At 44.6% G+C, this 134,465-nt stretch overlaps 21 protein-coding genes, 1 long non-coding RNA gene and 1 pseudogene across 29 annotated transcripts in view; 12 read left to right on the forward strand and 11 right to left on the reverse strand.

Annotated features, from left to right (window-relative positions):
• LOC101760145 overlaps window positions 1-216 on the forward strand; it is a 3,583-nt gene extending 3,367 nt beyond the window's left edge. Inside the window, exon 4 of the mRNA XM_004985995.3 lies at window positions 1-216. This exon is cut by the window's left edge and continues 527 nt beyond it. Within this exon, the coding sequence (XP_004986052.1) occupies window positions 1-11 (11 nt within the window). The 3' untranslated portion in view covers window positions 12-216.
• Window positions 217-341: 125 nt separating this feature from the next.
• Window positions 342-4,934, reverse strand: LOC101779219. Its single transcript, XM_022829816.1, has 7 exons — window positions 4,143-4,934; window positions 2,375-2,493; window positions 1,668-2,183; window positions 1,289-1,577; window positions 975-1,143; window positions 778-874; window positions 342-686 (listed from the first exon to the last, which is right to left on the reverse strand). Exons 1-7 carry the CDS (start codon window positions 4,776-4,778, stop codon window positions 569-571), a joined length of 1,944 nt encoding a protein of 647 aa, XP_022685551.1. The 5' UTR covers window positions 4,779-4,934; the 3' UTR covers window positions 342-568.
• A 5,204-nt stretch (window positions 4,935-10,138) lies between these two features.
• Window positions 10,139-18,200, reverse strand: LOC101760555 (myosin-2 heavy chain). Of its 3 annotated transcripts, none has more exons than XM_004985997.3 (9): window positions 17,751-18,200; window positions 17,014-17,211; window positions 16,738-16,860; window positions 16,518-16,555; window positions 16,278-16,416; window positions 12,302-15,493; window positions 12,115-12,224; window positions 10,901-11,144; window positions 10,139-10,775 (listed from the first exon to the last, which is right to left on the reverse strand). In XM_004985997.3, exons 1-8 carry the CDS (start codon window positions 17,832-17,834, stop codon window positions 10,949-10,951), a joined length of 4,080 nt encoding a protein of 1,359 aa, XP_004986054.1. In that variant the 5' UTR covers window positions 17,835-18,200; the 3' UTR covers window positions 10,139-10,775; window positions 10,901-10,948. The 3 variants fall into 3 exon arrangements, with proteins under 3 accessions (XP_004986054.1, XP_004986053.1, XP_012698193.1); XM_004985996.3 differs by having other exon boundaries at window positions 16,242-16,416; XM_012842739.2 differs by having other exon boundaries at window positions 10,139-10,790; window positions 16,242-16,416.
• A 6,069-nt stretch (window positions 18,201-24,269) lies between these two features.
• LOC101761233 (silicon efflux transporter LSI2) lies at window positions 24,270-26,662 on the forward strand. Its single transcript, XM_004985998.2, has 2 exons — window positions 24,270-25,645; window positions 26,014-26,662. The coding sequence occupies exons 1-2, from the start codon at window positions 24,502-24,504 to the stop codon at window positions 26,286-26,288; spliced, it is 1,419 nt and encodes a 472-aa protein (XP_004986055.1). The 5' UTR covers window positions 24,270-24,501; the 3' UTR covers window positions 26,289-26,662.
• Window positions 26,663-28,939: 2,277 nt separating this feature from the next.
• On the reverse strand, window positions 28,940-33,362 carry LOC101761622 (ATPase 9, plasma membrane-type). The gene is made up of 14 exons (XM_004985999.3): window positions 33,280-33,362; window positions 33,047-33,172; window positions 31,632-32,690; window positions 31,420-31,551; window positions 31,192-31,296; window positions 30,996-31,113; window positions 30,751-30,897; window positions 30,421-30,659; window positions 30,283-30,312; window positions 30,113-30,194; window positions 29,861-30,021; window positions 29,606-29,779; window positions 29,254-29,377; window positions 28,940-29,145 (listed from the first exon to the last, which is right to left on the reverse strand). Exons 1-14 carry the CDS (start codon window positions 33,313-33,315, stop codon window positions 29,006-29,008), a joined length of 2,673 nt encoding a protein of 890 aa, XP_004986056.2. The 5' UTR covers window positions 33,316-33,362; the 3' UTR covers window positions 28,940-29,005.
• Window positions 33,363-33,576: 214 nt separating this feature from the next.
• Window positions 33,577-38,088, forward strand: LOC101762034 (SKP1-like protein 21). Of its 2 annotated transcripts, none has more exons than XM_004986000.2 (10): window positions 33,577-33,731; window positions 34,676-34,820; window positions 34,944-35,168; window positions 35,264-35,455; window positions 35,532-35,642; window positions 35,749-35,824; window positions 36,113-36,213; window positions 36,294-36,442; window positions 36,783-36,901; window positions 37,598-38,088. In XM_004986000.2, exons 2-10 carry the CDS (start codon window positions 34,785-34,787, stop codon window positions 37,612-37,614), a joined length of 1,026 nt encoding a protein of 341 aa, XP_004986057.1. In that variant the 5' UTR covers window positions 33,577-33,731; window positions 34,676-34,784; the 3' UTR covers window positions 37,615-38,088. The 2 variants fall into 2 exon arrangements, with proteins under 2 accessions (XP_004986057.1, XP_004986058.1); XM_004986001.2 differs by having other exon boundaries at window positions 34,971-35,168.
• Window positions 38,089-38,619: 531 nt separating this feature from the next.
• On the reverse strand, window positions 38,620-43,575 carry LOC101762712 (branched-chain-amino-acid aminotransferase 5, chloroplastic). 2 transcript variants are annotated; one of them, XM_004986002.2, is made up of 10 exons: window positions 43,446-43,575; window positions 41,752-41,840; window positions 41,440-41,614; window positions 41,126-41,302; window positions 40,888-41,019; window positions 40,520-40,618; window positions 40,312-40,428; window positions 39,990-40,085; window positions 39,650-39,762; window positions 38,620-39,030 (listed from the first exon to the last, which is right to left on the reverse strand). In XM_004986002.2, the coding sequence occupies exons 1-10, from the start codon at window positions 43,485-43,487 to the stop codon at window positions 38,913-38,915; spliced, it is 1,158 nt and encodes a 385-aa protein (XP_004986059.1). In that variant the 5' UTR covers window positions 43,488-43,575; the 3' UTR covers window positions 38,620-38,912. The 2 variants fall into 2 exon arrangements, with proteins under 2 accessions (XP_004986059.1, XP_012704663.1); XM_012849209.2 differs by having other exon boundaries at window positions 41,440-41,617.
• A 1,656-nt stretch (window positions 43,576-45,231) lies between these two features.
• On the forward strand, window positions 45,232-46,250 carry LOC101763118 (expansin-B11). The gene has a single exon (XM_004986003.3). It carries the CDS (start codon window positions 45,232-45,234, stop codon window positions 46,036-46,038), a length of 807 nt encoding a protein of 268 aa, XP_004986060.1. The 3' UTR covers window positions 46,039-46,250.
• A 9,829-nt stretch (window positions 46,251-56,079) lies between these two features.
• Window positions 56,080-60,471, forward strand: LOC101779614 (annotated as a pseudogene).
• A 383-nt stretch (window positions 60,472-60,854) lies between these two features.
• LOC101763522 (tubulin-folding cofactor A) lies at window positions 60,855-62,965 on the reverse strand. Its single transcript, XM_004986004.3, has 4 exons — window positions 62,830-62,965; window positions 61,970-62,123; window positions 61,198-61,284; window positions 60,855-61,119 (listed from the first exon to the last, which is right to left on the reverse strand). Exons 2-4 carry the CDS (start codon window positions 62,120-62,122, stop codon window positions 61,021-61,023), a joined length of 339 nt encoding a protein of 112 aa, XP_004986061.1. The 5' UTR covers window position 62,123; window positions 62,830-62,965; the 3' UTR covers window positions 60,855-61,020.
• Window positions 62,966-67,160: 4,195 nt separating this feature from the next.
• On the reverse strand, window positions 67,161-68,203 carry LOC101763928 (expansin-B11). Its single transcript, XM_004986005.3, has one exon. It carries the CDS (start codon window positions 68,181-68,183, stop codon window positions 67,377-67,379), a length of 807 nt encoding a protein of 268 aa, XP_004986062.1. The 5' UTR covers window positions 68,184-68,203; the 3' UTR covers window positions 67,161-67,376.
• Window positions 68,204-71,812: 3,609 nt separating this feature from the next.
• On the reverse strand, window positions 71,813-72,829 carry LOC101765415 (expansin-B11). The gene has a single exon (XM_012842870.1). The coding sequence runs from the start codon at window positions 72,827-72,829 to the stop codon at window positions 72,023-72,025; it is 807 nt and encodes a 268-aa protein (XP_012698324.1). The 3' UTR covers window positions 71,813-72,022.
• Window positions 72,830-74,420: 1,591 nt separating this feature from the next.
• On the forward strand, window positions 74,421-78,648 carry LOC101764742 (branched-chain-amino-acid aminotransferase 5, chloroplastic). 2 transcript variants are annotated; one of them, XM_004986007.4, is made up of 10 exons: window positions 74,421-74,741; window positions 75,417-75,505; window positions 75,640-75,817; window positions 75,953-76,129; window positions 76,236-76,367; window positions 76,637-76,735; window positions 76,827-76,943; window positions 77,170-77,265; window positions 77,493-77,605; window positions 78,224-78,648. In XM_004986007.4, the coding sequence occupies exons 1-10, from the start codon at window positions 74,649-74,651 to the stop codon at window positions 78,339-78,341; spliced, it is 1,212 nt and encodes a 403-aa protein (XP_004986064.1). In that variant the 5' UTR covers window positions 74,421-74,648; the 3' UTR covers window positions 78,342-78,648. The 2 variants fall into 2 exon arrangements, with proteins under 2 accessions (XP_004986064.1, XP_004986065.1); XM_004986008.4 differs by having other exon boundaries at window positions 74,423-74,741; window positions 75,643-75,817.
• A 521-nt stretch (window positions 78,649-79,169) lies between these two features.
• On the reverse strand, window positions 79,170-81,218 carry LOC101764338 (40S ribosomal protein S19). Its single transcript, XM_004986006.2, has 4 exons — window positions 81,050-81,218; window positions 79,820-79,910; window positions 79,544-79,727; window positions 79,170-79,450 (listed from the first exon to the last, which is right to left on the reverse strand). Exons 1-4 carry the CDS (start codon window positions 81,137-81,139, stop codon window positions 79,378-79,380), a joined length of 438 nt encoding a protein of 145 aa, XP_004986063.1. The 5' UTR covers window positions 81,140-81,218; the 3' UTR covers window positions 79,170-79,377.
• Window positions 81,219-81,231: 13 nt separating this feature from the next.
• On the forward strand, window positions 81,232-85,756 carry LOC101765815 (protein PAIR1). The gene is made up of 11 exons (XM_004986010.3): window positions 81,232-81,576; window positions 81,672-81,915; window positions 82,629-82,779; window positions 82,878-83,015; window positions 83,128-83,180; window positions 83,271-83,468; window positions 83,784-83,843; window positions 83,928-84,319; window positions 84,898-85,072; window positions 85,169-85,253; window positions 85,345-85,756. The coding sequence occupies exons 1-11, from the start codon at window positions 81,257-81,259 to the stop codon at window positions 85,473-85,475; spliced, it is 1,947 nt and encodes a 648-aa protein (XP_004986067.2). The 5' UTR covers window positions 81,232-81,256; the 3' UTR covers window positions 85,476-85,756.
• A 464-nt stretch (window positions 85,757-86,220) lies between these two features.
• LOC101766926 lies at window positions 86,221-91,705 on the forward strand. Of its 2 annotated transcripts, none has more exons than XM_022823348.1 (7): window positions 86,221-86,658; window positions 87,036-87,225; window positions 87,642-87,700; window positions 88,458-90,000; window positions 90,080-90,192; window positions 90,279-90,522; window positions 90,630-91,705. In XM_022823348.1, the coding sequence occupies exons 2-7, from the start codon at window positions 87,069-87,071 to the stop codon at window positions 91,175-91,177; spliced, it is 2,664 nt and encodes an 887-aa protein (XP_022679083.1). In that variant the 5' UTR covers window positions 86,221-86,658; window positions 87,036-87,068; the 3' UTR covers window positions 91,178-91,705. The 2 variants fall into 2 exon arrangements, with proteins under 2 accessions (XP_022679083.1, XP_004986069.1); XM_004986012.3 differs by having other exon boundaries at window positions 86,222-86,658; window positions 87,054-87,225.
• LOC105913641 lies at window positions 86,728-94,187 on the reverse strand. 2 transcript variants are annotated; one of them, XR_002675959.1, is made up of 4 exons: window positions 94,050-94,187; window positions 88,575-88,699; window positions 88,019-88,137; window positions 86,728-87,047 (listed from the first exon to the last, which is right to left on the reverse strand). It is a non-coding gene; the product is annotated as an uncharacterized LOC105913641 (long non-coding RNA). The 2 variants fall into 2 exon arrangements; XR_001163165.2 differs by lacking the exon at window positions 88,019-88,137.
• Window positions 94,188-99,785: 5,598 nt separating this feature from the next.
• LOC101766236 (mediator of RNA polymerase II transcription subunit 12) lies at window positions 99,786-111,690 on the forward strand. The gene is made up of 12 exons (XM_004986011.2): window positions 99,786-100,515; window positions 100,875-100,934; window positions 101,172-101,277; window positions 101,479-101,550; window positions 102,391-102,444; window positions 102,574-102,681; window positions 103,092-103,241; window positions 103,327-103,677; window positions 103,773-106,075; window positions 106,928-109,468; window positions 110,067-110,385; window positions 110,623-111,690. Exons 1-12 carry the CDS (start codon window positions 100,406-100,408, stop codon window positions 111,058-111,060), a joined length of 6,612 nt encoding a protein of 2,203 aa, XP_004986068.1. The 5' UTR covers window positions 99,786-100,405; the 3' UTR covers window positions 111,061-111,690.
• Window positions 111,691-112,056: 366 nt separating this feature from the next.
• Window positions 112,057-114,896, forward strand: LOC101767866 (UPF0187 protein At3g61320, chloroplastic). Its single transcript, XM_004986015.3, has 4 exons — window positions 112,057-112,803; window positions 113,194-113,361; window positions 113,462-113,668; window positions 114,311-114,896. The coding sequence occupies exons 1-4, from the start codon at window positions 112,168-112,170 to the stop codon at window positions 114,512-114,514; spliced, it is 1,215 nt and encodes a 404-aa protein (XP_004986072.1). The 5' UTR covers window positions 112,057-112,167; the 3' UTR covers window positions 114,515-114,896.
• Window positions 114,897-116,725: 1,829 nt separating this feature from the next.
• LOC101768270 (AT-hook motif nuclear-localized protein 14) lies at window positions 116,726-120,276 on the forward strand. Its single transcript, XM_012848821.2, has 5 exons — window positions 116,726-117,148; window positions 117,303-117,358; window positions 118,001-118,123; window positions 118,214-118,363; window positions 118,862-120,276. Exons 1-5 carry the CDS (start codon window positions 116,779-116,781, stop codon window positions 119,831-119,833), a joined length of 1,671 nt encoding a protein of 556 aa, XP_012704275.1. The 5' UTR covers window positions 116,726-116,778; the 3' UTR covers window positions 119,834-120,276.
• An 8,337-nt stretch (window positions 120,277-128,613) lies between these two features.
• Window positions 128,614-131,164, reverse strand: LOC101768673. Its single transcript, XM_004986017.3, has 4 exons — window positions 131,038-131,164; window positions 129,874-130,018; window positions 129,469-129,774; window positions 128,614-129,373 (listed from the first exon to the last, which is right to left on the reverse strand). The coding sequence occupies exons 3-4, from the start codon at window positions 129,772-129,774 to the stop codon at window positions 128,834-128,836; spliced, it is 846 nt and encodes a 281-aa protein (XP_004986074.2). The 5' UTR covers window positions 129,874-130,018; window positions 131,038-131,164; the 3' UTR covers window positions 128,614-128,833.
• A 552-nt stretch (window positions 131,165-131,716) lies between these two features.
• Window positions 131,717-133,590, reverse strand: LOC101769078 (tubulin beta-2 chain). Its single transcript, XM_004986018.3, has 3 exons — window positions 133,085-133,590; window positions 132,734-133,003; window positions 131,717-132,639 (listed from the first exon to the last, which is right to left on the reverse strand). The coding sequence occupies exons 1-3, from the start codon at window positions 133,476-133,478 to the stop codon at window positions 131,957-131,959; spliced, it is 1,347 nt and encodes a 448-aa protein (XP_004986075.1). The 5' UTR covers window positions 133,479-133,590; the 3' UTR covers window positions 131,717-131,956.
• A 509-nt stretch (window positions 133,591-134,099) lies between these two features.
• Window positions 134,100-134,465, forward strand: part of LOC101769486 (signal recognition particle receptor subunit alpha) — a 4,128-nt gene continuing 3,762 nt past the window's right edge. Inside the window, exon 1 of the mRNA XM_004986019.4 lies at window positions 134,100-134,236. The gene's annotated coding sequence lies outside the window, so the exon portion shown is untranslated. The remainder of the gene's footprint in view (window positions 134,237-134,465) is intronic.

Below are 134,465 nucleotides of genomic sequence, written 5' to 3' on the forward strand. Positions count from 1 at the left end.
TTAATGAGTGAGCAACTGGACCCATTATTAGCGAGAAGCGTGAAATCCTCTCATTGAATTGAGGAAGAATGATCTATCTTGTATTGCCTGCCTTACCTGTACAAGTCTGCTGCTTTTCTGTGTGTATCTCCCGCATGCACAGCACACGAGGAGAGCGCCTAATATATGTACATAACATGATTCCATTGCGTTGCGTTCCTTGATTTCAAGTCAAAACTGCACGATACTTGAAACATCATGGTTGCGTAGTCGCATTGCATATCTGATTATCTGAACTTACTCTTTTCAATGGCTCCAGAGGCTGATCCATACAAACGGAAGGAACTTTAACTCTGAACATAGATAGTACAACACTGTTGATGATCCCATGGATCACTTTATTTCATCTCGCTGCTACTGGATTAGAGCACATTAGCATGGAGGCTACAGAAACTACGCAGAATACAGGTTTCAGATATGGTTACCATCCCTAAGAACTAAGATACAGCTGCTGCTGCAGTCAAACTCAAGACTGAAGAGAGCCTCATCAAATTAACCACCTCTGTCTTCCTATAAATTCCTGTTACAATTACAGTATGCAGTAGGCTCGGATGACCTCAACTATAGGCGCACGGCACAGCGGGCATTTGCCGACCCCGTGGAGTAACTCGCTTGCGCACTTTGAGCAGGTGCACATATGCCCACATCTGACAGTACGAGCAAGAAAGATATATGTTAAAAATGAATTGTTGTTCATTGTACTTATTACAGCTGATGAAAATGCAGGTAAGTAGGGACCTGTAAAGAAGCGAGTCAATTTGATTATCACAGCAGATGCAGCAGGTCCCTTTCCTTGCTAGCTTCCATTGTGATCCATCCTCTAACGTTTCTTCATCTGTACACTCACAAATTCCATGGAAATAAAGCTTCTTCGATCATTCTGTTGAGAGCAGAGAATGGAAGGAAAAGAGTAACACACACATATACATACACACCTTGCATGGTTAACGGTGATCGGTTCAGAGCAGCAGAAACTTCTTGTTTGATGGAGCGCTGCAACTCTATCTGCATCTCCATGCACGCTTCCAGCATCTGCTGCATGCTGCTCATTCCTCTCTGTACTCCACTCAGCTCATCTCGCAAAACATGGATGGCGTCCCACTCCTGCCACACACATACTCTTCTTTTAACAATATACTTAGATGCAGTAATGCATGGATATTCAGAATTGTAACTTATTTTAGTGTCTATATGCAAAAGACCTAAGTACAGACTTTGCACCACAGTGAGAATTGGATGGATGACTCACAAGTTCAGAGCGATGCATGGTTTGCTGGCTCCAGTTATGATATTGCTGCCATTGAACCGCCTGATCAGATAACACAGTCGAAGGCTGGGGTGCATTCTCACTCCCAACCCGAGTTGGTTCGTCGATCCTGATCTCGATAGGATCCTCGTTGAGTAAACCAGTGCTTGGTCTCTGCCCTTCTTCGAAATCCCAATCGTGAGGATCATGTTCTTGCCTCTGAACATAAGACTGAATGAGCTGGTCCAGACTTTCACGGAAGCCGCTGCTAAGAAGGTTCGACACGCTTCGCCTACAAACACAAGGAGTTATATATCTGATGAGCATTTTGCCTTAAGGACAAAAATTTTAATTTCACGAATTTGTGCTACAGATTAAATACCTGCTTAAGAGTTCTCTGAGCTCAACTCCATACACATCATCTTCAGGTGGACTAAACCTATTCCTGGTAGAATTGAAACTCCGGCTTAACTGCCACTGTGGTTCCTCTTCCTGAGATTCGATGACATGCCATTCCTCGTCTCTATGTAGGAAGGCGCTGTCATGTCCATCGGCCTCAGTGACAGAAATATCCCTTGACCATGGCAAATCAGTTTCAGCTTCCTGCTGCATGCTGTTGCCAGATGCAGTCGATGAGGAGGTAGACACAGATTGCTCACTATCCAGCTCTGAGGACCGCGAATCTGAATGCTTCTCAGATTGTTGTATTTGTTCTTGGGAAAAATCATCTTGCGGAACACTGTTACTGCCAGGTACAGTGCTTTCGACATGCACAGCTTCATCTTCCATTGATCGATTTGTCTGGATTTGATAATAATGAGCTGCATTCTCTATATGATGGTTATCATCACTTACAACCTGAAGTATTACACCATCACTTCTCAATGGTACATTGGTACTGGAAATGAGAAACAGTAATATTAGATGAAGCAAAAAGTGTCATGTGGCAAACAAAAATTGTGTTCCTTAATTTGGCTACTTGAAAAGATCGTTTTTTTCCTTCTAATTTTTCTATTGGGATCCATCATGGGAAGGCCAAGACAGGAAGACCAACAATGAGGATGCCATACTAGGCAAAGGAAGCCATACCTCAATCTAGAGACAGGATGCCTCTGTCTAAGCTGTCCTAATTCTCTGGCTGCCATAGAGTTTGGTCTCTCATCGTTCATAGGCCTCCCGTTACGAAAGAATCTACCTCGGAGAAAAGACTGAAAGACAATATATAGCTATCAATCCAATGAACGAAATACTCTAGAGGACAATTCAAGACAAGACTAAATAGAGATTATGTGGCGATTCTAGTCGCCGGCAGCCTGACAATCTTCAGAAAGAATACAGTAGTGAAACAATGATGTCAATCAGCACCACATGTTCTAGTGGTTGCTTCTGAACTCACAGATAAGAGATGGCTTAAACTTTATGAACTTGATATTGTGTCTCATAAGGAATACTGTAGCTACTTAGCCAGCTTTTCTACCATGATGCTATACTTGCACTTGGATGCAACACAATCCTACGTCTATACTTCATTCTTAGATATCCCTCTGCTGCCCACTATCATAACAAAGGAACAAGGAACAAGCTAGCTACTGTCATGTGTGTGTGTGTGATAGGTACTATTTGCAGCACAGCAACTAGAGCACGCTGTTCAACTTAGGGGATGTTTGGAAAGGGGTTGTTAAACTTTAGCACCCCACTTTTAGCCCCCTTTTAGCATATGGGTTCCCAAACAGGGGTGCTAAAAGGTGTGTGCTAAAGTTTAACACCTCCAACGGGTGCTAAAAGGTGCTAAACCTGCTAAAAGTTGTCCACTGTCCGTAATTTCCCATCGTTCCCCCTCTCTCCTCCCTCTCTCTCTCCTCCCCGCCACACCCCCGCCGCCGGCCTCCTCCGCCCGGCTCCGCCGGTCCCGCTGCCTCCGCCCAGCCATGCCTCCTCCGCCGGCATGCGAATCTGGAGGGGGCACGAGGGAGGAACGGGGAGGGAGGCCCCCCACCGCCACCACCCGCTAGGCCGGTGCGCCAGGGATGCAATTCCACTCGACGGCGATACCGTTCCTCTTAACGCCGTCGTTCGACCTCTCCGCCGGCGTGGAGCCCACCCTGGGCCCGCGCCCATCGGTGGTTCCCCCGCCCCCAGCCATGCCGGTGGGTGTGGCCGCGCACCAGCACCAGTAGCCGCCAGTGTCGGAGGCGGCGGCACGGCGGCTGCTGGAGGTGGAGGAGCTCCACCGGCACCGCCAGTGTTTTTTTCCATTTGAGAGTGCTAAACTTTAGCACTGAACAGGATCGCTAGATATTTGGAGCATGTTTCCAAAGTGAGTTACAGGCATGAAGCAAGTACATGAAGTGATGATTTGCCAAAAAGGTGCCCAGGCGAACTTTCTCAGTGATTGAGGATCTGTTCGCTTCAGCTTATAAGCCGGCTGAAAAGCTGAAACAGCTGATTTGTTGTGAGAGAAAAATACTGTTTGGTGGCTGATAAGCCGGCTGAATAAGCTGAAGCGAACAGGCCGACAGTTACTGCATCACTTTAGCAACCTTTTTTCTGAAGGATTTTTTTTAGCACATACTAGTTGAGAAGCATGCAACTAAATGTAACCATCCGTATATAGTTTGATGCTACTGCTAACTACCAATAACTCAATTAGGATATATTAGTCGGTACTAGAGGGTTTCCAACCGTTAGAACCGTTTTTTCTAGTAGCGTGAACTGCATCTCATCAGCCAACTGGCGTACATGGGCCAAAAGCAATGCCCTCTTGCAAGTCGTTGTTGCAATTAAGTTGGAACAAATGTATTGGAGACAGAGAAGAAAAAATGAACAAATCTAATGCTAGAGGGGTTGTGGCTTCGACCTGAATGCGGCCGCGGTGAGCGAATGCGGAGACGGCACGGTGCTCGGAGAGGCCCTGCAGCTCACGCTGTCGCTCCATTGCCATGCGCCTCACAACGTCGGCGCGCGCCAGCCGGCGATCCCGAGTGGTGGATCCCCCCTGGTCGCCGCCGACGCCCTGCTGCTGCTGGGCGGTGGCCATGCGGACGCGCTCCCGGACGGAGCGCACCCGCTCGCGCTCCGTCTCGCCCAGCCACTCCTCGCCCCGCCCCCGCGCCGCGCCCTCGCTGGCGGCGGCCCCGCCCGCCCACTCCCTGGCGATCCGCCTAACCAGAGCGCGCTCCGGCGACCGCGCGCGCCGCCTGCCGCCACCGTCTCCGCCGTGAAGGAAGGAGGCGTCGAGCATCGAGACGGCGTGGAGGCGCGCGAGCGCGAGGAGCTCCGACTCGCGGTCTCGGCGGTCCAGGTCCAGCGTGGTGAGCACCATCTGCTCGCACGCCTGGCGGCGCCGCGCGGCCCATTGGGCGATGATCCTGGACGCCGCGGCGGCCGAGGTCTCGCCGCCGGCGCAGGACCGGGTCTTGGCGTGGACGTCGTCGTCCATGGAGAGGCCGCTCGGCGACGGAACGCCAGACGACTCAGCTCGAGGGCGCAGCATGCCAGATGCTAATGCGTCGCTGTCAGTTCAGGGCGGGAGGGAGAGGAAGTGTATAAGTAGAGGCGGAGGAGGAGCTGGGGACGGGGTGGTGGTAGCATTCCTTGCTGGCGGGGGAGCAGAGGAGGAAGCCGAGCTGAGCTTGGGAGAAGAGAAGAGAAGAGAGCAGATCCCGAGGCGGAGGAAGAAGAGGAGGAGGAGGGACTAATATCAAAGGTAGGATGGATAATGATGGGTGGCTACCAAATCTCCTGACACTGTTTAGTGTACAGTCATTGAATCTTGAACCGTCCGATTATGGTCCTAATGATCGACCGTCCTCCGTCCCAGATTAATGTTTTTTTTCCAGTTATATATTATTATATCTAGAAAAGCTACAACGAATGATAATTTAGGATGGGGAGGACAGACTGTACATAAGTTGCCGGGATGCTTTTCCTCTCTGTTTCTGATAAATTGTCTTGATGCATTTGTCTTTTCACCTCTGCATTTTTCCAGTCTTTTACGGACAATCTAACAAGACAACTTTACACTCACAGCAATGACAATTCAAATAGTATTATTGTTACAAATGTTGAACTAGCTCAGAAAAAATGTTAAATTTAGTATTTTTAACGAAATGTTGAACCGTCTTTTACAAAATGTTGAATTTGCCATTTCTAAATGTTGTTCCTACTCTCATAAAATATTGAATATAATATATTGAATTATTGATTTAAACTTCTATATTAAGCTTAATGGGCCTTAAAGCCATAAAGTTTAACCAGCTTCCACAAGCTATAAGAGCTCCCGTCTTAGGCTGCCACGGTGGCACCGATGGGCGCCTCTGTTGGCCTCATATAGTGAAAAAAATTGCGATACAGATTTGGTGCATCCCAAAATAAAAAAAAGACACGTGGAAATACTGCAAAGCAAATAAAAGCATACCTCGGACAAGAGGTGTCAATCCATGAAACAACTTTTTTTTAAGAGTCAACGGGAGTCAAGAGAGCCCACCTGAACATTTCATTTCTTCAAAGTGATCAGGATACAGAATTGGTAATCCATGAAAAGACGACCTAAAACTCGATTTTCTTTTAGATAAAATTTTACATCTACGACAATGAACATAATCGATACCAACAATATATTTGACATATTTGAAAGTGACATTCTAAATGTATATCTCGCCCCTTGCTTGATTCTTGGGTACTAGTAATACTTACAGGGTTATATCTAGCCACGCTCCGAGTACCAATTTTGTGCGCACTTATCTTTCCCCCCTAGACTCTCTTTAATTTGGTTCATTATATTCTTTGCCACTGGAATGCTTGGCCAGCTTGGGCATGGGCGCCTGTATCCGACGGCCAGTGGCAGAGCCGGCCAGCAGCCAAAAACAATGGAGCCCGCCTTGAGTCTCCCCTTAATTTTTAAGGAGAAAGGAGAAAGAAGAAGAGCTCCCTAGGACCATTGCCGAGGGAATGCTAGCTTTCCAATTCTTGGAGGAATAACAGCACAGAGATCTATCCGCGTAGAAGATTGACATATGGTGGGTTTTGATTTGTCCGTGTCTGTGCACATGATCCCATGTACTACTAGCTGTACAGTATGTGTGCGTGTACATACCCATCCATCCTCGCCGACTATATATAATGTAGGAGTACTGCACACGCATGATGCATGGAACGTTATTCGTTGAACCACATGTGCATACTCCCTATATATCGACTGAGCGTCTGAGCGTTTATTTCTAATAATATAAATAGACATTTCGCCCCTCAATTATCGTCTTTTAATTGGATCAATTTAGTCCTCCAACTATTAGTGTGTACTTTTGGTTTCAAATTAAATCTCATCCCTCTGTTGCAGGTGGTCATCCATGTTGTCGAGCCACGTCACCCGGGTGAGATAGGGTTTTGCCTACACGTGTCAAAAGTATGCTTTCTTCTTTCAGCCTACGCCACATATTCGACATATATATATATGCATACTCCCTCCGTTCTGCAAAGAGTGCCCCTTTAGTTTTGTCCTAAGTCAAACCATTTTAGGTTTGACCAAATTTATATACAAATATATCAATGCTTTTGATGTCTAACGAGTCTCATTCATTATGAAATATATTATCATAACTACCTATTTAATGTTATAAATATTGATACTCTTCATCGTAAACTTGATCAAAATTAAAATATTTTAATTTAGGATAAATATAAAGGGACACTCTTCGCGGTTTACACGGATCTATCGGACTGGAGGAGGCAAATCGATCGCATGCGTGCACGTACGCATGTCGTCGGTCTCTGTCACGCTTTGGTGCTAACTGGTAATTAATAAAATAAAATAAATTCACTCACCTATCATGCATCGATGATTCCTCCCCGCCGATGGATCGCTCGCTATCTTCCGTGGCGTAGCCGCCAAATCCGGGATCGAGTAGTCTGGAGAGCCACTGCCTGCTTGTTGCCTACCTCCCATGACTTGATTCATTCTTCCACTCCAGCAGGGAGCAAGACCTAGCAATGGGCCATGCCCATGCGTGTGCTCTGATCGATCGATCTCATCACTAAGTGATCGATTGATGCTCCTCCGGCTCTGAGTCATTGATGATAATGCATGGTTCGTAGTAGATAGTGTTTGGTTTGTGCTAAGATAACGTAAACGTAAAAAGAATCAGATTATAGTGTATTTGACGGCGAAATGGGTGATTACCCTCTTTATTTGGTTGCACTATGGTAACGTAACCAGATTACGGTGTGTGTGTTGTATCTAATTACGGTGGAGAAGGAGGGGTAACAAGCTTGTATATATATTATTTAGGCAAGGGATTCAATTACAGTGTCAATGTTTACAAACCACCGCAACCAAACATATGTAATAGGATTCGTTACCTTCCGTAATCAAATTACATTACATTTGAGCTAACCAAACACCAAGCACGAGCTGATGGACTAGCATAAATAAATAATACTCTCTCCGTTCCAAATCGTCGTAGGTCATTTTAGCTTTTCTACGTACATAAGTATTATTGCAACAATATCTATGCATAAAAAATTAAAACGGCTTGCGACTTGGAAGGGGTAGAAGTAAGCCAGTTACATAGGGATCGAATCGTTCTGTTCAATTAATCGTCCTTCCACAAATTTCTATCTTGTCCTATATATATATCTGTATGCATGTGTCTCGTATCACGTCGTCGGTGAGAAATTAAATAATAGAATGAACGTAACGTGCGTGCATGGGCTGGCTAGCTAGCTGATCCGTCGATGCATGCCATCACCTCATCAGTACTGTACTGCATGCTGTTGGTTACATTACACTGTACCACATACGTGGTGTGCAGTGCTATATATACCCTGAGCCTCATCATGAAGGTGTGTCTCGTTGCTATCAGGAAGCAGGAAACATGACCGTATCATCCAATCCACCTCTGTGTCCTTTAGGGTGCGTTTGGTTTGGAGACAAGAAGGGATGGGACGGTGCCGTTCCTATTTTTTGGGATGGGATCATCCCGTCTTATGTTTGGTTGAGAGGGATGAATTCATCCCAGTTTTTTGTTTGGTACGATGGATTGAAAACGAGGGACGGATGGCTCGGGTAACACCGTTAGCTACATGTGTTTAGTGGGACCCACATGTCATATATGGGCCCACATGTCATCTTCTTTTCTTTTTTTTTCTCCTCATCCTTATCTTCTCCAACCCGCTAGAGCTCCCGAAGGCCCAGGCTGCACGGCCCCTGCTCGCCCGCCGGAGCTCCGCGCCGCCCCCGCTCGCCCCCGCCGGAGGTCCCTGTCGCCCCGGCCGCGCCGCCCCCGCTCGCCCCCGCCGGAGGTCCCAACCGCGCCGCCCCCGCTCGCCCCAGGCCGCGCCGCCGGAGGTACCCGCTCGCCCCAGGATGCGCCGCCGGAGGGGCCTGCTGGCCGTGGGCACCGGCCGCGGCGCCGGGGTGCTCGCCCCGCCGGCTGGACCCGCTTGCTCCGGCGGCCGCTCGTCCCAGGCCACGCCGTCGGAGGTCCCTGCCGGCCGCCGACCCTGGGCACCGGCCGCGCCACTGGAGGACCCCGTCCTGCCGGAGACGAAGCAGCCCCGCGCCAGTCTTGCGAACGGAGAAGGACGGAGCAGACGGCGCCCGAAGTGGGATGACTCTGTCCGCTCGTTTTGGCCGGACGGGGTCATCCCGCATCTTGGGAGCATATTCCCATTTGTGGACCGTCCCGTCCCTCGTGACTCCGAACCAAACACTATCAAATTTGGGACCGTCCCGCCCCGTCCCGTCCCGTCCCCGGTACCAAACACACCCTTAGTGATTGTTGTTTCTCAGTGCACCATGCATTGTTATTTTGGTATCCAATGCTGTTTGTGGTTGCGGCCGCATGAATGTAATAATGCATGCATGCCGACTCACTAATCATGGATCATTAATTATTAATTAGCTGAGAAAAGTAAAGGTAGAGGAGTTTATCAATCTACCATCATTATCAACTCTTGGACTCCAGAGAGAGCAGCAGAGCAGACAGGCAGGAGGAAACACTGGAGGCGTTGTTTTTGGGTGTTTACATTACATGGAAATGGATCGATTATGTTAAAGAGGCTCTTGTCCCCCTGGCCACCTTACATGACCTACGATTTCATGGAGGATCCAAGTTACGAGGAGATGGAGGACGATGGATCGAGATGATCCGCTGCCTCGCCCCCTCCCTCTGTTTCAGTGACACTCGAGGCCAACCCAACCCATTCCCATTTGCTCACTCTAGACTAGCGCTATATGCAATTGTATGGTTTGCTTGGCAGAGTGTAAAGTGATGAAGCGAGTGATCCAAGAGGGACGGGATATCATATCGGAGGGCTTGCAGACTGCACCTCTCTTTCTGGACCTTATTACAAGCTTCTTCGTTCCAAATTGTAGGTTGTTTTAATTTTTCTACATTCATAAATATTATTATGCATCCAGATATAGTGTATATCTTGATGTATAATAATATCTATGAACTTAGAAGAACTAAAACGACCTGCAATTTGAAACGGAGGGAGTATATATTACTGCGTGCAGCTGCTATTAATTATCTTGGCTTTCAACTGATGATAGTGTAATTAATCATGTGGTGAATAAGTTGGCTACGTGTTAACAAACAGCACGATCGATTGCCTATGTACATCGCGATCATCCGGCCGGCCTGGGGAAATATAAAGTAAATAAAATCCCCGGCCATTCCCCAGGCACCTACTAAAATACTACAGTATATCTCTTACAAGTGGGCGTAAGCGTAATCATGCACTGCAGCCTTGGAGATGTCAATTGCTGCATGCTCTCCTCATATAATCACTTCTTGGAAGCAACTGAGATTAGCTTGGGATATACATATAATCATATAAAGTACAAAAAAGTACTTAACGGCAAACTTAAATATTATCCAAATTCGCATTCGCTGTGAACAGTTACAGCTGCCTTACAGGAGCTATATTGTTGTGCACTCAAGACTACAACAGAATGTGTGATAGAGAATATGTAATATATAATGACTGTACTAGCAGTAAGTACTAACCCATCCTCTACACTGGTCTCACCAAGAAAAAAAAACTAACTACATTTATTAACAATTCATTCAGGTTGACTTAATCGTCATGTAAAACGGAAGGAGGGTCATCCGAGTAACCATATCAACAACTGACCATCACCCTCCCAGTCAACTCCATCACAAACTGGTGTATATACCAGATAAAGAAAAAAAAAAGGCATGCCATTACAAATAAATATCAATAGGTTAAAATGAGACCATCATATCATAGCAAGCAGGCTAGCTCATAGTGTAGGGGCCGCATCCTCAAGGGGTGGGCAGTCACAGGCTCAGTTCACCCTATCACGGAGACCTTTACTGTCTTGGTGCGCATCCTCCAACACCAGCTACCAAGTCCAGTGTACATGGCGTTTGGCTCTGCACTTACCCGTCCATTCTCACATGATAATCCGACACGAATGTCGCATTGTTACCGCACGGACATAACAGGGCTTGATGGTGTCCATCTGTGGAATCAGAATCTTTTTAAGACTTAGCAGCGGGTGAAAAGAGGTGCCAGTGAGCGATGCAATCTTTTTAAGAGGTGTCACTCGAAACTGTGCGCAGTCAGTGTAGTAATTAAACGCAGTACCTGTGTTGTCAGTCTCAAGGTTACGGCAGGCCATAGTTCCCCATCACGCTAAAACCATCGCCCTTTCTTCGTAGCTTTAAGTTCCATCACTAATCGTTCCCTCTGAGCCTCAACTTCTGCATACTGCAAGCTCATGTTGAGTAGCCGCTCCTTCATATCTCTCAGCTCTCCTTCCAGTTGCAAAACCCTATCAGTGTGACCATCATTACCATCTCCACCAGCAGATTGCCCCTCAGGCATCGGACTGTACATAAAAAAAAATCTTCTTAGTTAAAAGCTGACAGAAAACTATAGGACTAATTCCCCATGTTCAGTGCCATGGATAATATCCCAAACTAATAAGATAAATAAATTATTGCATAATAAAAGTAACTGACTTCAAGATTTCTGTTACTCCAGCAATGTGTGACACTAAGGGCGTGCTCAGTTCCTCGGCAAGGGTTGCCTCGCCTTGCCCTTGCAAGCGAGCCTCGCCTTGCCGGCCCAGGCGAGCAGGAACAGCTCTCCCGCGGAAGCAAGCTGAAAGCTTGTCGGCACAGACTCCAGGGAGAGCTTGCTGAGGAACCGAACGCTGCTTTTCTTGCCCAGCTAAGCAAAGCAAGGTGTGGCAAGGGATCCAAGCACCCCCTAAGCTCATTCAAGATTTTCCATGTGATGTGTACAATTACTCTCAAGTCACAAGGCAATGCACAACAGACTACGCAAACATATGGCCAAGCACAGCAGATTACTCAATCTTACATCAGACAGAAAATAAAAGCATTTGTCTAGAATTTGCCATAAGAATAAGATGGTCCTTTCCTGACCATTGCCTACCCATTAATGAGCTTATCTTTTATATATACTCTATTAGTGTATTGCAGGGTTGCCAAAAAAAATTTTAAAGTAGACTTTTTATGGTCCATCAAGAAGTACTATAAGGTGTCAAAATTATAACCAAATTTGGCACCTCCCATGCTATAATTTGTGGTAACTCTTGATGGACTGCAAAAAGTCTCTTAATTTTAAGGTTAAATGGAAAATACATACATAAAAGGCACTTTCATGACACATAGTTGCCAGCGCTTCGGTTCATTATAGTCTTCTGGATTGACGAATTAGTTTTTAGTCATAACAAAACAGGACATAATAGCTACTAATATCAATTCTATCACTCTATGTATAGTGAACATCACAAAGAACACATTTAAGCTTGCAATGGAAGGTGTACGTACCTCTTTTGTTGAGCTCTGTACAACTTATTTTCCTCCAACGCCTCTGCAAGCTTAGTTTCCAGCAACTGAATTTTGGACTGAATGTCTGCCTGATCATCTCCTCCAATCTCCTACAGGCACAAGCAGATAGAAACATCAATAAGGTGGAATTGTTTAATCATCAAAGTAAGTACTTTATATGGCTAACCTGCATTCCAAGATTCTCTTCTTTAATGTGGGACATTTTCTCAAACCCCTTTTCCATAACTTGAACTCTCCTGGCGAGATCCTCATTTTCCTGCTCAAGAGATTGCAACTTCCTCTGGTACTCGCTATTTGATCTCTTGATCCTACTAAGCTCGTTCTTTAATTCTGCTTCATGTACATGTGATGCTTCCGATGCTGATAGATCACTCTCCAACCTCAAGAGCTTTGCGTGCATAGCTATTCTGCTTCTTCTTTCTTCTTCACCATTTTTCAAAGTCTCCTGCATGTCAGAAACCTTATCTGTTAGCATAGCCTTCTGTGCTTTTAGTTCTTCACAATCCTCAGTCACCGAGCGCAGAAGCTCCTCCAGTTTTCCTTTTTCGAACTTAGCCTCATCAAGAGAGCTCTGAAGTTTGAAAACCTCATCTTGAAGATTCATTATCTTCTGGACCTGCAGATTCAGACCAGATATTTCTTCCAGCATTTGCTGTTTCTCATAATCACTAGATTTAAGCTTCAGTTCTAGTTCATTAGAAGTCTTCCTCAACATATCTTCGTTGGATTTAGCAGCTTCCATTAACTTTTTCATATGTTCAGCATCTGCTGTCAACATTTCCTCACTCTGCTTGGAGGCATTAAGGGAATCGACTAACCCTTTAATTTTATTTTTGGACTCCTTACGCAGGTCTTCCAGTTGAGACTCATAATGTCTCAATTGTGCACTGACATCTTGGAGATTGGCCTCAAGTTTAGCCTTGTCTGCTCGCAGGACAGATACCTCTCTAATAGCATCCAGTGTGGCATTTTCTCGTTCCTCGTGTGTGGAGGAGACCCGTGCAGTGAGGCTGATGACCTCTCTCTCAAGATTCTCTACTTCAAGAGTCTTTTCATTTTCGATCTTGTTCAGCATGAACTGCGCGCGATTAATTCTTTCTTCTTGTTCCGTGTGCTCCTGGAATATACTCTCCAGTTCTGACAACAAAGACTGCTCTTTAGAAGAAATGTCCTTCTGCAGTGCAGAAAGCTTTGCCTCAAGGAATTCCACTGTTTTGCTAAAATCAAAGTTCCTTTTTTTCGACTCATCCAGTTCCTGCTCTTTTTGTGTAAGATGTCCATGCAATTCCAACTTCTGCTTCTTCAGATCAGCAATTAGATTCTGAAGAGAACTGCACTCTTCAATAAGGCTCTCAACCGTAGATTGCAGTTTAGAATTAGATCTTCTCAGAACTTCAGAGTCGTCCTGTGCTTCTGACAATCTTCTTTGAGATTCTTGTTGTTTCTGCTTAAATTCGAGCCTCTGACTTTCCATCTCTGATTGCTGGCACTCTACTTTATCTTTGAGATTGACGATAAGAGCTTTGGAGTCATGTATCTGCAGCTCGCTTGATTCCTTCTCATTTGTCAGGTAAGTCAATTGTGCTTCCAGTCCAGATATCCGTTCTGACAGCTCTATGTTTTCCTGTTCCAGCTCCGAAATATGCAACTCTAGTTCAGCTTTGCAGCTCTCTAGCTCAATGACATTCCTTTGAAGAACCTTATTAGCCGAAACATGGGAATCTATGCTGCTGGAAAGCACAAGGATATCTTGCCGCACTTCGTCCAAGCATTTTGAAGTGATGCTGCTTTCTTTAAGTGATGCGGACAGGCGTTCCTCAAGCTGACTCTTCTCTGCCTGAATTTCAGAAATAAAATTTTCCATTTCAACCTTGGAACGCCGCAGGTTTTCATTTTCCTGTAGTTGCATTTCAAACCTCGCCTTCAGCGTATCTTTCTCAGATTCAATATCCTCTAGATCTGCTGTTCTATACTGGTACTTTTGTGTACCACCAGATTCGCTAGCTTCCGGTTCTGTAGAATGGAAACCATTAATCTTCCTTCTCAGCTCAGACAACTCGATATTTCTTTGTTCCAAATCCTCTTGGCTTTTTTGGAACTTTTCTTCTAGCTCACAGGTTTGAGACCTAAACTTTAGCAGCTTCAGCTCAAGGTCAGCACATTTTCTCTGTAATTCGTCTGCATTAGACATTGATGCCTCAAAAAAACTGCCATCTCTTAACATTTCCTTGTTCCTAAGTTCCTCCTCCAGTTGATGTATCCGTGATGTAAGCTTTTCAAATTGCAGCTCATTGTTGTTTGAAATGTGAGGAACCTGCCCTTTTGTCATCCCATTTTCTTTCAGCTTATATATAAGCTCCAAATTTTCATCTGTTAGCTCAGAACAGTCCTTCTCAAGCTCTTGTATTTTAGCCCTTAAAATTTCATTTTCTTTCTCCAATTCAAGATAAACGGCATTGGAACCTGCACCACCTGCATTTCCAACATTGAGAGCACGATCCAATTTCTCCCTCAGCATTTTGATTTCATCCTCTTTTATTGATAGTTTCTTAGCCCACTCCGTGTCCTCTTTGACCAACAACCCATTTTCAGGATCAGCAGTCTGCTTGACCTTTGAAATCTTAGATATTTCTACTCTTTGTTCTTCTATGGTCTCCTCAAGTTCCTGAAGAATAGAAAGAAGCTCAATATTTGCCTCTTGAGTCCTGTTTACTTGTATGGTTAAGTCGGCATTTGACTCCTTCAGATACTTCACCTCCTCTTCAAGTTCCTTCTGCAGGTCTATCCAGTCTGCACGTTTCGGTATTCCTGTAATAGTTTGTCGTGTGTTTACATCTTGTAAGGATGACTTTAATTCTTCAATTTCATGCCTATAAGAATCCCGTTCAGCTTGTGCAGCAGACAGCTCAACTGCTAGCTCAGCCTGTTGCTTTGATTTTTCAGAACACTCCTTCTTCAGCAACTCTAGATCAGCCTTCAACTTACGAGAATGCCGTTCCCACATTTTTGCCTCATCACGGAGTTCCTCGATTGTTTCTTCAGCAGCTTCGAGAAGATCTTTAGATGAGTCAGATGCCCCCATAGATAACTGAGAAAGGCCATTTCCAAATGTTTTTGGAGTACTCCCTTGTAACATAGTTGGACCTGAAGCCCGAGAACTGAAAGATGAATTGTTGGATCTAAATCCATCATCACCGCGGCCAGCACTAACATAACTAGCATGGGAACTAGCAGAATCCTGCCTTCCCACATAAAGTCCTCCATTAGAGTTGTCTCTAGGAGAGAAGTTTGTTCTATCTGCAGTACTATCTCCAGAATTAGAACTCCGGTGGGACCCTGATGCTGAGAAACTTGTTTCCTGAAAACAAAAATGATGACAAGTAATTGGCATGAACACATAATACTCTGATATAGCATGACATCTAACCAAAGTAATTGTTAATCGTTGATGGTGAAATTGTAGTCCACATATAAAAAGAACATATCCAAATTTGTGGAGCCTGCAAGAGTTCCCATGCAAAAAAATACATATATCTTTACAAGATTTTTATTGCTGATGGTAATGATTATAGGTTCGCCATGTTCCACATTGGAGTGTCATGTGCCATGGAGGAACCTTTGTGGAGGATGGGATCATCTGCACATAGTTGTACTCGTGTGGTTTATAGTATGACTTTTGTGGTAAGCTGATCAGTAGCGAATTATATATGTCATTCCTAGATTTATGAATAAATCATTGAGTAGTGTTTAGAACTTGTGGTAACTTTTATGCGTGATGGCAACAACTGAAACAATTAAGATTTTGGGTAATGACTAAATGCAAAGGATTTCATCAGTTAGCGGCTTGGAGGAAAAGATCCGTGGATGGGTTCTTTATTTTATTCCATCCAGAGTCTGCCATCTAAACATCAAAATGGGGTGTTCTAACTTCTAACCACAAGGTTAGACCCATAGCAATGGCACCTAAGAGTTCTGTTGTCATTCGTATTATTAACAAATTCAGTGAAAATTTGCTAGATCTCAAGGTATCAGGAACAGGCTAATGAGAAATCATGATGGATGGGAAAAACTTGGGACAGAGCAAATTGTTTGAAACGATAGCATACCCTGTTTCCAGGTTCATCTTGATAAGTTGTACCCACATGATTTTCTGATGAAGAACGAACCCCCCTGTTGAACATACTATCCGAGCAATCTGACCTGTTGTCCATGTCATCGTTGGTTGGTGTGGGACTACGGTCCTCAAGACGGGGAGACATGTCTCTCAATGATCTGACACCACTACAGAGAAATGGGAGGATTGCTAAGATTCGAGATTTGGGGGAAGCAAAAACCAAATAAAATTTGCCAAGAATGAAATACTGAAGCGTCGGTTTAGTTACCTCAGCTTAGACTTTGTGCCAAGACATTGAACCTTAAGCTGCAGGTAATAAAAAAATTGGGCATCAACATATGTAGTAACCATGAAACAGGCACTTACGTGACAGTAGGTCTTGAGCAGTGGGTGGAGAAAAGAATACCAGCATTTTTATGGCTATCAAATCATGTAAGCAACACGCAGATAGCCTTTGAAACGAAAAGATGTAAATAACTCAATCACACCTGTAAAACTGTTCCGGAGTTGCATCTCTTCAGTGGCAAGGAGATAGCAGTTGGGTCCACCAAATTCAGAAAATTAGACAGGTTTAGAAAAATCTCCCCAAGAATGCCAGATTTCGTTGATCCCTGCAACATGATAGAAGTTGGTAGCGGCACAATGGCATAGCTCGGCAACAGGAATAGGAAAGACTGAAGGTAGGTATTGAGATTGAAACAGAAACTTGATGTCCAGGGTCCAGGCATAGGTAAATTGGCAAAATATCCGTACGTATTCCATACCACGGAAACAATAATCTTGTATTGGCACTCTTCATACTCTTTGGAGACTTCATCCTTGGAAAACCATATTGGTTCCAATATGGTGTCGGGCCATTGGCATATTCCACTTCGAGAAGCTGCTTTACTGGACTTTGCAATTGTTTTTCCAGAATCCACGGAGACTATTGAAAGGAAGAGCCTGTCCGATACTGAAGGGACCTGTGAAACAGAAATGGACAAGAGGTTAACAACAGTGAGCACGTGTAGCACATACATCAGCGGAAAATGCATATGAAACACAAAAGCAAATTTGCAGTAGGGCAATAGTACATAGTACAAGTGACGAAGTGAATTTCCAAGGAAATTAAGACGGTGACCAATGCGATTGCATATGAGGTTGAGTAACGCGTTATAGTTTCTCCAATCTCTTTTAGTGCTGGACTGCTGGTTTGAGGTACGTCAGTAAGGCTGACGACTACTAACTAGTAACATGGCATATGTAAGATTGAGGATCTTCCCACATTGATGAAAGGTTAATGCTGAAGCGGTGCAGGCGAGGAGCAGAGTTGAGAAATTTTGGCACCCGCACCGGACGGAGGATACAGTATATTCGCATCGGACTGGGCGGCGCACTAGGAATCCCGCAAGCAAAGCAGATTACAGTCATACAGTGTTTAGTAGCGGGGCAGACAGCACACAGAAGGAAGCGGAAGCTAGAGCAGAGCAGAGCGGGGGCAGGGGATAGATAGACGACGGACCTGGACGGCGCGGAAGTTGGAGAATCTGAAGTCGTAGCGCTCGCCGGCGCGGTCGGAGGAGCGGTGGCGATGCAGCTTGAACATCTTGGTTCTTGGTAGTCGGTGGCTCCAGCCGGAAGAATCCCTCCCCACCCTCTTTTCCGGCGGACTGAACCCGGAGATTGGGTGGTCAGGTCGCCGGTGCAGGCGACGGCGGGAGGCGTACGGCGGCGCAAATCATTGCGGCGCAGTACAGGAAAAGGGGGAAGAAGAGGAATCTTAGGAAGCGGGGAAAGAAAACAGGGATCCCGTCCCCCACGTCGCCTCCTCTCACCTGCACCTGGGTCCTGGGTCCTCCCCTCCCTGGCTGCTGGCTGCTGGCAGTGGCAAAGCAGCCAACGAGGGATCGGATTGGAGGAGTGGGAATGCAAGAGGGAGGGAGAGCGAAAAATCCCACCTTTTTCCCCCCACCCCCGCCCTCTCCGGTCTCCAGTCTGCTACTCTGCTCTGCTCCTTGCTGGCGCCTGCCGGTCTCCTAATTACCCAATTAATTAACTACTACTGCTCCCTCCATTTATTTTTACTCCCTCCATTTACTCCCAATTAATTGGTTAATTTACAAATCCATTACATCATTAAAAGAATTATTGATTAAATTATTAGTTAAAGATAGCAACGGTTTACATGCATATAAACGGAGGCAAGGCGCAGGAAAGGACAGGAGGTCGCCTCGTGCTTTGCGATCCCGGTTGTCCAGTTGCGCAGCCCATCCATCGGCGAGCACGTCGCCGTCGTCGTCGGGTGAGGCCATGCCCATTGTATTCTACCGCCCGCCTGCCGCCTGCAGCGGAGATGCACGCGCTAGGCCGGCCGGCTTGCTTAGCTGCTTGCTCGCTCGTTGCCTTCACTCTCTCCCCCTCTCCCTGCTTGTACTTAACCCACAGCTTTCACCACTGTCAATGGATACCTTCCAATCTCAGCATCCACATCATTGTTTTCTTAATTTGCGATCGAGGTCGTCTCATCAAATAAATGCAGATAATCCGATCCCTCCTCGGTTGTTGGTACCGGCTCCGATCGAGTTGTTGCCTTGGTTGTACTCTTATCTTTTGTTAATTTCCCCTTTCTTCAGATGAAGCAAATTAAATTAAAGCTCTTTCATTTATTGCATTATTGCATGCCCAACCACATATGCCATTGTCCAGCTAGCCCTCGTTACAACCTACAATTTGAAAGAGAAGGAGCAGTAGTAAAGTGGTTAATTATATATCGATAGACAATTCTCATAATAAACCAACTCAAATTAAACACCTGATGATCTATTGGCCGGTGCACCGAGCAGCAGCGCAAGCAAGCACAAGAAGAAGAATATTCTCGATCTATGCAAGTTGCACATGTGCTAATATACGATCGAGATTCGAGATGGAAGCGATGGAACATTACAGCACTGTGCTATGTACGGGTAGTACTACCTACGTTGCTGCTCAGCTCCAAAAATAAATAAATAAATAAATAAATATTAAAAGGTCGTCAATAATCCCATGGGGCCCGACGGTCGATCAATCCAACAATGAAGTGCATGTGCTACATATACTGTATATACCGTTGTGGTCATCACACGCCTGTCCATCTGTTGCATGCATGCGTTTTCACTCCTCCGTAATAAAAGATAGATTGGAGCATTTGTCGACCCGGGCCAAAAAAAAAATCAATTTATTTTGGGTTAAAAAAAGGCCATGATCGGGTTTTCCGTTCTTTTCTATAGAAAAATAGATGAAATAAATTGCCTGGATGAATTTGGACCAGTCCGAATTTTTCGCTGACAAGCGTGGGTGGGGCCAAAACCCCGCGGGTTTGGACCGAGCCTAAAATGCTCGAGCCTGATAAAAGGTATTCCTCTTTCTATGAATATAAGGGCTTTAGAAATTTACAGTTTCTCCACAAATATAGGGACTAATGACCTAATTCACCATAATTGACAAAGATTTAAGGTTGTCATGTATGATATTGGTTACCTGGAAATGATGGTGTCATTGTCATTCGGTGCATGTTAAGAGTATATATATGCATCCTTTTCCTCTCTACTAAGTTCCTCAAAAATCTCACAATTCCTCAAATTTGTGGATGGAAAGAGTAGACATCAAATTTACAATGTATTGCTGTTCAGCCCTATCTAAAATTTTCTTCCCTCCATCTGCCCCTGAGTACGGCATGCCGTTCATGGCACTTTTAAAAAAAAAAGTAAAAGGAAGTGAGAGAAGCAAAGAAGAATAAGATAGACTCAGAAATAAGAACTAAAAAGGCTACGTATTACGTGTATGTTGGAAAGCTCGGGCACGTCATCCATATGCTAGGGGCGCGGTGGTTGAGCGAAAGCATGATCTCAAAGTATAGGAGTAAAGCTTAGCGACACGTATCCGGTGTGCTTTGGGCATGCAGAAAATACGAGAAATAAAGGACCTCTCTTTGCAGTCTACCTGCTTGCATGCTCTTCAACGATGGTCCTTTTTAATCTTCCATACCAGGGATATGATATAGTAGGCATGAAAAGCTCAATTCCTTTTTATTAAAAATAGGTGATTGTTTTGTTGTAAAAATACAGTGTATCGTGATATAATTAAATGAAGTCAATAGAAAGAAAAGGAGTTTTATCTTAATTCATTCACGGAGTCGTTGGATCCAACTGTTGGCACAAACATACTCCAGTAAAGCAATGCATGCAGGGCCGTGCTCCGAATCGTCGGCCGGGTGCCGGGCCTTTTTGCGGGCCTGGCCCAACCCCTTCTCATTGCTTGGTTGCTTCCGTTGGAGCGTCGGCGTCAGCCAACGCATGCATCCACCTGCCTTGGATTTGATTTGCATTGCATGCATTGGGTTCAAGTCAAGTGCTGCTTATTATATTGATTTGCAAGTCCATTAGACATACGGCAGGTGAGATAGCCAGACTGCAACGCAATAATGCAAGAGCAAGGAGGCCATCCAATTATAAATGGGCCATCTGCTCTCGCCCATCGACAGCCCTTCTTTTTTACAGAAATTGAAGAAGCATGTGCTGTGCGGGCCTCGGCCCATGGGCCATCTATCGTAGTCAAATCTACAATATGCAAGTCAAAGAAAGTCCGTTTTTTTGTTTGGATGGTCCATGACCATGAGGACGAATTGATTGAGGGAGGGAGGGTTTTGGAATTAACAAGATCGAACAATGCAAGATTATTGCCCGGCCGTCACCTGAAAAATATGATATGATATGATGGAGCCATGCTAAAGAAATTGATTCTACCTGTACGAGTGTGAATAAAAATGACATATATACGATGCCTAGCCTAGCTAATAAATAAAGGCTATTAGCTAGTTTCTTTTTCTGTAATAGCAACGCAAACAAGAGACACCCGCCAAGCGCCAGCAGAGTCGTAGATATGACGATGCAAGCACTAAAACTGACTATCGATGGAACTCAACGTGCATATATGGACGATCTATCGATTGTTTTTAGCCCCAGTCAGGTTAAATCAGAGCAGGTAGTACGTAGCAACCTCGTGGATCAGAGCATTCCTCACCCCAAACGGTACCGTGTGTCACGCCTAGCTACAAGTCCGTCCAATGCCCATCCATCAGCTAGCACGCAAGCAGGTTGTTTACATTCAATCACCAATTCTACGACATGATCATCATCATATGTTCAATCACGGAGCTAACTCTCGCTGCATATCACCGGCTGTGATCGTTCGCCACATTCAACGACAAGCTTTCCGCCAGTTAACCATCGGCACCTGGGATAGCTACCCACTGACCTTGCGTTCGTAGGATGGCCCCCCAGCTGTGGTCTGTAATTGTCAGATGTCAATATTTCTTCTCCTCTCTTCTCCATTAATTAATACAAGTCCAACAATCTCTGCCGGGTCCGTAATTTTTTTTAAAAAATATTTCTTCTTCTTCTTTTACTGCAATATATAGTTTCAAACGTCAATAATTAATGTCGGCTACAATAGTTCCACTAATTAATCAAGTCCAGGTATACTACATCAATTATAGTATTTGCCAGCAGCGACTGATTATTTGCACTATGGGGAGCGGAGCAATATCGCTCAACACTCTGACAGCGACAAAAGAAACGGATCCGTGACGTGCAGTACTGCAACGGGCATGGCGAGGCCCCTACGCGCGGTGTCTCTTCGAGGCGACGAGAAAGAGGCAGAGTCCAACGGCGGATGTGACGAGGCCCCCGCGCGTTGTGTTATCATGGCGGCGGCTGCGAGGCAGCCTGCGAAAGGTCCGGATTTGGTGCTATCACCCTGTCATGTGGAGAGTGATGTTGCAGCAACACTACGACGGAAGGTCCTACATGGCGGTGGCAATGACTTCTTGACCGTGTGACGCTAGGTTACGCTGGGAGGTTTCAATGACTTCTTAACCGTGTGTATGGTGGTACGGGCTGCGGTAAGGCTTCGGTTATGTTGCCAAGGTGTTGAGTTCGGTGCGTGTTGATGTCCCAATCCAACTGGCCGATGTGTTGTAGAGTTGAGTTGCGCGTGAGGGTATGGTGCGGCATGCGTTGATGACTCAATCCAACCTGTCGGTGTTTGCGTTGTTTTTTCTTTTTGTTGTTTTCGTCCTGTCTGGACTTCACCTTCTTTTCAATATAATCGGCAACTCTCCTGCCTGATTCGTTTAAAAAAACATATTATTTGCACTGTTAAATGACAAATACCACATATGCTAGCTAGATGCATAGAGATGAAAATGATCTATCAACGACTCATGTCTTAACCAATCAATTTAGTTTTTTCCTCGCCCAAAAGGACCAAGACGACGTGCCGATATTACTTTTGAATGATGGATCTGGCTGTAGTTATTTTCTTAAGTGGCATGAAAATAATGGGGTAATTTTAGATAGAGAAATTGGGAATTTATAGAACCATGCCTATGTAACAGCGAAGGTTGTAACAAGTAGTCAGTAGTACTATTTTTTTTTGTCAAAGATTCATTCTCCTGGCTACTTGGTGTGCGCAGATATTTCTTTGGCTCAGCTCTCTCATGTTGCATTTCCTTACTGGCAACTTGACTGTAAACTATGGTTCCTTTAATGACACATATCTTTTGTAATCAGTAACTGCTACCAAGACTAGTTGCAAACTTATGTAGCTGGTTAATATCAAATGGATGCAATGGCGATTGGTGAGCACAAGTAGTCCGGGTGCAGATCATATATATACAGTGTAATTCACACCGCTAATTTGGAATTTTTTTAGCACCTGTTTATTATATTTTCTTCACATAAAGAATTGTCGAGTTGTGTTTAGTTTAGCAAACAATTGTGCTCAAAAGCTAAGTGCACTTCTTTCCAGATGGAGGAGATGATCAACATCAGTTTCAATCAAAAGGCCGGTTGGCTAAAAATGGAAGAGAAGTTATTTGTATGGATAAAAAAGTATAGTAGTTCACCTTTGGTCTTGAGCTAGTGGCCCTCGTGGTGCCACCGTACCGCATGCCCTACTTCGAGTACTGCATGAGTGCACTCGGACTGAGCAAACACCTTGAGCACACTATATATCCCCCAGGTCTAAAAGCTTGAGTTAATGAATTTCTTAGAGTCCAATCGATAAAGTCCAACAGAATGTCGACACAACTGCCAAGTAAATGTATTTGTTAATGAGCTCGTCTTGTTCTTCCAGCTGTCAAAATGAGGAGGAGATAAGAATCTGTTGACACTGTTGAAAGCCTGAATTAATTAAGCAGCGGCCGGTTTGCATAATAATAAAGTGGAAGATATATGCAGTCGAAACTTTATGGATTCTAATTTCAGCCATGAGGTAGCTAGACATAGAACATACTATACATATGCTGTGCTTGTCCTATATTGGCCAGAAAGGCAGACATCATCCGGCCGTGAAATGAAATGTTGTATAAGGTTGGGGAGGTCCACACGGCCGGATCAATCGACACATCAGTCTAGTTTATTCTGCTGCAGATACGGCTGGGCCAATCGCCTGCAAGTATCGGCTCTCCATATGGCCCTAACCATGTCATCAATAACTTATCGACAATATATATATATACTAGCTATATATAGTAATAATAATGCTGGACCCGTGTGAAGTTGATAGTCTGCGTGCTATAATAATAAGTAAAGCAATCGATGGATCGATGGGCAACTTGCTTTAATAAGAGCATGCAGCAGTGACGCGGGAGCCGGAAAGCTAGTGGCAGTGCAATTAAAGAGTGCATTTGATTAACAACGCGAGCTTAACTGCTCCATCGTTCGCTTGCATTGCTAATTAAGGAACAAGCTAGCATATTTATATATATATTGCTGGATGTTACCTTACCGACCAACGCATCAGCAGCTTACTACTTTGCATTTTTTACCCTAAAAAAGCTATATAGCCCCCTTAGCTGTGATGCTAATTTGACTCTCAGGCCTTGCTGCTTTATTTGATGTACATGCATGATGAGCATGCATATATGCATGATGTCACCATATACATGACATCGGATGACGACCTCCATCGAACGGCTGCTTCTATTTATAGCCGCGATCGAGAAGGCTCGCCCATCCGCAGCAGCACTCGATCACTGCCCATCGTCCATCTATCACTTGCCAAGCAGAGCAATATACCTGAGAGCTGTGACTAGCTAGCTACATACATAACGATTTATAGACAGATAGTAGTGACTAGCTAGGAGAGCTGCTGCTGGCTAGCACAGACGCTCAGATCGAGTCAGAGATCGTCCTCCAACAAGCTTTTGAAGCTCAGAAAGAGACTACTAGACGATGGCTCTGGCGTCGGTGTCCAAGGTGGTTCTGGGGTCGGTCGCCTTCGGCGTGTTCTGGGTGCTGGCGGTGTTCCCGTCGGTGCCCTTCATGCCCATCGGCCGCACGGCGGGGGCCCTGCTCAGCGCCGTGCTCATGATCATCTTCCACGTCATCAGCCCCGACGACGCGTACGCCTCCGTGGACCTGCCCATCCTGGGCCTGCTCTTCGCCACCATGGTGGTGGGCACCTACCTCAAGAACGCCGGCATGTTCAAGCACCTGGGCACGCTGCTCGCCTGGAAGAGCCAGGGAGGCCGCGACCTGCTCTGCCGCGTCTGCATCGTCACCGCGCTCGCCAGCGCCCTCTTCACCAACGACACCTGCTGTGTCGTCCTCACCGAGTTCGTGCTCGAGCTCGCCGCCGAGCGCAACCTGCCAGCCAAGCCCTTCCTGCTCGCGCTCGCCTCCAGCGCCAACATCGGCTCCAGCGCCACGCCTATTGGGAATCCTCAGAATCTTGTGATTGCCTTCAACAGCAAGATCTCCTTCCCCAAGTTCCTCCTGGGCATCCTGCCCGCCATGCTCGCTGGCATGGCCGTCAACATGGTCATGCTCCTCTGCATGTACTGGAAGGACCTCGAGGGGACCAGCCCCGACCTCGTCTCCGACGGCAAGCAGATGGAGACCGTCGAGGAGGGCATGGCGTCAAAGACCCCTTCCCCAGCCAAGCTGACCAACGGCGGAGGATACAGCTCGCCGCTCATGACGGAGGACATCTCCACCAAGCACCCCTGGTTCATGCAGTGCACGGAGCAGCGCAGGAAGCTCTTCCTCAAGAGCTTCGCCTACATCGTCACCGTCGGCATGGTCATCGCCTACATGGTCGGCCTCAACATGTCGTGGACCGCCATCACCACCGCCATCGCCCTGGTCGTCGTGGACTTCCGCGACGCCGAGCCGTGCCTTGACAAGGTGTCCTACTCGCTGCTCGTCTTCTTCTCGGGCATGTTCATCACCGTGAGCGGGTTCAACAAGACGGGGCTGCCAGGGGCCATCTGGAACTTCATGGCGCCCTACTCCAAGGTCAACAGCGTCGGCGGCATCTCCGTGCTCTCCATCATCATCCTCCTCCTCTCCAACCTCGCCTCCAACGTCCCAACAGGTACGTACTACGTCGCTACTGTACCATACACGTAGCCAGCATGCATTCAAGTACGTGTGCCACTACCCAGTAGCTAGAAAGGGAACATATTCAAAGCCAAAGACAAAAAAATGCTAAAGGCTGATCATGACGCTGACACGCATGCATCGTCGTTCTTTAGTTAGAATCTTAACAGCTAGCAGGCTATTGTATTTACTAATAAGATCGAGCGAGCGAGCTAGGTAGATGAGCACTAATTTTCTTTTGATGACAGGATCACCGGTATCTAGCTTAGTGCACGTATGCATGGAATAATTTTATTTTTTTTCTTTGGAGTTGTGATGTGACCTGATGTTACCTGCCGTGATGTAACCCGGTTGTCGGTGCAGTGCTGCTGATGGGCGGCGAGGTGGCCTCCGCGGCGGCGCTGATCTCGCCGGCGGCAGTGATCAGGTCGTGGCTGCTGCTGGCGTGGGTGAGCACGGTGGCGGGCAACCTCTCTCTGCTGGGTTCGGCAGCGAACCTGATCGTGTGCGAGCAGGCACGCCGGGCGCCGCGCAACGCTTACGACCTCACCTTCTGGAACCACATCGTCTTCGGCGTGCCCTCCACCCTCATCGTCACCGCCGTCGGCATCCCCCTCATCGGAAAGATCAACGTCTAGTTACGTTAATAATCCTGCCGACCGCCGGCCGTCGTCAGCTAGCCACCATCAACGACGCCTCATTAATTCTGCATTCCTGGCCTGCATGCGTATGTTGTTAGCAGCTAGCGTGGCGTATACTTGCGAGTATAATTGTACGTACAGTGCTGTTACTAGTTGCGTATATGTGGTGTGTAATGGCTCCAAAGAGTTTCACTTAACTCTCAGCTCCGGACAGTTATTACGATTGTGGAGCGAGAGGCAGTGATAGATAACCAATGGTAAATCTTCCAGGAAAAACGCAAGGTAGTGTTCTAAGCAGTGCACTGTCTGCCTGCCTGCATGAAGAATATGCATGTGGTCTTGACTATCAATATCAGTTGTCTTTCTAATTACCTGGTTGAAAAGGAAATGGCCATTTGGCAGCTTCTATCTCATGATTGGTTGGAATATAATTAATTAATCATTCAGCCACCGCCCATACTGCATTATACTTGTTGGCATTGGGCAAAAAAAAAAGAAGGTGCTGGTAGCAGTTGGAGTTTGAAACCAAGAATTCTGGAACCAGGTCCTCTGTCCTATTGAGGATTGGTATATGATTCAATCTCTTTCTCAATCTCACTGCCTTTTTTTAAAGGGGACAGTCGTTCTCTGCAAATTAACTAAGTTCAGGCCACTCATCTTAGAACAGAGACTGATCGCAGAACTATCTGCAAATTAAGTGCAATACCATGCACATATACCAGTTGTGATGCGCTGTATCGACATATTTCACCTTCTTCTTTTTGAATCCATCCATCAGCTAGCCCCATAATTCACCTAATATTAATGTATGCTAAAAAAGTAGAGCATAAATATTTGTTTTGTTTTTCCTATGCCTACTAAAAGAAGGGAGATGAGTCTACCATATGCAGGACGCATCATATACAGATGTTCTTCATTAAGCAGCTTACTAGAGATGATGCTGGTCAAGCTAGTATGTTGATGTTGCTAAAATAACAGTATGTGAATTCTGACCCTCTAATTTATGACTAAAAAGCTGACGTCTCTATCTGACCCTCTATATAATGGCAAGTGTATTGTTATGCAGATGTATGGCCGGTTAGAAATATCCTGTACTTGTTGTCATGTGTGCCTTTATGTTTTCAGGCTTGATATTTGCAACTCAACTCAGAAGTCTTATTCTCTCAGAATAAAACATTTCAAAAGAAAAAGGTATAGACCACATGCCAAAAATATCTCATGTATGCTTCTCACTGGCATCGATACAGGGGGAAAGGTCAACTAAAAGCAGCATTTAGTTTACCTTTTATGACAGGAATCTCCTAACCAATCCAAAGTTAGTTTCTACGTACTATATATATACATAACTTGATATCTTCCTAACTACCCCTCTGCTATAATTCACAGGATGATGCAAACGTTGTTACTTTCTACTCCAATGGCCATCCGACAACACATTTATAAATTCAGATACCTATGCTTTCAAGGATGATGCAACATTGCTGTTGTCCTCTACGAAATGGGAACTTTGCTATTGGAATGGACTTAGCCTGCATCCGACAACACATTTCTCCACTGCATAAATATTTGCGTAATACTTTAAATTTTCATGAGCAGCGGCCTTCTGCATGCGACAACACATTTTGCATACGTATAGATATTTGCAAAATAATAACATGTGTAAGGGTGACGCTGGAAACTCACCTGCCAATGTGATCGTGAGCCATGCTAACTGCACCACCATAAAACTACTGAGGCAGGAACCAATTGATGCACATGCATAGCAGTTCTCGGAGACTCTCCAGCAGCTACCTAGGTCATGCATGACCTGCTCGATTGCCACTGTAAACACTAATAACTAATTTTCCAATCTATGAAGATAAGATATTTAAACATCTCTTGACAGTTATAGCATTCATAGAAGGCTTGAAGATTGTGTCACAATACTATTAGCGGATGCGATTACCTGAGTAACAATTCGGAGGTCAATGAAACATTATCCTCATACTTTCTTTAGAGCATTTTACAGGAGATCACTAGCTTATCTTGAGCATTTCATACTGTCATAAATAATAAGATTGCACATTTCATAACAAAAAAAATTGCGTAGATTTAAGCCAGCTATGAGCCGCTGATTTGTCAATTTTTCACCCATCCACACTCATGAAAAAGTTTGACTTTTAGGCCTTCAATTTTCATTATTGGTCTAGTGCTGGAGATAATATCCATTCAGCTCAATATGGTAGATGAGTTGATCTAAAAAAATCTGGAAGGGTTGAAATCTGAAAAAAGAAGCTATACTAACAAATAGAATGTCAAGTAGAGCCAACTATACATGGAAAAAATGGAACTACATAGAAAAGAAGAAGTAAAATGTTAGGAATTGACAAGATAGTTTCTTCATGTTCAGTCAATCTGTCACAAGTGTAAAACAATGATCCAAAAGTTAGTATTCTCGATTTTGAGCTTCAGGGCACTGTGTGTCTGTATTTGTTCTAGAAGAAAGGGCACCATATATTTCTCTTGCGCAAATATTGCCCCTTAACTGTTCTAGCATAGAGTAAATCAATGAACATTCTGTAGCTCAAGCAAAAAAAAGAAATTTAACCTTACTAACATAACATAGTGACTCCACAACTGTAAGTTCTGAATCATGAAGGGTCGGTCAGATGGAAAATCTTACGGCATATATTTATTTACTCGAGATACACTCCAACCATGACAATGTCTTTGATCTAACTGAAGACCGGCTGTTGTACCCTAACATCAAGTATCACGTACGAAAACCAAAGAAGAACTATGTGTAGGATGGCTGATCGCATGCATATTGCCAACAATTTTTCACTAGTCATCTTTGAGTGTCTCCATTTGCGACCTGTCAAATAACAGTAAATTTATGCTTTCTGCAAATTAAAAGATAAGTAAAGGAACATGTAAAATAAAATTTAATATGCAAACTCTAGCGTTCAATCCAGCAACTTACAAATTAAAACAAGGGTCAAAAGCAGGACTAAGTTGTATAACCATATCAATCCAGCCCTGAAATAGCCGACGCCCTTTGCTAGTGCAAAATTCAAGTCGCCATAAACAGCTTTATGGGTTGCCACCTGAAAGGAAAAAACTGATTTAATAGTTCTTGAGCATATAAACGTAAAGTACTAAATTTCACTATCTTCTACTTTCTTGACAGTATGAATCCAACTACGGACATCTGTAATTGTTAGAACATTGTTGTTAGACACAAACCCAGTACTAACTCATGGTGCTAACCAAAAGAAAACATGCAGAAACCAAGGATTTCACAATAAAGCAAATAAAAGGAAACGACCACTTACCATCTGGGAAGCAAAAAAGGCAAATGTGACAAAAGGCCCAGGACATCTGATGAGGCAGCAATCATCAGAATGAACAAAAAGTGCAATAGCCTGGTTCACTATGCTCATCTGAAGGAATAAAGCAGCTCCGATTTCCTCATCAGTGCCCATCAGTGATTTGCCTTTGAATTTACACTGTCCAAGTACTAAATAATCAGCTCATCACCACCTTAAAGCCAAAAGAAGTTATCTTTCATCAGAAGGAAAAGTGCTCACTGAAAAAGAGTCTGCAGTTCTTGCAACCCTGTAAAAAATGGCTGTACTAAGAACTATGTAGCTTCCAAAAGCAGCACCACTTGCAATGCTTTTCTGAACTCTCCATCTATCTGGTGACTTGTTCAATTCCACCCTTTCCAATAACATTGCAAGGGATGTGACTGGAAATAAAAACAGAAACGAGGAAAAAGTAAGTAAAGAAATAATATGTACTGCAAAGAAAGGTTGTGGCTTTTTGCAACTGATACTCACAGTAATTACAAGAGGCAATCACCAAGGCCAGGATACTTGACATGTCGAAGTTCCAGAAATGAAATATGATACGGACACCAAACTTCATTATTAGAATTAAAGCTTGGAGTTAGCCTTACGGAACCATATACGTAAGAAGGATTATTAAAATTAATCATAATTGAACTCACTAGATGGACTGTTGATGAAACGGTGTATATCTGCAGAAAAAACATCATACTGCAAGTGAGTATCCATTCATATCTAGATACAAAATATATTGTGAGTAATCAAGCATCTATATGCATCAGAATGACCTATTGACCTACGGTGTAGCTCTTTATCATTTGACAAATCTTCCTACTGATCTGCACAGCTGAAGAAACAGGTACCAGGGCAGGCTTAGTCAAAACAAGATCAGATTCACTCTTTGTGTAATCAGCTGCATCAACAACTGAAATTCCAATATGGCTTTCTCCTATGGCATCATGATCAAGAAATTCATACCCAACCATGGCACAACGATAACCGAAATTTCTTAGCCTTCTTACTATATCACTTTTGTCTTCTGCACTAACAAATCAAGATAGTAGAATGGTAAGCAAGAACTTCTTGTAGAAACAAACTCCGCCAGGAGGACATAGAAGACAAGGATAGACCTGGAAAGAGATCAGAGATCCCATTGATATTTAAATGGACTTCTCTGTTATTGCGCTCTAATTCGAACACTGAATGGGCGGGTACTACATTGATGCCTAGTTTTCCAAGCTTTCCACAAACTTGCTTTGTGGTTGACAATGGGCTTTCTGAAGAGAGAACAACATTTCTGATGAAGACTTGTCTATTAGAGCAAATGGCAATAGCTAAAATCTAAAAAATAAGATGTGCACATCAGAATGACCACCTGTGAGGACCCTTATATCCAAACCCAGATCGATAAGGCTCTCGACAGCTTCAGCACTATCTCTTCTAAGGTCATCTCTGTAAGGAAGAAGGCCAATAAACTCCCAACATGAGTCTACCTGGAGGAAAACAAAAGAAATTATAAAGATCATAATTTTGCAAGTTGAAGCATGCTAATGTGAAATTCAATCGCCTACCTGATGTCCTACAGCTATGGCCTGATATCCATCAAGAGCAAGTTCATCCATTATTGTGCTTATTTTCTCTTTAACTGCTTTGCTGCAGCCACATTGGTGAGCAACCTATAGCACAACAACAATAATGACTAAGAAACAGGATCTGTGAACAAAATAGATTCAACTGCATGCATGCATATCTGTCCATGTGAGCGTGTTGGCATGTTTGAAATTGTAACGGCGACTTGCCTTCGCAGGATCACCTTTGAATACACAGCACTTGGAGCCATTGCCATCATCAATGTATGTAGTCAAGAACATCAGCTTCAGCGCAACAAAGAAACGGGCATGGTTCTCTAAGACTTGAATACCCGACCATGCCTACAAGTATGATATGCATCTTGTCTATTCAAACGGAGCGCACAGATGGATTAAAACTCTGCTAGTAAGAGAAATTTTACCTGTTCTGGATCATCAAGGAGGCTTATAATAGCTGCGTCAAATGGTTCGATGTACAACTCATGCTGAGATCTTGATGCTCGTGCAGCTAAAATAATGGCACGGTCTTTATTGACGCCATCTGCAAATAACTCAATCTTGTCCCGTGCAAAACAGGGTTTATTACATGTTAAAGTACCGGTCATGTTGAACAGAATCACATCCATACTTGCCAGATCTTCGACTGCAACTGTCCCTAGACTAGCAATCCCCAGGAAACAAAGTCTCAGAGATCCCAGTGCCAATGCCAGGTAGAGGACAGCAGGCATTGCCATTGGAATTCCACCAATCAATAGCATAAAATGGTTGTTGTGCAGCATGCCTTTGCGGTTTTGTTTTCGGAACAAAAAACTGAACACCATCTCGGCAATAGTGCCAACAAGTAACAGGGAAACACAGAAGCAGCCAGCAACCATGACCCCCTCTTTAAGCTGGCCAGGTCGAGCATAGCGTTGTGGATAGAGTCGCAGTGTGCTTCTAGGGATGCCATGGCCAGTTGCGATGACAACAGCAGTTCCTTGGCCACAGGAAACAGTCCAAGCATAGTATATGAGGAAGCCATGCGCACAATCGACAGACCTTTTGGCCCAGCAAGTCATTGTGTCGATTTTCTCAAATCGGAGGACACGAGCATTGGCGGGGACAATGTCCCCAACCTTGAGAAATATGATATCCCCAGGGACCAGATTTGCTGCATGCACGTCTCTCCACCTCCCATCTCTGAGAACCTTGGCCCTTGGCGCATGAGCTTTGGCCTCCAGTGGAGCCTTAGCATACTTCAAAACAAGCTTTGCAGTAAAGCATGCTGTGAGGCTTGTAGCTAGTATGAAAATTATGATGGCTAGCTGGCATGATCTTTGGCCAGCAGAGGTGACGGTAAGAGATGCAACTGTAATCAGCACAGTAACCCATGACATGGAGTTAAGTATGATCCGGACCATGTTGTTGTACTTGGGGAAGACATGATCCCATCCCCATAGCGAGAAGAGCCCGCTCAGGAACTTCTGAAGCATGGTGCCCTCCTGCAGTAGCAGTTTCAATTTTGACGTCACAGACCAAGGTAATCATGATGGGATATTTTGTTTTCATTTTGTGAACTATATATGTAGCAAGCATGGTAGCATATAATACTCCAATCAAATGAACTAGTGGGGCATTGTCTATGCAATTTACTGGGCTTGAGTTAACCATTTGCAGAACCGTCGAAACTGGGATATTATAAAGTTACAAACCGAATCATCCCGGAAGTAGCAATAGAAATGAATCAATTACGAGCAGATTATATACATAGTGAGAGCAGTGCAGCTGCAGGGTGGGGAATTGGAAGCAGCAATTAAATGTTGGTGGAGGAGGAGGGATCGAGACGCAGGGCACGTACGTGGTGAGAGAGGACGACGACGTTGGGGCCGTGAAGGCGGAGACGGCGCGCCGCCTCACTCTCGGCGAGGCCCGCCTCCTCTCCCGTGCCTAGCCGCCGCAGCACCTCCTCCTCCTCCAGCGTCTCCTGCATTGCACAATCACAATCACATCGCGCTGCTCCACCGATCGCGCCCAACACCCAACCGCAATCACGAGAAATTAAAGGTGACGAGCAGGGCGGAGGGTACTCACGAGCTCCGCCATGGCCTTGTCCTCCGGCGACGCCATTCCGGCGAATCCGCAGTTCCGTTTCCCCTCGCCAATCCCAACCACACTTCCCTTCCTTCCCTTCCGTCGTCGTTACTCCTCCAAGGCACACCAGACAAAACAACTCAAGGCCCAGTTCTCAAGCCCAGGCCCGCCCGTCCCAAGAGAGAAAAAGCCCAGCAAGTCTCCCATTCTTCGTTGCAGCCCAAGTAAGAATGGGCCCAAGGCGCCATGCGCGGATAGATAAGGAAGAGGACGCCGCCGTCTTCCTTCCCTCAACACCAAACAAAAACTGAAACCGCTGGCGGACGCCCACCAACCAAAAAACCACACCTTTCCTCGCCGCCGGCCGCCGCCGCCGCCGCCGGAGAAGCCTCACCTCTCCTCGTCTCCCTCTTCTGGGAGCGCCTGCCTCATTCCGTTCGCGCCCGCCGGAAGTAAGCCCCTAAACCCATCCCTTCCTGCCTGCGTTTACCGCGCGACCGATTGTCGGGGCTAGGGTTTTGGTCGGCCTCGCCGTCCCGGGTGCACTTCCGGACGGGCAATCCGGGTAGGGTTTGCCCCCGCCGCCTCAACCTTCAGTTAGGGTTTAACCCAACCCATTTCGCTGCCCCGGGGTTGTGATTACGTGCTGCCGTCTCTCTCCTGTTTGCCTGCCCTGCGGGCGAATGGCTAGAAGAAACCGCGGCTGTGGGCTGTCAAGGTTCGGGAATTTTCGTTACCTTTGCCGAGCAATTCCTGGTGATTGGGACCTTGAATTTTTGTATGGCCTGTCATATTTGGTTGCTGGGTACCCATCTCGTTGGTCGCCAACTCGCCATTCATGTTTGGGGTTGGGATCATCTGTCATGGTAGTTGATAGGGTGCCAAGACTATTTCCTCCTTTCTCATCATTGGTAATTATTAATTCAGGATAAAAGCTTTATTCTTCTGATAATGCATAACATTGATCTTCCCAGCTCCATGTGGTTCAATGTACCCATTGATTGCAAACTGTCTCTGCTCTCTCTGTATTTTTAAACTGAACATTCTGTTCATCAACATTTTGTGATTGCTAGCACTTGCAACTTCAGTCCAAGTGGTATGCACCATAAAGTATGTAGTCAAAATTATTTGTTCTGCATGTTCAGTCATTTCTTACATTTTCTGCCCTCATGTCGGATGTCACCCTTTGTTTCATTGTGACTGTTCATTGACCCCATGCTATTGGCAAAATCCCTTCATTCATGCATCTCTACTGTAGGTTGACTGGTAACAGTATTCCACTGAACTGTGCCGTTGAAGCCAAAGTTTAATCTGTTTTTCCAAGTTGCAAATAAGCATCATTCTTTGATCTGATGGCAAACAAGATAATTCTGGGATGCCCTGATTTCTTCTACAGGGTAATTTTTGCTTATTTACTTGCTGGGCACTGGATCAACTGATGGTGGTATACCTAGAAAGGAGTTTCTTGTAAATTCTCATCCATATTCAACTCTGCTATTATCACAATGTCCGAGACCGAGTTAGCAGTAATAAAACCAGAGGTACGCCACCCTGTGCATTTCTTAACTGCAACTCCTTTTGATGTCATTTGGGGAAAGAGCTGCTTTTCAATCTTGTGCTGTTAACCTCAGCCTACCTTGAGCGTATTGTTGAACTCTTAGCAGGCGTTGAAGACTTATATTTGGCTTCAGTGTTTTGATGGTTCCATACAGCAAGTGGAGGAGGAGGTTGCGATGTTCTGCCCCATGATATGTCGGGAAATAGTAAAAAATGGCACAGGCTCATCCAAAAATCATGCTATTGCTCTCCCGGAAAGAGTTAATCCAGCTAGTTTGAGTTTGATTCTTGACTATTGTCGGTTTCATCAGGTCCCTGGGCGCTCAAACAAGGTATGCTGTAACTTTTAGTTTTCTTGCAGATCTCATCTGGTTGAGTCTACATGTACTCCCATATATCTTAGTACGATTTTCCTTTTACTCTACAGGAGCGGAAGTCCTTTGATGAAAAATTTGTTAGGATAGACACAGAAAGACTCTGTGAATTGACTTCAGCAGCAGACAGTCTGCAGTTAAAGCCACTTGTTGATCTTACTAGTCGAGCTCTTGCTCGAATAATTGAAGGGAAAACACCCGAGGAAATTCGTGACATTTTCCATTTACCAGATGACTTAACAGAGGTGAGAGTGCCTTTTGTAGTTTTAGGTTAGATATTGACTCATTCAATACTTATTGTCTAAGCTTGCATGCACTCAGGAAGAGAAATTGGAGCCTCTAAAAAATATAAATGATGATCCTAGGATTCGCTTATTGAACCGATTGTATGCAAAGAAGCGGAAAGAGCTCCAAGAGCGCCAGAAGCTAAAGGTAATTATGATTGGATTTTGCATGTTGTGTTCAACGGTGTTTTCTAGCTTCACCTGGTGGCAGTATTCATGTTTTGTGTTAGAATCTGAAGTTCACTTTATTTCAGGATGTTCAAGTACAAGAAGAGCAAAAGGATGAGAGATCTTTGGATGAGTTACTTTGTTTTATAAATGGGGATGGAGGTATAATTACAGTGAGTTATATTAACTATATAGCTTATGTTATTCTGTTCACCATTTGGTCCCGAAATTCTATTGATGACTTAGATCTGAGGGGCCTGATTTTGGCTTCTGTTACGTCCTGTGGTTCTGTTTTGTTGTAATATTGACAAACTGTTACTGTGGTCAATTTTTGCCATAGTCTCAAGTTGAGCCAAAGTTCAAAAACTGCAAAAACATGCAACATATCAACTTGTTCCCATGAATTTTTTAAATAAAAATATTCTTATCTCCCGTTTAATCATCTGACAGGTTCTGGAGGTGGGAAAACTGCCAAGAGTAAGAAAAAGAATAAAAGAAGGAAGGATCAAGCTAAGAATCCCCCAAAAGCTGACTCTGAACCTGTAAATAAGGTAAGGTTTCCTGTCTTTTTTTGTTGATGTGTATTCTGTATAGAATATGTAGTTTTACATGATCTATCTGGGTATTTTAGGAGCATGTGACTCCATGCAAAGTGGATGGTGGCAATATTTCTAGACTTCCATGCCAAAGTCCAGATATGCAAGATGATGTTGAGGACCCCTTTGAAGATGCTGACCTCGATGATGGACTTGATCCTGCAATGAAAGAAGAGCTTGATAGGTGAGAATATGAGATATCTCATGGGCGCATGGATGTAGACTCTTTCTTAGCTTTGTTTTTGTTTTGCTGTATCAACTCATTCTTGTCTTTGGAATTGTTAACTTTATAGTGAGCTCTATTTTGTGCCTACTAGTTTGTTTCTTAATTCATAGAACATGTAGCCTTGACTTAAATAGTAAATTCTTAAAAAATACTGAGATGTGAAGTACTTGAGTCTGCAAATACTGTAATACGTGATAATCAATTTCAGCTAGTACTTGCATTGCTGCTTGCGCTCATTGTTTGCTCTAGGCACATTGCCATGGTCTGGAAGAATGATAGGCTTTGTTTTTACAAGCAGAGAAGTCGAGGACTTCGCGAGGAGGTTGAATTCAGTTTGGCCTGAAAGAATGCATTTGGGACAGGACAGAAGGATTGAGTCACATATCGGTGGTAATGGTTCTCTGCAGAGATTTCCCGGTAAGTTTTTCTGTATATAATTTTCTTGATGAGAATCCTGGTATTATAGTAGTGAAAAACCCTAGGGAGAGGGTGATCTATCAGAGAGATGCAGGCCGTGTCAAACATTATAGCCAGGAAAAAAAAGACATGTCTATGATTTGCATGTGTCCTGCTGTTGAGAAGTTAGCAGTGCCACTTTTGCAAGGATTGGCAGTTAGCAGTGTTAGTATTAGCTTAACATTGTTGGCTCCAGGGCTGCATCTTTTGTGTTAAGGGTTTGTTTCACCGGAATAGTATCCTGTATTCAGTAGCCTGTTTCTCTCACCCAGTTCTTGATTCAGTACAAAGAAGACTCTCTTACCTAAACCAAGATCACCACACTCTAGGCTTAACCTCATTCCAGTAGATGGTCAACTTGGAAGCGGTGATGAGGTCATTTTGCTAATTTGTTAGATGATCCTATTCATATAGCAACATTTGAAATATGGTCCATTCAGTCCAAAGGATTTTAGCAGTACAACACTGTTTACTTTTTGATGTTTGTATGGTCTGAACATACTGAGCTTGGCTGGGTATTGTTTATTTGAAGGGTAGGGTACATTAAAAACTAGAGTAGGGAGCTTAGGACTTCTGTTTTATCCTGCGATTGAAGTGCCCAAACTCTCTTTTCGGGGAAGCCTGTTGACATATTTAATTTTGTTTGGCTACTTTCAGGATTCAATCACAGGTGAGTGTTAAGCTGGCAGGATCAAAAGACGGAAGCAGAGGAGATTTGTGGACATGCAGCTTGGAGGAGAGCTAAAGACCAAACTGGCCACCTGGCACCTGAGTGTTGAGAAACCTTTGATATCTGGTAACCAAGCGTGCGGACATGTGTGTCTGTTTCCCTAGTCCATTTGCTGGGGCAGCAGGGGGTCACCAAGTCAGGATGAAGCATAGCTAGGTTTAGACTCAAAGGAAAAGGACAGGGTTGTTTCTTTGGGGAGGGATGGTTAGAGGTCTGCCGTTGACTCAATTTTTCCTTTGCTGCTGTGTTGCCAATTTTCCTTAATAGAGAAAGAGAGTGGTGATAGCGGTTGGAGCTGTTACAGATATCCGTGAAATTATGTTGATTCACTCTATTGTGTGGTGCACATAAAAATGCGGCGATGTTCGGTTGGTGACCTGACCTAAGCTGGGTTGGAATACACAACTTTTTACCTCTACTGTGACTAGTTGTCATGCATGATCTACATTTGAAAGCAAACCAGCTATTCGTCTTATTCAGAATGTACGGCGATTAGAATATTATCGAATACGGTTTAGAAGGTGACGCTTTGATAGGCAGTTTTAGACAAATCATGGCATTTTAAGTCAAGAAAATTAAGTGTAATTAAAGCACTTTTTGTAAGCAATCTACTCGAAACTTTTATTGTAACTCCTTTTTCTTTTTACTGTTTAGGCAGGAGCACTGTCATATCAGAAAGAAAGAGGGGAAGTTCCAGTATTACAAGTGCTTGATTACATAAATAACCTAAGATACTCAATGCTCGAGACAACATATTAGGCATTAAAAGGAAAATTAAGATACATCTGGGCTGCTACAAGCACGGCGGCGAAGCCCAATCTCCTCCTTGATGAAGCCTTCCACCTGCCGCGGCGTTCGCAGCTACAGTGCACATGAGTACTGCGGCTGTTTATACACTTTATACACTACTGATGATTAAAGATAAGAAGGCCACGATTCTATTCTTACGTTACAAGATGCAAGACCACGATTTTATTTTATTACTTTGAAACAAAAGATAAGAAGGCAACACGAGTGATTAGTGTTCTTGTGGCCAGGAGCTCAGGGCTAGTAAGCAGTACATGATCTTACTGCTCTGTGCTCATACCACGAGGAAAGCAAGGAAAACAAATACAGTACATACGCACCGTGTCTGTAATCTACAACAGGAACCCAATTCAGGAGCGCTCTGCAAAAATAACAGGTAAATTATCACAACATCTAGCTCTGGAGATCCCCGCAGGCAATATCTGTGACCCGCTACTAATTCAGTTGCACGGTCCAATCCATAAAGTCCTCCACGAGACCCATCTGGAGGCTTGTAAGAGACTTGTATAGCTGCTGAGATACGACTCCGGCTCCTTGGTTGCCATATTCTACCCTGCAAGTGAAGACCATGGGATTTCAGAGTCCAGCATTGCTACACATTACTCTCTCAAAAATGGATCTTCCATTTTCTACAAATCAACAACACAACAATCATGTCATATGTTCTGTAAGTATGCAAGCAGTGTTGAAATTGCTGTACATACGGCTTCAGTCATCCATCTCAGAAGACACATCACTGCCCCTCGCACTTAAAACTGAATTCCATGTATTTTGCTTTAAATAAAAACAGAGAAAAGAACCCCAGTCCAAATGGCATGCGGTGCTACATTGAAGGAACCCACGAAAGAAACTAACTCCCACACAATGAAGAAACTATGTCAGGTAAAATCAAGGTACGAGCGGAAAACAAAAAAAATTATATAAATCAATCACATCAATACTTAAATGATCAGAAAAACTAGTACAAGAAGTATTTACTAGTGGATGGGGAAAGGTGGTTTTGCTCATCATGTGTTTCAGCAGTAACATCTTGGTGCTATTGCAAGAACGGGGAAATGCCTTACTCAAGAAAATATGTTTAACAGTGTTTTCACAAAAAGGACAAACGGCTTGTTCATCGCACATGCATATTAAATACCAAATAAACCTGCAAGGCATAGTAGAATTGTCACCTTTTCCCCAGATATGTAATGCTCCCCACAGGTGACACCACAACAGCAGTTCCCGTGCAGAAAACTTCATCAGCGTTAAGCAATTCATCTACTGAGACTAGGCGCTCCTCAACCTTACAAGAAGCAAATTGCATTAGTTAAGAATACATAATATTACAGGCAGCATATGATGCCTACTTCACATATCCTTCTCCCTATGCTAATGAGTTACAGGCATGAAGTGTACGTGTGAAAACTATACATCTGAACAATTAAACTTTCAGCTACAACGCAACGCACTGGTAAGGCAGTCCTTCATTTCAAAGTTCCTGTGAATCCATGAGACTAATGAGCAATTTACCTTGAAGCCTTTGCTCTGAGCAACTTCAATTATACTTTTCCTGGTTATTCCAGGCAGTATTGTTCCTTTAATTGCAGGAGTAGAAATAACATTGTCCTGGTGAAAAAGACAAGAAAATAGGTCCATCATTCCATAGAATAGTATGTTTTATCAACCAAAGGATGTTTCACAGGTTAAGGAAAAAGTTGTGGATAACTAGAATGGTGATAAAAGAATATGGTTTTATCACTATCGTATGCTTTGAGCACTAAAACCTACTCTTAACAGCAGCTTGAAGGAGATATACTGCCAAAGTAACAAGGGCAGGAGTGAAGGATCATACTTTCACAACAAAAATATTGCAGGAAGAGACTTCTTCAAGAAATTTGTCATGAACAGCATCCAAATAAAGGACATCAGAATATCCTTTGCTCTTTGCAATCTTTTGAGCTTTCAATACCTAGATAGTGATGACAAAATGTGCAATTAATTTACCAAACTGAAACTGCTCTATATATATAATTTCAATAAGTGCTGATTCATAAAGTTACCGAGGCATAGTTTCCGATGGTTTTCACGCCTCCAGTTCCACCAGGGCTGGCACGGTGAAATTTGTCTTCAACAATCAAATTAATAGGAGACAGACCTTCCTGCACAATAAAGTTAAACAAAGTTAATTAACAAATAGACTGGCATTATGTTGAAAGAAACTGTTTTCGACGCATCACAGAGGATGAGTTCATATTCTAGGTGGTGCTGTGACAAGGAAATCTCATGACAAAATTACAATTTAAGGTATCCTTAACATGGTTCACTGAGCAGGAAAGAACACTGGTTATCATGATTTACTCTAGGTCCATGAGTTTTTACATTTTGGATAAGTGCCACATAATTTAATGGTGGAGAACTCATCACGAACCTTGAAGTAATTCCCAACAGGGGACACAAAAATTATAAAGGTGTACTCAGGAGCAGGCGCAAGACCAAGAACAGCCCCACTTCCTATTAGTAGTGGCCTAATATACAAGGAACCTTTACCAGTAGGAGGCACCTAGTTCAAGGGGGGAAATAAACACCATATGTTAGCGGAGGGGATAATGACTCATTAAAATAACATGTGTTTGAATAGGCATAAAAACATAAAGAAAAGTACTAACCCATCTTTTATTTGCCAAAACAGTTTGCTTTACAGCATCAACGAATTGCTCAACAGTTGGAGCAGGCATGCACATCCTCTCTGCACCAGTTATCATCCTTGCAGCGTTCTCTTCCGGACGAAACAACAGGATGGACCCATCGGTTTTCCTATATGCTTTTAGGCCTTCAAACAATCCCTGCATACCAGAAATATCATTGCTTAAGCACACTCAGTACTGGCAGGTCTTCAAAGATATCTAATTGCCAGGTTATCATTGTTCCAGATTCCCAACCCACTGGACTAAGAAACAAGGTGGGATGACTCCTTACTAACCTGTCCATAATTTAAGACTCCAGCAGATGGGCTCACTGCTACAGGTCCAAATGGTAGGACTTCACCTTTGGAAAAGTTTCCATCAGGCCCACATTTTGCAACATACATAAAATCAGTCTCGACAAGGCCAAAGCCAAGGTTTTCCCAGTCGAAATCAACCACCTCAGATGTTTCCCTGCTAAGAGTTAAAGCATCAGTGCAGACCTAAAAGTGACGAGCGCATGACCGGTACGAATTTAGCCGAACCACAACCATGCCAATGATGAAGTGCATGTTAGTAAGCGATATAGTTTGTAGCTCAGAGTTACATACATGTAGTTAGTTGCTGAAGAAGCCTGGCATTTTGTCACGCTAGGAACCTTGTAAGCGGGACTCGGCATTGAATAAATGTGGTTCTGGATCTGCAGATCAAGAAAAACATGAAAGAATCATCTATTAGAATCAGAAGGCCGGTGAAAGTAATCACAGTGGAAGCGATTGAAGTTGTCTCGATTCTTTGCTTGGCATCTTTACAAGGAACTACAAAAGTATGGTAGATATATCCATCTGAAGCAATCAAATGGGGATCGATTCCGATTCTCGGGCCAGTGAGGTAAAGCAAGATGGGGGTTTATCTGGAGGACCACGCTAGGGAGTCTATGCAAATTCAGAGCAATATTTTATCCACGCTAGGGAGTCTTTTGGATGTTTCAATTTCTAGTCCAATTAACTAATTCCTTTTATTTTAATGTATTTTATAAAAAAATACTTTATTAATGTTGCAATAGTATTTTTAAAATGTCCCGACTATACTTTTTAAATGTTGCAAAAGTGAAGTCTTATGTTGCAAACTTTGTTTCTACATGATGTCGCTCACCGTGGATGTTGCATGCATGGAACATGGTGTCATCTATCATGTTATGGAGGAAATTTTCTATCATCGAATCGGGAGAAAGACCATTTATTTATACACGTCTTTTTAGTGTTGCGTACGGTAGTTTGTAGTTTCTAATGTTGCAGAAGTTCATTTTCACCGTTGCAACGGAGCGTTGATGAGAAAAGTAAAAAAAGAAGAAGTTTCATCGGCTTCCGATTTAACTCAACTTCATTACACCACAAATATGTAAAAAAAGAAAAAGAAGACAGCTGGGTGCCAAACACCACCCCAGTAAGTGTCGCGTCCCTTATTTTTCCCTTTGGACATAGCATATAGAGTTAAAGGAAAACAAATAATGAAGCTAAATCTTAGAGAGATACAGCTTGAGCTTCAAGACTGAAAACCGTGTTTACGTTTCGTGTCTTTTTCATAGACACAAACAAATAGATAATTAATTACTTTAGGAAGTAATAATATTTTTTTTTAAACGAGCCAGCTCTCCTATATTAAAAAAGCGGAGGAATGCCCGATGGGCGAAGTACAAAAGTTCTATACATACTGCACACGCAAAACGAGAGAGTGCTAAAAAAACTCGAGACTACATATCCCTCACCGCATTAATGAAGGACTCTAGGTGCTTAGCACATGGGAAGTAATAATATAATGTAGTGTAAAGTGATCTTAGGGCACCAGCAATGTATAGGTGCACCCCTGGTTCTAAGGTGGGACCCAGCAATGATTTGATGTCACATGTTGTATTAGCTCCAATGTATAGAACCAGGTTAAATCTATGAATATGGGACCCGCAGCCCTCCATCTCTCTCTTCTCTCTCCCATTTTCCCTATATTATATTGCATGGGACCTGGTTCTATATGGAACTTGGTTCCATATTGAATCAGCTTCACAGTGTATAGGACCTGGTTCCATAAGAGAGAGAAAAACATAGGACCAGCTAAGAACCACACATTGGAGAGGCTCGGGTGACATGCAGTGTGATAGGAAGGAGTACGAAGGAGTATTTGGTTGATCAATCATAATCCAAATCATATTTTAATTTCCCTCTCGATGGTGACAACAGTTTGTAATAATCCTTTAGTATATATGCATATACATGTGGCCGAAATGAAATTCTTCAGAGTGCGCAAGTACCTGATTGGTGGTGGCAGCATAGCAGGGGCCATTCTGCGCCATATATACTCCGTTAACTTGCAAGCTAAAGCAAAAACACAATACTCCGTTAGCTTAGGTGGCTGATGTAGCTACTAATCTGATGTTGCTCAGCTCTCTTATATCATCGCAGCAATGGGAAAGGCCTTCCTTATATAGCAGAGAGAGCATACATACTCTGGCCTTTTTTTAACAAAAGACAACAGTGGGAAAGGCCATCAGATCACCAACGTTTTGTGCGTGGTACGGTGGACGACTTACTTAACTAACTAGACGCGTTGATGTTGTCAGTGATCGATCTTGCAGCTAATAATAATTATAGTAATGGCCACCACTAAAATAATAATAATAATTTGCACGCGACAGATAATGTAATGTAAATCAGTCTAAACTAAACTAGCTATGCATGACTCTTGGCTACCACTTATTCCTCTCTAAGACTTTGACCCGGAAAATAAATAAAGTTGATTCCTTTTTTTATAATAAAAGATAAAAGAAATATTACTGTACATTACGCGCATAAGCCAGATGCAAATAACGTGTTATGTTATGCATCGTCGGTCTCTAATTAATGTGTCACAATGTACAATAATTAATCGTGTCATATAAATTATATATTAGTATCTCTTCATATATACTTCCTTTGATTCGTCCTAATATACTATTAGTTTTAGGTTTTCTAAATACATATCAAAAAAGTTATGGTGTGTCTAGAAAGACGCGGAAATGAATAATTATAACGTGCAAGATGCCATGATCTACAAAAGAGAATGTATGTGTTCAGAGATCATATGACATTAATAATTATCTCGTGGGAAGTAACCTAACTAAAAAAATCTCTGAAAGTTAAACAATACGAGCCACAGATTATTCGGTTGCTGCCACCTTCTTCTCAACTTTCGGTTGAAGTAATTAATAGTATATGCTTGCTGCTGTAGAGCTGGTCTTTTGCTTTTCCCTTAATTTGAGAGGAAGGCACGTTCTATCTCCGTTGCTTTTTCATACGATTGATGATTGAAGAATAAGATGGACTATACCCCAGCTAAAGTTTAGCACATGTCACATCGGATATTTGATACTAATTAGAACTATATTAAAGATAGGCTAATTATAAAAATAATTGCACAGATGGAGTCTAATTCGCGAGATGAATCTCTTAATCCTAATTAGTTCATGATTTGATAATGTGGTTTTATAGTAACTATTTGATGATGGATTAATTAGGCTTAATAGATTCGTCTTGCAAATTAGCCCGGAGATTCTGCAATTAGTTTTATAATTAGCTCATGTTTAGTTCTTCTAATTAGTATCCGAACATTCCGATATGACACTGCTAAAGTTTAGCACCTAGTATCAAACACGAACGACTCCGAAATGTGAATCAAATATCATTCACTGATACGAAATTGCAGCCCATATTAAAGCCCGGCCCATATACCTGTGAATTAATTACTCACAGGCCGGCCCGGTCGATCCAAAATCCATATAGGCCCAGCACTGAAGCCGGTAAAGCCAACACCTCGTCACCACCATCTCTCGTCGGTGCTACGTCTAACTTTGGCAACACAAGCCCAGCGGTTGCATGCATGCGTCCAGAAGAACAACAAGGCCTTCGACCATGCATACGCACGCACGAAGAGCACCGACCGACATGGCCGGAGCGCCGCGCGTTGGTGGCCGGGCGGTGAGCATATAATACCCAGCAGCAGCGGCCTTGGCTCCCCACTCATCACAAGCAACGACATTTATCCAACAAGGATCGTCGGAGATGGCCTCGACGACGTCGACGACGGTGATGGTGGCGGTGGTTGTGGCGTCGCTGGTTGGCGGCGCGGTGTGCGGCCCTCCCAAGGTCCCCCCCGGCAAGAACATCTCTGCGACGTGCGACGGCAAGTGGCTGGACGCCAAGGCGACGTGGTACGGCAAGGCGACGGGCGCCGGCCCCGACGACAACGGCGGCGCGTGCGGGTACAAGGACGTGAACAAGGCCCCCTTCAACAGCATGAACGCGTGCGGCAACTCCCCCATCTTCAAGGACGGCCTCGGCTGCGGCTCCTGCTACGAGATCAAGTGCGACAAGCCCGCCGAGTGCTCCGGCGAGCCCGTCATCGTCCACATCACGGACATGAACGACGAGCCCATCGCCGCCTACCACTTCGACCTCGCCGGCACCGCCTTCGGCGCCATGGCCAAGAAGGGCGAGGAGGAGAAGCTGCGCAAGGCCGGCATCATCGACATGCAGTTCCGCCGCGTCAAGTGCAAGTACCCCGCCGACACCAAGATCGCCTTCCACATCGAGAAGGGCTGCAACCCCAACTACTTCGCCCTCCTCGTCAAGTACGCCGCCGGCGACGGCGACATCGTCGCCGTCGACATCAAGGAGAAGGGCTCCGACGAGTTCGTGCCCCTCAAGCACTCCTGGGGCGCCATCTGGAGGATCGACAGCCCCAAGCCCATCAAGGGCCCCATCGCCGTCCGTCTCACCAGCGAGGGAGGAACCAAGCTCGAACAGGACGACGTCATCCCAGAAGGATGGAAGCCCGACACCGTCTACACCTCCAAGCTCCAGTTCTAATTCCTTTAATTATTTAATCCACCTCCACCAGTATATTTCCTTCCTTCCTTTTTTTTTCTTTCTTTCTATCAGTCAGGAGGATCGGATGATCATCCATCCCTCCATCCTATCTTTCCCTCCCTTAATATATAATTCATAAATAAAGGAGGCGCGCAGCAGCAAAACACACCCTCATTTATCACATTTTACAATATTCCTCAGCCCGTTGCGTCTTCACCATGTAATAACAATCAACTTATCATGTATGGTTAATGATCAGTTTGAATGGATCTTTTATGTTTTTTTGCATGCTCGCGACCCGGGCTGCCTATCGAAATATATTTCCATAGCCGGCACTTAAGCCAACCGTCTCTTAAAACAGAAACGCCTCTGGAATCCTTGTTTTTAGATGCGGTCCTCTAAGAGGAGAGAAACCTGTTCGAAAGTCGGAGAGTCCGCCTGCGCTCCATCGCGCACCGACCGTCGGACAGAGACGCGCTCCTTCCACTCCGACACGCTCCAAGTCCTTCCACTCCCTAGCTGATTTCAGCGGACGCGAGATGGTGAAGGAGAAGAGAGGAGTGAAAGCTTAGGAACAGATGGCAAGGTGCTAGTAGCCGGTAGCAATGGCGATGTGACAACCTCGAGCAGAGCGAGAGAGAAGAGAGGCAGAGAGCTGTGTAGTCTGTGCCCGGTGCGGCGGGTGGAAAAGACATTTGAGCCCTCCCCGCTCCCGCGAGTCAACACCCGCGTGGCAGGCAGCCGGCCCGGCCCAGCCGGTTCCTTCACCTGAGGATTTTTTTTAATCTTTTTTATTTTAAACAAATCTAGAAATAACATTGTGGAAAATTTATTTTCAATAATAACTCTACTGCTTTATTTTGGATAACAAGTAGTACTTGTCAAACTTTTTTAAAGAATTATTTAATTTTAGAATGGAGAGGTCCATCCGTGTTTACCTTTGACATTTTTTATCCGTTTACCCTTTTACAATTTCAACCATGTTTACTCTTTATCCCTCTTTACCCTTTTACCCTATTTACACTTTTACCCTGTTCACCTTTTTTACCTTGTTTACCCTTCTACCCTGTTACCCTGTTTGGTTTACCCTGTTTACCCTTTCACCCTTCACACCACTTTTACCCTATTTACCCTTTCAAACTTTTACCCTTTTAATCTTTCACATTTTTACCCTGTTTACTCATCTTTACCCTTTTACCCTTACCCACTATCACCCGTTTACCCTGTTTATCCTTTCACCCTTTTACCATTTCAACCCAGTTTACCCTTTAACCCTCTTTACCCTTTTACCCTTTCAACCTTTTACCATTTCAACCCTGTTTACCCTTTAACCCTCGTATACAATACTTTGCTTTTACCTCGAGATTGTAAGTCGTATCCATGAATAATTGTTATATACTAGATAAAGGTTTAGCTAGGGCGACCCTAAACCCTAATCAATCGGTATAAAAAAGAGTAGAGAGGGGGTTTATCTTTGGGACCCTTTATCTTTCTCCTCATCCAACTCCTTTGTGAGCACCTCTGCTCTTATTTTCATATTAGACGCCTCATTCTCTACAGCATCTCTCTCGAGGTTTACCCTTTTACCCTGTTTACCCTTTCACATATTTACCCCGTTTACCCTGTTGATCCTTGCACCCTTTGTTCACCCTATTTACCCTTTTACTCTTGTTGTTCACCCTTTTACCCTGTGGTGTGAAGGGTGAAAGGGTAAACAGGATAAACCAAACAGGGTAACAGGGTAGAAGGGTAAACAAGGTAAAAAAAGGTGAACAGGGTAAAAGGGTTGAAATGGTAAAAGGGTGAAAGGGTAAAAAGGGGTCAAAGAGGTATAAAGGGTAAACAGGGTTGAAATGGTACTTGAAAGGATAAACAGGGTAAACGGTGTGAAAGTGGATAAGGGTAAAAGGATAAAAGTTTGAAAGGGTAAGCAGGGTAAACCAAACAGGGTAAAAGTGTAAACAGGGTTATTTTCATATTAGACGCCTCATTCTCTACAGCATCTCTCTCGAGGTTTAACCTTTTTATGTCCTCAATATTTATGAGAATCTACTATTAATTTGAATGGGGATCTACGAAGTAGAGTAACCATCACACCTTTGAACAAAATCCAAACATACATGAAATTGACAAGAACCAGTGGGCAGATGACTCGGCATTGTCCTATTGCGTCTGGTTTTGATATATAGAATATGGGAAAAGGTAAACGAAAAGTAATAGATGAAGAGTCACACACGATGGAGAATTTGTACAGCCTGTTTACTTGTGGCACACCAATAGCACATCTGAAAGTGCTAATACTCAACTAGCCATATTATACTTGTGGCACACAATGGAGAGTGCATACAAGTGCTAACACATTAAGAGCACTAGAGAGTTTATTACAACAACACCATATTATGGAGAGTGCATACAAGTGGTAACACATTAAGAGCGGTAGAAAGTTTATTACAACAACAAACATAATTTGAAACTCATGTGAGAGTTCTACATAGCTCAAGAAGACCTGGAACATTCACGGCGAAAAATCACCATGCTCTGTAAATAACAACAATAACCATCGGAGTACAACACATAACAAATAAAAATTCAGTGGTCATCAATAAAAATTAAGCTCACTGTAGAAGCTCATCAATGCAAAGAAATGTGTCCATTTAACTTACCTAAAAATTAAGTGGCAACTTCAGTGCCCAAAATCTTCATGACGTCCAGAAAATAACTGTTAGGTCCATAGGTAAGTAGCTAATCAACATATATAATATATAATAAATAAGAAAATGGTGAAGAAAAAGCATACAGGCATAACAGATTGAACCATGCGGCGCTTTTCAATTTCAGTGATTTGATGGTCTACAGACATTGCTGCAAGAAAAGCAAGTGCGGTCTCCTTCTCAAGTTCATCAAGTCTGGCTCTGAACTCAGACAAATCATTCATAATCACCCCTGATGGAATTCCATAGCTATAGGATTGATACTGGTGGCTGACACTATGTCCATTACTGATATAAACAAAAAAACAGCTAAGTGATAGTGTCCATGATAATTTTCTCAATAACTAGACATATCCATAATTTTACCTTTTTGAGAAAAGGGGTTTGCCCAGATAAATCAGAATGGTCACCAATTGTAGTCCAAACGTTGTTTGCAGCTACAGAGATAAACAAAAATTAGATTGCATCATGCACAGTCCATAGTTGTTTGCAGCTAATATAAGAGTAATTAACAAATCAACCAAAATTGCAACCATATGACTGTGGCGGAACCACCTCGGATTAGCTTGAGTAAACAGGGTTAAGCCGCCTAACATGCGACACTCCTGCCTATCTCGAGCTAACACGAAGCGCCGTCGGATTTCATCCGATTTAACCACTTAAACAGGTTCGAGTTTAGCAAACCCACACGAAGGTGAGTGGTTACAGAGAATACAACAAGTCCACTGAGTTAAACAAGTTTTACCCATTTTAGTTCAACCATAAAATCCAACATCCGAGAATTACAAAAAAACAAAAGAACAACAGAGAAAACACTAGCGGAAGACTTCGTCGGGGTCGGATGTCCTGGGCGAGGCCAACCAGAACATCACTGGGTCCTCTCCTCGCCGTCCGAGGAGGGGTCCCACTCGACCGTCCAGCCTGGCGGGAGCTGGGGCGGCCAAGCGCCAACCAGAGAGGGGTCGGACGCAGCAACTTCACCTGAAAACAGAAGCCACAACAAGGCTGAGCTACTAAGCTCAACAAGACTTAACCGATAGGAGTAAGGACTACTCCTCCTTCTAGACATGCAAGGCTTCTTGGCTGAGGGGTTGGTTTGCCAAAAGCACTAAGTAACCCTATTTCAGTTTTTAGCTCAGGTTCTATGTTCATTTACCAATCTAGGTTGTGCAACCTATTCTAAGCAATCATAGAGCCAAACAAGATGTGTAGATATAACAACAAACATTGCCATCACTAGATTCCTCATTTACTCAGGGTGACATAGCGATCAAGCAATCTCAAACTGTGAGAGGCAGACGAATCGATTCGAGTTCTTTAACCATGCATGGTGAACCTAGCCTCACGACATCCGCGCACCCGGAGGTCGCTTCCTGTGTCGGCCTTCCCCATCAATCCCCTAACCCGTGTCGGGCCCATTTCCTTTGGTGCAAGGTTCCACAGACTCGGCCTCTGCCGTCCTGTGACCACGCGTGCCACCACGTGCGACAACCAGCAGGGGAAACTCCGTTCCAAGAACAATGGGGCGACCGCTCACGTCTAGGTTCAATCCGGTACTAGGCTTCCTCATCCCATACTAAGTATAAGGCTAGTACTTTCAAACACTTGATCACGAACACCACCACTGTCGGACCTTAGCAAGATTTCATAGACAGACGGGGCGACCATCCGACCACCAAAGAGTTACCCACAACCCTGCCCCGTCCATCGTCCTTATAGTTATAACAGGAGAGTAAACATGCAACTCCTATAACTCGCGAGTGACAGGGAATCACTCGGCTTTTACCGTTTTCCCTAGTTAAGCAATGCAGCTACTCGGTCCAACAGCTAGTGCTCAGATCATGGGTCACTGAGTCATGCATCTAGGGTTTCACACAACTCCTATACGTAAATGCACAAGCATGAAACAGAAGGCGTGTGCAAGTCTGGTAAAACACATAGGACTTTCATGCAACCGGGGCTTGCCTTCAAGCAAGGAGGACGGGAACTGCTCGACTTCGGGGGCAACTTCGGCTTCGGAGGGCAGGAGCTCGGCTACAGCTTCTTCTTCTGGCACCGGGTGAAGCTCGTAGAAACCGTCGGCGAGGTGCAGCTCTACACGAATGCAATGCAAGGGTTAGCTTAGACGGTTAGTTCAACAACAACACTGGCTCGCCTGAGCCCAGAAACTTGCGACAAAGAGCAGGAGGTGATGGTGGTTCGAGAGCTGATGATGATCAAAAGGTAAGGGTAGGAAGGAACTAGTGGTCTGATCCTTGAACTAGAGGATGTGAGAAACTAGGGGTCCTTAGACGCAAGCGCTGAAGGGTTCCCTCGTTTTACACATACACCCTCGAGTTGAAGAAAAAGATCACAGCCAAGCCCTCGGGCGAGGCGGATAAGGGTCGGCAGAACAGACAGGGTCGGGCGAGACGGAACTGGGGTTTGGTGGATAGGAGGGGTCGGACGAGGCGGACTTAGGGTCGGCAACTCACCTTCTTCCTGAAAGGAAGGCTTGGGGTCGGGAAGAAGCGAACTTGGGCGGAGTGACTAAAGCTTCGAGCGAGGGCTACGACTGGCAATGCTCCGGCGGTGGCGCTGTTTTCTTGCAGATCACAAGAGAGCTCTTACGCAGCACGGGGGAGCAAGCTGCTGGGTGACTTGGAGGAACTGAGAGGGAACTGGGAGAAGAGCTCCTCAAGAACTGGGTGGATGGCGCTAGGAGCTTGAGCAGGGAGCTAGAGTAAGCTGAAGGCAACAAAGGCGGAGGGAACTCCGGCGACGGGGGCATTCCTTTTATAGCTGCTGGAGCAGAGGAACGGAAACGGCGCGGAGAGAGAGAAGGGGAGCGGCGCGAAGGCCGGGGAGAAGCAATGGAGTGCTCTGCTGTGGCGGCGATTGAGCAAACAGGGCGGTGCTGCAGAACTCCGGGGGTGACGCCAGCGATCATTGCATTCTGCCGTCAGGACGGCTTAGGAGCGGGTAGACTGGTGGTTGGGATTTGGCGGAAAGCGGGCGTCGTCGTGCGGAAGAGGCGATAGAAGCGACCGGTTTAACGGCGCTAGAATCGAGGGCGCACAGGTGAGAAGACAGGCGGACGCGGGGGGGGGGGAGAGCGCGGAACAACAGATTGTCGGACGGCTTCTCACAGAGCGGGGGAAAGGAACTGTCGCGGCCGCGGTCGGGGTTGGCGGTGGAGGAATCGTCGTGTAGCGACGACCGGGCGGTGCAACTGTGGCTGAAAGGGACGGAAAAGACGGGCGACATCGGGCTCTGGGGCCGGGATCTGGTAGCGTGATGATGGGCGCGGGAGACGAGGTTCTGCAGAAAGGGGTGCAGAGGGCTTCCGCTGCTATTGGGGAAAGGGGGCGCGGGAACCCACTCTGTTGCTTGCCAGAGACAAAACTGAGCGACGGCGTCGAAGAAGACGAGCCACGCGGCAGGAAGACTCTGGGGCGGCCATGCAACTCGAGTGCGGCTGGCGCGGGGGATCTGGAAAAGATCTCACGGGTCCACCGGTGGATAGATCGGACGGGTGAGGAAGATCAGCAGGATCCGACGGTGGGCTGAGCTCGCCGGGGTCGGAAAAGGAGCGAGGCGGGAAGGGGTCGGATCCAGGGGTCGGGATCTAGTGGAAAACTGAGCACTCGGGCACGGTTAAGCAAGACAGATAACTAAGGTCAAGGGCTCTGATCAAGATTAACTGGGAAGGTTTAGGGGTCGGTCGTTACAATGACCTACCAGGAACATGTCTGTTTCCATATCCAGTAAATTTGTGCTCCCTCCTTTTTCCATTGATTTTAGCATTCTGATACAAAGGAATAACAAGATATATTTAGATAAACAGATCAGTAAACTCATATTCTCTGATACAAAGGCATAACTAGATAAAAAATATACCCTATAATGATCTTTGATTTAAACAAGCAGACCAACGGGGCAAGGAATGTTTGTACCGAAACAAAAGCTTTGAATTTGAGCTTCTGAGGGTGTACAAGGACCAACAACCCAATCACTGCTTGTGATCCAATAAAAGCCTCCAGCAACATCTTTTGAGAAAGGCATGAGACTCAGGCATGAGATCCCTGTAATCCATGTAATATGTTGATTGGAGGGATGCCAATTAAGCAAAATTTTCTTACCAATTCGGAGGGATTGATTGGAGCTTGCAGTATGCCGCTCGCCGCCACGCCTGCGCCAGCGACTGCGCCTGTCACCGCTCGCCGCCTTGGCTGCACCGGTCTGCCCTGCGCCTGTCCCCGCTCGCCGCTACTAGGGTTAGATGGGAATGTGTTTGGTTCTGTTCGAACATAGATTGGTTTTACTGGCTACGAAGCTTGTTAAGGACACTGCCTCGGGTTAAGGACGTTGACTCCGGTTAAGGACATACAGTCCGGTTAAGGCCATTGAAGCCGGTTAAGGGCATTGAACCCGGTTAAGGCCATTGTCTCTGGTTAAGGCTAGTGCATCCGATTAAGGACATACAGTCCGGTTAAGGACATTGAATCCGATTAAGGCTAGTTCATCCGGTTAAGACCAAACTGATCCTGGTCCTGGCAACCCTGTTTACCCTTGCAGAATATGCAAACAAACACAATATTATTTTAAAATTATTTAATTTTAGAATGGAGAGAAGTCTATTCGTAGTAGTAATTAATTAATCCAACCATGTTGCGCATCGTTTGGTACTTATAAAGGTTATACTCCGTACTATATAAGTATATATACATATATGCAGACAAAAGGGTTCCACAGCCGTTGCTCTTCGCATTCTTTTTCTACTTTGTCGTCCGCCTCCTTGTATTTGCCTTAGGAGCCTGCTGAACTGTTGCCCTCTTATTGAAAAAGACCCTTAGGATACCTCTATGCAAGAATGCAACAAAAGTAAAACACTTGTACAAGTGTACAAATATAGACAAATAGATGAATAGTTAAAAAGGTCTTACCGGCATATTGTTAAGCGGCTCATTAGACTCCTTGGGCAGCGCCTGAGGGAACTCCTTGGGCAGGGGCACTTCGTTTAATTTGTGGTATAAAAGGTAACGCACAACCGTACCTTTATAGTCTGAGGAGTTCATACCATCCTCTAGCCAATTCCGTTCACCAGTGAAGAACTCCATAAATAATAAGGCCAATAGACTGCCATTAGATATCTTATCCATATGAGAAGACCAATGAACATGACAGTTCTTTCTGCTGCAGGATAGCTTCCCTATGGCAGATTCTAGTTTTTCAAAGATGGTCATGCAAATGGCATCGCCCTTCAGACCAGGATTCACTAGAATTGTTGCAACTTAGAAACTCAAACTTTTTGTGACTTGAATTGTAACAAAAGACAAACATACGGTCATCACCGGCGATCACAAGGACAAATATCTGTAAAAACAAACTTGTTAACCTACATACACATAGACATCCATACACATAAACATATGGAAGACACTTACCAGCCGAGTCTTCACCCCTACTATGGACTTCCCATCCCGAGACGGAGCTTTAGAAAGATCTCTTTCTAATGCCCCACCCTCAATAGACTCCTGCACTTGTAGGAAAACAAAATGGGTAACTTGCATTTTTACTATCAGGGTAAATCACCGGTAAAGAGGGAAAAAAAAGAATTGTGGGTAATGACTTACCAACGATTGTGGCAGGAAAAAGAATCTTGTTCCAGGACTGACATCAGATCTGAAGCATATTAGAAATGCTCTTATGATGTCCACACTGATCTTGTCATTGGTCAAGAACTCGGTCAGTATATGAGTAGGGATGGTCACCCCTTTGATACATATCAATGCATCTCTATCGACAAAATTCAACACATAGTAAGGTAAATCTTATTAAGGGTCTTATTGACAAGTAAATACAACATGGCAAGTCTTCAGATTGAGATACTTACTCTTCAGTTGAAGTCATGCTGGAACACAAATGACTGATGACCTCATTGACTATATCTTTTGTCGGCATATTGCGTTTATTGAATAGCGGTGGAGATGCATACGGATTGTAAATGTTTCGCGGATTGGTCCTCCTGGTTAGCGGTATGGTCCTCCTCCTCCTGGATTTGCGAATGTTTTGCACATTCCCCTGCAGTGTCTCTTTCTTGTTCTCTGTCACCTGCAGTGTCTCTCTCTCTTTCTCTGTCCGTGGCTGTTGCTCTTTCTCTATCCCTGGCTGTTGCTCTTTCTCTTGCTCTGTCCCTGGCTGTTTCTCTTTCTCTTGCTCTGTCATATTTCTCTTTGCCCCAGCCTCAATAAACATCTCATAAAGTTCTTTGCAAGTATCTGGCAATTCAACTGCAGAAATCTTACGGCCTTTCTTCTTGGTAGATGAAGCTCTCTCCCTTATGACTGAAAGGACATGTGCTGCAGAAGCAGGAATTTTCGTCACATCTATAGCGGAAAGACGGGAGGAAAGAATAGCATATGGCGATGCAGAAGCAGTGTCCCTGGAGGGGGTCACTGGATGCTCAATATGGTCACTAGAGAGGAATAACTTTGGAGAACCATTACCCAGGGACGTCACTGGATCCTCAGAATTACTAGCAGATTTCTTAGCATCAACAGCAGCTTGAGAAGGCATGGGATATCAGAGCTGGACTGGACACCTCGTCGGGGAGAGGAGCTGAAGCAGCGCGGCCGTGGACGGATTCTCGGAGACGCTGACGAGGGAGACGATGACGAGAGAAGAGATGGCAGTTTAGCGCAGATCTGACCCATGAGTTTGGCTTCAACAATAACTTGACCCAGGAGGCTTAAGAAGACGTGGTTGTCCGGCCCATATTATATTTAGGTCGAGATGAGCCAAGAAAGAGTGGGGAACAATCGATGATGACTGGGCCGACAGCTGAGGCAATTTGTTTCATTAACACCCACGGTGTGACTGACCAACCGGCGCTGCTCACCTCCCAACCGCTCTTTCCGCTGCGTCAATAGCAGCACACCGCCGCCACCGCCACCGCGAGACGTTGCCGGAGAAGAATCCAAAGATACATAGGTCATCATCTTTCTGACCTCACAGTTTAAATCTTCACATCCTCCGTGATCCGATCTCACGATGAGCAAGTACTGTATCTATTTTAGATTCTGTCTCCTAGGGTTATCCTCATCATTCGACTTTTCGGATCTCGATGCTTGAGAGACGGAGCGCCCCCTATGGCACGATGGGGCAGTTGCCCCAGCTACTAGCGGCGCAGACATCCATTTTGTTATTTTCTTTTTAATTTAATTTCATTGAATTGTAATAGCATCTTTAATACTTCGCGGGAAGGCGTAAATTGTCAACCCGTAGGCGTTTACGTCTCCGCATGGCGCAGGCGCACCCTCTCATCCATCCTTATTCCTTACAGGCGCAAATCCCCCTCCCCTGCGGCCCTACCGGCCAGAGTTCATCTCCACAGCCAGACTTGTCCTCTTCTCTCCTCCGACGATTCGTGCTTGTCCAACTGTGGTCGGTGGTGGTAGACGGCCGGCGACGAGGTGGGTCTTCCTGCTCATGCTCCTCGTTCCTCTCTCGGATTGAGGCTGGTGGTGGCTCCACGAGAGACGCGGCGGCCAGGTTCTCGGAGCCTTCCGCGCGGCTTAGCATGGAGGCCGCGGCGGCGGCGCTGCATCTGCTGCACTGCGGCGGCTTCGGCCGCGTCGCGCACCTCCCGGCGCTCCCCGGTCGCCTCCGCCGCCGAGGACGGTAGCTCCACTGCGTCCGCGCCGTCGCCACGGAGCCGAAACCGTCCACCACCTCCTCCTCCTCTCGCCCCAGGACCCGTAATGATCTCTCCAGCACCGTAAGTTCGAGCCACTCCAACGTTGCTGCTTTCCCCTTCACTGTTGTCGCTGTGACCTCGCTGACATGTTTGCTTGCCTGTGAATGGCGCAGAGGTTCGGAGGGGTGTCCAAGGAGATCCAGCGCGTGCGCAAGCAGATGGAGCAGGACGAGCAGCTCGCCACGCTCATGCGTGGCCTCCGCGTCCAGAACCTCCGGGACGAGCAGTTCGCCGACGACAATGTCTGCCTTCGCCTCGTGGAGGTCCGAATTGCAACCCCTTTGATCCACTTCCATTAACCTCTCACACAGAGTGCTCTTGTCTTTACCCGATCACAGAACAGAATCACTTCCAGCAGAAAATTAGTACACAGTAGGTTGTTACTGAATTCTGTTGTTTTCTTCCTTGGTTCAAGGTAGAAACTGCGGACAACAATAAGGGGCTGCCACTTGTGTATAACCCAGAAATCATATCAGCCTACTGGGGTAACCGTCCAAGAGCTGTCGCCACTCGAGTTGTGCAGTTGCTGTCGGTTGCTGGTGGTTTCATCTCCAATCTCATATCCGATCTTATTAACAAGAAACTCAAGGAGGTAGCCATCATATTCCTGCAGCTGTGTTGCCTTCCCTAAAACCATGTAAATGCGTTTGCTTATCACTATATATTCTTCTGTTGCTGTCAAATGTTCATCCGCAGAATGAAGTAGCCCGCGCTATTGAACTGAGGGAAATTGTTACATCTCTGGGTCCTGCTTACATCAAGCTTGGACAAGTGCTAAGTATACGGCCAGACATTCTGTCACCAGCAGCGATGATTGAGTTGCAGAAATTATGTGATAAGGTAAATATTTCTATTTTTAAATTCATTATATTTCCCTTGCTATGACATGTAACACATACCTATTTGTTAATTGGGCTTTCTACTGCTATGTCAAGGTTCCTTCATTCCCGGATGATATAGCAATGACTCTTCTTGAAGAAGAGCTTGGTCAGCCTTGGCAAGCAATCTACTCTGAGTTATCCCCCCTCCCCAATTGCTGCAGGTAATTATACTAAAGAACTTGGCATCCTCTTTGTGCTGCACTAATTGCTGTTCCTGGCTTAAACAGGTATATAAAGGACGCTTGAAAGAAACCGGAGAATTGGTAGCTGTCAAAGTGCAGAGACCATTTGTACTTGAGACTGTCACCATCGATTTATTCATCATTAGAAACTTGGGTTTGGTACTCAGGAGATTTCCACAGGTATAGATTTTCATCTGCTTGAGTAGTATAGGAGGAGATTGCCTTTGTTAAAATGAACTGAAACACTGCCCAATGCTGTCAGGTCTCCATTGATGTTGTTGGCCTGGTAGACGAGTGGGCTGCTCGATTTTTTGAAGAACTTGATTATGTAAATGAAGGGGAAAATGGCACCTACTTTGCTGAAATGATGAAAGAAGATCTGCCACAGGTAATTGCTTTATATTTGCCTTCTAGGAGGTCATGCTTGTAACAATATGGTTTGTCACTTTATAGTGTTACTGAATACATCATGTATATGTTAATTTCACTATCAATATGTCCACTTGTGAATTTACAATTTATTCAACGATATTTCAGGTTGTTGTCCCAAAGACATACCATAAGTACACATCTAGGAAAGTTCTTACCACACAATGGATAGAGGGAGAGAAGCTGTCACAAAGTACAGAGGATGATGTTGGATAATTGGTCAGTGTTGGAGTCATATGCTACCTGAAACAGGTTAGTTTGTCAATCATTTTTTGTACATCTGATTCATACTATTCCCAGGTTAGTTTGTCAATCATGTTATTTGCTCCAATCATGTTTCATGTTATATTATTGTTATTTGCAGTTGCTTGATACTGGATTCTTCCATGCTGATCCACATCCAGGCAATATGATTAGAACACCTGATGGAAAGCTGGCTATTCTTGATTTTGGTAAGTCAACTTGTTAGAAAATCCACAGATGACTCTCATGTCCATGTATGTTATTTTGCCACTAAAAAAGCTATGTTATTTTGCATTGCCTCTAATTAAACTGTAAGCAAATGTTCCATACATCTACCCAATATGTGGTGTAGATGGCTATGCTTTACTATTCGTACAATGACATGCATTCAAGCAGTTTCTGTAACTCTGCATTACTAACTACCGCCGCATACACTAAATTAAAACATGACAAGTGCAAACCTCATTTTCGGTATCATCTAATAGCCTGTTTGTATTCCTTTTTAGCAAGAACTCTGCTGACTGAATTTAAAACATAATTAATTGTTTCATTAGCTTTTCTATCAGCCTACTTTTGCTATGTTTCTCTTTCCAAATTTTGTGCTTATGAAAAACCAAGAAAAATTGTATTATTTTCCTTTGTAGGGCTTGTAACAAAACTGACAGATGATCAGAAGTATGGAATGATTGAAGCAATTGCTCACCTTATTCATCGTGATTATGATGCAATTGTTAAGGACTTTGTGAAGCTTGGTTTCATCCCTGAGGGAGTTAACTTGGATTCAATCTTGCCTGTACTGGCCAAGGTTTTTGATCAGGCACTTGAAGAAGGCGGTGCCAAAAATATTAACTTTCAAGAATTGGCAGCGGATCTAGCACAGATTACTTTTGATTATCCATTCAGGATACCTCCGTATTTTGCTTTGATTATTAGAGCCATTGGAGTATTAGAAGGTATAGCTTTGGTGGGAGATCCTGAATTCACCATTGTGGATGAAGCATACCCATATATTGCACAGGTTGGCATTCAACCTTTGATTCAACCTGCACATTCTTCCCATATGCTTCTACTCTATACATGGACACTGTTGCAATTGCAACTAAAATTTTCCTTATTTTTTATCAAAGAAACACACGAAGGAGGCACATAGATGTTCTAATGGGAGTTTGGTTTAAGGTTCTGTATTGCTAATATGTGATTTTATTTGATAATATCAGAGGCTACTAACAGATGAATCACCAAGGCTAAGGAGTGCCTTGTGTTACACAATGTATGGCAAAACTGGTGTTTTCGATGCAGAAAGGTTCATTGATGTTATGCAAGCTTTCGAGAATTTTATTCGTGCAGCAAAGAGTGGGGGTGGGGAGAACTTGAAGGGAAACATGGCTGAGCTGGCTGATATAGGAGCTCAACCTAGCACCTGTTTGGTTCCTATATTTCCAATGGCCATAGCCCAGCCTGAGCAGCCAGTTAAAGCTCGTGCAGCTCTTGCTTTTCTACTCTCTGAGAGGGGGAACTTCTTTCGGGAGTTCATTCTTGATGAGGTGAGCTCTCGTGTTGCAAGGACCGGGACTTGTATTTGGCACATGAATTTACTAGATGTGGAGAGATGTGCTTAAAAAAAAACTTCTAACATATAAAGCCTTCTTATTCTCTGCATTGCAGATCGTCAAAGCCATTGATGCTGTTTCAAGGGAGCAATTGATACAGATTGCTGTATCTTTCGGGATAGGAAACGCGACCCCTGTTTTTAGCATGGTTCCTGTTAGGGCCAGAGGGTTGCTTCCAACAATCACAGAGGAAGACAGAGTCATCTTGAACAATGTCGAGAAGGTCGTGAAGTTCCTAACATCTAGGACTGCAACTCCAACCATGAATGGGGTATGCATGCTAAGCTCTGCCTTTTATTTTTGTGTATCAACAATGAATGGATGTTAAAGGTTTCTGATCATTTTTGTCGTTGGCACATGGCAGGACGTGAACATGTTGTCTGTAGTCCAAGAACTTCTTCCTGTGTTGCCGGGCATCTCATCGAAGATCCTACCCGATATCTTGAGCCGGTTGTCATCACGAGTATGGACGGTTGATCAGAGAGGCATTTTTGTAAAGTTTTGATTCCTTTTCTTTCTATAACAGGAAACTACAAGTAGTTATATCCTCCCAAACAACACACATATGATAGGAAATTGTACAGCAGTACGATGTATATAATTTTTATCTATGCAAATTAACCGAAGTTTAACCGACAATTCTGACTCTGATGTGCGTCCCGTCCTGCACATGGTGTTGGGTACCCTTGTTTTTCGCCTTTTTTTTTCCTTACATACAGATTTAATCTTCTAGTGAGAATTGAACGGAAGCATCGTATGTCTCCCCTCTTCAAATGGAGACATTGCCCTACTTGTTCAAGGGCAACACATCGGTGCAGACTGACTCTTCCAGAAAATTTTCCGAGCAATTCTCACAGCACGTGTATTAGGGTTTCTCTTTGGTCTACGACCATGTGTACACAACCTTCCTTTTCCTTTTTCTTTCTATTTTCAATATAATATAAAAATCTCAGTAGGGCCTTCCCTGCCATTCCTGTTCGATCAAAAGCAGGTGCTCTCACCACAATGACGCGTAGAACACATCAACATAAGAGCAGCAAACACAATTCCGTGCCCAACTGTAGAATTTCCAAGTCAAGATACTGGTACATGAGTTTACATCAAACACATCTTACTAGCGAGCTCACAAGGTCTCAACACGAGCAAAGCGGATGCTTGCTAATAGTTCAGCAACTGTGAGTTCAGAATTCATTCTTCTGTTGGCTTGACCACAGCTTCGACCTCCGTGATAGTACTCTCAGCTTCTCCAATCTCAGCACCTTGTTCATTTGCCTCCTTCAGTTCAGCCTGCAATAAAACAATTGTTGCAATGGATGGACAAGGCCACACAATTTCTAGATAGGGAGGTGGATATTTTTAGAGTACCAGTGTTGCTTTCAAGTCTGCCAGAGCAGTCTCAAGTCGCTTGTGGCAGTCTGGAACCATCATCCTCGACTCAGCTAAAACATTCTCCTGCAGAGGTGAAGTTCAAGTTTCAGTGACTTGTTAGTTATGAGATCAGACCATCAGACAATTGCAACAATGACCATTCACAGTCGCAGTCACATGTAGACGGGAAAAATCACTTTAGCGGCTTCGCGTGGCCTGACAAATATAATGCATCTGAGAAGTGGGAATTCAGTCAATGCCAGATTTCAATTCTAGGCCAAAAAAAGATATACTAGGATGGAAATAGAATTATCTTGTCCCTTCCAAGAACAAGGGGGAAAAAGCAATGCGTTCAGTCAACAGTTAATTAATCCTCCTATCCTTACAGCCTCAACAAGATCGGATGCTCATATACTTTGATCAACACATAATTTTATATTTCATTCTAATTAAACGAAATATCTCCTCTCAGTGGAAAGACAAAAATTCTGACTCATGAGCCTTGCCATTATTCCAGGACTAAACTGAACTAATTCGCACAGCAATCGGAAGTACTAGATGCTCATTCAAAGATCAGCGACAATGCAACTACTACAAGAACCATTTTGAACATATTACATTACAACCAGCCACAAGTATTTTAAGTCTTCAATAACGCAACATAGTATGATCTCATTGTCACTATGACTAGGGCAGGGTCACAGGTGGAGGAGGTCAATAACTTGGTCGAGTAAAGGAAGAAAGCTTTGAGCATTAGAAGACCCGTCACCTGCTGCTTGAGATCGTAAGGATCGGCGCCGTTCTCCTTCATGTTGGCGGTCTTGGCCGCCTCCTTCTCCACCTCCTTCTCGTACGAGCGCAGCTCCTTGACGATCCTCTTGCACGTCGACGTCTTGATCTTCAAGTTCCTCAGGGTGGCCATCCTAGAATGCAAGAAAGCGAAAGCGCATCAGGCACTCGAAGCATCGCAATGGCAGAGCACACTCTAAATTTTAGGTGGGGCAAACATGTGAGACAAAACTCGTAGTAAAAAAAGATCATGTACACATGCCATACATTCTCATTGAAATCACACAAATAAGAGTACAAACGATTAATAAATTATGTTTAAATATTGAAGATGGTACCTCCAATAAAAAGGTAGTAAAGTCTTTAATGCCATAAAAATTTATTAATTCAACACAAACCAGGATGCAAGAGCTAAACGATCCAAACCTTTCGATTTGAAAGGCAAATCAGTTAAATCCTATTTCCCTGTTGCTAAAATAAAACATCACATGACAAAAAGGTGAAGGAAAAAGACGTGCCCGCCAATCCGCCATTATGCGCAGCTTCGACACGGAAATAAATCTAAGGACTTTACTAACGCCGAAGCCGCCGCAGTGCAGGAGATGCGACGGCGCGGACGCAGTGCAGCTACTGTCCTCGGCGGCGGCGGCGACCGGGGAGCGCCGGGAGGTGCGCGACGCGGCCGAATCCGCCGCAGTGCAGGAGATGCGGCGCCGCCGCCGCGGCCTCCATGCTCAGCCGCGCGGAAGGCTCCGAGAACCTGGCCGCCGCATCTCTCGTGGAGCCACCACCATGCCTCAATCCGAGAGAGGAACGAGGAGCAGGAGCAGGAAGACCCACCTCGTCGCCGGCCGTCTACCACCACCGACCACAGTTGGACAAGCACGAATCGTCGGAGGAGAGAAGAGGACAAGTCTGGCTGTGGAGATGAACTCTGGCCGGTAGGGCCGCAGGGGAGGGGGATTTGCGCCTGTAAGGAATAAGGATGGATGAGAGGGTGCGCCTGCGCCATGCGGAGACGTAAACGTCTACGGGTTGACAATTTACGTCTTCCCGTGAAGTATTAAAGATGCTATTACAATTCAATGAAATTAAATTAAAAAGAAAATAACAATATCTTGAACCATAGCTGACTAGATATTAACTTGAACCATACCCGACTCTCCCCAAAACAAGCTGTTGATGAACTCACTCCAATAAAAAAGTTCATATTAGCAGGCAATGCACCCACTTCATTTCAATCCCCGTGAAAATGCCTACTTCAATGTTGAACTAAGAACTCGACCTACTATAGCTTCCTTGTCTACTGACCAACATGGCCTTGCCTGCCGCATTTTGCGGGACGGCCCTATTTCTAACACAAAATCATATATAAGTGGCCACAGAACAATTCCCCCCCCCCGAACCGGCGAGCAGCAGCAGATTCGCCGAGATTCCGGCGAGATTGAAAACATACCTTCGGTGACTTGGCGCTCTGTCGAATACCCACTGGTTGCTTCCTCTTCATTTTCCAGCAGCTAGCAACTCGCAGAATAAGTAGCAATTACTCGGGTGGCCAGAAAGTAAAGGAGAAGGATCGACGTGACCTGCATACGAATCCGCGACTGAGAGAGAGGAGGGAGGAGAGAGGAGGGTGGAGAGAGGAGAGGAGGGTGGCCATTACGGCTTGCGTGTGGCAGTCAATCGACAGAGAAGCCTGGGAAAGGGGAGAGGGTTTACTTGCCCTGCTCAACGCGTCCCTCAACGTGCAGCCTATTGCCTCCCCTAAAAAAAGCCATATTTTTTTTATTTTTATATATTTTATGTAATCATAATTTAATTTGAAAAGCTATAATTTTTTTAAAAAAACTAGTAAATATGCCATAATTTTTTTATTTTTATATATTTTACTATTCTTATGTAATCATAATTTAATTTGAAAAGCTATAATTTCTTTTATAAAACTAGTAAATATGCACGTGCGACACGCGCGTGCTTAAATATTTATATTTTACATTACAATAAAAATATAATTGAGCTTTTGTAATAACATATTAAATACATACTAAAGTATGCCCAGTTAACATGCACGTACCTAGAAGATATAGATCTGCACTGGTCTCTTAGAGAAAAAAGAACTGGCAGGGTAGCAAACTTTTCATCATCATTGCTTGTCTCATCCGAACCAACAAGTTGATTGTACATAAATTCTCCAATGGAGATCACCAAATCTTTGCTCATAGTTCCACTATATCCTTTCACGGCATTAATTGACCGAACAACACTAGCAAGCAATTCATCCAGGCTCCGAGGTCAGCACCAAGCCATATCAAATAACTTGGCTCCGTCGTTTAATCCTTTTTATAATTAACTAACTACAGATCCTTAACAGTGCCGAGCAGGAAAGACGTGGTCGGCACGAGGGCCGTGCGATCTGTCAAGTGATGGGTTTAAAATAACTCTGCAAATGAGAGGAGTGCTATAAGAGATGCAACTGTTAAATGGAAGGTGTGCCCTTTGTTGAAGGAAACAAAGTTCCGAACATTTTCTAAAAAAAATAATCTGAAAAACTTGGCTCCGTCGTTTAATCATTTTTATAATTAACTAACTACAGATCCTAATCCTCTGCCCTTTCCCCCTCTGCCAGTGAGGGGCGAGCAGAGGGGGAAAGGGAGGGGCAGTAGAGGGAAGGGGAGGGGCGGCAGCGCCCGCTCGCCTGGAAGTGCTTAGGAGAGGAGGAGGAAAGAAAGAGAGGAAGAGGATAAGGAGAGGAGGAGGATAGAAAAAGAAGAGGATAAGGAGAGAAGTGCCGGGAAGAATGGGAGAGAGGAGGAGGAGAGAAAGATAAGGAAGAGGGAGGGGGCCGTGGTGGGTGGGGAGGGGCTTTTTATCCCGGTTGGAAAAAAGGGGGGTCTTTTATCCCGGTTGGAATTTCCAACCGGTACAAAACGCCCCTCCAGACCATTGGCCTTTACAACTGGAACTAAAGTAGCTATTTAGTCCCGATTGGTGAGCCTCCCGCCAGTGGCTGACTTTTAGTCCCGGTTGGTGAACCTTTAGTCACGGGCCAAATTTAAACTGGGAAAAAAGGGATGGATGGAAGATGGGTTCTCTACCAGTGGATGATCGATGTCGAGGGGCTCGAGTCCCTTCATCATCAACATTGATGCACCCCACCTCAATCGCCCTAGTGATTGTGATTGGGGGCAAGGTGCTCGCTTCATCACTAGCACCCTTACCCATCTACTTCGTGGTTGGCGCGGACATCCACCGTGATGCTCGTGTGGAATTATCGGTCATCATCAGATTATTATTGGCGAATGACATATGTTGATCGTTGTCACCTTGTGCCGCCTCTTCATTCATCCTCGATGTGTGGATTTCTCTCACCATAAATATCCCATGCATCCAATCGTCCATCCTGCCCTTAAGTAGCACATAAGTTCATCGACATTGTTTTCATATTTCTAACTACCGGTAGACTAATCACGATCTTCAGAAGGCAAGTCAATGGTCTATGCTATGGTCATATAGCGATATGCATGATAAGCATTTTTGTTGTTCTATTGGGTATAAATATATGTTGCATATTTCTCGGATTCATGTTACTGAGGTAATAATCTCTACTATAATTCTTATGAATGATGCACTAGTTCCTGATATATATATTTTTTGACCGAAGCACACCGTTGCCCGATGAATATTAGTTTTCTTTCTAAACAACGCACCCTTGCGTGGTCTTCTAGAAATCCGACAATACGTAGAGTATTTCTTGTAAAAAAAATATAGTAGGTTGTTTGCCAGCAGCGTCCTCTTTGATGCTGGTAGTAAAGGTCACCATACCAGCACCCTGAATGCAACGACCATATGCGCCCGCTCTTCTCCATTGCACCAAAATCTCCATATCACCACCTGCTTCTGCAATAGGCCACCATGCACTAGCCGTCATGGTGATCACTGGTAGAAAACTCAGCTTTAGTCCCTGTTGGTAGGGGTCAAATCTCTCTAAAAACCATCCGGGATGTAGTTTTTGAAATGAAAGGGGGTCCTTTAGTCCCGGGTCATCCACCCGCTCCGCCCGCGCCCGCTGGCCACCAGCCGCCCCACACCACTCCGCCCCGTGCCTCCTCTTCCTCGGTTTCCTCCCCGCGTCTCCTCTTCCCCGGCCTCCTTCACCTCGCGCCTCCTCCTCCGTCGGCCCCTCCCGCGTGCCCCCTCGCTCCACCGCTCCGCTCTGCCCCACGCCTCCTAGAGGCTTGCAGGACAAAGGTTCGAACACCCGCTGGTGAGACTCCACCCTTGGAGAGATACCACCAGGCTACAAGCCCATCTGCACCTGATGAGTATTAGTTTGCATCCTCAATAACATGACGAGTATATGAAGTGTTTCAAAATATCCTTCTATGATTCCTACAACCCAAGCAGCAATTAGTGCCATGGTTCTTGTAACTGAAGCAACAATTAAGCTATGGTTCTTGTAACCGAAGGAAATAATATAGATCAAATTCATGTCGCTGAATCCACAAGTCCTTACATTATTATTTTGACCAATGAGTAGTGATTTGTGCGATTCAATTGAGTATATAAAATATTGCATACTACAGTACTTGTTGTGACTAAAGAAACAATTATTGTTGCGGTTCTTGTAAGTGAAAAGAAATCATCCACAATCCAGTTCTTGCCCCCAATAAATATTTTTGTATTTTCTTGATGAATTACCTGATACAAGTTCAATGAAAGTGAGTAAATCTAGAATTTTTTTCGGCAAATGGTTACCTGAAGATAAATACTCATGACCGAGCCTCCCTCTGTCCACCCACTGGATTTACTGAACCGCATCCTCTATTTTGCATAATTCCACATGAGAAGAGTGTGGTTGGGGAGATCAAACACCTCGAAACAGGTGGTTGCTTATGTGGCCGGTCTCTAAACAGGGGTTCACAGAGATAGTTGCTTTATGACCCGGCTACAAGAATGATTCGATTTAATTTCAAGAGGCTGTCCTCTTAGAGGACCGCCTCTAAAAACAAGGATTCCAGAAGCGTTTCTGTTTTAAGAGACGGTTGGCTTAAGTGCCGCCTATGGAAATACATTTCGATAGGCAGCCCGGGTCGCCAGCATGCAAAAAAACATAAAAGATCCATTCAAACTGATCATTAACCATACATGATAAGTTGATTGTTATTACATGGTGAAGACGCAACGGGTTGAGGAATATTGTAAAATGTGATAAATGAGGGTGTGTTTTGCTGCTGCGCGCCTCCTTTATTTATGAATTATATATTAAGGGAGGGAAAGATAGGATGGAGGGATGGATGATCATCCGATCCTCCTGACTGATAGAAAGAAAGAAAAAAAAAGGAAGGAAGGAAATATATTGGTGGAGGTGGATTAAATAATTAAAGGAATTAGAACTGGAGCTTGGAGGTGTAGACGGTGTCGGGCTTCCATCCTTCTGGGATGACGTCGTCCTGTTCGAGCTTGGTTCCTCCCTCGCTGGTGAGACGGATGGCGATGGGGCCCTTGATGGGCTTGGGGCTGTCGATCCTCCAGATGGCGCCCCAGGAGTGCTTGAGGGGCACGAACTCGTCGGAGCCCTTCTCCTTGATGTCGACGGCGACGATGTCGCCGTCGCCGGCGGCGTACTTGACGAGGAGGGCGAAGTAGTTGGGGTTGCAGCCCTTCTCGATGTGGAAGGCGATCTTGGTGTCGGCGGGGTACTTGCACTTGACGCGGCGGAACTGCATGTCGATGATGCCGGCCTTGCGCAGCTTCTCCTCCTCGCCCTTCTTGGCCATGGCGCCGAAGGCGGTGCCGGCGAGGTCGAAGTGGTAGGCGGCGATGGGCTCGTCGTTCATGTCCGTGATGTGGACGATGACGGGCTCGCCGGAGCACTCGGCGGGCTTGTCGCACTTGATCTCGTAGCAGGAGCCGCAGCCGAGGCCGTCCTTGAAGATGGGGGAGTTGCCGCACGCGTTCATGCTGTTGAAGGGGGCCTTGTTCACGTCCTTGTACCCGCACGCGCCGCCGTTGTCGTCGGGGCCGGCGCCCGTCGCCTTGCCGTACCACGTCGCCTTGGCGTCCAGCCACTTGCCGTCGCACGTCGCAGAGATGTTCTTGCCGGGGGGGACCTTGGGAGGGCCGCACACCGCGCCGCCAACCAGCGACGCCACAACCACCGCCACCATCACCGTCGTCGACGTCGTCGAGGCCATCTCCGATGATCCTTGTTGGATAAATGTCGTTGCTTGTGATGAGTGGGGAGCCAAGGCCGCTGCTGCTGGGTATTATATGCTCACCGCCCGGCCACCAACGCGCGGCGCTCCGGCCATGTCGGTCGGTGCTCTTCGTGCGTGCGTATGCATGGTCGAAGGCCTTGTTGTTCTTGACGCATGCATGCAACCGCTGGGCTTGTGTTGCCAAAGTTAGACGTAGCACCGACCAGAGATGGGAAAAAAGTTGCATGCAGTCAGTCGGGCTGCAGACGGACTGCGGCAGTCGCCCGATGCCCTCCGCGTGGGATCGGACGGAGGCACCCTCGCTCGGCTCGATAGTCGCTGGCTCATTGACGTGTGCGCCCGTCCGCGTGGTACTTTCTATCCGCGGCTCAGCTCGGCTCGCTCACCGTGCGTCCACCGCGATCCTCGCGATCAGTTGTCCTCGGCTCGCGTAATCTCGTGATCACATCAGTTGCCGTTCCTCCTGCTCGTCCCCACGGCCTCCTCCTCGGCCGCCTCCACCGGCACGTCCCACTCGCCGTCGTGGAAGGCGCGCACGTACGACTTGGAAGGTGGGCATCTTCGCCTCGCTCCAGTTCTGGACGTGCATCTCCTGCCGCTTCCTCTTCAACTACCCTGTCAACGGCACCACCATGCCCATCGACTGCCGATCCAAGGCGACTACTCTCTCCATTGTTTCTTTCATTCATTTCGTTTGGTCATTCCATAACAACAATTAGCAGATATAAATGTTAATGAGCCATACTTGTACAGGCGAATAATGCTGTTACATATAATTCCCAAGTGCAGGAAGCTAGGAACACACACGCTCATCAGATGCCATCTTCCTTGGAGAACCTGGAGCGAATGATCAGCAGATAACTCAGGTACAGTTAGCTTTTTTTTGTTTGATGATTGTACACGCCCTCCGCCTATTTCTAATCCGTGAGCACATTTACATGCGTGAGCACATGCTAGGTCACACATAATACAGAGAATACCGAGTCGATCACCATAGAAGCAATGGTGAATGAAACGCTAGATGAGGCAATTGAAGCAACTTGAATAATAAAATTCAAGTGAGATCATAATATTTCATATTTTTCTAAGGCATCTTTTAACTCTACGCTCATTATATAACATGTGGCTGATAAAGTTGGACAAACTTTGATTGTTCCTGAAGTTGGAATGTCTTTCGAATCCGAAGAGAAAGCTTACGATATGTACAACACATATGCAGGCAAGATTGGGTTCAGTATTAGAAAGAGCGACATAAAGCGCCGAGCAGATGGCAGTATCTGTCACAAACATATAGTTTGCAGTAATCAAGGTCATGGAGAAACAGAATCATCAAAACACACTACAAGGACAGATTGCAATGCTCGTGTTCTATTTAGTGTTAGCAAGGAGGGGGTGTGGACAGTGTATAAGGTTGTGCTTGATCACAATCATTACCTGGCTAGTCCAAATAAAAGGCAGAAGCTGAGGTCCCAACGAAGTGTTGAAGAAGCAGACAAGAAACTAATTGACCAAATGAGGGACGGCGGGATCAAGCCAGCCCAGGTGTTTGAGTTTATGGTACAATTTTATGGAGGAGTTGATAAAGTGCCATTCACACGGATGGATTGCAACAATGAGATTGGTCGACAGAGCAAGAAGTATTTAGAATCCAATGATGCACAAACATTGTTGGAATACTTGAAAAATAAGCAAATAGAGGATCCATCATTCTTTTATGCCATTGAAATAGATGAGAAAGATGGTAGAATGGATAATTTATTTTGGGCAGATGGTCAGTCTATCATGGATTACGCATGTTTTGGTGATGCCGTGTCTTTCGACACCACGTTTCAGACTAATAAGTTTGAATTGCCTTTTGCTCCACTACTGGGAACCAACCATCACAAGCAGACAATTATTTTTGGGGCTGCATTATTGTTTAATGAGACTATTGAATCTTTTGTTTGGCTATTTGAAACCTTTCTAACAGTAATGTCAGGCAAGCATCCTAGTACAATTTTTACTAATCAAGATGCGGCCATGGCGGGCGCAATTGCTTATGTATTCCCAAACATAAGCCATCGTCTTTGTTTATGGCACATTTATTTAAATGCTGCTAAACATCTCAGTCATGTAATTCAAGAGCATCCGGAGAAATTTCTTCCTGATTTTAAGAGATGTGTGTATGAAGACAGATCTGAGTTTTACTTCAAGAAGAAGTGGGATGAATTGTTGCGTGACTACAAACTTGAGGATAATGAATGGATGTTAAACCTATATGATTTGAGAGCAAAGTGGGCTGCTGTGCATCGTGACTCATTTACAGCTGATATGAACTCCACTCAAAGGAGTGAAGGTATGAATAATGTATTCAAGAAAAGATTTCGTAGAAAATTGGGTCTTTCGGAGCTCCTTGTAGAATACGAGAAGGTTTCTGTTAGTCTTCGTGAAAATGAGTTGGATGAAGATTTCCAATCACGTCGAAAGAGCCTAGTTACTTGCATCCCTTTATTGAAGACCGCGGCCGATTCATATACAAGGAGGATGTTTAAAGAATTTGAGAAAGAATTCGAGTTACAGTTTTTATTTTCTTGTAGATTGTTACCCAGCGAGGGTTCAGTTTTGACATATATGGTTACACATATGTACTCTGACTATAGAGCAACGGTTGTATTCAACAAAGCAGATTTGACCATTGCATGTGCTTGCCAAAAGTACGAATCCATAGGTATGTATACAAGGTTTAAATTGCAATAGTATAATTTCTAATACAAATTGCTGAAATATGACGTCCACATCTTATAGGTATATTGTGCAAGCATGCGCTCAGAGTGTTCAATGTAAACGATGTTTTCGTGTTACCATCACAATATATACTGAACAGATGGACAAAATATGCAAAGAGAGAATTCTATATTGAGAAACAAGGATCTGAGAAGGAAAGTTTGAAAACCCAAGCTGCACGTATCTCACGAAAGGCAACATCCGTTGCATTGAAGTGTTCACGGTCAAAATAACTTCTTGATTATTTGGAGAATGCAATAGGTAATTTGGATTTGGAAGCAGATAATTCTCTAAGCAAGATGCAAGAAAAAGCCAATGAGGTTCCTCCAATTTCAATTGATTGTGCTACAAACACATTCAGAGGTCAAATATCATTTAGAATTCCTCGGATGGTAAAAGGCCCAAAGAGTAAATGAGGGACCATCTCCCTTGAAAAGAATAAAGGGAAGAAAAAGAAAAGTGGTAGAAAGAAAGGTAATGATCCTACCCATTCTAGGATGTTTTCCTTTTTTGTTGCATTTGTATTTAACTTCATATTTGAATATAGGGCAAGATTCAATAAATGCAGCAAATAATAGATATGAAGGATGTGAAGATGCTGACCTAGAGCAATTTATCGTAAGTTATATGATTTAGATTATATTCACTTTTCATATTTGATTTGCTTACATGTAACTTTTTATAAACAATTTCATATTCTATCATTCTATCATACAGGATCTTAACGATGGTACCATTTCGATAGGCAGCCCGGGTCGCGAGCATGCAAAAAAACATAAAAGATCCATTCAAACTGATCATTAACCATACATGATAAGTTGATTGTTATTACATGGTGAAGACGCAACGGGCTGAGGAATATTGTAAAATGTGATAAATGAGGGTGTGTTTTGCTGCTGCGCGCCTCCTTTATTTATGAATTATATATTAAGGGAGGGAAAGATAGGATGGAGGGATGGATGATCATCCGATCCTCCTGACTGATAGAAAGAAAGAAAAAAAAAGGAAGGAAGGAAATATACTGGTGGAGGTGGATTAAATAATTAAAGGAATTAGAACTGGAGCTTGGAGGTGTAGACGGTGTCGGGCTTCCATCCTTCTGGGATGACGTCGTCCTGTTCGAGCTTGGTTCCTCCCTCGCTGGTGAGACGGACGGCGATGGGGCCCTTGATGGGCTTGGGGCTGTCGATCCTCCAGATGGCGCCCCAGGAGTGCTTGAGGGGCACGAACTCGTCGGAGCCCTTCTCCTTGATGTCGACGGCGACGATGTCGCCGTCGCCGGCGGCGTACTTGACGAGGAGGGCGAAGTAGTTGGGGTTGCAGCCCTTCTCGATGTGGAAGGCGATCTTGGTGTCGGCGGGGTACTTGCACTTGACGCGGCGGAACTGCATGTCGATGATGCCGGCCTTGCGCAGCTTCTCCTCCTCGCCCTTCTTGGCCATGGCGCCGAAGGCGGTGCCGGCGAGGTCGAAGTGGTAGGCGGCGATGGGCTCGTCGTTCATGTCCGTGATGTGGACGATGACGGGCTCGCCGGAGCACTCGGCGGGCTTGTCGCACTTGATCTCGTAGCAGGAGCCGCAGCCGAGGCCGTCCTTGAAGATGGGGGAGTTGCCGCACGCGTTCATGCTGTTGAAGGGGGCCTTGTTCACGTCCTTGTACCCGCACGCGCCGCCGTTGTCGTCGGGGCCGGCGCCCGTCGCCTTGCCGTACCACGTCGCCTTGGCGTCCAGCCACTTGCCGTCGCACGTCGCAGAGATGTTCTTGCCGGGGGGGACCTTGGGAGGGCCGCACACCGCGCCGCCAACCAGCGACGCCACAACCACCGCCACCATCACCGTCGTCGACGTCGTCGAGGCCATCTCCGACGATCCTTGTTGGATAAATGTCGTTGCTTGTGATGAGTGGGGAGCCAAGGCCGCTGCTGCTGGGTATTATATGCTCACCGCCCGGCCACCAACGCGCGGCGCTCCGGCCATGTCGGTCGGTGCTCTTCGTGCGTGCGTATGCATGGTCGAAGGCCTTGTTGTTCTTCTGGACGCATGCATGCAACCGCTGGGCTTGTGTTGCCAAAGTTAGACGTAGCACCGACGAGAGATGGTGGTGACGAGGTGTTGGCTTTACCGGCTTCAGTGCTGGGCCTATATGGATTTTGGATCGACCGGGCCGGCCTGTGAGTAATTAATTCACAGGTATATGGGCCGGGCTTTAATATGGGCTGCAATTTCGTATCAGTGAATGATATTTGATTCACATTTGATTCAAAAGCAACAGAAATAGAGCATGCCTTCCTCTCAAATTAAGGGCAAGGATATACTATTAATGTTTAACTTTCATAGGTTTGTTTAACTTTCAAAAAGACCAGCAAGCAAAAGACCAGCACTCCACCACAAGCGTATTGTTTAACTTTCAGAGGTTTGTTTAGTTAGGTTATCTTCCCACGAGATAATTATTAATGTCATAAGATCGATCACTGACAACATCAACGCGTCTAGTTAGTTAAGTAACCACGCACAAAACGTTGGCGATCTGATGGCCTTTCCCATTGTTGTCTTTTGTTTAAAAAGGGCCACAGCATGTATGCTCTCTCTGCTATATAAGGAGAGCCGAGCAACATCAGATTGCATTGGTAGCTACATTAGCTTGCAGGTTAACGGAGTATATATGGCGCAGAATGGCTCCTGCTATGCTGCCACCACCAATCAGGTATTTTATTTTACTTGAAGAATTTCATTTCCGCCACATGTATATGCATATATACTAAAGGAAATTAAAATATGATTCGCATTATGATTGATCAACCAAATACTCCTTCATAGTCCATGCCAGCCGCATCATGGCAACGTCAATTAGGCTATCACCGTGTCACCGGAAGAACACTAAGTTGATGCGTGAAAACAACTTTAAAATGCATTATATTATTGCTTCCTAAAGTAATTAATTATCTATATGTTTGTGTCTATATGAAAAGACACGAAACATAAACACGGTTTAAAAATACTATTGCAACATTATAAAAGTGTATATATATATATTTTAGAAAAACATTAAAATAAAAAGAATTAGCTAATTGGACTAGAAAGGTGCAATCAACTATTGAAACATCCAAAATATTTTTTTTGCAACATTCCAAAATAGTTGTTGAAAACATCACCTTTCCTGTCTAATATACCAAAAATAATTACCTCAACATCCACATATCAACTGAAATTCCTTGCAACATCATTGTACACATATCGCAATAAAAATACATGCAAGAAACTTCCACCACAATATCCGTCTTTAGGGTTGGAGGGTCTCACTGTTGCAACATCATCACGTGTCTACCGCAACAATATAACACGTCAAAAATTCCCGTCGTAACATGACCTGGGACGTCTGATTTTTGTTTACCAAAAGGTTGAGGAGCCGGTAGAAGCCATGCCAGAGGGTCCATGGCAGAAAACGGCATGCTCGCTTGCTGTCGCTGAGCTTGCAGCAAAGCGACTGAGGTGTGGGGTCCAAATCGGAGTGGGACCAGGCATACACCTCACGCGCCAGGCTATTGTATTGAGTTTCAGACGGCGACTCAACCGCCCTCTGGCATTGACTGCCGCCGCCGCCGCCGCCGCATTCGCTCCTCCGCCTCCGGCCTCCCCGCACGCTTGGTTTCGCTTGCGTGAGCTTGCGCTACAAGAGGAAATGGAGCCCGGCCTCGCCTCCCGCGGCGCCCTCCCGGCCGCCCCGCCGCTCCCAAGATGGCTGACGCGCCACTCGCTCTCGCCGTGCCTTAAGGTCCCCCCGCCCCCAAACTTGGCTTAACATTACGATCTGCTACAGTAGTGTATGTGTGTGTGTGTGTGTGTGTTCACATCTTTAGATGATTGGAGAGGTAGGGAGCTTCTAGCTTGCGTAAAGCGGTTTCAGACATGGTTAGGTGCGGGCCTTCAAAAGAGCAATTGCTTTTGGACCTTTGGTCTTCTCTCTTCCGTGGGTTGTTGTTTACCAATTGCTACTAGTGCAGTGTGCGTCAAAACTTATTGCCTACCTAAATGAACATGGTCCATGGCATTATAGTGCTCTGATTCCCTTACTAATAGTTTGTTTCACCTATGTTTACCACTTTTTTACATGGATGGCACTATGGCCACCCCTCCTTTTTTTTTAATCCTAAGAAAAGAGGATAACCTATCAAAAAGGAAAGAAAAGTGGATAAAATATTGCTCTGAATTTGCATAGACTCCCTAGCGTGGTCCTCCAGATAAACCCCCATCTTGCTTTACCTCCCTGGCCCGAGAATCGGAATCGATCCCCATTTGATTGCTTCAGATGGATATATCTACAATACTTTTGTAGTTCCTTGTAAAGATGCCAAAGAATCGAGACAACTTCAATCACTTCCACTGTGATTACTTTCACCGGCCTTCTGATTCTAATAGATGATTCTTTCATGTTTTTCTTAATCTGCAGATCCGGAACCACATTTATTCAATGCCAAGTCCCACTTACAAGGTTCCTAGCGTGACAAAATGCCAGGCTTCTTTAGCAACTAACTACATGTATGTAACTCTGAGCTACAAACTATATTGCTTACTAACATGCACTTCATCATTGGCATGGTTGTGGTTCGGCTAAATTTGTACCGGTCATGCGCTCGTCACTTTTAGCTCTGCACTGATGCTTTAACTCTTAGCAGGGAAACATCTGAGGTGGTTGATTTGGACTGGGAAAACCTTGGCTTTGGCCTTGTCGAGACTGATTTTATGTATGTTGCAAAATGTGGGCCTGATGGAAACTTTTCCAAAGGTGAAGTCCTACCATTTGGACCTATAGCAGTGAGCCCATCTGCTGGAGTCTTAAATTATGGACAGGTTAGTAAGGAGTCATCCCACCTTGTTTCTTAGTCCAGTGGGTTGGGAATCTTGGACAATGATAACCTGGCAATTAGATATCTTTGAAGACCTGCCAGTACTGTGTGCTTAAGCAATGATATTTCTGGTATGCAGGGATTGTTTGAAGGCCTAAAAGCATATAGGAAAACCGATGGGTCCATCCTGTTGTTTCGTCCGGAAGAGAACGCTACAAGGATGATAACTGGTGCAGAGAGGATGTGCATGCCTGCTCCAACTGTTGAGCAATTCGTTGATGCTGTAAAGCAAACTGTTTTGGCAAATAAAAGATGGGTTAGTACTTTTCTTTATGTTTTTATGCCTATTCAAACACATGTTATTTTAATGAGTCATTATCCCCTCCGCTAACATATGGTGTTTATTTCCCCCCTTGAACTAGGTGCCTCCTACTGGTAAAGGTTCCTTGTATATTAGGCCACTACTAATGGGAAGCGGGGCTGTTCTTGGTCTTGCGCCTGCTCCTGAGTACACCTTTATGATTTTTGTGTCCCCTGTTGGGAATTACTTCAAGGTTCGTGATGAGTTCTCCACCATTAAATTATGTGGCACTTATCCAAAATGTAAAAAGTCATGGACCTAGAGTAAATCATGATAACCAGTGTTCTTTCCTGCTCAGTGAACCATGTTAAGGATACCTTAAATTGTAATTTTGTCATGAGATTTCCTTGTCACAGCACCACCTAGAATATGAACTCATCCTCTGTGATGCGTCGAAAACAGTTTCTTTCAACATAATGCCAGTCTATTTGTTAATTAACTTTGTTTAACTTTATTGTGCAGGAAGGTCTGTCTCCTATTAATTTGATTGTTGAAGACAAATTTCACCGTGCCAGCCCTGGTGGAACTGGAGGCGTGAAAACCATCGGAAACTATGCCTCGGTAACTTTATGAATCAGCACTTATTGAAATTATATATAGAGAGTAGTTTCAGTTTGGTAAATTAATTGCACATTTTGCCATCACTATCTAGGTATTGAAAGCTCAAAAGATTGCAAAGAGCAAAGGATATTCTGATGTCCTTTATTTGGATGCTGTTCATGACAAATATCTTGAAGAAGTCTCTTCCTGCAATATTTTTGTTGTGAAAGTATGATCCTTCACTCCTGCCCTTGTTACTTTGGCAGTATATCTCCTTCAAGCTGCTGTTAAGAGTAGGTTTTAGTGCTCAAAGCATACGATAGTGATAAAACCATATTCTTTTATCACCATTCTAGTTATCCACAACTTTTTCCTTAACCTATGAAACATCCTTTGGTTGATAAAACATACTATTCTATGGAATGATGGACCTATTTTCTTGTCTTTTTCACCAGGACAATGTTATTTCTACTCCTGCAATTAAAGGAACAATACTGCCTGGAATAACCAGGAAAAGTATAATTGAAGTTGCTCAGAGCAAAGGCTTCAAGGTAAATTGCTCATTAGTCTCATGGATTCACAGGAACTTTGAAATGAAGGACTGCCTTACCAGTGCGTTGCGTTGTAGCTGAAAGTTTAATTGTTCAGATGTATAGTTTTCACACGTACACTTCATGCCTGTAACTCATTAGCATAGGGAGAAGGATATGTGAAGTAGGCATCATATGCTGCCTGTAATATTATGTATTCTTAACTAATGCAATTTGCTTCTTGTAAGGTTGAGGAGCGCCTAGTCTCAGTAGATGAATTGCTTAACGCTGATGAAGTTTTCTGCACGGGAACTGCTGTTGTGGTGTCACCTGTGGGGAGCATTACATATCTGGGGAAAAGGTGACAATTCTCCTATGCCTTGCAGGTTTATTTGGTATTTAATATGCATGGGCGGTGAACAAGCCGTTTGTCCTTTTTGTGAAAACACTGTTAAACATATTTTCTTGAGTAAGGCATTTCCCCATTCTTGCAATAGCACCAAGATGTTACTGCTGAAACACATGATGAGCAAAACCACCTTTCCCCATCCACTAGTAAATACTTCTTGTACTAGTTTTTCTGATCATTTAAGTATTGATGTGATTGATTTATATAATTTTTTTGTTTTCCGCTTGTACCTTGATTTTACCTGACATAGTTTCTTCATTGTGTGGGTGTTAGTTTCTTTCGTGGGTTCCTTCAATGTAGCACCGCATGCCATTTGGACTGGGGTTCTTTTCCCTGTTTTTATTTAAAGCAAAATACATGGAATTCAGTTTTACGTGCGAGGGGCAGTGATGTGTCTTCTGAGATGGATGACTGAAGCCGTATGTACAGCAATTTCAACACTGCTCGCATACTTACAGAACATATGACATGATTGTTGTGTTGTTGATTTGTAGAAAATGGAAGATCCATTTTTGAGAGAGTAATGTGTAGCAATGCTGGACTCTGAAATCCCATGGTCTTCACTTGCAGGGTAGAATATGGCAACCAAGGAGTCGGTGTCGTATCTCAGCAGCTATACAAGTCTCTTACAAGCCTCCAGATGGGTCTTGTGGAGGACTTCATGGATTGGACCGTGCAACTGAATTAGTAGCGGGTCATAGATATTGCCTGCGGGGATCTCCAGATCATTACAGCTAGATGTTGTGATAATTTACTTGTTAGTTTTTGCAGAGCGCTCCTGAATTGGGTTCCTGTTGTAGATTACAGACACAGTGCGTATGTATTGTATTTGTTTTCCTTGCTTTCCTCGTGGTATGAGCACAGAGCAGTAAGATCATGTACTGCTTACTAGCCCTGAGCTCCTGACCACAAGAACACTGATCACTCGTGTTGCCTTCTTATCTTTTGCTTCAAAGTAATAAAATAAAATCGTTGCCTTGCATCTTATAACGTAAGAATAGATCCAGATTCGTTGATGCTGTGGCTTGACATGTTGTGGTATCTGAAGGGAAAGCTAAAAATGTCTTGGACATCGCCATCATACTGTTGTCTGCTGGAGCAATCAGATCTGTTCGCTTTGTACAGAGCACTAGTAGAATCAAACTGTTGCCTGCTGCAGCTATCAGATAAGTTTGCTTCGTACAGGGCACTGGTAGAAATGTTGGTACTGAGTTAAGTATGTTGGCATCGTCTCAGTTTTCACAGAGTAATCAAGCGGTTTGATTGTGTTTCCATTTTCTTTTGCATCTACAGGTTCAGGAAACAAATTCAGATTACCACGCAAGCTAAATACTTTATTTGTTCCTTTTTCAAAAATATACTTTGGATCACAGTAGAATTTTGAAGTAACTTCACGATAGGAAACCGTAAACACCGACCGGACTCAAAACCTCAAACCCAGCAAACGAAATTGGGAGAGGAGTAATCCACGCCGCTATTAGTGAACTAGATCTGTACGAAAAGAAGACGCACCATGGATCTCAGCTCAAACATTTCACAAACAAATTTCTTTGGTTCCGGGAGTTCTGATATTGCATTAGATATTCAGCGAAGATATAGTGCTGCTCCATAGCTATGCATTAAACTTTAAATTCTCTGAACAAAAATAGGCAGCACAAGACCTAATTCAAAGCGGCCATCTCAACCATCAAACAAGACATAACTCAAACAGAAGATGAGACTGCTCAAGCTTCAACAGCAACCCTTCCAGCCACTTGGTCCAGATCACGCCTTCCCTGGGAAGTAATCAGCCGTCCACTGCAAGGCAACAACAAAACAACAATAAGCACATTTCCATGACTTTGGAAAAACAATCAAGCAAGAATATAAGGCACAGAGCATTTCAGTTACCCCTTGGGATCAACATCAATGATGCCCATCTTCTGCAATTGCTGCAGGATGTTGCGTGAAATGGCACCACTGCTCTTGCAGAAGTGTGGTGGACGGGAGCCATTCCTCTGGCGGCCACCGTAGATCTTCTGGAAGCCACCCACACCAATGCCTTGCCTCAGGTAGATCTTCCTTGCAATGGAGGCTGCAGGGGAAGAAAATTGGAAATCTGATTGAGGTGCAACATTCTGGATATTAAAGTCCATAAATGATATAGGGGAGAACAGGATTCCTCACCAGCCCTGGTGTAGTACCAGTCAGGGTCATAAGGAGGGAGCTCCTTGAACCTCGCAGTCTTCACAATGTCAACCCACTCAGGAAGCTCCATCTAACAGAAGACAAAGCATCATAATTCTAAGAAATTCCACATAGCAACACAGGAATATTGTCATTATCCATAGCAGATAACTAATGCAAAAGAGAAGAAACACATTCTCCCAACCTCACATCTATAATCTAATTGGTTGCTAATATAACACATAAGCTTTGTTTCTTGAAGCAACAAAAACTGTAACTACGATTTTGAATTAAAAGCCAACTAAACAAAAAGAAAGCTTGGTAGTAGCAACACTTGAGCGTAATGAGCAGAATAGTGTTATGTTAAAACAATAAATGTTTTATATAATTCCAACAAAAAAGCCATATCATAGCCATTTCCAGCCTGTTTGGAAGGGAAATGCTTGTTGAATTATAAGCACCCAATTGTCTAAACCCTAAGGGTTTAAATCCTGAAACACCCCTTTCGAACAGAACAGACTATCTTTGATGGATATCAATAGAAACAAAATAAATCACCTCATAGGGGTCCTGTTGTGCTCAGGGAATTTTAAGCATTCACAAAACATGCGTTCATCCCAAGTATATGGATAATAGGACCCCCTTGACAAACAGGCAGATACAATCAATGGTTCCCTCCAACAGAACATCTAGAATTGAACAGAATAAACTACACCTACAACAGAAAAAGTTGACCCTCCGCATTGGCCCAAAAGACCCAGCAGAGCAGCATCTCTGGCACCCCAATAAATCTGAGCAAGATAAAAAAAAAGGGGGGGGGGGGGGAGTACATCTAGTGCTTCAACAAATCATGCTCCAATCTACTGATCAAATGCCCACAAATCACACAACATATTGTCTAAGGTAAGTACCTTTCCCTGATCGATGGGCCCTATAACTCGAGTCTTATGTATATTTAGAATCATCCTACAACAAAAATCATAGCTCGCAATACCACCCAGATGGTTAATGGCTGATAAGCCCAACAAGAGTAAGCCAAACGCGAAATCCCTCTACTGGCTACTGGTATAACCAAAAGACCAACCCACGCGATGAAGCCAGCATATCAGAGGGTTGCTCCTAAAACTGCACGGGCAACGGCAATCCGATGCACTCACACAAGATCAGCACTGGTGACTGTCGTTGGGCGCGACCATTCTACGAAGTGAAAGGCGAGTCAGGTAGCGTTACCTTGCCCGAGCGCTTGAGGTGGGCGGAGTAGGCCATGACGAACTCGTGCGGGTTGACATCCTTCACCGTCCTCGCCGTCGAAGCCGCCATCCTGCCGCCGCCGCAGCAGAGGGACGTAGAGAGAGAGAGACAGGGGGGTGATGGGGTGGGCGGCTGCTGGCGGCTGCTCGGGGCTAGGGTTTTGTGGAACCCTGGAAGGGGGATGGTATGGGCCGGCCGAGTTGGGCCGAGAAGAGTCAGTCCAATAGGGTCCAGTCCAGCATGCGTTTGCCGCCGGTCGCCGCCGCACACAAAAGTCAAAGAGGAATGATGGGATGCCTTGCACACGGCGGCCCCACATGGCAGGGTGGTCTACAAAGGCCAGCTAGGCACGGAGCAGCGAATTCAAATTTGCAGCGCCTGCGCCTCCCTCGCCGGCGATCACCACGTCCGCCGCCGCCTCGCTCGTGCCCGCTACGGGAGCAGGCCATGAAGCTTAAGATCAATAAGGCGTGCGACCTCGGCTCCATCTCCGTCCTCCCTCCCCGGTGAAATCCCCCGCCCAATTTCCTGCCCTCTCGCCGCGGCTGCTTCCGCGATTCTCACATGCGGTTGGTTCCTGCTGTGTTTCTGCTGCTTTCAGTAGGACCGGAGGGAGCGGCGGCGCCGGCGTGGTGGGCGCGTCGGGTTCCTCCGCCGCGGCCCTGGCGGGGTCGCAGCAGCAGCAGCAGCAGCGCTCGCAGCCGCTATCGCAGCAGTCCTTCTCGCAGGGCGTTGGGGGAAGCGGAGGCGGGTCGTCGCTCCTGCACTCGCAGTCGCAGCTCTCGCAGGGATCCCTCGACGATAGCCTCCTCAGCCTCCACCTCGCGTCTCCCACGCGCGATCAGGTCCGGTCCGCATCCATTCGTCCCTCGCTTCTCTGCTATGTGTGCCGATTGGTGGTTTTCCTTCATCGGTGGGTTCGTCAAGTGTGATTTGTGGTTGGGATTCAGTGAGTGTCGTGCTAGTTGCAGCAGGTTGGATTAGTTTCAGGTTACTTCAACTGTGTTTTATTGATGTGTGGAAGGAACACTTAAAATTGATGCAAGTCACAGGAATTCGCAAAATGTGTTCTGCTTGAGGGCTTTTCAGGCGTATCAGTTGGGCCTCAGCTGCAAAATTTTGTAGGATGCAGAACCACACTGCAAGCAGATTGTCCAGTTTCCAATAATTTATCTGTCAAATAGATTCCGATCAATCAAACTGTTTGCTCTGTACTGGTAGCACCATCTCGCCATCTAGTTGTTGCATTCATGTACTGGAGCTTTTGGGGAGTAGCTCTCCTGAGCTCCATCTATGACTGTGAATCTGTTTGAAATTTGTGATTTCATCATGCGAGTCTGTTTGAAATCCATGCCCTTCTTGATTCCACCAGTATGCAAATGGTCCCTTCTGCTTTATTCTTCAAGGCATGATAAGCACCCAATGTGGAAATGCTCTTGCTGCTCATATTTCACTTACAGCTCCTGTGTTTCTATCTGCAGCCCACCAGTATTCAAATATGTATAATTATGATTTCTTGCACAATTTTGACCTCCATTTTCTTTTGCTTGGTCACCAGAGATTTGGGTTACATGATGACTCATCAAAGAAGATGCCTTCGTTGCCTGTCAACTCAGCTTCTTGTGTGCGAGAAGAATCTCAGCTGCAACTGGCAAAAATATCAAGCAACCCTGTCCATCGATGGAATCCTTCTCCTCCTGACAGTAGATGTAAAGCCTCAAGACCTCACGCCATTTTATATCCAGATTACCCATTCATTTACATACCCTATTTTGATTTCTGTGCCTGACTAGTAGTACTTTAACAGGTCAGGTTCCTAATGAAGATGTTGAGCGCAAATTTCAGCATCTGGCAAGTTCGGTGCATAAGATGGGGATGGTACTCGATTCGGTGCAAAATGATGTTATGCAGTTAAACAGAGCCATGAAGGAAGCATCACTAGATTGTAAGTCCTCCTGTCTGGTAACTGAATTTGATACTGCAGGAGTTTCTCTTTGTTCATGAGCTTTTGTGTATGTTCTGGCACATCACTGAAAGCATGCATTTGTCATGTTCAGCTGGAAGCATACAGCAGAAGGTGGTTGTCCTAGACAATTCACTGCAGAAAGTTGTAAGGATTATTGATGCTTCAGTCCTTTCTCCTACTGCATCCTATTTTCACAGACAACAAAATTTGACTTAGTTATTCATGCCATTGCAGCTTAAGGGACAAGATGATCTCAAAGCACTTTTTGAGAGCAGCACCAAAAGCATTGCTGATCAGCTGAGTGTTCTGAACTCCCATTCCCGCAAACTGGATGAGATATCCTCGACCCTTTCAGTCTGGCCGAAACAAATAGAGATAGATTTAAGGCAACTTCAAAGTGACATCTTCAGAATTTTTGCAAAAGAGATGGAGGTAGTCCTTAAGTTTCTTCACTTCTAGTTTTGATACGACTCCAATAGTTCCATTTTTTCTTTTGGGTTCTTCTGATGGTTGGCATGTGCGCACAAATAATTATTGTACCAACTTCCTAGTTTGTAACTTGCACATTTATCGTAGTAGATGTCAGTTCAGTTTCACATTAACATACAAATTAGCTCAAATTTGCAGATGATTTAAATCATACAGTCAATCTCGTATGCACTTGTCACTTGGAGTACTCAAAGAAACATGAAACATTGCTGAGACACTGTTTGGTCTAAACTGGCTGATCATCGCCTCTTTGTGCAGGGGATTGTTAGAGCTATCAGATCTCTCAACAGTAGGCCTGCTGCAATCCAAATGCCAACAGTAAGTATCCATTACTGTAGTGAGCAATTCAAAATTCCATCAGTATCCCCCTCTTTTAGTTATATCTATTACATCTTACTGAAGGACCAGAGCTGCATGACCAATGGAAGGCCACTGATGAACCAACTACCACTAGTAAATGAAAGGTCCCAGGTGAACCAAACACCAGTAGCAACCCGGGTGAGCCAAACACCAGTTGCAATCATGGTGAACCAAACACCAGTAGCAAGCTTGGTGAGCCAAACAGCAGGAGCAAATGGAAGACACTTGGCGAGCCAAACACCAGCAGCAAATGGGAAAACTCTGATGAACCAAACATCAGTAGCTGATGGAAGATCCCTGATGAGCCAAACAACAGCACCAAATGGAAGACCTGTGATGAGCCAGAGACCAGCAGCAAATGGAAGGTCCCAGACGAACCAAATACATGTAGCAAGTGGACAGCCCTATACGAACAAAATACCAGCACCAAAAGTGTAATATTCTCACCTCAGTTTCTTACAAATTCCAGTTATTAGATAATATTTTATTCATGTAGAATGGAGAATTAAACTTGAAGTTCTCTCAATGGTTGATCAAAGTGCAAACTGACTGCTCTAATCTTGATATCCTCAAAAACAAGGTTTAGATATTGTTATATGATAACCTGAAAGCTGATTGAAAATTCATCATTGGATGCATGTTCATTAAAAGAGCTGCTTCTTCTTTTTTCATTGCATCTGGCTAATGCAACAGTCTGTGTGTTGAAAGGACAGCATGTTCAGAGGCTACTGCAGTGGAATGTTTGTTTGTTTGTTTTTTATATTAGCTATGGATTTTTCAGTTTTATTATTTTCACATATGAATGTTAGTTTCATCATACTAGCATGGCATTTGTTTTTTTTCAGTTGCACTGATTTCCATCAAGTAAGATTTCTAGTGCAATTTCAGTTAAACTGGATGTTTTGCTGCTAACATGATTGCCGCTTTCTGAATATGTACTTGCACTGATTTTGTTTTTGTGTGTCTTAGTTTGGATGACTGTACCGTGACTAGGCTTCCTTATTATCGGCAGGCATCCTGCACCTTTGGCTTGCCCCGCAAAGGTTGCAGATCCGAAGTTGAAGGTAGAAGAGGGAAAGATGAAAGCGCTTCCCCAAAGGTTGACCGGTGGTTCTAGAAGCAGGGTGGTACCTAAACAGGAAGAGGTGCCAACTACAAAGGTCACCCGGAGTGTGGCAACTAAGAAGGTAAGTGAATTATTACTTGTGGTATTTTGGCAACCAAGAGATGCAGTAGCCTTATGTTGACGACGGTTGGTTTGCTTGTGAGTACGCAACGCGCAGGCACCGCCGGCCTTGATAATCATCGACTCTGATGATGACAGCGAAGGTCGCGTCTCCTGCGTGATCCTCAAGTCCTCAGAATCAGGTATTTGGTGTACGGCAGAGAGGTGGTGGAGTTGCATTTTGGGTGGGCAGTTAGCTGAAGAAAGGAAGACGTGTGCGGTTGTGTGCTGCAGGTGACAAGGAGTGCGACCTGATGAAGGAAGCCGCGGAAGAGAGCCAGCAGATCCTGCGGAGGGCCAGGAAGCGGCGGAGAAGAGAGATGCTGCAGGTCATTGTGCCTGCCGCCGCCTCGCCTAATTTATAAGGTAATCCAACGACATGACAAACGATACAGAGGCGGTGAGTAAGGAGTGTTTTAGTAGATAATGATATAGAGAAGTAGATAAAAATTAAGACGAGTTGAGGCCCATGGACAGAGTTGCGTGGTGTGGTGTGGTGTGGTGTGGTGTGCTTCTTTACCTTTCCCCTTGGTTTGTTTATGTAACTCAGCGCATGCACTATTGAGGTGTGTCACCGACAGACAGTGTTGTATGGGTGCTCGTGAACAATGGGATAGAGATTTACCTTACCCCTTTTGATCGTATATACATATGTATCTGCCATGGCAATGAGATGGATTGGAGAGCAGTGCAGCAAGCTCTGGTCTCGTGCCCTGCTCTGATCTCATCAGCCAGAAGAGAAGGGGTGCGTGCGTGCGTGCGTGTGTTGTGTGTTGCTGCTGCGGCGGCGGCGGCGACGGCGATGCGTTGGCTAGGCGCTGCGGCACGGCGGGACGCGATCGATATCCAGGATCATCACTCATCAGGACAGGAGGAGGCTGCCCTTTTGCCTTTGTTCGACAGCGTACGCGCTGCTGCTGCTGCTGCGTGGGCTATGGTCGGCATAATAATGCTGCCTTTTACGCTGGCAATGCTGCAATCTTGGCCTTGTGGGGCTGGGGCACGCAGAAACAGTGCAATTCCAATGCGGCCGGACCCGACGACCATCTGTTACTTTCACTATAAACTAGTTTTACCTTGGGGATCGGAGGAACAACAACACCTCTCAAGCCCAAGGCCCACAAGACTTGAGATATGAAGTATAGTCTAATTACCAAGATCTATCGCGCGCTGCAGGCAAGCATTTCCTAACAATTACCATGACGTACAGGCTGTGGCCGGGCCTTGCGCACTTTTTGGTGGATGGAGGTGGGGAAAAAGCGGCATACATTTTGCTTGTGCAGCCATGTGCTCCATGATCCATAGCAATAGCATCCTTCTTCCTTCCTTCGCGCACACACACACACACTCACTTAGTCACTCTGGGAGGGAAGGAGGGAGAAAGCAAACCAAAAGCAGGCGGCCTTGCTTGCTTGTGCAGGAGGAAAGGAAACCACCAACAAATTAAAGGAAGCCGATTCGTCGTCCCCCATCGATCTTCTCTTCACACGCCGCCCAACAAACTCTTCTACCGGCGGGTGTTCAAGCTCTACTAGGCAGGTTTATCAGGTAACCACCAACTCCTATTACCTGATGCCTTTCCTTCTTCATTCTCTCGAGTTATTTATTACTCGTCTCTTCAACGGTAATAACATGCCCCTTCTGCTGAGCTCGCATGATTTTACAAGCATCACATCAGTTTTGATCATATTTTCCATAAATACCACAGCTGAATTATATTCATCAACACTTGCACATTTTATTTACGCGGCCATGGCTGCTTACTGCTTGCTCACATTTACCTTGCCTTGCGTGTTGCAAATATCACTTCCTCCTCCTTCAGACTTGCAAAGCTTGTTTCCCCCGCTTTCACAACACAAGTTCGGCTGGCCATGCCATCGTAGCATGATGGCTTTTAATTGTTGATCTACCTGCAAATCTAACAGGGACCTCACTTGCTGCAGAAAAGAAAAAGAAAAATGGGGAAGAGGAGTCAGAAACGGCTCATACGACGTCAGGACAGCAATATAGGCTGCATGTCAGGCCTCATCCGCATCTTCTATTCCCGACGTGATGCAAAGCTCCTCTTGGACAGGAAGCAAGGCAGCAGAAGGCACACTTTCAGTGGCTTTCCTGGTATGCTAACTCTTGCTCTTCTTCGGGGGGGGGGGGGGGGGGGGGGGGGGGGGGGAAAAACAATTAGTTGTTCTACTGCTGCAAATTTACCCAAGAAAATCTAGCTTCTTGTTATGATGTTGCTGGCCAAAGCTGTAAGAGATACCAACTGATATACGCATTTGTTTCATTCATTATACTAGGCAGCTCGCTAAACTTGTGCCAGTAAGTATGCTCTGCATGTCAATGTGAGCTTAATTTATGACATTCTCCCTTGCCAGGTTTCTTTTTCCTTTTCATGTTACCAGAAAATCAATAAATCCCTCTAAACTAGCCTGGATTCCTGGCAAATATTCAGACACTTGAGGAAAATATCACATTTATAAACCTGGTTCTTGGTGTTTGTAATTCTACTGATGCACCCGATATGATTGCAGGAAGAGGCCACTCAAGAAAGAATTCCAGGGACTTGGACGAAATAGATGAAGACGGTGCTGTAAGTTTTCTTTATATAGATCTATAGCATGATGTGTTATTGCGTTCTCGAGAGTGAAAAACCATCTAGTCAAATGTTGGCTGATCAATAGACTGCTTAATGATTTTGTTAATGCTGCCAAGATGCATCACATGTCCAACGAAAATAGCCATTCTTGACCATAGGGCTACTTGCATTGCATAACAAACTTCCAGCTAGCATTAATAGTGCTACTTCAGGCATATGTGTACTTTAATATTATTATGCTAAATAGAAAAGCATGCTTAAATGATCGCACAGATACGTTTCTGTTTAGCAGTAGAAGGAATCAGTCGATACCCTTCATTTATGGACTTGGATTGTGCCACCACCATGCATTCTTGATGCAGAGGAGGTTTGGTTCAAGCTTCGGAATATTATTTGTATCAGGTGGGATTGCTCTTTGGTCATATATAAACCTGCAGAAGAACCGCTCGGCAGGGAAAAAAGACGGCAATAGTTAACTTACTGGTTCCTATATCTGTTGGACTTGTAAATTACTGCCTCTAACTAAAACAACAAAACTTCACACAAAAGTGTAGCCTAATAAAATCAGGCATGCTTCACATGTGCATTAGCATGATAAAGCATCGAATTGGAACTTATCTAGCTTCCATCAAGTTTCTAAGTAACCTATAAATCTATAATTGTATGCATTCCCATTCTGTAATGCTGATGCTGCATATCACAGCTTATATATTTTGAATAATTATAGATCTGATGCTCTTATGCTTCTCAGAACATGGACGAATGCAGTCCAAGCAAACCAACGGTCAAAAGACTTATGGAGGACGAGCTAGGAAAGGTAAAACAGTTGAAGGTTCCAAATGATGAGGTTCAAAGAATATTAGCTGACCTGGGACATGATGTCTGTCTGGACAAAAGTTCAACGCAGAACAGCAAATCAAAGGGAGACCCAAATCACAGCACAAGCATCACCATGTCTGCCCCAGCCAGATCTTTGGATCCTAGTGGTTCCAACTGCATGGAAGAAGCAGAAGAAAATGAACTCGAATTTGCCGTGGCAGATTTCTTAGGACAAATCCATAGGTGCCATGATGAGCAGCCACATCAAAATTCCAAGAATAAGGGTGAGCTATGTTCAGAGCTGAAGGTCTTAATCCAAACAAAGCTTAATGAGTTAGATAATGCTCCTTGCAGTCTTGCTTATGAGCAAACTCCTGAGTGTGAGGAAAAGGATATGGTTGATGGCAAACGTCTTTGTAGCAGCAGTGTAACTCAACCCAAAAAATTCAGAGATGCACTCGAGATGCTAAGCTCAGACACTGAACTTTTCTTGAAGATACTACAGAAGCCGAATTCACATATTTTGGAGAGCGTCCAAGGGCACCAAAACAGACATATAGGGACCAGGCTAGTGCAAATACCAGAGAATAACAACTCAAACAAAGATACTAAAAGTCTGAGTCAGCCTGAGTTGGCCACCAAGACACATGGTAAAGGGAGTAGGCATATCCCTTTCTGGAAGAAGGAAAGACCAAACAGAAGGCATTCTGCAGAAGGAACCAATATTTCTCAGCCAATTAAAAAAATCGTTATACTGAAACCAAATCCAATAGGAGGGATTGAACCTGCTGTGTCTGCTAGTTCAACTCAAGATCCAGAATTAAGTGCATCTGAAAGTTCAAAATTTTCAATTAAGGAAGTTAGGAGAAGATTCACAATCGTGACTAGTGAAGCTAGAAAAGGAAGACCCTCGGTGTGTGAAGATAGCCTCCAAAAAGATCAACATTGGTTCAAAAGTTCACCTTTCACGATAAAAAACGATACCAGACAGCTCACTGAACAGACCTCAGAAGAGAAATTTTCATCTACTGCAATAAAAGATTCTAGATCTTCAACCAGCAGTAGGCAAAAGCAAAGGAATGATGGACCAAACGAAATTAACAGTAACATAATTACATCATCAAAGGATGGATCTGTCTTTTATGATGAGGCCAAGAAACATCTAGCAGAGATTCTAAAGGACAAAAGTCAAATGGCCAAGTACCCCACACTTCGGATCTCAAGGTCCTTGGTAAGGATGCTTTCCCTCCCTCAATGCAGCACACCATCACCTAGGAGTAGCCCTAGGGCAAAAGACTGCATTTACCTTTCACCTGAAGAAGCAAACGTTGATGCCATATACAAGGCAAAGAGAGAAGAGCTTGCAAAAGAAGAAAGCCAAACGGGAGAAATTTCAGAAAGTGTTGCATGTGAAGCACAGCATGAGCAGGATGGGCATTGGGTCAAAGAAGATAGTCAGGAAACAACACAAGACGGTAAGTAAAAGCTCCCATAGTCAACAAAATAGTTGAACAACACATGGTTATGTTGTCATATAGGATAAAATATTTGCAGATGTTGAACCTAACACTCTGCGCACGGAAGAAATTGACAAACTGGATTGCTTAGAAAAAAATGGAAGTGCGTGGCACATCCCAGTAGAGCAATGCAGACATAAACCATTGCAAGTATGTTCCAGCCGATTCTCAAATCTGTTAGATCTTGTTTCCGTCGCTTTTCTTAATTTGATAAATTTGTGTACTTTAAATTGAAGGATATGGTGGAAGTAGCAGAACCAGTACAAGAGCATGTTGGCATGGTTTCAAGCTCCCCTGAGAATGATGCAACAGAATGCCAAGAGCCCACAACTCCCCGATCAAGTGCACCAATCGAGTTGATATCACAATTTTCTCCTGATGGAAGCCACGAAAAGCAAGAGCAACCCAGTCCTGTATCTGTTCTTGATTTTTTCTTCCACGAAGATGTCAACAGTCCTAACAATGAAAACATCATAAAATGTATAACTCAATTTACTCAAAGTTAGACTTAGCATTTCCATTTACACTAAAAATATCAGTGCTCAAAAAATCTAAATGATTTCTTTTGGTCCTCCAATGATCTGCAGGTGAGTTGCACGAAGATATCTTGAGACTACAATACACCACAGGGGATGGTTCAGACCATGGGGTTTTCTGGGCGGACAAGGATGTCAGGTTAGGTTACATAAAGGAATTGCTAGAGCTGTCAGAATTATGCACATACCAGAACTTAGAGGTATGGTATCTAGAAGATGAATTAATCAGCCCTTGCTTGTTCGAGGAATTACATCAAGGCAATCAAGTAGATGATATTAAGCTTTTCTTTGACTGCATTTGTGAAGCTGTGACAGAAGTCCAGGGTATATACTTTAGAAGTCTTGCAAGCTTATCTTCTCTCAAATACAACATAAGGGGACCTCCAACGGGAGGAAACCTTATCTCAGAAATCAATAAGCATGTTGAGCGCCATCTCCATTATCAATTCCCAAGCACATTAGACCAGCTAGTTAATATGGACCTTGAAGGTGGCAATTGGATGGATCTTCGATCAGAATGGGAAGAGATCACTGTAGTAATATGGGACTGCATACTAGATGAACTATTGGAAGAAGTTGTTTATGATTTGTGGCTTTGAAGCTTCAGTCTCCTGGTCAACGTTGAAGTCTCCCTAACACTACTTGTATATTGGCCTTACAACAACTAGAGTCATAACTCGTAAATAGAAGATATCATACTGACAATAACCTGTTTTTTGTGGCAAAATCCTGTAATTTGAACATGGAGGACCGCAGAAAAGAACATGTGCTTGTGAATTTGAGTATTTCACTTTAGGAGCCCAAGTACAGCATAAGTCATTCTTAAATATGCCGGCGGCAGCTATTATGTGACATTTTCCCGAGAAATGGATGTAATTAACTTTCAACAGATACATGATTGATGGCTTCGACCCATTAAGGCATGTTTTTGGGGGGCCAAAAGCATTATAGCATGTGGCTGCTGAGGAGTCTTATGGGTTTTATCGTGTCCCTTGTGTGTATTCTTGTTTTTTTGGCAAAGTTAAGAAAACAATGAGTGTGTGAGCATGTGAGACAGAGAGGGTGTGTGTTTGGTTGTAACTATCATAATTCATTAATGAATGCATTTCAGTTAATTCAGATGATAATTGAATTTTGTCTGCTTGAATAGCTTTCACATGTCCAGGTTAGTAAATGGAAAGTTTAAAATTAAATGAGTGAAAGTTGAAGGACTACATCTTTCGTTCCTTATCAGTTTTTAGAGTGTGGATAATGGGTTAGCAACGTCAACATAAAGGCTAGCTACCCAGGTATCAACCCCAAAAAAAAAATCAGCAGAAACAATCCACACGAAAGTGGGGATCGAACTGGAGTCTCCAGCTAGAAAGATGCAATGATCGGTTACTTTTGTCTTTCCTGACTATAAATTGTAAACAAGCGATGATTTAATCTAAATGATTCATTGGGTATGAACAGAAAGTAGTGATATGAATTCTTTTACTTTTCTAGTCCAAAAGAGCAAATCGTGTGATATACATTCAGTGCGAACAGGAAATTTGGTTCATGATTTTGTAGGACGAGACAAGATAACAGTACCTATATACTATATACTAGAATAACAAATGCTCTATCTTTTTCTTGAGTAACAGATGAAAAAGGAATCGATAGCCTTGAATCCTTTGGCTGGGCATACACAACCTTGAATCCTTTGGCTGGGCCTTGCGGATTAGATGGCTTTGGGCACAAAAAACAGACCCTTCTCGTCCTTGGGCTGGTCTTCATATCCAGGTGCCCCAGAAAGCTCAAGCCTTGTTTAACATGGCAGTAGTTTCAGTGGTGGGAAATGGGGAGACAATTCTTTTCTGGAAAGATAGATGGTTGGAAGGAAAAACTATGGCTGAAATAGCTCCTAATCTGTTCCAGACTATTCCTAGGAGAATTGTCAAAACTAGAACAGTCGCACAGGCCCTCTCCAATAGGCGCTGGGTGTCAGATATTAGAGGAGGCCTCTCAGTGGAGGTCCTGATAGAGTACCTGCTACTTTGGGACCAATTAGATGGTGTCCATTTACAACAGGATACCCTGGACCAATATATTTGGAAGCTGACCCAATCTGGTATATACACCAGCAAGTCTGCATATGAAGCCTTCTTCATTGGCTCTGTAAAGTTTATCCCATGGAAAAGAATTTGGAGAAGTTGGGCCCCTTTACGCTGTAAATTCTTTGTTTGGCTAGCCATTAAACAGAGGCTTTGGACTGCTGACCGGCTGGCCAGTAGGGGCCTGCAGCACCCCCCGGCATGCCTGTTCTGTGACCAAGCGCAGGAAATAGCCCCCCAATTGCTGTTATCCTGCGTTTTTACCAGACAAATATGGTCTTTGGTCTTCTCACATCTGAATCTGGTAGTTGATGTGCCGGCTAACTCTTCTAGCTTCTCAGCTTGGTGGGGCAAAGTAATTAGAGCTGCACCAAAAGAGTGGCACAAGGGTTTAAATTCTCTCATCATTTTGGTGGCATGGGAGATTTGGAAGCATAGAAATTCCTGTGTGTTTGAAGGCGCTCTCCCTAACTCCCAGGTGCTCCTACAGGCTATAACAAATGAAAGCACTCTGTGGTGCTTGGCTGGAGCTTCTAAACTCAGAGAGTTGCTTGCTAGGTCGCTTGCACCAGTAGCTTAGGTTTGGTGCTTTTTGGTCTTGTTTTTTCTGTTTTGTGTGGCGCTCCAATGATTTTCTCGTGGGGTGTGGTGTGTGTAGTGTTTTGTGAGTGTTGGGGTGTGTTCGGTACTTAGTCTGGGGGCTCTCCCCCTCTCTATGTACTTTCTTTTCTCTCTTAATGAAATGACACGCAGCTCTCCTGCGTAGTTCGAGAAAAAAAAGGAATCGATAGCCTGTGTCGTTTTTACTTGTACTCCCTCCATCCCAAATTACTATTCGTTTTGGCTTTTCTAGATTCATAACTTTTGCTATGCATATAGATATATACTATGTCTAGATACGTAACAAAAGATATGTACCTAGAAAAACCAAAACGAATAGTAATTTGGGACGGAGGGAGTAATAACTAAGTTTGTAGAATTTGTGAAAAGAGAAAGCGCAGTCATTGCACAAAATAAAATCTCAGTGACGATGCTTCCCTCCAGCAGTCACTAAGTGCGTCGATCACTAGTGGTGATCCAGGAGGAAGGAAGCTGAATGGTTGATGCACTCTATCTATTTGGTAGTGGGTATGGGGCCTACTCGTCCCCCAGCGCCCTCAGCATCTGATCCACTTCCTAGTCTTCTGAAATTCTTGTATGCATGATGAGATTCAACGCACTGGTGGCTATCAATTTGCTTTAGAAAAGAAAGAGAGCGCCGGTCCAACTATTAGACCCTAAGAAATTGCACGCCGATGCCCCTTTTTTCTAATCGGCAAAATTTACTGAATCCCCTGTACATAACCAAAAAGAGATTTGGGGGGACGCGATGGCTGATCGAATGTTTCCATACCTGATACCTTATTTGATGGAGAGCGAGGGGAAGGAATGCTTGCGGAGAGAGCGAATGTCTTGCCCTAGCCTCTCGGCGGTCGGGAGCAAATTGGAAGCGATCAGACGCGGCAGGCTGCGGAGATCTTATCATCTTTTGTTTCCGCAAGTTTGGCAAAGCGATGGGAATTTTTTGAACTTAACTTAATACTAGTGGTGCACGTGGCATGTATAATTAAAATATGATACATAATTTTTATAAATAAAATAAGATAAATAATTATTATAGAAATCCGTTGATACATTAACAATTTATCTTTATCAACTAACGGTACGGACCTTAACTATATACTTCTTCATATTTTTGATAATTCTTCCATCGCAATCTCATTTGTCCCTTGCTTTATTTAATTTTTTATTTCTAAACATGGCTCCACAAATTTAGGTGTGGTTATGTCTTGGGTTTTACCGTGCATGGAATGTAATCTGATACTTTATTTAAATTTTTTTTAAATGTGGCTCTACAAATTTGGGTGTGATTATGTCTTAGGTTTTATGGTGATTGGAATGTTAAATTATTGCTATTTACCATAAATTTGGGCTAGTTCTTTCTATAAAATTAGATCTAACCAATCACAATCTCGTTTCTCCCTTGCTTTATGTAATTTTGCGAATGTTGATAAAGAAATTTAGTTGTGAAATGAAGGAAGGAAGCTTTTTTATTTATTAAGTGGGCAGAAGATCTAACGGACATGTGGCCAAATTATTACATTTAAACTAAAAATACTTCTCTTTTTTCCCCGAAGAAACTAAAACTGCTTCTCAATCTAATACTTCATCAATACTAAGCAAGATCTAACATCACCCGATACAATATCATGAGATATCTCTGTAAAAGTAAAACAAAACTATATCATAACTTACGGATCCAACTATACTAACTCATAATTTTTAACAAATGTATAAGATAATGCCTTAGGTGGTTCATCACAAGATGGTTCTCCAGAGGTTCAATGCATGACACTGCCTAATTGTCCAAGAACTTCGAGCACGCCATTGCTTGATTATCTCTCTGCCTTTTTACGCTGATAATCTTCCCTTCTCTTTGCATTTCGCTCAGCCTTCTTCTCCAATGGTATATTTGCATATCATTAAGATTTTCGCCTGCGCTCAAAAGGATACATGGATAAGTCTCCTTAATATGTTATGTGCAACCAGAACATTGGGATTCAACCAAAGATTAGATACCTTCTCTAGGTCTCTTAACACGACGGATCGATGCTCTGCTTAATTAAGTGTGTGTTCATCACATTTCCAAGCACAGCTCGACGACCCATGTTGATCAGATATCATGTAATGAAATATCCGATGGATGTATATATTGTCAGCGCGTAAAAAAAAATTTATCATTATTTGTAGAACAACACGGATAACATGATACAATGATAATGGAATAACACGTAACGGCAAAAAGTCAGTCGCATAAACACAAGATATATAGGGCATTTACGGATTCATGTATAATGGAGACAATGTCATGAACTCAAAACATCATGGATTATCACTCTCAGATATCTAGATATTTTTAAGTTGTACATAAACATAATGGATTATCAATCTAACAATATTTCATTGCGATGTAGGACGAAGAACATATGGAATCAACACGTCGTGAACTTACATGATCAAACATGCAGTACTACCTTATATAGTAGTAAGAAGATGAAGGTTTAGGGCCTTACCTAATTGCCATGGTGAGCTTGCAACAGCAGCCTTCCTTCACCTGGTAGTTGCAGAATTGATCAAAAGGGGTCGGCAACCATTTGAGTTCCAGCATGTAGTTCCACCACCAGGACGTGGAAGTCCGGCAGTAATCCTCAGTGGAAGGAGCGGTAGCCCTTTGATCCCGATTGAGTTCCGACATGAGGGCGTGGAGGTCTGGCGATATCCTCTCGGTGGAAGGAGGACATGAAGCAAGAAGGAGACATGGACGTAGGAGAGAACTTGCCATCGTTGTGCCTATATATAAATTAAAGTCTCTCAAAAGGAAGGCTCTTAATAAGGCTACCAATCAAGAGTGTGTAAAAGGAAGGAAACCACGGAGAAAATCTTGGAGTCGTGGGATGGCAGAGCATGGAAAAGGAAGGAGATCATGGAGAAAAATTAGGAATGGAATTAAATTAAAGGCTCTCAAAAGGAAGGCTTCCGATACGAAGGCTACCAATCAACCAAGAGCATGTAAAAGGAAGGAAACCACTGAGAAAATTATGGAGTCGCGGGACGGCAGAGCATGGAAAAGGAAGGAGACCATGGTGAAAAATTAAGAGCGGAATTAAATTAAAGGCTCCCAAAAGGCTACCAATCAATCAAGAGCATGTAAAAGGAAAGAAACCATGGAGAAAATTGTAGAGTTGCGGGACGGCAAAGTATGGAAAAGGAAGGAGACCATGAAAAAAAATAGGAATTGAATTAAATTAAAAGCTCTCAAAAGGAAGGCTACCGATCAATTAACAGCATGTAAAAGGAAGCAAACCACGAAGAAAATCATGGAGTCACGAAACGCCAGAGTATGGAAAAAGGAAGGAGACCTCAGCCAAAAAATCAGGAACGTGATTGGCGCGTAGGTGGGTATGCTTGAGCGGGTAAGGAGAAAAGAAAGGTGAGAAAAAATAGTGATTTTTAGCAAAATCATTTTTCTATCATCCAGTTTTTTCATCCTCCCATCCTTCGTCACACCTTTTTATCACCCTCCTAACCTGACAAGTGGGTCCTCTATGAGGGGTACGGGAGTGTAACTCTGGATGGAAATTATTTTCAATTTGCTCACTCTTTATAGTAGAGATACTGTTGGATCCTCGTTTGGAATCGAAATGGTAAGTGCCGCGTGCGTACTAGTCAAAGAAAAAGTTGGTACTGTGTCCCTTACATTTCATGGCACGTGGGGAATTATGTATTTTGCATTAAGGAAATCGATGTCGTGGCTAAAGATTATTATTAGTACTTCTCTTCTCTAAAGATTATTATTAGTACTTCTCTTCTCTGATCAGAAATATATTTTTGCAAATCACACAGTACAAATGCAGATGTTCACTTGCACGTACGCAACTCTACCCCTATGAGCACCTTTGAAAGACTGAGCTAGCAAATCCTCAAGATTGATGAAGTTACCACTGACGCGTTGTTATCAACGGGCATGTCACCTACCAGTTAGGAATATGAGTACATAAATTATCCTAAATTAAATTTCTTATATTGACTACAAATATCTAGAATTTTATCTGGATTGACGAACTAAGATTGGCATTAATAGATTTATTATGGAAAAAAAGTTTTTCTAATTATAACTCTTTGTGGCTAAGACAAAATGTTTTATACATATTATTGGACAAAATATTGTCTTGTAAACCGCATTGATGTTGCAATAGACTTATATTTTCAATTAGAGGTGCTTGCACGTGTTTCAGGGTTTATTGATCTAGTCGGTTGCTTCACATAATCACATATTTTAGATAGTGTGGTGTTGACGCTCGTTATTGACATACTTTTAGTGCCCTTTAAGTGACGTTTTCATATATATTCTTATACTAATCTGTCACTTGGCATCTGAAATAACCCCGTTTTCGCATATGCATTGTAATTTGGAGAACATTCTATTTTTGCAGGAAATTGGACCTAAAAGTATATTTTGGATAAAGCCCCGAACGAGCAACGAACCTGTCAAAGACGAAGGTCATGATCGGCCTGGTGAAGCCCAAGCCGATTGGCCAGGGGTCTTCTAGCCTCCTCCGACGCTTATTTTTGGCAAGCACTCCTCCAAAATTACTTAAGGGCTAAGTTTGTGAAGGTATGATAAGGATCACTTTGGGATCAAAGAGGAATCAAAGAGAATCAAGTAGAGATTTGGAAAGTTATCAAAGATCAATCTCATCCCGAAGCTATCAACGTGCCAAGCCCACATGCATACAAAAATAAGCTTCCAAAACATCAGAGGAGACTTGGCAATGAAGTTGGGCATAAGGGGATAAAAGGAAGGACTAGGCCGATCGGCATGGGGCTTTCCTTGCTCCTCTCGCCTTCCAATTTCTACCACGCACTCTCCAGACTATAAATACTCCAATATTTCGTCGAGCACGGAGATCCATCCACCAGAAGTCGACGAATAGAGGGACACACACCAGAGGGAGCCGAGGGCCGCTGCAAGTCTTCGAGGTTGTTTAGGAGATGGTTTAGGCTAGACCCTAACCGCTATGGTCGTCTTTGCGCGACAAAGCCATGGTGGAGTTCTGGAGCTGAACCTTGTGATAATCAAGGCTTATGTGCACACGATGGTGATATCAATCTAATCTTGTGCTTACTTTGATCTACTATGATGCATACTTATTTTTATATGTGTAGCTACCATATGCCTTTAGTAGGAATAGATGTTGTGATGATTATTCTATATCTTGCGGATATATCTTAGTAGTGCTTAGTAGTGCGTAGGAAGTCGGTGTGATTACCCTTGCGTGGTGACATCACGTGGGAAGAAAAGGCCGAATGATTGCGTAAAGTTGAGTAGGATTAATGGCGAGTATTGTAGGAGTCGTTGAGGTAACGCTTTGGGAAACTGGAGGCGTCAACACACACCTCGCAGTGACGACCGAAAGTAGGCCGCTTGCGAGCCGCCTTTATGAGAGATGATTCTTTATTAAGGTGTTACATAGATTGGTTACCACTTTGGCTGGAACTACAATTAGAAGATGATAGGATCTTGCTATCCTCAGTGGTGTTATATCATATATATATGTGAATCTAACTTTATTCATGATATCAATCTTTACATCAAGGTTACCCTTCATATGCAATTTATGCTTCATGTTAGGATTAGACCCGTTAAATTAGATGAAAAACCAAAGTCAGTTCGCTGCCGATCCACGGATTGTTAAACCTTGGGTGGTTAGGATACTCTAAGGGAAAAGCTACGACGATCCGTGCGCTTGCGGTTCATAAATTGACGTGCTATCTGCCGTCAACATGTGGCAGATTGATTGGACGTTGCTGTGTTAATTTTGCTGTGATGTGTTTAAGTACGACCACTTATGCTTTCAAGAAAATGTCAAACATTGACATTAGTGTTCCCAATGAGCATTATTAATTAGTGTTCCCAATGAGCATTATTAATCAGTTAGACGTACCTTGTGTTAATTGGCACTACTATGAAGTGCCTATCTAAATGGCGTACAATGTCGTTTAACTAAAATTAGAATATAGCTGGCAATATTTTGACAAGAGATCACCTCTTTTCACCGTACTATATGCAGGAAAAAGCTTACATATGTCACCTAAAAAGAGTGTAAAGCATCTCAATTAAGCACCATATAATGTACTAGAAATAGCTAAAGTGGCAGCTTCAAATCAACTATCTATTTTTATCTAAATTAATATATACAATTCATCTTATATGGTAACGAAAAGGATATTCGTACAACGGTTTGTACTTTTTCGATTGTATAGACGTACGTATAACTGGATGTCGTGAAAATCTCCAGCAAGGATATCCAGCTGGTCCCTCTCGTGCTGCCCAAAAAGAGTTTATTCGGTGCGGTGATGATCAACAAACATCACGGCGTGGGGCACACAGCAGATAGAAAAAGAGTCAACCGGTTGGCTTCTCCTCTTCCGTTCCGTTCCGTTAAAAGAGACAGACGGAGAGACAAACGGAGCAGCGAGCCATCCATCCTGACCCTGTGACCCTGCTTGCCTGGTTGCCCCTTGTTTCTTCCTCCCAAGAGCTAGCTGAAGAGCCCCCCTCCCCTTCCCGTTCGTCCCCCGACCGACCACCCAGCAGCAGCGCAGAGAGGAGAGCAAGACAAGGCAGCAGCAGCACACAGCATCCGACCATTCCATCGGAGAGGAGAGCCGCCAACGCAGCAAGCAGAGCTGCCGTCGCCGCCTCCGCTCCACCTCCCCCCGATCCACTCTCCTCCCTGGCGCCAGCCCCCAATCCGCTCCGCCCGCCCCCCCAAACCCTAGCTCCCCCACCGAGGCCATTTTCTCCGCCCGAGGTGACCTTCCCTTCTCCTCCCGCCACTTAAACCCTACTTGTCGATTTCGGATCGCGAATCTGGTCGGATCCCCCTCCAATCGCCTCCCCCTAGGGTTTCGCCGCCCCGCGATCTGTCGCTCCTTTCCCGCTGCTTTTTTTATTCGAATTCTATTCTTCTTCTTCCCCGCTGACCTCACCTCCTCAACCCTGCTGCGATCCACCTTGGTTGGATTCGAAACCACTCCACTTCACCCGCCGCCAGACCTCTTCGTCCTACTCTTTCTTACCCGGGGGAGGACACCCCTGATCTGTGCTCATGCTGGGGGCACCGCGCAGGTGACCTGCTGGGGGCCATGCAAAGGTACACGGGCGCCGCCGGCAATAGCGCTGGCTTTAGCGGCGGCAGGGACACTGCAAGGTTGGAACCCTCGCCCTTCTCCTCCAACTACCCCGTCAGCTCCAGGTATTTACATATTTGCCCGCAATGGATTCACATGTTTTTATTAAATATTTCAAATAGTAATTGCTAGCGTCAGTTATTTGCTTGGTGTAGTTGCTCAGTGACTAGGCCCTATGCTTTCAAATAAGGCAATAAAGGTAGCTCTTCATCGCGTTGCATTCTCCCGGCTCCCATGAACAAACTGCCCGCATGCCCTACTTAGACTTGTCGGCCTTACCAACACAACAAATGTTTAATCCTAATAGAAAGTAGTAGCGACCTCTCTTTCAGTATTCTATTACTGTTCATATCTTCCTTGTGCATTTTGTTCACACCATGGTTAATCCTGATTTCTTTTGCTTCCTAACACCCCTGTCTTTCAGGCGGCATCAGCAGCTAGTTCCGTACAAGCTAAAGTGTGACAAAGAGCCACTTAATAACAAGTACGTGTGACTTCTGGATCAAACACTGAGAGAGCTAACCTTTTTTTATTTGTGTGCTTAACTCTGGCTGGTTATGATTCTCTTCCTTTTTTGGTCCTTCCTTTCAGCTTTGACATGATTTTTTCTTATAAAATACATTTCCATATTGTTCGTTTATAGCTTAGGCTTGTTGGTTTGCCCAATAATATGGTTTCCTTTGATCTTATGTGGTACTCCCTACATTATAACTCTCTGTAGGCTTGGGCCACCTGACTTCTATCCACAAACGCCAAACTGTCCTGAAGAGACATTAACCAAAGAGTATGCGCAAGCAGGGTATAAGGAGACTGTTGAAGGAATTGAGGTGCGTATGGAAACACAAGTTGTGAACAACTCACTATGGACATCATGCTTTTTTTTCACTACAATGCTTTAGGAGTTTAGCCACTAAGAAACTCTGATTCATTATTCTATGCATCTGAACTTTGCTTTCACTACCAGAGTTTGGACATATTCCAACAATCTTGTACATTAACTGAAATTGAATTTTTCCTGGGCATGATAGGAAGCCAGAGAGATTGTACTGAGCCAGATTCCGCACTTTTGCAAGCCAGATGTTGTCGTTAAATGCAAGGAGGTAAGGAAAGTCTGCCTATATTTGTTGAATTAGCTCATAAGACAACTTTTCCGAGTATGAATAAACCTATTTGTGTAATTTAATCTTGGATCAATTCATGATTGGTTGAATTTTCATCGTGCTATTTTATACTCTTCACAGATGATTGAGACAATAGTTTCTTGCTTCATATGTGAAAATGCTAGGTCTTATTACACTATGCATACCTTTTACTAAATTTAGTTGACCAGCCCTGTAACAAACTGTAGACTGCTTCTGTGGTTAGCAAACCTTTTTTAATGATGAAATGCTTGCTTATGCCAGCTGATCATAGTCAGTATAAACATGCATGTAGGAAAATTATACCTGTGGTACTCTGGAAAAAAACTCTTAGCTGAAAAGCTTAGTTTGGGCCATTGGGATTCTTGTTTCTAACACAAGCACAAGTGAGCATACTAAGGCTGTAGTGCTTGAAATGGATGATACTGCAGTGATTGCAAGGAAGCATTGTCTTAAGTTTTAATTTATTGACATTTTTTTAATTTTTTGGTTTAATTTTGTGAGTCGGGGCTGCCTTCAAATTTGATTTTGTTCCGTCTTTCATCTTTCTTCATTCACAAGCTGCACATCCTGCTTAATGTGTTGTTATGAAGCATAGAATCGTGCCTCCTAAGGGATTTGTTAAGTCTTTCATGCTGGAAGATAGTGGATATAACCTTCCTAGAATTAGGTCTAGTAATTGTTTTTCTCCCACAAACCTTTTTTGCTTCCCCTTTCCTTTTTTTGGGGTCTATTTGGTGTATGCTTTACGGAGCTAAGGCTACAAATTAACACTTTTTTGGTGTTTGTTGGTCCATGAAGGCACTAAAGAAGCGGTTAAGGGCTATCAACGAATCTCGTGCTCAAAAGAGAAAGGTATTTGTGACATCAGTGTATTTGTTTGGTGTATTTATTTTAGTGTTGGTGCCTGTAAAATGTTGATCCTTCTTATCTCCTGACATCGTATCAAACTCTAAAAAAATGATGCTCTTCCTTTTTCAATAGGCTGGCCAAGTTTACGGAGTTCCTCTTTCTGGATCTCTATTAATCAAGTCCGGAGTTTACCCGGAGCAAAGGCCATGTAATGAGGACACACGCAGAAAATGGGCTGAGGTCAAGCAAACTAACCTGTCATTCGCTGTAATAATGTTCTGTTTAATGGGACCTCGATAAATATTTCATGTATTCCTATCTGAATTTCCAAATTCTCAAGCTTGCCTTGGATTTGATAGTTAGCTGTTCTTCCTTTCGAATATTGGATAGTGGTAGACATGTGTTCTTAGTGTTGATTTTTGACATTTTAAATTTTGAACTGTTTTACTTGGCATAAAGGGCAGCTTAGCCCTTTCCACCTCCCCTACCAAATCTCAATAAGAGTTGCAGAATGGGTTCGAAGTCATGCAGCTTGGAAGATTAATTAATTGTGCTGAACGCTACTTTTACTTTTGTTACACTGGTGCTGCAGCTGTGATCTCAGCTCACCTTAAGTAGTCTCCTTTCTTACATGCATCATTGCTTTGCAGGCTCTTGCCCAGCCAAACAAGCGTTTGCGTTCACTATCTGAGCACGTTCCTCATGGTTACCGTAGGAAATCACTTTTTGAAGTTCTCACTCGATATAATGTCCCGTTGTTAAGAGCAACATGGTTTGTGAAAGTCACATACCTCAATCAGGTTTGCAAGCTCTTGTAACCTATCTCATCCTTTACTACCAAATGGCAGCATCATTATGACGGCATGTATTTGTATTTGATTATAGCTACAGGCCCGACCGACACCAAACAGTATCTCAGCAGGTGCTTCTGATAATCAGCGATCTAATCAGTGGACAAAGGATGTTGTTGAATATTTACAACAGATTTTGGATGAATTTTGCTCGAAAGAGGGCACTGTTGTACCTCCATCCTTTAGAGAGCAGTCATCACCAGGACTTAATGCTGGAACCAATCAAATAAAAGTGAAAACTGAAGCATCCCCAGCTGGTGGAGATGGTGAAGAACCCTTGGTGCACTTCAAATGGCGATACATGGTTCGTCTCATCCAATGGCATCTCACAGAAGAATTGCTTGTTCCGTCGGTACTTATCGAATGGTTATCTAACCAACTTCAGGTACTTCTGTTCGACAGATCAAACGACACGATATTTCATGTTTCAGTTTCTGTTCACCTGTTGAAATTATTGATCTATTTATCTACTTTGTTCAGGAGAGAGATTCGATTGATGTTTTAGAGCTTCTTTTGCCTATTGTACTTGGTCTGGTTGACACAATTACCCTCTCACAAACATATGTGCGCATGTTCGTGGAGCTACTAGTTAGACGTCTCAGTGACACTTCAGTCGTTGACAGTCCAAAAAGGCCATCAGTTTCTTCTGTTATAGCAGAGTTATTGCGATACATGGTACTAGCAGTGCCAGATACATTTGTTTCTTTGGATTGCTTTCCTCTTCCATCATTTGTGGTTCCTGATGTATATGGTAGAGGTGCTTTGTTGAAGATAACTGGTGGTGGTGGAATTGCTAGTTCTAAGAGGTGCGATGCTTATCGGTACTTGTCCTGTGGGTATGCTGTTTGTTCAATTCAGAAACGCGCGTCTGATCTTGCAACTGTTGCCAACCCTAATCTTCAAGTGCGTGGTGCAGCCAAAGTGGTACAGGCTTTGGACAAAGCTCTTGTGACAGGAAATTTGTCAGTGGCATACTCTTCACTCTTTAATGATTTATCTGATGCGTTAATGGAAGAGAGATGGATTAAAGAAGTCAGCCCCTGTTTGCAGTCTTCTCTGATGTGGATTGGGACTGTTGAGCTATCCCTAATCTGTTCTATATTTTTCCTTTGTGAATGGGCAACATGTGATTACCGTGATTGCCGTGCATCTCCCTGTCAGAATGTAAAATTTACAGGAAGAAGGGATTTGTCTCAGGTACATGTGGCAGTGTCTATCTTGAAGAATAAAATGGATGAGATGAATAACTTGTCTCGTTCTAAGAGTAGCAATCGCATTACCATGAATAATATTGTTAAAGGTTCTTCGTTGAATGATGCTTGTTTACCAGTAGCTGCTGGGGATGATTCTTCTGGACTGAGAAATAATACAAATAATTTGGATGAGAAGAAGGATACGAGCGGAATCTTTGAGAGCCCTGGTCCACTGCATGATATTATCGTGTGTTGGTTGGATCAGCATGAGGTTAGCAGTGCTGCAGGTTTTACACGGGTGGATGTCCTCATTGTAGAACTTATCCGCAATGGTATATTTTATCCTCAGGCTTATGTCAGGCAGCTAATTATTAGTGGAATTACTGACAAGAATGACATAATGTTGGATGTTGAAAGAAAAAGGAGGCATCACAGAACTTTAAAGCAGCTTCCGGGATCTTCTTTATTTGATATTCTTGAGGAAACTAGAACTGCTGAAGAGCAGCAATTATATGAGATAATGTCAACATACTCTAGTGAGCGTCGCCTTGTTCTTTCAGAACTTTCATGCGGTCCCTCATTTTATGCAAGTAGCAGAGGTGAGTATGCTTCAAGTTCCTGCATTCGGAAGCAGAATGATCTTCCAGTTGCATCAGGAGGTGATAAGCATGGAAGGGTGCCAGAACAAGTTGAAGATGTAAAAGCCCTAGTGTCAAGCCTGTTGAGTTTTACATATCCTCACCCAGTGGAGACAGAACCATGCCAAATCAAAACAAGCTTTCAAGAATCAGCAACTTCGACCCTCTCGCAAGTTGAAACTGGAGAAGCAAAAAGTGGATGCGAGGATTGCATGAGGTCCAAGGGGCAGAAATTGGATGATGGTGCCACTCCATTCCAAGGCTTTCCATTGATTCAATCAGATGAGGAAGATATTTGGTGGGTTAGGAAGGGGACAAAGTTACATGAATCTTTCAATGTTGAACCTGCACAGAAGTCGGTTAAGCAAACTTCTAGGGGTAGGGCAAAAGTGGTTCGTAAAACACAAAGTCTTGCACAGCTTGCAGCTGCTAGAATCGAAGGTAGCCAGGGGGCATCTACTAGTCATGTTTGTGAAAGCAAGCTGAGCTGTCCCCACCATAAACCTAATATGGATGGTGACAATGTCAAAGATTTTGATCACATGAGGATGACAAATCTGACTGAAGTTGGGAAGTCACTAAAAAGACTTAGATTGCTTGAAAGAAGATCTGTTTCTTTGTGGTTGTTGAAATCAATAAGACAACTTGTTGAAGGAAGCGAAATGACAGCTAGTAAAGCTACAAATTCTATAAGCACCCTTTCCTTACAGCCTGATGATAAATCTGCATCCAAATGGAGGCTAGGTGATGAGGAATTGCTGTCAGTTCTCTATGTACTGGACACATGCTGTGATTTAGTCTCTGGTGCAAGGTTCCTTGTATGGTTGCTGGCAAAAATTCGTGGGGGTTTGGGTTCCTCAGGCCAACCTGGGAGGAGTTCTATGCATATGAGGAACAGAGAACACCAAGTTTGTCAGGTCAGCGAGGCACTTGTGTTCTCATCTCTGCTTAGGTATGTTTGTCCTGATGTTCTACTATTTTCTAAAAGATTTCATGCAATGATTTGTTTAGACAAGTGCGAAACATGTCATGGACAAGGGAACAAGAAAAGGACATGATGTTGTGGTTAATAAATGACTTCTGATAGGCATTTTGGACCATCGTTTTTCATAGTAATACCTTTAGTAGAAAGTACTAAAAATACTATGTTCTGGTAGTATTATAGTAAATCTAACAGTACTATTTTTTAACAGTTCTACACATAAGCCGTGGAAGTTAACTATAAATATAACAGTACTATTTTTGAACAGTTGTATTCATAAGCCGTGAAAGTTAAGGATGTTTGATCACTCCTGAAACTTTACATATCTCCCTAAGCGCAGGGAGTTATACTTACTACCAATAGGGGATATCATGTCTCTTTGTTGTCATGTTTCAGTGTAAAATGTGGTGCAGATTATAATATGAGCAGTCTAAAAGAAACGGAAAACATATCTGATATCCATCACACTTTTAAATTTACCTTGCTATTTTGTTTGGGCTCAGATAAAGCAGTCCAGGTGTGGGGAAATATGCACACAGTAGGACCAACTTTGTGCATCGCCTAGTAGATTTTTATGATGTGGTCATGTGAAAGGGTGGAAAGAGGGACATTCCTGACATGTTGAATCATAGATAGATGTGGTTAAGCCATATGTTACGTGATTAATATGCAATAAAATGATAATTGTCAGCGAGGGATTTCAGTTAGCTGCTAGACAAGGCTCTTTGTCCATCAATGCTATGGTTGCATTCCTATCTTCTAACATGTTGAACTTTTATGCTGTTATATAATTTTGATATCTTTATTATGCAATGCTTGCAGGTACGAGAACATACTTCTTGCCACTGATATATTGCCTGATGTTCTAAGTGCTTCAGTGAACAGAAATTCTGTGTCAGCAACTGCCAGGCATCCTGGTTCAGCAGCTTTTGCTTATGTCCGATATTTTTTGAAGAAATACAGAGATGTGGCTAGTGTGGCCAGGTGGGAGAAAAACTTTAGGACCACATGTGACCAGCGACTGTTAGCTGAGCTTGATAATGGGCGATCAATTGATGGTGATTTTGTTTCTTCTTCGGGGGTTTCAGCAGGTGAGGAGATTGATGAGCAGGTCCGCCAAAAGTTGAATGGAAGGAGTTCAAGACTTATGCAGAATATGAAAGAGATAGTACAGAGGCAAGCTGATGAGGTTCAACGCAGTTTAAAGGAAAAGAAAGTTCTTCCAGCACCCAAGAGTCCACCCTCTTTCGAGAAAGAAGATAGTTATCAGATTTCTCATGACATTGTTTTCGGCTTAGTAGAATGTATCCGGCAAAATGGGGGTGCAAATCCAGATGGAGATCTTTCAATAGTTGCTTCTGCTGTTTCTGCAGTTGTTGTGAATGCAGGGCATGTGATAGCGAAACATTTGGATTTTGCAGGGGGTAACTATCAAGGTGTTAATTCTGTGAGCAATTCGCTAAATTTTGTTCGACACACTTTGCGTATCCACATAAATTCTCTTTGCTTACTGAAAGACACTCTTGGGGATCGCTTCAGTCGTGTATTTGAAATTGCTTTGGCAGCTGAAGCTTCTGCAGCTGTTACAGCAGCTTTTGCTCCCGCAAAGATGCAGCGCAATCAGTTTCAACCTTCTCCTGAGACCCATGATGCATATGGAAATCATACAAGTGACCTCAGCAACTCGGGAAAAGGATTTGTTGGGAGGACTGCAAAAGTAGCTGCTGCTGTTTCTGCTCTTGTTGTGGGGGCTGTTGTTCATGGAGCTGTTAGCCTAGAGCGGATGGTTGCTGCTCTAAAAATAAAAGATGGTTTGGACATTCTGCAGCTGCTAAGAGGTTTGAAAACGAGTACAAACGGTGTATCCCGTGCTGCTGGAACTTTCAGGATGGAGAATTCCACAGAAGTTTCGGCACACTGGTTTAGGATTCTATTGGGGAACTGCAGAACTGTCTACGATGGGCTTATTGCAGACATTCTTGGTGAATCGTACATTCTTGCACTCTCAAGGTTGCAGCAGACTCTTCCTTTAAGTTTGATCTTTCCTCCAGCCTACTCAATTTTTGCCATGGTTCTTTGGAGGCGATATATTTTTAATCGTGAAGATCCACAGCTTTATCAGTCTCTGTCAAACGCAATAAATGATATCACCAGACATCAGCCTTTTCGAGAGATCTGCTTCCGTAACACACATCAGCTGTATAATCTTCTGGCGTCTGATGTTGGTGATTCAGAGTTTGCAGCAATGCTCGAAAGTCATAGCCCTGACAGGAATTCAAAAATATTGCCGTTTGTACCTCTCCGTGCCCGGCTTTTTCTGGATGCCCTCGTTGATTGCAACACACCAATGACTACTCAGGGGGATGGTGCTTCAGAACCTTGTGATCCCAAAGATAATGAGTTAAAGCTCTCAGAGAGGCTTATGCAACTACTTGATACTCTTCAGCCTGCAAAGTTCCATTGGCAATGGGTTGAGATGAGGCTTCTTTTAGATGAACAGGCTCTTATGGAAAAAGTTGCAGCAGGCAAGACAGCACTTGAATCACTTCGGTCATTGTCCCCTAATGCTGAGGGTTTTGCCCTTTCTGATAGTGAGAAGGGATTTACTGAAGTCATTCTTTCAAGGCTACTTGCTAGACCTGATGCTGCTCCTCTCTACTCAGAAGTTGTCCACCTTCTTGGAAAGCTTCAGGAGTCACTTGTCATGGATGTAAAATGGATCTTACAAGGGCAAGATGCTATTCTTGGGCGCAGGTCAACTAGACAGCAGCTTGTTCATATTGCCCAACGAAAAGGGCTTTCAACAAAGGCACAAGTTTGGAAACCATGGGGTTGGTCCAGCTTGCTTAGTGATGTCATTGCTAGTAAAACTGCAAAAAGGAAGTTGGAGGTCACATCAATTGAGGAAGGTGAAGTTGTGGATGACACTGTTGATGCTAAAAGGCCTGTCAAGACTCCATCCCATAGTGTTGATAGAAGTTTTGAAGGGATTAGATCTATAAATAAATATTTAACTGAGAAAGCCCTTGCTGAATTAGTATTGCCATGCATCGACAGAAGTTCTGCCGATATCCGTGGTATACTTTCAGGTGATTTGATCAAACAGATGGGGACTATTAGTGATCATATCAAAGCAGTAACACGAAATGGTGCTAAACAAGCTGGTTCAGTTCCTTCAGGAAATGAAATGCCATCAAGCAAATCCAGTGGTCGTAAAGGAATTCGTGGTGGAAGTCCAAATATTGGCAGAAGAGCTCCAGTTGGTAATGATCCAAGTCCTCCTTCAGCATCTGCTCTGCGGGCTGCGTTGTGGTTACGACTCCAATTCATTATTAGGTTGCTTCCAGTAATCATGGCAGACAGGTGAGTTTACATGTTCTCTTTATAGTTGACCTTGGCATTTGATCCTACATGTTATTTTGATAGTCATACATACTGGTTGTCATAGATATATTTTAGACACTCCGGCTTTGCGTGGCATTGTTGAACGTTTTTTCATAGATCACATTTGTATTTTGTAAGCATGTAGTTAGCAGTATGCAAGAAGCCAGAGATATCCCTAGCATATATGATGAAAAAATCAGCACTTTTTTATACTAGAGAAGGGTTCATCTGAATATTACAGCACATAATCATGTCTATATAGGCTTCACTCTGTTGTTTACACAGGTTATCAGTGACTGTTCTATCCGTTATGTTGTGTACTACACAATTTATCAGTGACCGTTTGATGGGCTGTTATCCAATCAGCTTGGCATGGAGTACTGCAGTTACTAGATTAGCAATGTGTTAAGTAGTCTTTTTTTCCTTCTCATTAGCCATTTTCCTTTTTGGGCAATGGATTGGTTGCTTCCTTCAATATTTTAGTGTATTGCTGTTCCTAAGGTGAATATTGAGGTACCTTTTGATAGCAAATGATCACTCTCTTATTCTTACATCTACTTACTATGGAAAATTCTAGGAGCATGAGGCATACACTTGCTTCTGCAATTCTGGGCCTGCTTGCGACACGCATGATTTATGAAGATGCTGATTTGCCCCTTCCTCCTACCAATGCAATTGCTTTAAGGCGGGAAGTGGATTCCTTGCTGGAGCCTCCCCTGGATGTCCTGCTTGATCGCCCTGGTGAAAGTCTCTTTGAGAGGCTTTTATGTGTTCTCCATGCACTGCTTGGCAGCTGCAAACCAAGTTGGCTGAAGTCAAGGCCAGCCTCTAAGTCGACCATTAGGACTCAAAGAGACTTCTCCGCATTTGATAATGAAGCAGCTGAGGGCTTGCAGGTTAGTTCGTTTGCTTGAATTCAGAAATGGCTATAGAGGTTTTTCTTTTAGGCAGTTGCATCTGTCTGCTCAAACTTCTCTTTTCCTTTATCATTTGCTACAAGTAATTGGCCTGCACTTAATCTTTTCCCCAATATGCTAAAACTGGATGATTTGTACTTATTTTATTTTGCTGTATGTTATATAGCCATTGGTGAGATTTGCAGGCCTATTTCTAACTTCGAATCTCTCTTGCAGTCTGCATTGGATCACATGGAGTTGCCTGAAACTATCAGGCGGAGGATCCAAGCAGCCATGCCTATTCTGCCACCATGTCGGCACCCTTCTATACAATGCCAGCCTCCTCAGTTGTCGTTGGCTGCATTAACACCACTCCAGAGCTGTATATTGGGTGCAGGTCCTCAGCAGAAAAGCAGTTCTGTGAGTTGGGTGCCTACTAATGTCTCGAGCAGAAGCAAGGCGGTATTGCCTTCTCATGATCCGGAGATGGAGGTAGATCCATGGACTTTGCTCGAAGATGGCACAAGCTGTCCCTCCACGTCATCCGGAAGCAATGGTCCGAGTGGCGTGACGGGTGACCTTGCTAATCTGAAAGCGTGCAGCTGGCTCAAGGGTGCTGTGAGGGTGAGGAGGACAGAACTGACCTACATCGGGTCTTTAGATGATGACAGCTGACACCTGTACTATTGTCATGGTGTCTCACATTTCTGCTGTGTGCAAGTCAAACATCAGAGAGAAGAAATTGTTGGAGGGAGGGAGTTTTGTAGCACAGAGGGGAATCCGTGGTCTTACAGGTTGGCCTCGGTGTAGAATACCACATCCTCACCCTGGTTTTTCTGTCTAGGGCCTGCGGCGGAGCGACTCGACTGTGTACATAATGGAGACCACATTGATCCATTACTGGAAGCATGGCCCTGAGAAGACATCCATTTGGGGGGCCTTTGTGTAGCTTATCAGAATTAGGTAGTTATATGCAGTAGATCTTAGGCAAAATGTCATGTTTGTTTTTCTTGTTTGAGATGTAATGTAGTGGATGGGCTCAAACAGTATATTCTTTTGATCTCAATCATTGCTAATTCTTTGGCTGTTGAGGTTGGACCTTGGAATGTAAGACAAAGTTGGTTGCTAGCCGTCTGTTTCCTGTGTAAAAGATTGCCACCAAACTAGTTAGGTTAGAGGAGAAACAGAGAGGAAGGGCGACGGGCGTTACATAAGAATTTTGTTCCAACAAATAGTCACACTTGTGTATTAAAAACAAATGATCAAATACACTCAATGTGGTGGCTACTATACTATGGCTCTTAATTTTGTTTCCAACATGCATACATTTTCTTATATATGGATATGAGAAGGGAGGAACATGTTTACAGCTGAATAGTCATTCCATGCTTCCAATCCTATCCCTTCCATGCAATGTACAAAATAGCCTGGTTATGAGATTTAGTCTGGTTATGGGATTTAGTGTAGAGCTGTGCTTAACCGCAATAGCTTCGCTGTAGTCTCAGTATAGTATTGTTATAGCCCGCTAATTAGTATAAAGCTGTTACAATGGCAGCTAGCATCAACCGCTGTAGCGCTCGCGTTGGATGAAACAAAATCGGGGGCATACGCTAGAAGCAAACAAGATCAAATTTTGTGGCAGAGCATTTTGTGCACGTTCCCTTGCTGAAAATATTTGCCCCAGCTGTCTGTCATGGCAGCATCCGGCACGACCCGATCCGTTCCTCCGCCACAGACTCCAACTCCGCCGATGGCCTGAAGCCCGTGGCCAGCACAGACTCCATGGCGGCGCCGGCGCCGGCTCCGGCGCCCAAGCACCCCGCCACGCCCCGCGGCCACCACCACCACCCGGCGCGCCACCTCCACGTGGCCCGCTGCTTCCCCGACCCACCACCACCCGCCTCCAAACCGGCGACCAACCCTCTGCTGGCCCTGCTCTCAGCGGTGCCTGACTGGGCCGACGCCGCCCAGGAGCGCCGCCTCCGCGACCGCCGCCCGCTCTACGACCACGCCACCTGGCGCGAGCACCGCAGCTCCCGCCGCCACCTGCGCCACTTCCTCACCTCGCTCTCCTCCCGCGTCATCCTCTCCCTCGCGCCCCCCGTCTCCGCGTTCACCGCCTTCGCCGCCGCCATCGCCACCTACAACACGCTCCTCCCGGACCACGCGCTCACCGCGTCCTCGCTCCCCTACCAGCTCACCGCGCCCGCGCTCGCGCTTCTCCTCGTGTTCCGCACCGAGGCATCCTACGCGCGCTTCGACGAGGGCCGGAAGGCCTGGATGCGCGTGCTCGCCGGCGCCGCGGACCTCGCGGGGATGGTAATGCATCCTTCACCTCCTCCTGCTGCAGCCGCCGACGACGAGCCGCTCAGGCGCGCGCTCCTCAACTACATCCTCGCCTTCCCCGTCGCGCTCAAGGTAGGCTACTGCGCTTCCCACAGAGTAGCCTGCTGCATCCCATGGAAATAAATAAAGTTTATTCTCTATCATATCGAATATTTAGATAATAATTATTATTAAACATAGACTAATTACAAAATCAATTGTACGGATGGAGGCTAATTCGTAAGACGAATCTATTAAGCATAATTAATCCATGATTTGCCAGTGTGATGCTGCAGTAAATATGTGCTAATCATGAATTAATTAGGCTTAATAGATTCGTCTTGCGAATTAGCCTCCATCCGTGCTATTGGTTTTATAATTAGCTCATGTTTAATCCTCCTAATTAGTATCTAAATATTTGTCAATGCTTAATTAATAACTTGGTTCCTCCTGCAATGAGTGTCGTTGTAACTAATGTTTCAGTGTCACATACTTTGCGACTCCGACGTGAAAACGGACCTTGAGGGCTTGCTCGCCGAAGATGACCTCAATGTTGTTCTGGCATCCAAACACCGACCCCGTTGCATCATTGAGTTCATCTCACAAAGTCTTCAGATGCTAGATCTCGACCAACAGAAGCGGGGCATCATGGTAACTATTTCTACTCTACTGTTATCTGGAAAATCAGCGCAACTGGATCAGTCATCAGCCTATTTGGTAGCCTAATGCTATTTATTTTCTTGCTTTGTAGGAGTCTAAACTGTCTTGTTTTCTTGAAGGAATCGGCGTGTGCGAACAGCTCATTGGGATTCCTATTCCTGTGTCATACACCAGACTCACTTCCAGATTCCTTGTTCTCTGGCACCTTACGCTCCCAGTGATACTCTGGGCTGAATGCAAATGGATTGTTGTCCCAGCTACCTTTATCAGTGCTGCGTCACTCTTCTGCATTGAGGAAGTAAGTTTCTACGCTTTCATTTCTTCTTCTTTTTTACAACAGAATTTCTACTTTCAGTTCACACATATTGCAAAAATCAGAGTTGCAGCCATGCATTGTTCCTTAATTTTAATGTCACTGGATCTCTCGAAACAGTGGATACGATACACTCCAACTAGTACTTGAGGATAAACTTGTCAATGATATTTGGGTGTGTAAAGAACAGCTGCAGTAGTAATTTGGGTTGTCTTGGCAATCCGTATATATGTTAGGAGGCAGTGGATCGATGTTTCTGTCAAGTGTAAGATCAATCTTCAGAGATCCAATACGTACTCGGTTGCTCGGTGGGTCTGTTGTGCCCATTTTTTTCGTGAGTCCCTAAGCACCTTTCGATTTAAGAAGAAAGCAGTTTATAGACACAATCTCAATGAAGCCAAACAGAGCTTGACCAGCACGAGAGCACAATGGACCAAAGAAAAATAAACATCGAAGAAACACACAGACAACCACCATGGTGCAAAATAATAAAGAGGAAGCGCACTTGAACCCACGCACCTAGACACAGCCCTGTCGTGCCCATTGTTGGATACTTGGTTACATGCTTATGTGTCCCTGTATCTCGCCCTGTCTCTTGGCTGCCACTAACGCTCCTACATTCTCCAGGTTGGTGTTCTTATTGAGGAGCCGTTCCCCATGCTAGCTCTTGATGCTCTATGCAAGCAGCTCCATGACGGCATCAAGGATGTGATAGCGGTGCAGAGCTCGGTTCACACACGGCTAGTTGGCAAGGCCAAGGGCCGTGGGGGCAGCCGGCGCACAGACAATGGGTGGCCTAGCTCCAAAAGAGAAGAAGCCAAGATTGATTGAGCACGCAGATCAGCTGTGAATTACTACTGAATTGGGTGACAACACTGCAAGCAATCGAGGCAATCCGATGATACCAATGCCCCAGTTTCTTCCTGGTACCGTATGTCTACATCACTACCTCCTGTATATGTACAATAATCCACTCATGAGTGTATGGTTTTCTTGGGGGAAAATCTGGGACTGGTCTTGAGATGAGATGAGCTGGGCTGAATTAGAATGAAGTGAGGAACTGCTGCAGTGTAGTGTGGTTCTGTGAGTAGAGCAGATTATTCTGTCTGTATATCCTACCTGTGTACATAGATAGTATGATATGTTTATATTAACCTGATATATGTGATTACCAATCTCTTACTTGAAACAACGTACTATGTATCATATCATACTAGTAGTGTTGTGCATTTCAAATGTGACTACGTACATCATACATACACCCCTATTTCCCTAAATATTTGTTGTCGCCGTTGGTTTCCATGCCGGAAGTTTGGCTCCATTTGTATCTCCAAATAAATTTATTAAAAAAGTTTGACTCCATTTGTATCTCCAAATAAATTTATTAAAAAACTAGATTCAAATAATCTATCCGAAGATATTAGTTATGAACCATAAATATTAATATTATATATATATATTTAGTTAAAAAAATGACATATATTTAGGGATGGAGGGAGTAAGTATCGAGGTTTTGAGAGTGGAGGAGCGTTGGAACTGAGCTGACAGTTTGGGACGTTTGGTTCCAGCAACTTATTTTTAGCATCTGTCACATCAAATGTTTAAATACTAATTAGGAGTATTAAATGTAGACTATTTACAAAACCCATTACGCAAATGGAGGCTAAACGATGAGACGAATCTATTAAGCCTAATTAGTCCATGATTTGACAATGTGCGGCTACAGTAAACATTTGCTAATGATGGATTAATTAGGTTTAATAGATTCGCCTTGTTGTTTAGCCTCCATCTATGCAATTAGTTTTATAATTAACTCATATTTAATCCTCCTACTTAGCCTCCGAATATTTAATATGACACGGACTAAACTTTAGCTCGAGAAACCAAACGATCCCTAATATAATCTAGTGCTAGTGCTAGTGCTCGGCGTTGTCGCGATTATTCATGCATCTTGTGTCCGTATCCTATGCATAGTACTTAGGAGGTTCTAGTTTAATATCGTTGCAGGTCTTCTTAACGAGCTAGTGGACATCTCAAGCAATTGCTTTGCTTTGCTTTGTGTGCCCCGTGAGGTTTGCTGTGCATTTTCGATCCCTCACTCTGGCTTTTGCTTTGCTCCCTTCCGAGTCTTGGCTTTTGCTTTGCTCCCTTCCGAGTCTTGATATTTTTTTATTCTAGTCATATCAGATGTTTGGATACTGATTAGAAAAACTAAATAGTTCGGATCATAGAGACGGGGAAAGACAGAAACTCAAGCTGGTAGCTTATGGTGCCCACTGCACAGACAGCCATAACGGGCCATGGATTCAAGCCACTTACCAACACGGCAACACCCATACCAACAAAGCAGCAAATGACGGTTTCAAATTAAGTGACAAACAATTCTTATATAGCTAATCTCTACCATGAATAATGCTAAGTGCTTCCTCCGGTCAGAAATACAAGTCCATCAAGATTCATCTTAAGTTTTTTACTTTAACTATAAATATCTAATAAAATTTTTACATAGGTTGCTAATGCAAAGTTGGCATTACTAGTTCAGTTTTATTTAAAATAATAATAGCTCAAGAGAATATTGCTAGTCAAATATGCCGACATCCTAATAAATTTATATTGCCACCTAACAACACGTCACATGTGCCATTCTAGAATCTTTGCAGTATATATATTTCATTTATTTTTATATTTTTATAAGCTGTGCCTGTATTACCAATATTCATTTAACGGTTCGCTACCATGATACAAATTGTGCTCGTTTTTTGCAATATAAAATAAATAAAATATACTCCCTCCATCTCTAAATATTTCTTGCCGTTGGTTTCCGTGCCGGAAGTTTGACTCGATTTGTAGAAAACACGTGCATTTGTATCTCTAAATAAATTATTAAAAAATTAGATTCAAATATCAAGGATATTAATTACGAACCATAAATATTAATATTATATATATATTTAGTTAAAGTTGTTTCTTGGAAAGCGAAAACGAGTTCGCGTGAAGTCAGATCATGACTTGTATTTTTGAAACGAAAAGAGTATATAGAATAGTGGGACGGAGGGAATCCTAAGGAAGCAAAGGAAAAAAAATAGAAAATAAAAATGAAGAGGGAAAGAGAAGAGGAGGAGGTGGGCGGCGCCGCCATGTCGCCGTCGTCGCTCGGTCTTCCCTCTACCGTCGCCGGCGGTTCCTCCGCCGCTAGGGTTTTACTTTTACGCCGAGCAACGGAGTCGCCCTCCGGTTTCCCCAGCCTCCGGGCGCCTTCCCCCATTGTGCGGGCCATGCGCACCCGTCTCGACCCGCCGCCGCCACCGCTCGCCGCCGCTCCTACCCCTCCTCCTCCTCCTCCGCCGCCGCCACAGATAATACCGGAGAAACGGCGGCGGGGGCGCCCGCGTAACTGCGACCGCCTCCTCCAGCCGCCGGGCTTCCTCCTCACTCCGGCACCGCCGCCGACTCCGGCTGCGCACGGTGAAGCTACCTGTGACGGGTCTTTTCCACTTTATGTTCCAAAAAAAAAGTCTTTTCCACTTGGCTGCCTTTATTTGTTCTCCGCCCAGTAATTTGCTGAATTTCATTTCAAAAAAAAGTAATTTGCTGAATTTTGGTGTGTCGTTGTGGACAGGGCACGGCCAATTGGGTGGGCTCCAGCCGCACGTGCTCAAAATAGATGTGGGAGAGGTATGCTATGCTTGCTTCACCTGGCTCTTCTTTGCTAGTTTGGTCTCTTCTCTTCTTTTGCAGTCATCTTGTTAGCTACTCCTTCTGTTCCAAATTGTAGGTTGTTTTGGTTTTTCTAAGTGCATAGATGTTTGTATGCACCTAAATATAACGTATGTCTAGATGCATACAAACACGTGTGAACCTAAAAAAAGGTAAACGACCTACGATTTGGAACGGAGGGAGTACCTGCGAATTAACATTTATGGGATTGCTGAATGGAAAGGCTATGGAATCGGGCCTTGTGGAATGCTGAGTGGATTGGTCTGCCTCAGCTTCCTGAGCTTGTTGCATTGGTATCACCTTTCCTGTAAAGAGCATAGGAATTTTGAGCACATCCACTGCACTTCACTATGCAGGTCATATCTGCAACAATTGGTATCTTAGGTAATGGGACATGGCTAATGGATCTTGATATCCTGTGGACTTGATCAATCCAACTCTGTTCTGCCCTTACTGATCCTGTTGCCTTTTATATGTATGATGCACGCATCGAATTTTGCATGGGTCTGTAGATGGGGTTGATCACTGAGTAGTTGCTATAATTTTTTTTGTCCATCAAAAAGATTTATGGAATTTGATTATCTGAAAATGGTTGCACAGGATATCATATCAAAGATTGTGGGGGCCTCAAAAATAATCGGGAAGGCTGTCTGTGTTCTCTCAGTGCTTGGGGTCGTTCAGGAAGCAAATCTACTACACTCTTCTGTCATTTTAAATCATAAGGTTTAAACCTTTACTCCCTTAAAATAGATTACATGACCAAAGTTTAACCTTTCCCATGCCACATTATTCATTTTTTCATATTCTCTTCAGGGTCCTTTAGAAATCATCCGCATGTTCGGATCCATTTGTACATCTGATAGCCCTGGATTTGGGTGCTTATCTGTGACCCTTGCTTGTGCTGATTGTTCTGTGGTCGGTGGCGTTGTAGCTGGGCCTCTTGTGGCTGCAACACCTATACAGGTACATTCAGATGTTCAGACTTTTAAGTTATTCAATACTTTGATACAGCAACCCATAGAAATTATTGCAAACAGCTATTTTATGCTCAATATTCTTCTGTGTTTTATCATGGGAAGAATCATGTGGATCTCTGTGATTGTTTATTTCTAGTTTCTTAGTTGTTCCATTTTTCTATGTATGTTGTATGTTCCATGCCTCCATAAAACATATAGGTGATAAACTATCATCATAGCTAAGTTAATATTTGGAGTTGAAAAATCTGAGAATGCGGAACTGGAGAAGGAGCGTCTTATCTGACTTGGCTCTGGTTATCCCTAGAGCTAATGATTCTTTTATTTGCAGTCTTAGTATCTGTCTAGAGTACCTTTGAACCCCTCCTTTTTATATTATTTCTTTTTTTTCCTAATACATATGATGAAGATGACGATCCTATTGTTTGAGGTTACCATTGACGACCAAAGGCCCATGAAAAAAGCTAACTTATCATACACCTTGCAGGCAATTGTTGGAAGCTTTTACAATGATGCTTTCCGGGCAAACAAGACACCTGGCATCAATGCAGGTTACCCCAATTCTCAGTTTGCCACTGGCTATTGGGTCACACATTACCCCAATTCTCAGGTTGGCACTGGCTTCGGGGTCATGCGTTACCCCAATTCTCATGCTGCAACTGGCAGTGGCTGCACACCTTCTTACCCCAGTTCTCAGGTCGCCGTTGGCACTGGTAGCATGCGTTGCCTGAATTCTGAGGTTGCCACTGGCAGTTGGAGCAAACATGACCCCAATTCTCATGTTCCCATTGGTGATGGGAGCACTTATCACTCCAATTCTCAAGTTACTGCTGGCGATGGAAGTGCACATGCACATCACCCCAGTTCTCATATTACTGTCGGCACTTGGAGCACACATCAACCCAGTTCTAATGTCATTGTTGGTGACGGAAACAGAAGTAACGCTACTTCTCAGGCTACTGTTGGTCATTGGAGAAGACATCAACCCAATTCTCATGCTACCATTGGCGACAGAAGCTTAAGTAACTCCAATTCTCAGGATACTGTTGGCAATGGGAGCACACATAAGCCCAATTCTCATGTCACTGTTGGTGACGGAAGCCCAGTTGATGCCAATTTTCAGGCTAGTGTTGGCCATGGGAGTGCACATATGTCTCTGGCTGCCGTTGGCGATGGGAGCACAAATAACACAGATTCCGAGGTTGGAGTAGGAGGTGGGAGCATAAGTAAGGGCAATTCTCAGGGTACCCTTGTTGATGGGAACACAAATTGCCCCAATTCTACGGTTTCTGTTGGCGATGGAAGGTCCCATTACCCTAATTCTAAGGTTACTGTTGGCGATGGGAGCACTCCATCCGCCGAAGACTCCAATCCGAAATATGCGTCCTGCACTGTAGTGGAACAGGGTGAAATAAGGCGAGACGGATGTGAAGCCCTTGCAGGTGGTGGCTTAACTTAGCAACAGTTTAGGAGATTTAACTCAACCGGCAATATGTTTTTCCTCCAAAGGGAATCGAGAAGTACATGTGTTAGACAGCAAAGCTGTTGCGAATCACCAGATTATCTCTGGGATTTGTAGGAAGTTTTTTAGTTGAGAAGCAGTTGGGTTCTTTGTAGGAAGACTGTAATGTTAGGCCTCCCAATTGAGAATGGTGCCATGGTGGTGCGGTTGGTTATAGCTGTTACAGCAATTGCTAATAGCGTTAGACTTGTGGTGAGCTGTGTCGGTATGTTGAGCATTGCCAAATGGTATGCTGGGCTGAATTGAGTGATATGATCTGCAAGGGGGCAGGTGTTGGTGAGATGTTGCAGGTTATTAGACGAGATTGTGCAAGGCATAATCTTGGCCCCGTTTGTTTCCGCTTGTATGCGGCTTATCGGTGGAAATAAGTGAGAATCCCGCCAAACACTTTGCTTATTTCCACCAATTCTCGTTCATGTGGTAAGCCACTTCAGAGATTTGAACTACAAGAAGCGAGAAAATATTCGCTTAGATTATAATCAAGCGTGGCTAGGAGAAGCGTATCCAAACAGGACGGCCCTTCTCTGGTGCAGTAAAGCAGTAACAAGGCTCCGTCGCAACAGAAATCTTTTTTAGTTGTGTGCAAACATACTAGGACAATGGAATTTGCTAGCTGGACTTTTGTGATCTGACAGTTGAAGATGACTTGCTGCTGATGCTGGCGTCCACCAATCCAAACACAAGCTCTCCAATCCAGAATTCAGAAACACGTTGCAGCGGTGAGACAAGAAATAAAATTGTAAATAATTTAGGGGATATGCCGTTATGGATTAGGGAAATAGGGATTACATTGGTTTGAGTTGTGGAACATCAGATACATATGCGGCCGGTCTGTTTTATGTTGGGCTGTTTACAGTCTGACGTGCTGTTTCCTTTCTTCCTGTACCTTTATGCATGTATATATCAGCTATATCTTTCTGCCGTCTCGATGAACCAAGATATGCATGACAGGTCATGCAATGCTTGCTGTTTGTGCAGGGATGTGTGAGGTGCTTCGTTTTGTTCCAAGATCACGTACAGGACTGACGTGATCCGTGTGCTAAAGTTTAACACTTGCCACATCGAATATTCGGATGCTAATTATAAGGACTAAATATGAGGTAATTATTAAACTAATTGCACCGATGGAGTGTAATTTGTGAGGGGAATCTATTAAGTCTAATTAATCCGTCATTAGCACATGTTTACTGTAGCACTACATTGTCAAATCGTGGATTAATTAGTCTTAATAGATTCATCTTGCAAATTACACTCCATCGGTGCAATTAGTTTTTATAATTAGTCTATGTTTAATACTCCTAATTAGTGTCTAAATATCTGATGTGATAGGTGTTAAAGTTTAACAAACATGCCCTGAAATAACTATTGCCATCATTCATTCTGCACCACCTGTAATCTCTCTCACTACTGAAATAGGCTTATTTTCCTATGAAGTTTTGGAAAACCCTAGGCAACATTTGTTTCCTTAGAGGTAGAGTTCGAAATCCTAGGGATTACAACAGCTTGAGGTGTGGAGCCACATAGCAGCCAGAAGGTTCACTAGGAACTACTTCCTCCTTTGTCCACAAAAGAATGCAATTATGGGATCCGTGCCGATCAAACTAGCTCAAGTTTGATCAGATTTATAGTCAGGATTGCAGTCCTGTGCTATTCTGCAGCCGAGACGGCCGGATGATGAGCAAATTTGTGCTAATCTCCTAGGAAGGAAATTAGAGTAACTCATTGGTATATCTGAGTCACTAGATCCTGTGAAAGAACATAAGAGGTAGGAAACAGAGAGAAAATTATCAGATCCATATATAGGAGGAATAGAAAATAAAAATTTCTTGCTGGTGAGTGGTGACCGATAGGAAACGAAGCAATATGAGAGGTAGAAAAAAAAGGATGAACATGATACAATATAATTTGCTTTGCTTGCACACTTTATCTGGCAATGCTTCAACACAAGATATGGAATGAGAATCGCATAAATATATTTTTTAACGAGAATCAAATAACTATATTGGCATTCATCCTATACTAGTAAACGATTATCATGAAAGGAACAGCAGTAAATACTGTGAGAAATTTACAGAGCTTTCTTGATACTTCGAAATCTGTAAGGATAACTCTCTACTCAAAGCAAATCTATCATTAGCTAACTGGCAACAGTAGATTACTCTTTGCTCCTATTAACTATTTCAGCTCACTGGACCAACAAATCTGGAAAACAAATGAATTAAAGGCTCCGCAATAGAAACATAGAAAAACAGAGTTGTGGCAGCATCTTTTGACACCTGCAAGAACAAGACCTCCTGTACTGTGAGATCCATGCATACCGCTAATCAGATTTTTGACACAAGAGGATTTCAGCTTTCAACCCTTTTCCTGGTTCCTACTCATACTGCAGACCTGAAGAGAGAAACGGAAGAACGGAGCTGGTTTTCAGCTTCGCTGGGCATTTACACAAACACAGAGCATGCGTCATCTTCCACCTTGGTTAATCTGCAAAAAAATGCATACACAACATGCATCCGCGGTGAGACGACTTGTATCCGCGGTTAGCAGCTCACCGTGCCTGGACGACTTACATCCGTGGTGAAGATGCCCGCGCTCTCAGGCGCGCCGGCGGCGCCGTCATCCTTGTCGTAAGCCTTCCTGTGCATATGATGGATTGTCTAACTTCAAATCCTCACGAGCTGGAGGGGGCCCGCTCCTCCCGTGGTGGCGACGGAATCCGACGACGGCAGCGGGGCGTCTGGCGGCGGGTGGCGACGGAGAACGGCGATGGAAGGCCGCGATGGAAAAAAAGGCGATTTCAGAGAATGTCGAAGGCGAGCAGGCTTTTTGGGTTTTGGGTTCGATTGTGTGATTGAGGAGGGAATGGTGCCAATATTCTGAAGCATAGGATCATTAGGTTGATGCAAATCTCAACATGTGTCAGCATAATTAAAACAAATTGCCATCTACCTTTACAGGCGCAGGTATTGGCTTCGGTGCTTCGCATATACACAATGGCATCCCACATTTGCACTCAGTAAGGGGTGCCGTACTCTGAACTGTTGAATTCTTTGTAGGCGACGAATCATCCTCCATACCGAAACTTAGCCCTGAAAAAGAATCAGCTGCTCCAGAAAATGCTCCCAGCTGACCCCGTGTCCTTGGCTGCAACATCGTGGAACAATGCAAGTTACATATATACCCAACCCTGCTTTCTTCTAAACGAAACATAAGTGACTGCGAGTACAAAATCAAATTCCAACTCATGATAGCTGTTAAGAGGATGGATACCTCGAGAATTTTTTGTTGAAGCAATTCTAGCAGACTCTGACGTCGTTGTATATCCCATACTGCGGCAGAGCCTGAAACAAGTTGAAGCTCAGGGTCAAACAGGCCTCTGCCATTCTGCCGGAGCTAGATCAGGGGCGAAGCCAAGTTAGCCTTGCCGAGTGCACAGGCACCAGGGAAAAAATAAAATTCCAGATATTCAGCAGTTTGAACTGATGAGAAATGAGATAGGACTCGAGCCGGATGATATTACATTCATAGGAGTGCTTTCTGCTTGCGTGCACGCAGGACTACTTAAATATGGTCGCTCTTTATTCAATTCCTTGACACCTGTGTTTAAGATCATACCCAAGATTGAGCACTACTCCTGCATGGTTGATTTGTTGGCACGTGCTGGGCATTTGGAAGAAGCATGGGATTTTGCTGAGAAAATCCCCGGCAAGGCAGATGCTGTGATGTTGAGCGCTTTGCTTGCTGCTTGTCGGAAATGCAAGAATGTTGAGGTTGGTGAGAGGGTCATCAATAGGATTATGGAGCTGGAGCCATCAAACTCCTGGAACTACGTGGTGCCATCCAAAATATACGCAACCTTGGGTAGAATGGATGACTCAGCAAGGATGATAGGATTAATGAGGGAGAGGGGTGTCAGCAAGACTCCAGGTTGCAGCTGGGTTGAGGTTAAAGGCAAAGTCCTTGAGTTCTATGCAAGCGCTGAACCACAGCATGGTGCGGAAGATATGTATCAACTTATGGACATACTGGTAGATGAGATGAGACTTGAGGGATATGTTCCAAACCTTGATCTGGTGTAGCATGCAACAGAAGCATGCTGCCTCTTCTTCTTGAAGCGAAAGGGAGGATCTCTCCAATTTATTGAGAAAGGGGGAACATCAGAGTACAGACTGTGAAATAAAAGAAACAGAAGAACGAAAAATAGCAGCCTACCATGTGGTGGGACACGATGCTGTAAACATAAATGAAAAAGAAGCATCCCAAAGATTGAAGCCCTACAGATGATACCCTCTGCCTAATTGCAACGTCCTATCACTGGAAGCGTGCAAATTGAATCGTTATTGAAAATTATGCGGCCTTTGCTTTCAAGATGTTTAATAAAGCGCAAATGATTGTTACATGGAGTCTCCTGCTTTATCTCTTGGAACCCCTTTATGGGCTACTTCCACCACCTAGCCTGGTTGATTGTTGCATGGAGTCTCCTGTCTTGGAACCCCTTTATGGGCTACTTCCACCACCTAGCGGGTTGTTCCTCCACGAAGATGGTAATAGAGTCCAGTTACACCATGGAGCTCGCTCAATCCACCCACGACTCTTAATATTGCAGGACAAGGTGAGATGAGACACTACTTCTGGATCCTTGTTGCAGTTGTACTGAATTTGCTTTCTGCACTGGTGTTCCTGTTCTTATGCTACTTAGGTTTGTGTTACTTTGTGTTCATTGCTTCATCTGCGAGTATTACGTACCCGATTCCCTACTAGCAGAGGAGTCGGTTGATATTTAACAAAGTTTAGAACTGATATACAATTAATGTATTTGTGGTAACCAAATATGTATTTGGTTCATAAGTTGACAGTAGATTGTTGCAAATAACTTGAATGAATACTGAAAAGTTGTGCTGCTGGAGTTTGTTTTCTTGCTTTAGGAATTTGGCGCATGTATCAATTGTAGGGTTCTCCTTCAATACTTGTGGAATCTGGACTCCTTAATGTACTTCATCTTGAAAAGGAGCCATTAAGCTCCATCCCATGGTTCTGTGACTGTCTGCACTATGCTTGTATACAAGATGACCATCATTATTGTTTTGTGCGAAATAAATATTTCTCGTGTGAGAGAAATCTATATGTTTAATATGTATAGTCAGTTCAGCATGTTGAATCCAACCTAAAAAGGTTTTCTTTCTTACCATTTGCCAAGTGAATGGTATCCTTGTCTTGTATCAGTGAGAATATTCTGCAATTGTCAGAACAATTGTCTTGCCAAGTTTCTTTTAGAAAATAGCACATACAGTGTTTTGTCTGTTCCACTGATTTTCTTTAATGGTTCTCAATTATTTATTTTGCAGGTACATGTAACAATTCTCAAGATGCTTCATGGAATGTACTGGAGAACATGCATTGGTGTGCGTGTCAGGTAGCAACTATCATCTCGTCGCAACAAATGCACATATGGTTCTCAACAAATGCACAGAGCTCGCAGAGCTGATTCTCAGCAGAGTGATGTTCCTACGAGAATCCTGCGCTCTTGATCTCTATTGTGATATAAAAGTTGGACCTCAATTCATACCAAATAGATAGGATGCTTACAAATGTGCTTAGGTACCGGTATATGGCTTGATTGTGTTGAGTTGAATTGAGTAAAGCGAACAGCCATGAGTGCTAGCTAATTGTTCTGAACTGATATTTCAGGTTTTCTTTAAGAAGCACCCGGAATTTGCAAAGAATTGAGTAGTAGCAGCAGCAGCAGCAGCAGTGTTTAATAGATAGTCTTTGAGTTGTTGAAGTTGAAGACTAGGCTAAACAACTTTTTTGAGAGTGTAGGACCACCAAATTAGGAAAAATAAAGGATTTGGCATTCCCTCTGCATCTCCAGCTAGGTAGTTTGAGATGCAAGAATGTCAGCACCCAAGAGGGACAAAAACAGCAAGAGCTGGATTGTCAGCTCTGCACTAGCATCTATCCTTACGGTTTTTAAACAAATCATCAGGCATGCTAACTCATAAAGTGTGGCAAGCAAGAGGTTCTTGGCTGCACAGATTTTTACATTGGAAGAGTTAATAAGACTGAAAGCAACTAGGTAATTACATAACATGAATCCAGTTACAGTGAGAAAGCAGGTGTGATTAGGATGTAGCGAAAGCTGCAGAGACCTGAATGCGCTCGATCGGCTGCTATGTATGACAGGGTAAGAAGATCGATGTGCTATAATACCAAAGAAGAAGAGGCCCTAAATGGTCTGAATGCTTCCCTGCTGAACCGGGGAAATGCATGTCTCTGCATAGAGAGCAACTGCTCAGGACAGTACTTTTACTTCGTGCCGGCAGCCATGTTTTGGTTCAGATAGCTTTCACCGGCAACAGCAAGCAGAAGCAGTCAAGTAAGGTGTCCGTGTCCCCACTGCTGTGCTGTGCTGTGCTGACTGAACAACCAACCAGCCAGACCAAAACCGATCTCTGGCCAAGCCACGAGAAAGAACAGCTAGCCAGCTGAGCCCAGATATGTCGACAGAAATGTACAGCAGGTCATGTCCAAGAACACAGGGACATGACATGACATCTCTGCAGGGTGCAGCCATGGATGATCGGAGCTCAGCTCGCACGCGCAGGCTCTGCACGGCCCCCACAGCTCACCGCCTGTCGCTTCCATATCTCATCCTTCCCTGCTGCAGCCTCCTTCGCCTTCACCGATCGGCCTGCACCTGCACTGCCACTGCACCATCCATAGCCACTGCAACCGCACCGTGCTCTGATCCATCGATAGCCAACTACCATTTCCGTTAGTGAACTGCAGCTGCATGCTGTTCTGTGCACTGCTATGCAGACTGTAAGAATTCAGTTGAACAATTGATCTGATAGGGGGTAGCCGGCACGAGAGAAAGGAGGAGAAAAGGCAGCATCAGGACGAAGGTGGAGTGAACTGTGAAGCATATCCATGGAAGATGCCGTCGAAGCAGATGCGCGCCCATATCGTTCCCTCCTCGACTCGTGTCTATCCATCTGGATCAAGGCATGAGAGATAGACCCTGATATGATAGGGGGGTAGCCGCCATGGCAATGCTGCTCTGCTCAGGCTCGGAAGCTCATGCGTCGGTCGTCTGGATCCATGTCGCCGTCGCCAATGCGTCGGCAGCCTTGAGCTGTCCGGCAAGGGAGCTGTCGGCGGCACCATGGCTTCCGCTCTTCTCCGGCAGCGGCGGCGGGGACGCCGGAGCGAGGGAGGAAGGGGGATCTGACTCTTAGTTCGTCTGTCGCTTCGCTTCCGCAGAGCAAGTCGAATCCTTTGGCATGTACACGTTGAGTGACATATACTTTCCCCGTAAGTTTCTGAACAAATGCTCTAGTGCTTCAGCTGTAACCTTCCTTCTATATGGTCTCTGAAGATGCTTTTTTTAGATTTTTTTTTTGGAAACATTCTGAAGATACTGATTTGTTCAGCCCTATGTTGCCGAATAGCCGTTCGGTGTTGTAACCATCATTTTAGATGGAGAAACATCAATGTTTTGCAGAATGGTTAGTACCAGTAGTAACAGGTATCAAAGAAAAAACGAGTCTTTTTTGGACGGGAATTTTATAGCTGCATCAAGGTCAGTTCATCAGATTTGGGTCACTCCGTGGATCAACTGTGATTAATCTGAACTCTGATCGAACGAAAGCGAGACAACTTAAGGTTCCGAAAAGCATTCCTTGCTCGTCATGTCACACGCTTCAGCTGTCAGTTTAGGCCTGTTGGAACTGGAACAGGCGAACAGCTAGCTTGCTTTTCTGTGATCAAACACTGCCTGCCAGCACAAAATATGGTCCGGGCATTCAGGGACGCGGCGGCGGAGTTCGGCGGCCCCCGATGGCAGCGCGGTCTCGCCAATATTTTGCAAATAAACCCTCTTCCACCTCCGTCATCTGGGCATCTGGCTCTCCGGCCTCTCCTCCACTCGATAGCGCCGCGGCGGCGCCGGCCGCCTCAACTCCCGTCCATCACAGGCGAACGTAGATGCTATCTATTTCTGCCACAATCTCCCATTTTCTCTTGCGAACGTAGCAAGGATCCGAGTCTTTTCTTTGGAGGTAAGGAAAATGATATAACTTTACAGTGGGTCTCTAACAAAAACTCCCTCCTCTATTTTTAGCATTTCTATATTCGTAACTTTTATTATGCACCTAGATCTAGATATGCACTATAGCTTATGTCTATGTACATATAGTGGAAATTGTTAATCAAGAAATGCCAAAACAGCGAAAGGATCTCTAGCTTAATGGTTAGAGCACATGAGTACCAACGGTCGGAGCTCAACTTATCGTGGGAGCGAATTAAACGGGTTTTAAATGAAAAATTATAAAAAAAATAAGTAGGGACTTCCTCAAAACGAACTAGAATTTAGGACGGGAAAAGTATTTATTTACTTTTAAAAAAGTACTTCGGAGGACATTTTGCTTTTGGTTCAAAGGCCAATGTGCAGGTAATCAGCGCGTTCGGCAGCGCGTTAAGCCGCTGCTGCGGCTGCTGGCTGCCGCAGCCGGTGCTGTAGCGCTGCAGCTGCTGCTGTAGCGCTGCAGCTGCTGCTGCTGCCGCCGCTAAGCCTGGTAGTAACGGCCGTTTGGCCCGCCGGGTGTGCGTGCTAACGGGCCGTTTGGGCCACATTAGTTGCAAGGTTAAATTTAATCCGGTTGCAACTGAAATTTATGCAGGAAACTAATGAAGCAAACCGAATTTGCGTACTCTTTTTTACAAAATGAAACAATTAAAATGTGTGGGACTACAAATAATAATAGAATTGTTCATACTTGTAAAATATAATTGTTCCTGTACCGAAACGAGCGAGAGAGCGGTAACGACTTATCCTTACCAATTTCCAAAGTGGTTTCCGTACTGATACGCTACTACGTTCGAAAATAAATTTTGTAGCGGTAAACGCAACTAAGCTAAGAAAGAACCAGGCCACCATCACTTCTTGTGCATCATGTTCCAGTAGAAATTGATCCAACTCAATCGGGCAGCTTTTGTGTCTAACCCTAAGAACGTGGTCCGACAATCCGAACTCTGCCCACAAGAAAACATGGCCTGGTTGTGAAGCTCCGACCCCTGCTCTATACCATCTTCTTTTAGGATCTCAAGACAACGATTTAGTTGTTCATGGGCACTCGGCGCACGTAGCAGGCTCCGCTTGGCCACACTATCAGAAAGGTCCCTAATGTACTGCTCCAAGTTGTCACTTCTTTTTTTGGTGGGACTGTCCACTGAGTACTCTCGGACCGGCCTTTTTGACTTGGCACGAGCACTGAAACGAGCACTAGTAGCAGGGGCGGGGTCGTCCTCCAAGTCCACGAAGTTGCCCTCAGTCCCCATGCTAGGTGTGCCCTCACGAATCCCTCCGGCCGACAGCAATGTGCCCCTGTCTTGTGGTTCGTGGCCAAACAACTCGAACAGCAGGTCCAGGAAAGGTGGAGGCTTCACAGAATGCGGCTGTGACCTCGCCTGGGTGTCCTGCGAAGTCCCATAAAAGTAAAATATCAGCATTGGAAATGTAATAAATTACAAGTATGACGATCAGTAAGTTAGGGGCGACGGAAAGTCCATACCTGTTGCTCCTGCTCCCAATACGTGGCATCAGCCGACACCCCACCAGTTTGTGTGTCGCGCCCTAAACTAGACGAGTTTTCCAATGCCCGCCAGCCGAAGAATTGCCTCCTCAAGTTGTTGAGCTTGTTCTGCAGCTGCTTCATTCCCAGTTGCAATCCAGTTGCTGCCCTGAACCTGGAGTGGACATTCCTCCATCCCAACTTAGTGAGGCATCTATCGCTCCAGTTTAGCTGGTTCTTTTGTTCAATGCACATCTCCAGCAAAATTTTTGTCGTGGGCTCATCCCAGCTGGCACGGTTATTCATCTGACCACACAGTAGCTACAATTATATGGCACCGATCTATGGACAACTACGACCTACGTACACAACTAAGCAATGGAAAATGAAGAATTTGTTACTTGCCTTAGCAGGTGCTTTGTGGCGTTTGTGGCGAAAATTGTACGGGCACACGGGAGGGGGGGAGCAGGACCCAGTCGATGACGATGCCAGTGTGGGCACCTTTGAATGTGCCTCAGATTTGTGGTCCTTGCACCCTTCCTCCTCAAGCCTGAAAGGTAAAAAAAAAATTAGAAGGGCAGTCCTGCACTTGAAGAAAAAAAATAAGGCACAAAATCATCACAATAAGGTGGCTACCGACCTGCACTTGAAGAAAAAAAATGTAGACACCAAAAGTCTAAAACGAACTAGCTACTCGTACTGCAGTCCCAGCTGTGTACACTGAGTCTACAATTAGCATTTGAATGTGAAGCTATGAAAAATGCTTCTGGAAGACGTATTTGTACTGATTAAATGTGCCTTGCACATCTAGGATGCATAAAGGTATGGCATAGCAATAAATTCAGGAGACAAAGAGAAATCTAGGAGAGGTACATCTAGTGAAAACTAGAATCAGGAATTCTGGATAACGGACAGAACCTAACACTTCATGGAGAAAGGCATCAGAAGAACGGACTTTAGCCCTGTACTGAAATAAACACATATTGACACTTCTTGGTTGAAGGTAATTCAGGTTATCTATCAAATTTATCCACATTTCATCCATCATTTAGATGGCTGCCCCTTTGATTTCATACAATTGTCACAAAAAAAATGTCCACTCCAATCTCCATAATGACCTACAGCTTCAGTCTGCCTCTCACATACTTGTAAAAATCAGGAAGTGCATGTTATGAGGACCTTTTTTGTTTAGGTGACATTCCTGGAGCTAACAAGTAACTAATGTCTACTCGAACTAAGTGTCGAAGACATTGTCAATTCATACTGCATATATACTTATGTCAGCAAACTATGAAGTAATCTAGTATGTCACACAAAGTATATGCCTCACAAACCAGGGGATAAATTAAATCAACCATTCCAGCTATAAACTGATGTTTCACTTTCAGATACGCTAGAGGTAAGGAACAACCCATGAAATAACCTCAATCCTAGTTCAGGCCTTCCTTTTATCACAATGGGCAACAATACGCAATAAGGTATGTACTTGACCAGATCATGTATGTAGTGAAATGTGTAACAGGTTTCATTCATTCACTAGGGGTTCAGGGGATGCGGTAGCATCCATACCTGTGAGCGGAGGTGATGCAGGGGGCGACGGCGCGGGAGACGGTCCGTCCACCCGACGGCCCACCGGCGGCGGCAGCGCGTGGGCCGGCTCGGAGCCGCGGCGGCGGATCCGGAGGGACGGGCGGCGGCGGATCCGGACGGCCCACTGGCGGCGGCAGCGCGTGCGCCGGCTCGGAGCCGCGGCGGCGGATCCGGAGGGACGGCCGGCGGCGGATCCGGACGGAGGGACGGAGGGGGCGCGAGGCAGCGAGGGAGCGGCGGAGCGAGCGCGAGGCACTGAGGGAGCGCGCGGGAGCGACGGAGCGACGGGCGAGCGCGACGGAGCGCGGGCGCCGAGGGCCCGCCGGCGGCGCAGACCGGGCGGAAGGGACGGAGCGGGGAGCGGAGGGAGCCGCGGCGGCGGATCTGAGCGAGGCACGGTGGGGAGCAACCGACGGAGGGGGCGAGAGGAGGGAGGCACTGGTGCGTCGGTGCGGCGTTAGCTAGTTACCAACGATGGCTTCCGCTCGTGACGGCTTCCGAAGCCATCCGAACGGCTTCCGCTGATAAGCCGCAGCCGCAAAAGAGAAGCCGCAGCCGCAGCAGCGGCTTTACGCGCTGCCGAACGCGCTCAATATTGTGACTCGCAAAAAAAAATTACCCAATTAATTTATCGGAAACTTGTTGCCAATGGTAGTGGTTTGGATGGTAAAGAAGTTGCCTAACAGTAGTAATTAATCGTCAGACACATGAGAAATAACAGTTGAAAGCAGCAGGGTAGGGTAGTATTGCACACACCATCGTGTGCTGCCCTGCCTCTGCCTACCTGTTTTAACAAGCACTAATAAGATTAACAAGGAAGTAAACAACACAAGGCATTAAGATTAAATAGGAAGCAGCAGCAAGCAACACACATGAATGGATCAGCTAGTAGCGGTGCTTAGTCCTGGAGGTCTTCTGGTTCCTCCTCGTCCTCCTCGTAGTCTCCCTCCTCGTCGGCGGTTGCGTCCTGGTACTGCTGGTACTCGGACACGAGGTCGTTCATGTTGCTCTCGGCCTCGGTGAACTCCATCTCGTCCATGCCCTCGCCCGTGTACCAGTGCAGGAAGGCCTTCCTGCGGAACATGGCGGTGAACTGCTCGCTGACGCGGCGGAACATCTCCTGGATGGAGGTGGAGTTGCCGATGAAGGTGGAGGCCATCTTGAGGCCGGTGGGCGGGATGTCGCAGACGGTGGACTTGACGTTGTTGGGGATCCACTCCACGAAGTAGGAGGAGTTCTTGTTCTGCACGTTGAGCATCTGCTCGTCCACCTCCTTGGTGCTCATCTTGCCGCGGAACATGGCGGAGGCGGTGAGGTAGCGGCCGTGGCGGGGGTCGGCGGCGCACATCATGTTCTTGGCGTCCCACATCTGCTGGGTGAGCTCCGGGACCGTCAGGGCGCGGTACTGCTGGGAGCCGCGGGAGGTGAGCGGCGCGAAGCCGACCATGAAGAAGTGGAGGCGCGGGAACGGGATGAGGTTGACGGCCAGCTTGCGGAGGTCGGAGTTGAGCTGGCCGGGGAAGCGGAGGCAGCAGGTGACGCCGCTCATGGTGGCGGAGATGAGGTGGTTGAGGTCGCCGACTGCGCATTCCGTGCATTGGCATCAGCACAATGAGATTAACACAAGAAGAAATCATCAAGATGATAACAAAACAAATCAGCGCGCGCTACTCACAGCTCGGCGTTGTGAGCTTGAGCGTCCTGAAGCATATGTCGTAGAGCGCCTCGTTGTCGAGCACCATGCACTCGTCGGCGTTCTCGACGAGCTGGTGCACGGAGAGCGTCGCGTTGTACGGCTCGACGACGGTGTCGGAGACCTTGGGCGACGGGAAGACGGAGAAGGTGAGCATCATCCGGTCGGGGTACTCCTCGCGGATCTTGGAGATGAGGAGGGTGCCCATGCCGGAGCCGGTGCCGCCACCCAGGGAGTGGCAAACCTGGAACCCTGCATTCAGATCCAGATTACAGCAGCAGCAGCAGCAGCAGATCTAGTAGCAGATCTGGAAGAGACACAAAGCAATGGTACCTTGCAGGCAGTCGCAGTTCTCCGCCTCCTTCCTGACGACGTCGAGCACCGAGTCGATGAGCTCGGCTCCCTCGGTGTAGTGGCCCTTGGCCCAGTTGTTCCCGGCCCCCGACTGGCCGAAGACGAAGTTGTCCGGGCGGAAGATGTTGCCGTAGGGGCCGGAGCGCACCGAGTCCATGGTCCCCGGCTCGAGGTCCATGAGGACGGCGCGGGGCACGAAGCGGCCGCAGGAGGCCTCGTTGTAGTAGACGTTGACGCGCTCGAGCTGGAGGTCGGAGTCGCCGCCGTAGCGGCCAGTGGCGTCGATGCCGTGCTCGGCGCAGACCACCTCCCAGAACTTGGCGCCGATCTGGTTGCCGCACTGCCCGCCCTGGATGTGAAGGATCTCCCTCATCTTCTCCTCCTCCTCCTTCTTCCTGGATGGATTTGAGATTTGGGAGGCGGCGAGCGAAAGGGGATTTGAGATTTGGGAGATGAAAAAGGGGAAGGACGTTAGGGTTGCGGGGTGGGTGCCGCCTCCTACATTTATAGCCGAATGCTGGAAGCGGAACCAGAGGCTGACGGCGTCATCACGAAATTCGAATTTTGAAATTTCGGCTTCCTTTTGTTTTGTGCCTGGGGCAGTGTGCGTGCGTGACTGCCAGCCTGGTCCCCCGGCCTAACGGTCAGTACCAGTAGACTCGTCGCTGGCCATGGGCTGCATTTTTATACTGTACGATTTTATTTTAAAAAAATCCAACCCAACGGGTGAGGGGAGGGCTCATTTTTATACGATTTTATTCTTCTACTGCCAAATTTCTTTCCTTGTCCTCCAGCTCCTCAGCGCAGGACCTCGGCAAGCTTTGGCACCCCCAGCCCTCCACCCAGCATAGGCTGCTGGGCTTGGATTGATCCTGGCCCATATTGACCCGAAGCAAAGGCCTACATGTCTAGATTCTGGCCCACCAGACAGAAATCTAATGGAGTCGAGCGTGGCAGGTCAGCACGCGGAATTTGACCAACCAAGCCTCCCAAGCCTCCGACCGACCCATGCACGGCACGGCTGCCAGATATAACCACGTCCAACACAAATCGGGCGCTCATCTTTCCCCTCCCTTCTGGTCCTTTCCTCCGTGAGAAGAAGACCCCCTCCGTCCGCATCCGCACCCCAAGGTACGAGCAATTCGCCACTTCCCCTCCTTCGATTTCGATTTCGATTTGATCCCCCGCCTGCCAACCCAACCTGGAGGGTAGGTAAATCCCTCTCCGATCCATGTCGAATCAAACAGCAAGCGGATCCCCTCGATTTCGGTCTCCCTTCTAGATCGGGGTTCGATCTGGATCCCCCTTCATCTGTCTCCTTGTCAATTAATTAATTAATCTGTCACCAATCTTCGATCGC

The sequence above is a fragment of the Setaria italica genome, chromosome IX, assembly GCF_000263155.2.
Source record: "Setaria italica strain Yugu1 chromosome IX, Setaria_italica_v2.0, whole genome shotgun sequence".
Classification (NCBI taxonomy): Eukaryota; Viridiplantae; Streptophyta; class Magnoliopsida; order Poales; family Poaceae; genus Setaria; species Setaria italica.

What these genes read in the sequence shown, in the direction of transcription:
- LOC101779219 (XM_022829816.1), bottom strand. Translation starts at nt 4,778, where the DNA reads ATGCTGCGCCCTCGAGCTGAGTCGTCTGGCGTTCCGTCGCCGAGCGGC. An exon ending in CATCCTGTCTCTAGATTGAG is followed by an intron (nt 2,184 to 2,374) that starts GTATGGCTTCCT and finishes TCTCATTTCCAG; the next exon opens with TACCAATGTACCATTGAGAA. An exon ending in ATTGACTCGCTTCTTTACAG is followed by an intron (nt 687 to 777) that starts GTCCCTACTTAC and finishes TCGTACTGTCAG; the next exon opens with ATGTGGGCATATGTGCACCT.
- LOC101760555 (XM_004985996.3), bottom strand. Translation starts at nt 17,834, where the DNA reads ATGTTCAAGCTGCATCGCCACCGCTCCTCCGACCGCGCCGGCGAGCGC. An exon ending in CCAACTTCCGCGCCGTCCAG is followed by an intron (nt 17,212 to 17,750) that starts GTCCGTCGTCTA and finishes TCTGTTTCACAG; the next exon opens with GTCCCTTCAGTATCGGACAG. An exon ending in ACAAGATTATTGTTTCCGTG is followed by an intron (nt 16,861 to 17,013) that starts GTATGGAATACG and finishes ATCATGTTGCAG; the next exon opens with GGATCAACGAAATCTGGCAT.
- LOC101761233 (XM_004985998.2), top strand. Translation starts at nt 24,502, where the DNA reads ATGGCTCTGGCGTCGGTGTCCAAGGTGGTTCTGGGGTCGGTCGCCTTC. An exon ending in CGCCTCCAACGTCCCAACAG is followed by an intron (nt 25,646 to 26,013) that starts GTACGTACTACG and finishes TTGTCGGTGCAG; the next exon opens with TGCTGCTGATGGGCGGCGAG.
- LOC101761622 (XM_004985999.3), bottom strand. Translation starts at nt 33,315, where the DNA reads ATGGCGTCGCCGGAGGACAAGGCCATGGCGGAGCTC. An exon ending in AAATGATAAAGAGCTACACC is followed by an intron (nt 30,313 to 30,420) that starts GTAGGTCAATAG and finishes TTTTTTCTGCAG; the next exon opens with ATATACACCGTTTCATCAAC. An exon ending in GATTGCCTCTTGTAATTACT is followed by an intron (nt 30,022 to 30,112) that starts GTGAGTATCAGT and finishes TTTTATTTCCAG; the next exon opens with TCACATCCCTTGCAATGTTA.
- LOC101762034 (XM_004986000.2), top strand. Translation starts at nt 34,785, where the DNA reads ATGTCCGAGACCGAGTTAGCAGTAATAAAACCAGAG. An exon ending in AAGAGCGCCAGAAGCTAAAG is followed by an intron (nt 35,643 to 35,748) that starts GTAATTATGATT and finishes ACTTTATTTCAG; the next exon opens with GATGTTCAAGTACAAGAAGA. An exon ending in ACTCTGAACCTGTAAATAAG is followed by an intron (nt 36,214 to 36,293) that starts GTAAGGTTTCCT and finishes TGGGTATTTTAG; the next exon opens with GAGCATGTGACTCCATGCAA.
- LOC101762712 (XM_012849209.2), bottom strand. Translation starts at nt 43,487, where the DNA reads ATGGCGCAGAATGGCCCCTGCTATGCTGCCACCACCAATCAG. An exon ending in TCTTCAGCAACTAACTACAT is followed by an intron (nt 41,618 to 41,751) that starts GTATGTAACTCT and finishes TTTAACTCTTAG; the next exon opens with CAGGGAAACATCTGAGGTGG. An exon ending in GCAATATTTTTGTTGTGAAA is followed by an intron (nt 40,086 to 40,311) that starts GTATGATCCTTC and finishes CTTTTTCACCAG; the next exon opens with GACAATGTTATTTCTACTCC.
- LOC101763118 (XM_004986003.3), top strand. Translation starts at nt 45,232, where the DNA reads ATGGCCTCGACGACGTCGACGACGGTGATGGTGGCGGTGGTTGTGGCG.
- LOC101763522 (XM_004986004.3), bottom strand. Translation starts at nt 62,122, where the DNA reads ATGGCCACCCTGAGGAACTTGAAGATCAAGACGTCGACGTGCAAGAGG. An exon ending in CTTACGATCTCAAGCAGCAG is followed by an intron (nt 61,285 to 61,969) that starts GTGACGGGTCTT and finishes TCACCTCTGCAG; the next exon opens with GAGAATGTTTTAGCTGAGTC. An exon ending in CAGACTTGAAAGCAACACTG is followed by an intron (nt 61,120 to 61,197) that starts GTACTCTAAAAA and finishes GTTTTATTGCAG; the next exon opens with GCTGAACTGAAGGAGGCAAA.
- LOC101763928 (XM_004986005.3), bottom strand. Translation starts at nt 68,183, where the DNA reads ATGGCCTCGACGACGTCGACGACGGTGATGGTGGCGGTGGTTGTGGCG.
- LOC101765415 (XM_012842870.1), bottom strand. Translation starts at nt 72,829, where the DNA reads ATGGCCTCGACGACGTCGACGACGGTGATGGTGGCGGTGGTTGTGGCG.
- LOC101764742 (XM_004986007.4), top strand. Translation starts at nt 74,649, where the DNA reads ATGGAGCCCGGCCTCGCCTCCCGCGGCGCCCTCCCGGCCGCCCCGCCG. An exon ending in CTGTTGGGAATTACTTCAAG is followed by an intron (nt 76,368 to 76,636) that starts GTTCGTGATGAG and finishes TTTATTGTGCAG; the next exon opens with GAAGGTCTGTCTCCTATTAA. An exon ending in CTCAGAGCAAAGGCTTCAAG is followed by an intron (nt 77,266 to 77,492) that starts GTAAATTGCTCA and finishes GCTTCTTGTAAG; the next exon opens with GTTGAGGAGCGCCTAGTCTC.
- LOC101764338 (XM_004986006.2), bottom strand. Translation starts at nt 81,139, where the DNA reads ATGGCGGCTTCGACGGCGAGGACGGTGAAGGATGTCAACCCGCACGAG. An exon ending in ACCTCAAGCGCTCGGGCAAG is followed by an intron (nt 79,911 to 81,049) that starts GTAACGCTACCT and finishes GTCTTCTGTTAG; the next exon opens with ATGGAGCTTCCTGAGTGGGT. An exon ending in ATTGATGTTGATCCCAAGGG is followed by an intron (nt 79,451 to 79,543) that starts GTAACTGAAATG and finishes GTTGCCTTGCAG; the next exon opens with TGGACGGCTGATTACTTCCC.
- LOC101765815 (XM_004986010.3), top strand. Translation starts at nt 81,257, where the DNA reads ATGGGCCGGCCGAGTTGGGCCGAGAAGAGTCAGTCCAATAGGGTCCAG. An exon ending in ATCTCCGTCCTCCCTCCCCG is followed by an intron (nt 81,577 to 81,671) that starts GTGAAATCCCCC and finishes TGCTGCTTTCAG; the next exon opens with TAGGACCGGAGGGAGCGGCG. An exon ending in CTGCAATCCAAATGCCAACA is followed by an intron (nt 83,844 to 83,927) that starts GTAAGTATCCAT and finishes ATCTTACTGAAG; the next exon opens with GACCAGAGCTGCATGACCAA.
- LOC101766926 (XM_022823348.1), top strand. Translation starts at nt 87,069, where the DNA reads ATGGGGAAGAGGAGTCAGAAACGGCTCATACGACGTCAGGACAGCAAT. An exon ending in AAATAGATGAAGACGGTGCT is followed by an intron (nt 87,701 to 88,457) that starts GTAAGTTTTCTT and finishes TATGCTTCTCAG; the next exon opens with AACATGGACGAATGCAGTCC. An exon ending in CAATGAAAACATCATAAAAT is followed by an intron (nt 90,523 to 90,629) that starts GTATAACTCAAT and finishes AATGATCTGCAG; the next exon opens with GTGAGTTGCACGAAGATATC.
- LOC101766236 (XM_004986011.2), top strand. Translation starts at nt 100,406, where the DNA reads ATGCAAAGGTACACGGGCGCCGCCGGCAATAGCGCTGGCTTTAGCGGC. An exon ending in AACTACCCCGTCAGCTCCAG is followed by an intron (nt 100,516 to 100,874) that starts GTATTTACATAT and finishes CCTGTCTTTCAG; the next exon opens with GCGGCATCAGCAGCTAGTTC. An exon ending in CCAGTAATCATGGCAGACAG is followed by an intron (nt 109,469 to 110,066) that starts GTGAGTTTACAT and finishes GGAAAATTCTAG; the next exon opens with GAGCATGAGGCATACACTTG.
- LOC101767866 (XM_004986015.3), top strand. Translation starts at nt 112,168, where the DNA reads ATGGCGGCGCCGGCGCCGGCTCCGGCGCCCAAGCACCCCGCCACGCCC. An exon ending in AACAGAAGCGGGGCATCATG is followed by an intron (nt 113,362 to 113,461) that starts GTAACTATTTCT and finishes CTTGCTTTGTAG; the next exon opens with GAGTCTAAACTGTCTTGTTT. An exon ending in CACTCTTCTGCATTGAGGAA is followed by an intron (nt 113,669 to 114,310) that starts GTAAGTTTCTAC and finishes TACATTCTCCAG; the next exon opens with GTTGGTGTTCTTATTGAGGA.
- LOC101768270 (XM_012848821.2), top strand. Translation starts at nt 116,779, where the DNA reads ATGAAGAGGGAAAGAGAAGAGGAGGAGGTGGGCGGCGCCGCCATGTCG. An exon ending in CTGTCATTTTAAATCATAAG is followed by an intron (nt 118,124 to 118,213) that starts GTTTAAACCTTT and finishes TATTCTCTTCAG; the next exon opens with GGTCCTTTAGAAATCATCCG. An exon ending in TGGCTGCAACACCTATACAG is followed by an intron (nt 118,364 to 118,861) that starts GTACATTCAGAT and finishes TACACCTTGCAG; the next exon opens with GCAATTGTTGGAAGCTTTTA.
- LOC101768673 (XM_004986017.3), bottom strand. Translation starts at nt 129,774, where the DNA reads ATGAATAACCGTGCCAGCTGGGATGAGCCCACGACAAAAATTTTGCTG. An exon ending in ATTGGGAGCAGGAGCAACAG is followed by an intron (nt 129,374 to 129,468) that starts GTATGGACTTTC and finishes GGGACTTCGCAG; the next exon opens with GACACCCAGGCGAGGTCACA.
- LOC101769078 (XM_004986018.3), bottom strand. Translation starts at nt 133,478, where the DNA reads ATGAGGGAGATCCTTCACATCCAGGGCGGGCAGTGCGGCAACCAGATC. An exon ending in GAACTGCGACTGCCTGCAAG is followed by an intron (nt 133,004 to 133,084) that starts GTACCATTGCTT and finishes ATCTGAATGCAG; the next exon opens with GGTTCCAGGTTTGCCACTCC. An exon ending in CAAGCTCACAACGCCGAGCT is followed by an intron (nt 132,640 to 132,733) that starts GTGAGTAGCGCG and finishes CGGAATGCGCAG; the next exon opens with TCGGCGACCTCAACCACCTC.